Source organism: Notolepis coatsorum (genome assembly GCF_963971535.1).
Source record: "Notolepis coatsorum genome assembly, chromosome: 1".
In the NCBI taxonomy this organism is placed as follows: domain Eukaryota; kingdom Metazoa; phylum Chordata; class Actinopteri; order Aulopiformes; family Paralepididae; genus Notolepis; species Notolepis coatsorum.
The window spans coordinates 286,288,801-286,432,979 of NC_140165.1; the positions used below are offsets into that span (position 1 = coordinate 286,288,801).

At 44.1% G+C, this 144,179-nt stretch overlaps 2 protein-coding genes across 4 annotated transcripts in view; one reads left to right on the forward strand and one right to left on the reverse strand.

Annotated features, from left to right (window-relative positions):
* Positions 1-8,622, reverse strand: part of aplp2 (amyloid beta (A4) precursor-like protein 2) — a 111,428-nt gene extending 102,806 nt beyond the window's left edge. The window contains exon 1 of one of the 2 annotated variants that reach the window (XM_084323059.1): positions 8,305-8,622. In XM_084323059.1, the coding sequence (XP_084179185.1) occupies positions 8,305-8,376 (72 nt within the window). In that variant the 5' untranslated portion in view covers positions 8,377-8,622. The remainder of the gene's footprint in view (positions 1-8,304) is intronic. The other variant, XM_084323058.1, reaches the window with a different exon arrangement.
* Positions 8,623-35,941: 27,319 nt separating this feature from the next.
* prdm10 (PR domain containing 10) lies at positions 35,942-94,520 on the forward strand. Of its 2 annotated transcripts, none has more exons than XM_084324489.1 (22): positions 35,942-36,069; positions 36,592-36,756; positions 37,297-37,356; positions 38,037-38,141; positions 38,483-38,693; positions 39,455-39,696; positions 44,048-44,248; positions 50,648-50,720; positions 51,612-51,729; positions 55,171-55,315; positions 55,402-55,665; positions 56,921-57,265; positions 58,258-58,413; positions 65,438-65,617; positions 66,819-66,929; positions 68,004-68,204; positions 84,301-84,444; positions 86,176-86,346; positions 86,852-86,983; positions 88,227-88,398; positions 90,797-90,894; positions 93,318-94,520. In XM_084324489.1, exons 1-22 carry the CDS (start codon positions 35,998-36,000, stop codon positions 93,513-93,515), a joined length of 3,564 nt encoding a protein of 1,187 aa, XP_084180615.1. In that variant the 5' UTR covers positions 35,942-35,997; the 3' UTR covers positions 93,516-94,520. The 2 variants fall into 2 exon arrangements, with proteins under 2 accessions (XP_084180615.1, XP_084180616.1); XM_084324490.1 differs by having other exon boundaries at positions 55,171-55,291.
* Positions 94,521-144,179: the final 49,659 nt, after the last annotated feature.

The window sequence follows — 144,179 nt, forward strand, 5'->3', positions numbered from 1 at the left end:
ACCATGTCCAAAGGTATACAGTACTGCTGCACCATGCCCAAAGGTATACAGTACTGCTGCACCATGTCCAAAGGTATACAGTACTGCTGCACCATGCCCAACGGTATACAGTAGACTGCTGCACCATGTCCAAAGGTATACAGTACTGCTGCACCATGTCCAAAGGTATACAGTACTGCTGCACCATGTCCAAAGGTATACAGTACTGCTGCACCATGCCCAAAGGTATACAGTAGACTGCTGCACCATGTCCAACGGTATACAGTACTGCTGCACCATGCCCAAAGGTATACAGTACTGCTGCACCATGTCCAAAGGTATACAGTACTGCTGCACCATGTCCAAAGGTATACAGTACTGCTGCACCATGCCCAACGGTATACAGTAGACTGCTGCACCATGTCCAACGGTATACAGTACTGCTGCACCATGCCCAAAGGTATACAGTACTGCTGCACCATGTCCAAAGGTATACAGTACTGCTGCACCATGTCCAAAGGTATACAGTACTGCTGCACCATGCCCAAAGGTATACAGTACTGCTGCACCATGTCCAAAGGTATACAGTACTGCTGCACCATGTCCAAAGGTATACAGTACTGCTGCACCATGTCCAAAGGTATACAGTACTGCTGCACCATGTCCAAAGGTATACAGTACTGCTGCACCATGTCCAAAGGTATGCAGTACTGCTGCACCATGCCCAAAGGTATACAGTAGACTGCTGCACCATGTCCAACGGTATACAGTACTGCTGCACCATGCCCAAAGGTATACAGTAGACTGCTGCACCATGTCCAACGGTATACAGTACTGCTGCACCATGCCCAAAGGTATACAGTACTGCTGCACCATGTCCAAAGGTATACAGAAGCCACTGAAAGGTGACTATCAAACACAAGTGACACAGATTGTTGTCTGCGAGTATCAGGCAGGAATCCACTCTGACATGGGTTCCTGACGGCCGTCAGCCACCCTGGGTCTACCGGCCATTCAGCAGCACACAAAAGATCCTCAATATAGAATTATTCAGCCCTGCCATGGAGGCCTCCATAGAAAGACCAGACAATCACTGCCAACTGGGGCCTTTCATTCACATGCATTGTGTACTACTATCAGCACATAGCCAGAGCAAACAGACAGACAGACACACACAGACACACACACACACACACACACAACTAAGGATAAATACAGCACATAGACAGTGACACACACTACCACGCAGACAGACAACCACATTCACACCACCCCAACACACACACACACACACACACACACACACACACACACACACACACACACACACACACACACACACACACACACACACACACACACACACACACACACACACACACACACACACACACACACACACACACACACACACACACACACACACACACACACACACACACACACACACACACACACACATTTAAGATAAGGATAAAAGTGCTGCTGCAAGAGTAGGACTCTGCAATACATTTCCCATTCATCGTCCACCTGTGTCGTATTGTGTATTTCTTTCTATATATCGTGAATTGTGGTACACAATGTTGTAGCCTCGATTAATGCAAAAAAGCGAATATCAAGCAAGACTTCTCAAAAAAGGATTACTAAAAATATTTGAGAATGTCAATTAAAAACACCTGCTTCATCACTATTCCCATTCAGCCCCATGTGATGAACACTGACCGCAACCACAGAGCAGTAACTGCAGCGCAGTGGTCATTTCTTTCTAAGGGCTACGCAGAGCAGAGGTGCGTTTACACTATAACAAGACTCTGGAGCGCCTATTCTCCTTCAGAGACCATTATTCTGACGGAACTGGCTTGTCCGTTCTTCTATAAACCTTTTCAGTGGAATTCAGTTGCTAGGGAAACAGCTTGGGCCCAAGCGCATTTCCTGTCAGCTATATATATTTGCAAACACGGGCAACAAGGAAACTATAAAAGAAGGAAGGGTTGGCAGCTAAGTGGCGCAGTGGGCAAGGCGCTCGCCACTAGTGCAGGAGATGCTGGGTTCGAGCCCAGCTCTCTGCATTGCTACCAGCTTGGCTGGTCGTTCATACTAACACAATTGGCAGTGTTAGGGGTGGGAAGCTGGTGGGTGGGGATCGGACGTTGTGGACAGCGACTCCTACAGGTCGGTTGGTGCGCCTGCGCAGCAGAATCAGGAAGCAATGGGGGCGGCGTGACCCTCCCACGCAGACCCTCGCCGCTGAGAGATCGCGCTGTGCAGGTGAAAAGATGCGACGGCTGCCTCCTCGTGTACCGGAGGGGACACGTGATGCAAGGCTTCGTCCACATTGCAGCCGGCCAGTGGGAGGCATGGTCTAGCGACGTTCGAGACAGGGGAGGGAAGAATTGGATAATACGAAATTGGGATGGGAGAAAAATAGAAAAAGGGAGAAAAAGTAGATAAAAAAAAGGGGGGGGGGGGGGAGGAAGGGTCATTATGTCACTGTGTAGCGCGTGAACGCACCTTGGTGACGACAAGTGTGCAAACTTTCAGTTCAGCCGACATTGAGTTGAATGGGATCAGCCGTCTCCTCGTTTATGACCCGTAATTTAAACAGGTTATTACCTCGGATGTCAGAATCACCTGCAATTTGTTGCATTGTTAACTATCTAATGTTTATTGGTTGATGTATATTTCCTCAGGTAGCTTGTATATTTAGAATTGTAATACATGCTTCAATAGAACTGGCACCAAGCAGAGCATAGAATGCTGCTATTCTATTGTCTTGTGGTGTCTTATGTATTATTGTATTGTGTTTTGTTTGTTGTAAGAAAAATAAATGCTGATATTCTGACGTGATGACCTTCCTTCTTTTATAGTTTCCTTGACTGCAATCGGAAATAAAGTTGGTGCCCATTCACAATGTTTATGTTGTCACGTTTGAAAAGGTCTCTAGGCGTATTACTGCTCTGATTGATTAATACATTTGCAAATAAATACAAACAAATTAGGGCTGGGCGATTTCATTTTACAAAAAGGTATGTTTGGTGAAAGTTAGATTTGCTATTTATTAATCCCAATAGGGAAATTCATTCTTGTTTGATGATCAAGAGGCACCTTTTATTTGTTTTAAGTGAAGTTTGGTGAAAAAGCAAGTTATTGCACTATTAATCCCAATAGGGACATTCATCTTTGTTTGATCAAGAGTAACCTATATATATTTTTTTTTAAGTGAAGATTGGTGAAAGTTAGGTTTGCTATTTATTAATCCCAATAGGGAAATTCATTCTTGTTTGATGATCAAGGGGCACCTTTTATTTGTTTTAAGTGAAGATTGGTGAAAGTTAGGTTTGCACTTCAATCCCAATAGGGAAATTCATCTTGGTTTGATAATTTTTGTGTCAAATAAAAACAACACTTATTTTAATGATTTCCTTGGCGTTTCTAGTTTTTAAGAGAAAAAAATCGATAGAAATCGTAAATCGGATGTGGTGTGAAAAAATCTGAGATTTTATTTTTAGGCCATATCGCCCAGCCCTAAAACAAATATATACCAGTAAGTCCAAGGTCACTGCGCCGACTCAACAATGACAACTATGTATGTATTGTTCACATATTTTCAACAGTGAAATCATGGTCAAGGAAAGTCATATAGCAATTTAAATTAAGACTATTAACCTTTTCCAAGTCTCTCAAAACTAGTTGAAAGGCGATGCCATGAAGGTTGTGAGAAGTGACACGAGATGATGTTGATACACCATCATCACTACAGGCTCCCTGGAAGGAGATTCACTTCATGACGAGCACAACATCAGCTGTTGTGTTCCAGAATATGCTACATACCGTTTCCCCCACAATCTTGTCATTTCACACTGTGTCATAATAGCTGTAAGCCGCTTGTGAAATTCTGCAGAGAATGGGTTGTACTGAATGCAAGGAGTATTCCAGCAATTCTTCCTCCCGTCGAGCCGTTGTGAGCCAAGCGGCCAAATGTCTCACTGTGATGCAACTGAACAATTACGCGGATGTCTGTACCCCGTTTCTACATAGGCTCCAGATGTACAGATTCTCTTTGTGAGAGAAGAGAAAATGAAACGTAATCCCTCACCAGACACGCGTTCAGATGAAAAAGAGAATAGGAACTGAAACGTATAAGCGGGGAAATGGAAGAGTGGAGGGACTGGTGGGAAACCACCAGGGTAAACCGGGTATCTCTCCAAATGTGGATCCAAATGTGGATCAAAGCGAGCAAACACAGCTGAAGAAACAATCTAGAATAGATCACAATCTAGAACTATCACACAGGTATCTGACAAAAACAAAAGCGTTTACACAGCTGAAGTGGTGTGCTAATCCCAGAGGGGTTAGAGAAGGAAGGGGGGGGGGGGCACGACAACACTCCAATAAGGCCTTAATATTGCTGTAGGCTAAAAGGAAGAGCAATGGACTGGGGATGAAGGCATAGGGTAGGGCTGGGAGGAGGTGTGCAAAATATGAAGGTATATCGTTATGTCAAATGTGTGGATCTTATACCGTCATCCATGAATGATACATATTGTAATAAAATATATATATTTTGAAAAGGCGCCCTATTGTGAAAATGGCCTTTTCCTATGTTTTGCATTGTGAACTACAGAATGAGAGGTTGTCCCAACACTGAGAAATTGTGGAATATGTGCATTGTGCAGTTCAGCTAGTTCGTAGTTAATAACGTACATGTATGTGCTTGTGAAAAGATCTTGGATGGCAGCTCGCTCGTAATTCTTCCCTTTTTACCTAAAGTTTTACCTAAAATATGTTTTTGACAAAATTTTAACGGTCGTCAACATCTTTAAGTATGAGTCATTTGAGTCGTTTCTGAATAATATTTTATCTGCAATGTCTAGTCAGACAGTTGGAGCTGAATTTCCTTAGACGGTACAAGCTTGTGCACCACTGCTAGATGTATGATAATAATCGTATTTGTACGATAAATGCGGCTTGCTCGTTAAGGCACAGAAACAGCCCATTGAGAACAGGAGTGGTGGGTGTAGAGGCTGCTAGAGTGCATCAATTGAGCATATTATTAACTTGTTGAAAAGGACTCAAATGTGTTCCCTTTAAGTTAATGAAAAAAGAATGTCTACCCATAACTACCCATATCACCCAGCGCTAGTATAGGGGCTTCCTATTTCTTCCAGAGAATGAATTAGGGACCTGTTTTAATCTTAAGAGCCACTCGTGTGGGTCCCAACCCACACGTTGAAGAACACTGGTTCTTCAACAATAGGGGACCATCCATTAATGCCTCCAACAGGCAGGCCCATTAGCTGGAGGGTGGGGTGGGGGGTGGGTGGGGGCTGGTTGGTGGATCACACAAAGGTGCAGGTCTCGGTCTGAAGAGCTCTCCCCAAGCTGATCATAAATTCAGCTCAAGCCAGGTTCAGGGGGGAGCGTGTGCAGTCAGCATGTGTCAGCAGCACAGCAATATCCACCCCTCACCTGCCTCTGCCTCACTCTCTCTCTCTCTCTCTCTCTCTCTCTCCGTTTCTCCACCACACACATAAACAAGACTGTAGTAGTCTCGCTCCACACACCACAAGAGGAAGGAGGACAGAGTCAAAGTCTTTACCGGAGACTTTGGTTAATCTCCAAGTCCCTTCTGTCTATTTGGCTTAGCCAGCGAGCAGCACTAGAGATCATAACATCACACCCCACTGTATTCCTTGCTGCTGTAATATTTAACATACATGGAGTGATATGTTGGCTTTAGTCTGTCTATTGTACATGATCCTTAGGAACTTCTACTCATGTACAATAGAGAGCATCCTGACCGGCAACATCACCTCCTGGTTTGGGAATAGCACTGCACAAGACCGTAGCAGACTACAAAGAGTGACACGTTCAGCCGAACGCACAATTGGAGGGGGGCTTCCCACCCTCCAGAACATTTACAACAAGCGGTGCAAGGGGAAGGCTAAGAGAATTATTAAGGACTCGAGCCACCCGAACAACTGCCTCTTTGAACTGCTGCGGTCAGGCAAGCGATACCGGAGTCTTAAGGCGAGCACAGAAAGACTCAGAAGAAGCTTCTATCCCCAGGCCATCAGGCTGCTAAACGAACAATAAACACTATGCAACAACCATCAAATGCACACAGCACACACACGCACACACTCACTCAAACAAACAACACACTGCAGCACCCACTCTCCACACTTTAGATCACACAAACACACTTTACACTTTATATTTATTGATAAAGGATTTGCACTACAACTCGTACACCTACTGTGAATTGTACCTAAATTGCACCTCGTCCCATTCCTGCCTTGCACTATATAGTATTGTATATTAGTACACTGCACTGTATTGTATATTGTATGGTAACTACGTCTATTCTGCATCGAACATTGTACATATGTCTAAACTGAACACTGTGACCTCATTTTTCTACTTCTAATTTTACTATGTTATTTTATTTCATACTTATCTTGTCTTGCACAGTCTCTGGAGCGTAACAGTAAGAAGCATTTTGTATAAAAGTATTCTGTACTTCTGTATGACAACTATTAAAGAAACTTGAAACTTGAAACTTGTATGTCATGCGGTCCCTGTGCACTGTAGGCTAACATGAGGTCCTACTGGCCTTGTACCTTGTGTCAGTATGGACTGTGAAACTGTGAAAGTGGTTATGTCTCTACCATATCATTAAGATAGATTCCTGTGTTACATTTATTGGAAATGGCACATACTGGTTCTGATCCTGCACATTCCTCCGTCTGATCTGGGTGACTGACCGGGATAATTCATTGATTAAAGTTCATTAATCAACTGGGGACAGAAAAGTCTGTATCGATTTGATCGATTGCTGTACTTTTGTTCACTTAAAGGGCTGATTGAATACACGATCATTCAATATGGGGATCGATCTTTTAACAAAGGTGCAGTGATATCGATTTTTGGTTTTGGGGACATACTAGTCATTATTTCCCACTAAATGCCAGACAATTTGCCTCAAAATGGACCAAGGTTTTGACACAAAAACGCAGGAGAAAACATTCCCTGATAACCCCCCCTGCTACAGAGCGGTGCCAGGAGACGTCTTGTTGAGGTGTTTTGTCACGCAGGCTGAACTAACAGCACCAGCACTTGTGTTTGCTCACCCAAGGGCTGCTGGCGTGTTTGCTCAGAAAATGGGTGCATTGTTACACTGTGAACCAGTGTCTGACATCACAGGCAGCAATGTCTAAGAACAATAACTGATAAGCCAACGGGAAACTGGGACATCAGGTGTCCTGTGTGTGTGTGTGTGTGTGTGTGTGTGTGTGTGCGTGCGTGCGTGCATGCGTGCGTGTGTGTGTGTCTGTGTGTGCCATTGAGACCTAAATTACAGGGTCATTTGGATCTATACAAACTGCAGCATGCCAAATTTGCTTAGTATACATGCTAAGAAGAATGTGGACATCAAACTAATGAAATCAACTAATTAAAAGTGGGAGCATCTAGATATTAGAAATGAGCACAAAAAAAACGATTATAATTCACTATGGTATTCTTTAACCGATAGGCTGTTACTCTGGGTAGGGGAGGCCCATTATATGGACTGGAGTTACTATAAAGTGAATGAGCAGAGACCAGTCTGTTTACAAATGGCAAAGCTTTGCCAGATTTGCAATAAAGGCTAACCATTCCCCTTTAATAATGATCAAAGTAAATTATAAATACAACCGATATGGTGAGGACTGAGGAGGCATGTGTGATATATTGTAGGCTACAGTCCCACTCCACACTGTGTCCCCAAAGGCCTGACAACGGGCCAGTTGTCTTTCATTTGATCTCTGCAGCAACCCTGCTATAATTCCTGCAATGTTATAGCCCTTCCGGACCCCACATTGTACAATACACTTCATCACACTAACTGTATCGATGCTCAAGTCGTTGTGAAGGATAAATTGAACACAGGATTGGCTGGTAAATGTAATAGCCTTCATGGAAAAGCCCTAAATACAACTCAGGTGTAATAAATTAGGCTATATAAAAGCATAAACCATGAGCCACAAACCTGAAATCAATTACTTACTTGGGAATCCTGACAAAAATAGCTGTAACAATGTATTAGGCGGCTACTGGCCTGTCACAGAATATGAAATAAAATGTAATATTATTTAGAAAGTCAGCATAGCTCGCCTACCGACAACACAAGAGACAAATTGTCCGAAAAGATTTGCCTTGGTTTGAGGCGAACGTACGCTCATATGTTGACACAGGTCAGGCCAGGCGAATAAACTAGTAGTAGCCTAATATCACAGGATGAAATGGAAAAATATATATATAAGTAAAGCATACGTAACATACCTCAATGTAGCCGGCCAACGTTGGAACTACAATGCCCAGAATAAGGACAGATATCGCTGGGACTGAACCCATCTTCCCAGATCTCCGGTTATGCTACTGTAAATGTATCCTGTGTCGCCTATATTGGAAAGGTGAAGTCCAGAAATAAAAAATAATAATACAAAATAAAAAACCAAGTCCTGTAGATCTAATTATCTATTCCAATGAGCGGGACTGATCCTGCTCCGCTTGTCTTCCCCGAGATCGACAGTGAATGTTGTTGCGCTCGCAAGCAAGGAGAGCGTGTCTTCTGTCCAAATGTGAACTAGCTGTGGCGCGTCTGGTCTGTTACAGTCTAGTCCTCGCAGATTTTCCCTGTTTCATAAAAAGGAACATATTGCGCCATCAGGCGACCAGTTTGGTTCGTAGTATAGAAACTTCACTTGCACCGTCCGTAGCGGATATGAAGTCATAGGCTATAATAGTAAGCCTTCCAGTCAGGATTCCAGCTTGGTTACCAAAGCCCCCCCCCCCAGCCCCCTTTCACCAAAGCCCAATTTTCTATTTGAATTGCAATGCTAAGATACATGATCTGTTATTCTAACATACGTGTGTATAGTAGTCATAGTTTGAATTGAAAAACGTTATTTTACTTGAGCAAAATGTCAATAAAATACAGAATTACTAAAATACTTCAACTGAGACTACTACTTTACTACTACTGTACTACATCCTTACCTCATCTTTGCATCTTTGTATTTAAAAAAAAGTGTGCATTTTGTACTTAATTGTTTTCACTTTTTTGTATGTTAGTTTGTACTTTAGTTGTATATTGTATAATTTGTATAGTTTGGTATTTATTACTTTTTCTTTTTTTTTACTGCACAATCTCAGGGGGCTCATACAGAACCAAGCATTTCACTGTAATGTACATGTACCATAATGGGTGACAAATAAAACTAAACTTGAAAACCTTGTATATTACAGAAACACCTCACAGGAAGAAAAAAATATATAGATTTGAAAAACATCAACTGATTGTCAATTGCTGTTGCCTTTAACATGTCTTATTTACATAAAAACAAAGGACTGGTTTTCCCAATTCTTTATTAGTTTGTCCAACCCTTTTTGGACACATTCCATATCCTGTCTCCAAGATCCTTTCTGTTGTCTTCTGAACCATCACACAGTGGTATAAACAACCAACATCACACAGCATTTGATGATGTGATACTATCGGTTGCTGAGTGATACCAAGTCTCCAATTTAGCATAGGGTGGAAATATTTCTTCCAGATTAACTGATCAAACAAGTTGCCATCTATAAACTAAACTTTCGAGACCAACGTACTCTGAGAAGGATCACTATCTCAACAACAAGGTACGAGCCTTTCTCCAGGCCTAAAGTTGCGAGGAGTAAAGTTATGTAGTTCCATTGCAGTGCACCCTTTATGTACAAACAACAATGACAACTAAATAGACACAATTGAGTTATGTTAAGTGTTCATTCCTAGTTAAAGACAGTAGGGGTTGAGTACTTTCTGGTGACACATCACATTTCACACTCCGAGGGATTTGGATTGATTTTACAACTGTAAATACACGGGCTGTCCAAACAAAATGTCAAAACATACTTGATATGATTCTTCAGTACAAGGGTTCAATTGTGGTTTATGTGGGCTGCCTGTCTCTGCTTCACTGAGAAAGGTGACAGCAGTGGTGGAATGGTAGTTGAGAGGGTGGGTAAGCCTACTGGCTATAGACGCAATGTGTCTATAAAGGTCTAGTCATACCACCATACATAGATAGTATCCTGAGACAGCAATAGGTCTGCTATGCCTAAACGTTCTGTAGTTTACATGACAGCTGCAGCAGTGCAGTCAGCGAGAGCAGTGCAGGAAGTGCAACTCGGAAGCAGTGCATGGGATTGGGAACTCAATCCCTGTTTATAGAACCTGTAGAGATGATGGAGTCACTCATGATGAGTAAGTATACAGCGCAGGCAGCCCCAGGTCCAGCACTGCATTTAGCATCTGTCACCTCAACAAGACACATTTCTGTGAAGGTGTTTAAAATCACCTTAAACATTCATTTTAAACACTTAAATTAATTCACTCTAACTCTATTCATTGGACGCAACATCCACATGCACTCATTCACTTTTAACACTGAGAAATGCCTGTACATTGCATTGATATTTCATTACACCATATTTTATCTATTTATTTGTACACATTTGCACTCACTTCAACATTAAATCTATAGTATTTGAATTACTTTATTGTGAATACATTTATGAATACTTCTTCTACCTAATTTTTGCATTTTTGCACCAAGCATTTCACTATATTGTACATGTAGCCTACCTTATATGTGACAAATAAAACAAAACTTGAAAACGTGAACTTGAGCATAATGTATCAGGGAGTTGTTATTTGAGTGATTTGAATTGTGAAGTATTTAATCATATCTGTGATTTGGAATTTCATCCATATGATTCGTGGAGGCGGCACTGAATGAATCAGGAGTGTTGTGAACTATGTTGTGTACATTGGTTGCCTCTAAAGGCCAGTAGCACATAGCATACTGTTGGTCATGAGCAGTAAAACTCCTGTTTTTATACATAATCAGATTGTTTTTAGTAATACTGTGCATGAGCATTACACTAGAGGTTCCAGTATAGTGGGCAGCTTGAATTGCCAGGTCCTAGAACCAGCGCTTTGGGGAGATCTTTTATTTTTAGAGCATTAACTCTTTGGAATGGCCTGCCTCGGAACCTCTGCTGCATTTACAGTAGATTCACTTTTAAAAATAATCTTAAATTGTTTTTAACACTGTAAAGTAATTTTTTGTTTTTGTTTTACACTAATGTAATTTTAGATATCTTAATTGTTACAGTAGTTTCATTATGCATTGTGTGTACTGACTTTTAATAATTTTGTTTTTGCAATAGTGATTGTTTTAGTATGTTTTTTTGTGTGTGGACCCCAGGAAGACTATAGCTGGTTGCTATCGCACCAGCTAATGGGGATCCCTAATAAAATAAAATAAAATAAAATACAGGGAATAGGTTTACATCTGACACAGATCTGACATGCTTCCAATAAATGGGAAGCATGTAGAACCATCAACTCTTTAGATTCTCGTTCATCAGTCAATGTAAGTGTACCATGTCCCAACTGCACAGAGCTACTACCTGTAGTGGAACAAAATGAGCCAGACAAATAAAAAACCTTGTTCTATCCACTGAGTTTGGAAGAGTTGACTTAACAAAGTAATGCTCATCTTTACAGGAAGTGTTAGTGGTTCAGCCTACAGCCTTGTCAAATTGCTTGGAAAGATCTACAAGAATATTAAGTTATCTGTTGATTAAGCATTATACAGTAACTGAATGAATAATGGAAACACTGTATTTTAGTGTGCTACAAATGTATTCAAATGTTGTTGTTGTTGTTGTTGTTGTTGTTGTTGTTGTTGTTGTTGTTGTTGTTGTTGTTGTTGTTGTTGTTATTATTATTATAAGGCTTACAGCTCTGAATCAGAAAATTTACCTATATCAAAGTAAAGCTAGACATGTGCTCTCAGTGGCCGACAACAGTTCTATTAAGTCAGGTGGAGAGTGCAGGTGTGCCACTGCCAGCGGAGCAGCTGATTGACGTCTGTGGGCCAATTACGTCAGTAATATAACCCCGCCCCAGATGTCATGAGGCTGCCAGATCGTAACTTCGTATTTCCCTGTTAGTCGTGTTATTCTGTTCTCTCGTATTGTTCTCTAGCAGCCCATTATTCTTCGACCGTGTCTAACCCTTGTTCTCATCCTTCCCCGCAGTCCTTCCTGGCTCTTCAACCTGTTCTCTGGCTCTCGACAAGACGTGCTCTGATCCCTGCCTGCCTGACAACTCTCCTTGCCTTTTCCCGGAACGTAGGACTTGCACCCATTTTGATCTCTGCCTGGCTGACTACCCTGTACCCGTTTTGACCCCTGTCTGGCTGACTATTCCGTACCCGTGTATCGACCCCTTTTCACCCACAGTCTAACGGGCAGACTGAGCATGCCAACAAGGACATGGAGATGGCTCTACACTGTGTGGTCGCTTCAAATCTGACCTCCTGGAGTCGGCAGCTGGTTTGGGTGGAGTACGCTCACAACTCGCTCCAGAGCTCGGCTACTGGACTCTCCCCATTCCAGTGTGAATCAAGAATCAAGAGGTTTATTTGTCACATACATAGCAGGGCATACAGTAAATGTGGGTGGTCATGACTGCATCGATTGTGCAATAATACAATATTAAAATAGACATAGAAAAAAATATATATGTAAGACACAAGATGTGCATGATAAAAAAAGACATGCTAAGTTCCTGAGTAACTGTTTCCTATGTACACTACTATACAATTTACAATTTTAACTCCGTAATTTTTATACTTAATGTATCTAAACTATACTATACAATACCTCCTTCCTTTAAAGTGACTTTTCCATTATTTAAAGTGACATTTTGTTTATTAAAGTGATTGATTGATTGATTGATTGATTGATTGATTGATTGAAAACTTTATGAACCTGATTGCAGAATGGGTACAATACAGTACAGCTCAATACACACAATTGTTAAGGGGATGCAGACCAGAGAAAGACTTTCGTCTTGTTTACATCAGGGTCCCCCATTTTCAATTAATCAGGACATATATGACATACATGACATACAGATAGACAGTAGGCCTACTGCTACATCTATACATTTATGACATACCAGATTTGCAAATACCGTACTGTTTGTGATACAAAAATAGTCCAGAAAAGAGAGTATATACATTTGACGTAAAAACTGTACATTGGCGGAGGTTGGGTGGTGTTGGGTGGGTGGGTGGGGGGGGGGGGTGGGGGGGGGGGGACACTGTACAACTGTACAAGCAAAACTGTACATTGGAATATTGACAAAACCATACTAGGTAATTTACTGTACATTGGAGGGGGTTGGGTTAGGACATTTACAGGGGCCAGTTTCGAATTGCAGTCTCCCGTAGGTGTTCTTTGAGAGTGCTTTTGAAAGTGGGTAGTGATTCACATTCCTTTACAGCTTTAGGTAGGGCATTCCACATTGATGTGGCATAATTGCGAAACGTGTTTAGTCCCTTGTTTGAGCAGAATCTGAGTTTACCATGATTTGTGGAGCTCCCTCTGGTCTTGTGATCGTGGTATTCACTGACCTTTGGGAAGTATTTTGACATGTACATGGGTACCTTGGTCGTGTAGTGTATCTTGTAGACCAGGCCCATTGCAAGTTGCTGTACTCTGTCGTCTACTCTAAGCCATCCTAGGTTGTCTAAATGGGCAGGGGTGAGGTGGGTTCTAGGAGTAAGGTCAAGCAGTAGTCTGACCAGTTTGATTGATTGATTGAAAAGTTTATTAACAGATTGCAGAATGGGTACAGTACAGTACAGCTCAATACATACAATTGTTAAGAGGATGCAGACCTGAGAAAGACTTTCGTCTTGTTTCCATCAGGGTCCCCCATTTTCAATTCATCATATGACACACATGACATACAGATAGACAGTACTGCTACATCTATACATTTATGACATACCAGATTTTCAAATACAGTACTGTTTGTGATACTAAAAAAATCCAGAAGAAGAGTATATACATTTGACATAGAAACTGTGCATTGGGGGAGGTTGGGTAGGTGGGGTGGGGCTGTACATTGGAGGTGGGGGGGGGGACACTGTACATTGGAATACTGACATACATTTGACATGGAAACTGTACATTGGAGGAGGTTGGGTAGGTGTTGGGTTGGGTGGGGCTGTACATTGGAATACTGACAAAGCCATGCTTGGTCTTTATTGTACAACTGGGTTAGGACATTTGTAGGGGCCAGTTTTGAATTGCAGTCTCCCGTAGGTGTTCTTTGAGAGTGTTTGTTTTGAGATGTTTGTAATTTTGTTTTTAGCGCCTTTGAGGTGCTTTGGTACCATGAGGTGCAAGCATAGTCGTAGTACCCTTGAATGAGTGCTCCTGCCAGAGTCTTCAGGGTATTCTTGTTTACCAGAGAGGAGATCCGGTACAAGAATCGAGTTCGTTGGTTGACTTTTTTTTATTACATTGGATGCCATTTTGTCACAGGAAAGATTATCCTCTAGGATGGAACCCAGGTAGGTAATTTCATCTTTCCTTGTGACAATATTGTCACCCACTGTAACTGAGAAGCCGTCAGTCTTGCTGAGTTTGTTATTTGAACCAAAGAGAATGGACTCTGTTTTGCCCATGTGTAATGATAGTTTGTTATCAGCGAGCCATATGCAGATTTTGCATAGTTCCGAGCTGAGGGTTTTTTCAACCTGTAACTTGTTCTTGTCAGAGACCAGCAGGGCTGAGTCATCCGCAAACAGGAACAAGTTGCAGTCACAGGCTGATGACATGTCATTTGCATAAATTAGGAACAGTAGCGGTCCTAGTATGCTTCCTTGTGGAACACCACAGCTAACTGTGAGGGGAGGGATAGGGTACCGTTTACCGCCACCATCTGTTCCCTCCCCTCAAGGTAGGATTGCATCCAGCTCACTGATAGACTATCAAAACCAATTGCTTTTAGCTTGTCAATTAGAATGGAGTGATTGACAGTGTCGAAGGCCTTTTGTAGGTCCAGCATGACCATGCCGCAGTATTTGCCCGCGTCCACCTCTTGTTTGATGTGGTCGTTCAAATAGAGAAGGCATGTGTCAGTGGAGTGGGATGTTCTGAAGCCAGATTGGAAAGTGATTGTTTAAAGCGGTTGCAGTATGAGTGTTGTGTGTTGTGTGTATATTGAAATTCTTTATTCGGAATAACCCCTTGAGATGTAGCATCTCGTTTTCGAGGGGATCCTAACACAATACAGCGTATGTACTTTTCAGAAAAAGAAAAAAACACACAAAAAACATTGGACATCAAAACAGTCTACAACAACAAAATCAACTGAGAAATGAAATTACATGCATGCTCATGTGTACTTGTGAGTGGAGAGTTCAGTGTTGAGTGTTCTGATGGCCTGGGGGAAGAAGCTGAGCCAGAGTCTCTCTGTTCTCGTAGCGTGTGTATGTAGGCGCTTGCCTGACCGCAGCAGCTTGAACAGGCTGTTGTTGGGGTGGTGGGGGTCTTTTATTATCTGGATTTGCACCTCCTGTTATATAAGTCCTGCAGGGGTGGTAGTGCAATGCCTGTAGTACGCTCTGCTGAGCGCACCACTCTCTGGAGTGCCTTCCTGTCCTGTGCCGTGCTGTTTCCAAACCAGGCAGTGATGTTTCCAGTCAGAATGCTCTCTACAGCCCCGGAAAAGAAGGAGTGGAGTATCTTCCCCGATACTCTGAACTTCCTTAACTGTATCAGGTAATAGAGGCGCTGTTTCGCCTTTTTCACCACAGAATCTATGTGTGTTGACCATGTCAGGTCCTCTGTGATGTGGACTTCCAGGTACTTGAAACTGCTCACGCTGTCCACGATAGCCAGTTTATCCACAGTGTCCCCTGCTGTATTCTCCTAAAATCCACGATCAGCTCTTTGGTTTTACCAATGTTCAGGAGTAGGCTGTTATCCCGGCACCAGCGTGCCAGTTCATCAACCTCCTCCCGACAGGCCTTCTCGTCATTGTTAGAGATCAGCCCCACCACCACGTGTCATCCGCAAACTTCACTATGGAGTTGGAGCTGAACCTGGCCACACAGTCATGTGTGTACAGTGAATACAGCAGGGGCTCAGAACGCAGCCCTGGGGAGACCCGATACTCAGGGTGATTTTGCTGGAGGTATGACCCCTCACCCTGACGGCCTGGGGCCTGTCACTTAGAAAGTCCAGGATCCAGGCGCTCATGGCGGAGCTCAGACCCAGATCGATCAGCTTGTCAACCAGTCTGGTGGGGACTATGGTGTTGAAAGCTGAACTATAGTCAATGAACAGCAATCTCACATAGCCCCCCTTCTGTCTGTCAAGGTGAGATAGGGTGTTGTTTAGTACTTGGGAGACCACGTCGTCAGTGGACCTGTTTGTCCTATATGCAAACTGCAGTGGGTCCATGTTACTAGGGAGAGAGGCACAGATGTGGTCCTTGACCAGCCTCAAAGCATTTCATGACCACAGAGGTGAGTGCCACCGGTCTGTAGTCATTTAGGCCTGCTGGAGAGAAGGTTTTTGGTACAGGGATTATAGTGGACACTTTCAAGCAGGCAGGGACCACGGACTCAGCCAGGGATAGATTGAATATGGTTGTAAATACTGGGGCCAGCTGATTTGCACAGGACTTTAGTATTCATCCTGTTATCCCATCTGGGCCTGCAGCTTTCCTAGTATTTACTCCCATAAACGCTAATCTTACGCTGTGTTCCGTCAATGAGAGAGTGTGTGTCCCCCCCGCGGATGAACCCCCCTCCTCGCGGCAGCCGGCACGTCAGTGGCGCTGTTAGCCGGTGAGCTAACGTCGCCACTGCTCGCCCAAAACCTGGCGTAAAAGGAGTTGAGTTCATCCGTGAGAGAGGCATCGGCACTCACTATTGAGGGGGGGCTGACTTTATAATCAGTTATCGTTCGTACTCCCTGCCATAAGCCTCTTGTGTCGTTCTGTGCCATCTGTGTCTCCATCTTGTTTGCATATCGCCATTTTGCAGCCCGTACCTCTTTGCGTGGCATATAAGCTGCTACCTTGTACTCTTCCATACTTCCCGATGCTTGGCCCGAGCAGCGGTATGAGCATTCAGGGCCACTCGGATGGAGTTGTCCACCCACGGTTTCTGGTTTGGGAAAACCTGCACCTTCTTCGTGGGGACAATGTTGTCAGCTAACATTGTTATGAAGCTGACTACAACATCTGCATATTCACTGACGTCACTGGAGCATTCCCCAGTCTACGTCCTCCAGTGCGTCTTGTAGCGTGGCCTCTGAGTTCTCGGACCACTGCTTCACCTATCACGGCACAACAGCCTCGGGCTCTTTGTTTGTAGCCGGGCAAAAGAAAGATGGCGTCGTGGTCAGATTTACCTAGCAGAGGTGCTGGTACTGCCTTATAGCCCTGTTTGAAAGGGGTGTAGCAGTGATCCAACGTATTTCCCCCCCTAGTGGTGCATGTGATGTGTTGGTAAAAGTTTGGCATAACTTTTTGTTAAATTAGCCTTGTTGAAATCGACGGCTACGATCATAGCCGCGTCTGGGTGTTTGTTTTGGTGCTGGTTCAAATAGTCCTGTAGGTCTGCCAGAGCTTTGGCGGTATCTGCTTATGGTGGGATGTATACTGCTGTTGTTATTATGGCTGTGAATTCCCGGGGGAGATAAAACGGGCGACAAAGGATGGATAAATGTTCAAGGTCCGGCGAACAGAAGCGGGAAATAATCTTTACCTCCTTGGGGCTGCACCAGCCGTTGTTCGTCAAGAAGCAGACCCCTCCACCTATGGACTTTCACGACTCTTCTGTTCGGTCAGCGTGGAAGACAGAGAAGGAATCAGATGGGATGATGTTATGATCCGGTGTTGATGGCTTCAACCATGTCTCTGTGAAACATAGGATGTTGCAGTCCCTCACGTCCCATTGGAATCTAATCCTTGCTCTGAGATCATCCATCTTATTCTCCAGCGAACGTACATTCGCCAACAGAATCAATGGGATCGCGGGCCGGTAAGCAGAACTCTTTAGCCTGATTCTGATTCCACTTCTCCGTCCTCTGTGCTTCCGTTTGATCGTGTCGCCTTTTCCATTGTCCTCATCTTTGTCCTTGTCTCGTATTATCTCCGATGGCCAATCTTGGCAAAAAGTGTCATTAAACTCCTCTTTCAGTCCGGAGTAAGTCCATAAGTGACTGGCGGAGTGGCGGTCATATGACGTCCATGCCAGGATGGTTTTTATAAAAAAAAGTATTAAAAATAAACATAATAACTAGAAGTGCGCACAATCTCTGCGGAGCAAAACCAATGGCGACTGACTTCAGTCGTGCCATCGTGTATACGCTCTCGGGTACCAACCTCCACTGTTTCCTGACCAAGAGGTGGAGGTCAGTGTCTCGTCAGCCCGGGAGTCCGTTCGCCGCTGTCAATGAACGTGGAAGAAGGCTCGGTCTGCACTACTCCGCTCTGTTACCCGGTTCCGACAGGCTGATCTACCCGCGACCTGCCTCTTAACCCTGTAAGACCATCGGTTGCAAAATTACAACATCACTTTTAGCTTTTAAAAAAAGTCTTAAATGTTTATTTTAAATTTTCTGAGCACATTTACATAGTCAATGGGTCCTGTTGTTCAGCCTCACAATGCTATTGGATAGTAAATGTGTCCCAAATTCTGGCCTCTGAAGTTGATAATGTCAATTTAATTTGGGCCTTACAGTAAGGTGGAATTTGGTGCAAATTGGCACCAAAATTCATCTGCCCTTTCCACATCAACCGGATCATTAATCGCTGGCTGCCACGTTCTCTACGGGTCCATCCGACCTTTCATGGATCCCGGATCAAGCCTGTTTCTTCTCGTATTGTTCTCTAGCCCATTGTTCTTCGACCATGTCTAACCCTTGTTCTCATCCTTCCCTGCAGTCCTTCCTGGCTCTTCATCCTGTTCTCTGGCTCTCGACAAGACGTGCTCTGATCCCTGCCTGCCTGACAACTCTCCTTACCTTTTTCCGGAACGTATGAGGACCTGCACCCGTTTTGATATCTGTCTGGCTGACTACCCTGCACCCGTTTTGACCCGTGTCTGGCTGACTATTCCGTACCCGTGTATCGACCCCTGCCTGTCTGACTCTCCTGCCCTGCGCACGCCCCGGGACTGTATGAGTGCTCCCCTTGTGTATCGACCCCTGCCTGAATACCTGACCATTCTATTATTATTAAATATACCCAAACTGGGTTCAAGTTTCTCAAGTTCAAGTTTCTTTAATAGTTGTCATACAGAAGTACAGAATACTTTCATACAAAATGCTTCTTACTGTTTCGCTCCAGAGACTGTGCTAAGACAAGATAGTATCAAATAACATCAAATAACATAGTATAGCATGTAATTTAGAAGAAGAAAATGAGGTCACAGTGTTCGGTATAGACATATGTACAATGTTCTGAGTTACCATATAATATACAATACTATGCAGTGTACTAATGTACAGTACTATATAGTGCAAAGCAGAAATGGGATGAGGTACAATTTAGGTACAATTTACAGTAAGGTGTACGAGTTGTAGTGCAATCCTTCATCAATAAATATAAAGTGTGGGGAGTGGGTGCTACAGTGTGTTTGTTTAAAGTGGGTGTGTGCTATAAAGTGTGTGGAGTGGGTGCTACAGTGTGTTTGTTTAAAGTGAGTGTGTGCGTGTGGATGTGTGTGCTATGTGCGTTTTGGTGGTTGTTGTTGTGTAGTGTTCATTGTTCGTTTAGCAGCCTGATGGCCTGGGGATAGAAGCTTCTTCTGAGTCTTTCTGTGCTCGCCTTGAGACTCCGGTATCGCTTGCCTGACCGCAGCAGTTCAAAGAGGCAGTTGTTCGGGTGACTGGAGTCTTTAATGATTCTCTTAGCCTTGCCCTTGCAACGCTTGTTGTAAATGTTCTGGAGGGTGGGGAGCCCCCCTCCAATTGTGCGTTCGGCTGAACGTGTCACTCTTTGTAGTCTGCTTCGGTCTTGTGCAGTGCTATTCCCAAACCAGGAGGTGATGTTGCCAGTCAAGATGCTCTCTATTGTACATGAGTAGAAGTTCTTAAGGATCTTCTGAGTGACTTGGAACTTCCTTAGGCGCCTGAGGAAGTAGAGGCGTTGTCGTGCCTTCTTCACAACACTGTCAATGTGTGTGGTCCATGTCAAGTCCTCGGATATGTAGGCTCCGAGGTACTTAAAGCTGTTGACTCTCTCAACCGGTGCCCCGTCGATGCTGAGGGGGCTGTAGTCCTTGACCCCCGACCTCCTGAAGTCCACAATCATCTCCTTTGTTTTGCTGACGTTCAGGGAGAGGCTGTTTTCCTGGCACCATCCCGCCAGGACCTTGACCTCTTCCAGGTAGGCCCTCTCGTCGTTGGCAGAGATCAGGCCCACCACCACTGTGTCGTCAGCTAATTTGATGATTGTATTGCTACTCCGCTGAGCCACACAGTCGTGTGTGTACAGGGAGTAGAGGAGGGGACTCAGAACACAGCCCTGGGGGGCCCCTATGTTGAGGGTGATGGGTTTGAATGGGTTTGAACAAGACCTGTCTATCTTTGCTCTGTATCTGCATGTTGGGTTCCGTTCAATACCCCGAGACGTAACACAAATGGCCTGAATTCTCAATACACCTTTTGTGACCATGCCCCTAATTTAAGCCGTTGAGAAGTAGTTCATGTTTTTAGTAGGAATGCTCGATATTGGCTTTTTTACCGATACGATATACCGATATTGTCCAACTCTTAATTTCCGATACCGATATCAACCGATACCGATATATGCAGGGTCCCCCCCCCCGCAAAAAATTGAATAATTTCAGGCAATTAACATTACTTATTACATGGCGTTTTCACATTCGCCGAAATGCTTGCTTGTGATTGGTCAATAGCCCCCGACAGCGGTGAATTATTTTTCGATAACTACCGGTGATTATTGTTTTTCGCAGCTGGAGTAATCAAGCCCCACTGACTCACACTGTTTCAGTGCAGCCAATCAGACACACCTGCCGGGCTGCCCGCGATAATAATAATCACTTTATTTGGGCTGACAGAGCCACAGAACAACTGCGATTTGTCAAATGAATTAGGTATATTGTTAAGTTAGCCATGTAATAAGCGAGATAATGTATAGCTATACTCGGTCATCATCGCAAAATAATTGACCTTCACTGACGTTTAAAACACCTCGCCGAGGCGGCTCGGTATTTTAAACTCCCGTGTCGGTCAATTATTTTGCGACAATGACCTCGTAGCTATACATTATCCCTTACATATCTCTTGTTGTGGAATTAACACAACATTATGCATACTTTTGACAATAAATAAAATCAGAATTTGTTCTTACTTGCTTGCCTGGTGTGACGTACATGGGTACGTGGGTTGGTCATTACCATTATTACTGTATTTATGACACCATCTGAACATCAGGTTAGTATATGTAGATGTGCTGTTTTGTATGTGTGATGTCATCTCCTAATCTTCTGTTTCTGTTCCGCAGATGCCACTCATCTCCCTGATTGGATTGGTTGCACCTGATTGGTGCATCTTCAGGCAGGCAGTGGAGATGAGTGGATAACAGAGTGGGAAATGGCACACGTCCGGGCGCCTCATTTGAATCACTGCCACGTTCCAGAGTGGAGTGAGGAGGTTGCCTTCTCGCCTAGCTGTAGCTTTGGAATGATATCGTGTGGTTTTCTCTTTGTGTCCCATGACTGGCACAGTTACATTTATATTATTTACTAAGTGTTTGTTTATATATATGTATGTCTTGTTTGTTCTCCCCTACCTTTTTCCCCCAGCATTATGGTGGAGGTTTCAATCCCTATCACCATAAATATATAATTTACTATTTGGAAAACATCTTGTGTTGTGGCTTTCTTACCTACCTGGGACATTGCTTTAAACGCATTTACTGAGAGAGGCTGTTTTTTGTTCATGTGCAGCCGGCTCCAGTTATTATTATGTGTGGTCCTTAGACCTTTGTACATGACACCTGGGTAAATAAAGGTTATAGAAATGTAAAAAAAAAAGAAGAAAAAAAAAGATTTTTTGAAAACCGATACCGATATTTTCCGATATCACATTTTAATGCCGGTATCGGCCGATAATATCGGTAGGCCGATAATATCGGACATCCCTAGTTTTTAGTTTTATGAGAATAGCGCCACCATGAGGCCAGATAACTCAGAACTTAACAACCCTCTTTGCTATGGTAAGGCAAATATATTTGTAAAGTTTGGTGGAAATCGGATCAGGATATACACCAATGTCAGTATTGAACATTTAGCCTGATGGTGGCGTTAGAGGAAAGGTCATGGGGTCATCAAAATCAATAGGATTCTTCCTCTTGTGGTCATGAATGTGCACCAAAAATCTGAAAGTATTTGGATGAAAGCTGTTAGTTAGCTGTTGTTAATACACTAATGTGAAAATCGAACATTTGGCCTAATGGTTCAGAAATTGTATTACTATCTTTAACCCTCAAAACATGAGTCCACATCTTTTTTTGTTCAGTCATCTACAATATGATGTGTCTTTATTGGTAAAAATGCTTTATTCTTTGTAAAGGTGCCACTAATTTGCATACTAGCTCGCTGCAAACAGGTGATCATTCTGGGAATAGTTTTATTATGATTTTTGACCCTCAAAATATGGGTCTAGACAACCTACTTGTTCAGTTATTAGCAATATTGGCTGAAATAGCAACATAATTTTTTTGATGATGGCATCATTAATTTGCATATAAATGATACATGGGACACTCTGACAGATTTTTAACATAGCCTATCATTTTCTACAAATCTTTTCCAATCTAGAAACACTGGTTAACAATATATTTCCAGGGGTGCATGATAGTATCCGCTTTCCTACTCAACTAATTGGAAAAAATTTGATTATTTTGTATTGACGGCACAGATTTGCATAGGCTACTTACATAGAAACATGTGATCACTCTAGGTATAGTGTTATTGTGATCTTTGACCCTCGAAACATGGGTCTAGACGTCTCATTTGTTCAGTTATCTACAATATTGACTGAGATATATTAAAGGGGAACTATCTTATAAATGGCCTTTTTGAGTGTTTAGCATTGTTTCCTAGCTATGTGAACTTATATTAATATGATCTGTCTCTAATTCTCATATTGGCGCATTCTTCCAATTCTCCTCTCACAATATTCACCCTCACTGAACTGAGTCATCTGAAAATGTGATGATTTGTGATGTCAGAGAGACACCGCTGCATGATAATGTGGCTGTGTGGCATCAGGTACATGATGAGCTGCACACAGTGGTTGGAGCCCAGGCTCAAAACGGCTTAAGATCTTGAGGTAGAAAAATGCTGTTTTTGAGGACTTGATTAGAAATACAAAACAATGAATAAAAAAAATAAAAAATTACAGAGGTGTTCCATAGACTCACAGGAATTGTGTAAAAGTGCCCAAATAGTGAAAGAAATAGTAAAATAGTTCCCCTTTAAACTGATTGCTTTGCGATTTTTTGATAATCGCATCCTTAATTTGCATATAAATGATACATGGGACACTCTGACAACTTGTTAACATAGCCTATCATTTTTGTCACCTTTTTTCCAATCTAGAAAGTCTGGTTAGGAGTATATTTCCGGGAGTGCATGATACCCCCCTCTTCGTACTAGACTACTAGACTACTAGACTAACAGCAGAAATGGCCCGACGAGATCCTTTGTTATGCCGGCCACGGACAATACAAAAAGCCGCCGCGAAGACGAGGAAAGAGAGCCGGGGTCCGGAACAGACTGAGGTCCAAACGACACAGAACCACATTGCCCAGCATATTGTTGGCCAATGTGCAATCGATAGGAAACAAATTGGACGACATCAGAGCAAGGATCCAATTCCAGAGGGACATTCGGGATTGTAACGTCCTCTGTTTCACAGAAACTTGGCTGAGTCCAGATGTCCCGAATCATGCAATAGAACCGGCAGACCACTTCTTCGTTCTACGAAAAGACCGGACGGCATTAGAGTCACTAAAGAAGAAAGGAGGCGGCATCGCCTTCATGATAAACAAGGAGTGGTGCGATTTAGGCAACACAAAGGAAATGTCTAACCACGGCTCCCCAGACCTGGAGTTTATCACGATAAAATGTCGACCCTTCTTCCTCCCAAGAGAGTTAACGTCCATCATCCTCATCGGAGTGTACATTCCACCACACGCGAACACTGAGGTCGCACTTTCAAAACTTCACGACGAGGTAAACAAACTCCAGGCAGCTAACGTTGACGCGGCCATTTTGGTCTTGGGGGATTTCAACAGCGCGCGTCTTAAAAAGGTGCTGCCGAATTTCTATCAGCATGTGACCTGTCCCACCAGAGGCGAGAACATATTAGACCATGTTTACTCGCAATTTAAGAATGGGTACAAGTCACAGGCTCTTAGTCCATTCGGTAAAAGCGATCACGTCGCAATTTTTCTTTTGCCTAAGTACAAACAGTGTCTCAAGCGAACGCCGGTGGTCTCGCGAGAGGTTAAGCGTTGGACCGTGACGTCAGTAGAGTCACTCCAAGCAGTGCTGGGAAGCACAGAATGGAGTGTACTCCGTGATAACACAGCCAATATTAACGAATACACCGAAACGGTGATTGACTATGTCTGTACTCAGGTAGAAGTAATAATCCCCACCACCAAAATTAATATCTACCCAAACCAAAAGCCCTGGGTAGACAAATCCGTCCGTGAGGCTCTGAAAGTGCGCACATCAGCATACAACACCGGGCTGGTGACAGGCAACATGGAAGAACACAAGATGGCAAGATACAACGTCAGGAGAGCAGTAATAGAGGCAAAAAGGCGTTACAGGGATAAAGTTGAACTTCAGTTTGAACAGGCTGACTCTAGAGGCATGTGGCAGGGCCTCAGAACAATGACAGACTACAAAGGAACCCCCCTCAAACTGAACAGTGACATCTCCTTAGCAAATGATCTCAACTCCTTCTATGCGAGGTTTGAGGCTGTGAATAACAACACCAGCCTACAAACCACGGCAATGGGGGGGGGGGGGGTCTGCTGATGGAGACTCAGTGTTCAGGGTAACAGAGCATGAGGTGAGACGGATCTTTAAAAAAGTGGATATCAGGAAGGCAGCAGGACCGGACGGCATCCCCGGCCGCGTCCTAAAAGTCTGTGCCGACCAACTGGCCCCGGTATTCACTGACATCTTCAACCTGTCCTTGGAACAGGCCGTCATCCCCACCTGTCTGAAGAAGTCCACCATCATCCCTGTACCCAAAAAATCTACGCCCGCTTGCCTCAACGACTACCGCCCTGTAGCCCTCACCTCCATAGCCATGAAGTGCTTTGAGAAGCTAGTGAAGGGCTACATCTGTTCCTCCCTCCCCATCAACCTGGACCCTCTGCAATTTGCATATCGCCCCAACAGGTCCACGGAGGACGCCATAGCCCATGTGCTGCACACAGCAGCATCACATCTGGACAAGAGGAAGGGGAACTATGTGAGAATGCTGTTCATCGACTACAGCTCAGCATTCAATACCATAGTCCCCTCCAAACTCATAGCCAAGCTCAGGGACCTGGGCTTGAACTATGACCTGTGCCAGTGGGTCCTGGACTTCCTGACGGGCAGACCCCAGGTGGTAAGAGCCGGCAACTGCACCTCCTCATCCATCACGCTCAACATAGGGGCCCCCCAGGGCTGTGTTCTGAGCCCCCTCCTCTACTCCCTGTACACACATGACTGCGTAGCACAGCGGAACAACAACACCATCATCAAATTTGCTGATGACACAGTAGTGGTGGGCCTGATCTCTGCCAACGACGAAAGGGCCTACCTGGAAGAGGTAGAGAACCTGTCACAGTGGTGTCAGGAGAACTGCCTCTCCCTGAACGTCAGCAAAACAAAAGAGATGATTGTGGACTTCAGGAGGTCGGGGGTCAAGGACTACAGCCCCCTCAGCATCGACGGGGCACCAGTTGAGAGAGTGAACAGTTTCAAGTACCTCGGAGCCCACATATCCGAGGACTTGACATGGACCACACACATTGACAGTGTTGTGAAGAAGGCACGACAACGCCTCTACTTCCTCAGGCGCCTAAGGAAGTTCCAAGTCAGTCAGAAGATCCTTAGGAACTTCTACTCATGTACAATAGAGAGCATCCTGACCGGCAACATCACCTCCTGGTTTGGGAATAGCACTGCACAAGACCGTAGCAGACTACAAAGAGTGACACGTTCAGCCGAACGCACAATTAGAGGGGGGCTTCCCACCCTCCAGAACATTTACAACAAGCGGTGCAAGGGGAAGGCTAAGAGAATTATTAAGGACTCGAGCCACCCGAACAACTGCCTCTTTGAACTGCTGCCGTCAGGCAAGCGATACCGGAGTCTTATGGCGAGCACAGAAAGACTCAGAAGGAGCTTCTATCCCCAGGCCATCAGGCTGCTAAACGAACAATAATCGCTAAACGAACAATAATCACTATGCAACAACCATCAAATGCACACAGCACACACACCCACACGCACACACACACTCACTCAAACAAACAACACACTGCAGCACCCACTCTCCACACTCTAGATCACACAAACACACTTACACTTTATATTTATTGATAAAGGATTTGCACTACAACTCGTACACCTACTGTGAATTGTACCTAAACTGCACCTCGTCCATTTATGCCTTGCACTATATAGTATTGTATATTAGTACACTGCACAGTATTGTATATTGTATGGTAACTACGTCTACGAACATTGTACATATGTCTAAACTGAACACTGTGACCTCTTTTTTTTTTCTTCTAATTTTTACTATGTTTTTATTTCATACTTATCTTGTCATGCACAGTCTCTGGAGCGCAACAGTAAGAAGCATTTTGTACAAAAGTATTCTGTACTTCTGTATGACAACTATTAAAGAAACTTGAAACTTGAAACTGTTGTTCCACCATTCAATCGATGATAACACTAATCTTGTTGTCCGAGACTTGTTTATGTTCTCAAATTGAAGCTGAGCTTACAGTATTATAGAAATAACATAAGTGAATTAACCTAGTGTGGATTTTTCCTTTAAATGCAAAAATACAGAGGGTGTATTTTTGACACGTTTTTAAATGTCAATATATAAATTAAAATGTTTCCATTAACCTCCATAGTAAAATGACATAATTTTACTCATCAATGACCTGATCTCCACAAGAATGACAATAACTTGACACTGAGGACAATACAATGTGATGGCTTCATTATTTGATTGGTTAGAAATAGGTCACATTGAGCAGTGTAAAACAATGCTCTTAAACGGTCTCAACCAGTTCTATTTTATACAGTTCAGGCAATGTTCAAGCATCTTGGTTATGTATTGACCTGGGGAGTGAGGTTCTACCTGTGATAAGGCCTTGCATCCCTCCCATCTTTTTTGTTTAGCTGTCTTTGCATCTTTTTGTTGTATGCTTTTGTATATATGTTGCATAACAAAAAGTAAACTAAGTAGCCTATTACAGCCAAACTGTATTGTGTAGGTTCATAGTCTTTGACTGAGGTATAGATTTAATTATTATACTGTTACAACCAATAAAGGTAAATGTTTAATATTTGAGAAAATGTGTTTTATATCATAATCCTTAATCATTTCCATGGTAACTACTACAGTATAATTCCAATAGTGTATTATCATATTATGTATGTTGTACTATTTTGGTTTCGTAACGTTGTCCTCTCAGCTCCGCAGAAATTGGTCAGACTACTGCTTGGCCTTACTCCTAAAACCCACCTTACCCCTGCCCATTTTGACAATCTAGAATGGCTTAGAGTAGACGACAGAGTACAGCAACTTGCAATGGGCCTATGGTCTACAAGATACACTACACGACTAAGATACCCATGTGCATGTCAAAATACTTCCTAAAGGTCAGTGAAGTCCACGGCCACAACACCAGAGGGAGTTCCACAAATCACGTTCAACCCAGATTCGGCTCAAACAAGGGACTAAACACGTTTCGCAATTATGCCACAATAATGTGGAACGCCCTACCCACAGCCGTAAATGTGAATCCCTACCCTACTTCAAAACCGCTCTCAAAGAGCACGGGTGGCTGCAATAGAAACTGGGCCCGGTAAATGTCAATGTACAGTTTCTTCCCCTTCGGATGTATATATATTTTTTTATGATCTATTTTTCTTACACAGTAGCCTACTGTATATTTGTATGTCTTGTATGTCATAAATGTCTTGATGAATTAAAATGGAGGAGGACCCTTATGTAAACAAGACAAAAGTATTTTTCTGGTCTTCATCCTCTTAGCAGTTGTTAGTATTGAGCTGTACTGTATTGTACCCATTCTGCAATCTGTTAATAAAGTTTTCAATCAATCAGCCTTCGGTGGCGACTGAGCTTCAAATGCAATTAACACTTTCCTGGAAAGATGTAGTTCTCTATTAGGTACACAGTCATGGCTTTTTCTCTTAATGTAAAAACGCAGATCTAATTTAATCATGCTCAACTCGGCTCCCATCAAGTGTAACCTGCTACCTTGAGACACCTTAAAATTCGTCCAGAATCAGGCGGGTCTTAAAACTATCACGTGACTGTCAATCACACCATTCTGATTGACAAGCTAAAAGCAATTGGTTTTGATAGTTTATCAGTGAGCTGGATACAATCCTACCTGGAGGGGAGGGAACAGATGGTGGAAGTAAACGGTACACTATCCCCCCCCCTCACAGTGAGCTGTGGTGTTCCACAAGGAAGCATACTAGGACCGCTACTATTCCTAATTTATGCAAATGACATGTCGTCAGCTTGTGACTGCAACTTGTTCCTGTTTGCGGACGACTCAGCCCTGCTGGTCTCTGACAAGAACAAGTTACAGGTTGAAAAAGCCCTCAGCTCGGAACTAGGCAAAATCTGCATATGGCTCGCCGACAACAAACTATCATTACACATGGGCAAAACAGAGTCCATTCTCTTCGGTTCAAATAACAAACTCAGCAAGACCGACGGCTTCTCGGTTACAGTGGGTGACAATATTATCACAAGGAAAGATGAAATTACCTACCTGGGTTCCATCCTAGAGGCTAATCTTTCCTGTGACAAAATGGCATCCAATGTAATAAAAAAAGTCAAACAACGAACGCGATTCTTGTACCGGATCTCCTCTCTGGTAAACAAGAATACCCTGAAGACTCTAGCAGGAGCACTCATTCAAGGGTACTACGACTATGCTTGCACCTCATGGTACCAAAGCACCTCAAAGGCACTAAAAAACAAATTACAAACATCTCAAAACAAGCTAGTCAGACTACTACTACTACTACTACTACTACTTAATTATTATTGTGAGTGTCGATCTCCGAAATAAAAATGTCAAATAGCCTTGTATCACCAAGGCTATGTAAAATATGTCCCATAACAATGTAATCAAAAAAGTCAACCAACGAACTAGATTCTTTTTTTTTATAAACTTTTTCTCCTCTTTTTCTATTTTCTCCCATCCCAATTCAGCTGTGCCAATTCTCCCCTCCCCTGTCTTGAACGTTGCTCCCATATGCCCCCCACTGGCCGGTTGTAGGGAGGATAGAAGCCTTGCATCACGTGTCCCCTCCGATACACAAGGAGGCAGCCTGTCGCATCTTTTCACCTGCCAGCGCGGACTCTCATTGGCGAGGTGTAACGTGTGGGATGCTCACACTACCCCCGCCATTTCCTGTCTCTGCTGTGCAGGCGTCCCCAACCGACCTGTAGGAGTCGCTGTCCACAACGTCCAGATTACCACCGATCGACTTCCACCCGCTATAACTCTGCCAATTGAGTTAGTATGACGGCTGGCCCAAGCCGGAGGCAACGCAGACAGCCGGAGTCGAACCAGGTGTCTCTTGCGTTGGTGACGAGCGCAATGTCCGCTGCGCCACACAGCCGCCCCCCCAACGAACTAGATTCTTGTACCGGATCTCCTCTCTGGTAAACAAGAATACCCTGAAGACTCTGGCAGGAGCACTCATTCAAGGGTACTACGACTATGCTTGCACCTCAAAGGCGCTAAAAACAAGATTACAAACATCACAAAACAAACTGGTCAGACTACTACTTGACCTTACTCCTAGAACCCACCTCACCCCTGCCCACTTTGACTACCTAGGATCATGGCTTGACTGGTTGGGCACCACTGGTCTAATAGAAATAAATGCATTCGAACAAGAAACCAATGTATAGACATAGCATGGCAAACAAAATTGCCAGGAGCCTGGCAAGTGCTGTGCGTTTGTAATGTGGCTTCATGTTTTCATCCACTGAGGCTGAGCTGTGAGGCTCCACAATGCTTGTTTTTGGTTGAGGTCTGAACTCTCAAATTGCCCATAAATATCGTTTTTGTGGGTATTGTCCAGTTGTTGCTGTGTGGTTTTATCTGCCCAAAATTCAAGCAAGCATGAAAGCATATTACAGTAACAACGTTGTGTGTGTCACGCCCCCCGCTCCCACTGGCCCGCACCCGAAACCACCTATTTCACCGGTCCAGGTTCAGCGCCCCCGGGGACGAATCAGCGGGGGGCGGGGAGTGTTCTCACTCAGACAGACACACCCTTTTCTGGTTCGACCCGCCGCTGATTCGACCCCGAAGAGTGAGTGAGAAAGCACCCTTAGAGTAGACGACAGAGTACACCCACCCACCCCCTCCTAATGTACAGTCTCCTCCCCACCGTATATGTATATATTCTCTCCCCACCATGTATATTTCTCTCCCACCCACCCACCCCCTCCTAATGTACAGTCCCCTCCCCATCATATGTATATACTCTGTCAGGATCTATGGGTAACAGTATTGTATATTTGCATATCGTATATGTCACAAATGTAACAGTACTAAATACCTGTATGTCATGTATGTCCCTATGCCAGTATGTTGTGTATGTGTCATAAATGTCACTATGAATTGAAAATGGGGGACCCTGATGTAAACAAGACAAACGTCTTTCTCTGGTCTGCATCCCCTTAACAATTGTGTGTATTGAGCCGTACTGTATTGTACCCATTCTGCAATCTGTTAAATAAAGTTTTCATTCATTCAGCAACTTGCAATGGGCCTGGTCTACAAGATACACTACACCACACAGGTACCCATGTACATGTCGAAATACCTCCCAAAGGTCAGTGAATACCACGCCCACAACACCAGAGGGAGTTCCACAAATCATGTGCAACCCAGATTCGGCACAAACAAGGGACTAAACACATTTCGCAATTACCCACAGCCGTAAAAATATGTGAATCCCTACCCACATTCAAAACCGCTCTTAATGTTTAAAAAAAAACATGTGTAGCCAAGAGAAAAGACCATAACCCTATCAAAAACAGTAGTCAAAGTGTATATTTTCATTTTACCGATGTTTTATACAATTTATCGGAAATACGAATTTATCGGAAAATACTAATTATCGTAAAAACCGCAAGGAAATGACTAAATCCAGATTCAACCCTGCCATTGGAAAGAGGAGCATTTTCCCTATCCATAGATGTATGATTTGGCCATAATAAGGTCAAGGTCAAGTTCAAGGTCAAATATGAATTTATAATTAAAATCGATTATCATTAATTACTGTATCTACAAATCCTTCTGTTTAATCATCTTCCCGCGGTTCATTTGCTTAGATTTTTTTTTTTACACGTGATCTTAATAAGGTGGTGAATGAGCTCAGTGAGCAGTTTCTCGTGCCCCGCAGATTTAACATGATCAAAGATGCAAAAATCATAAATCATAATTCATATTCTCCTTTTCTTCATTACAATTTACTCAGTCTAGTAACAGACACAATATTTCTGACACTGGAAATACATACCCCCAGGTCACTAGATACCAAGAACATGCAAATTGACCTTGCAGAAGTGGAGCAATCTTCCATTTACTTAGGCATGTACCTTTAGGCGAAAACGGTCTACAGATTAGAGCACCTATACGGGAGGCTGCAATTCAAAAAATAAAATACTCCCCACGTATCATATATTTTCTCCCCACCGTATGTATATATTTTTCTCCCACCCACCCACCCCCTAATAATGTACAGTCTCCTCCCCATCATATGTATATAATCTCTGTTAGGATCTATGGGTAACAGTACTGTATATTTGCATATCCATATCGTATATGTCACAAATGTAACAGTACCTGTATGTCATGTATGTCCCTATGCCATAAATGTCATGTATGTTGTGTATGTCATAAAATGTCACTATGAATTGAAAATGGGGGACCCTGATGTAAACAAGACAAACGTCTTTCTCTGGTCTGCACACTCTTAACAATTGTGTGTATTGGGCCGTACTGTATTGTACCCATTCTGGAATCTGTTAAATAAAGTGTTCATTCATATAAGCTGCTGTATGCTATACACACATGAATGAATGAAATGAATATACTTGTGTTTCAGTGAGACCATTTATGTACAAACTAATAACACAAATTTCCATCCTGGGTGATATCTGACATATTACACGAATCACTGGCACATTTCCATTGGGTGATTTGATTTGTGTAAATATTTTTCTCATTGGTTGAGAGAGAAACGTGAAACGGCTAAACCGATCTCTAAAAATAACAACATCGGTTCAATGTATATATACCGACTATCGAAATACTTTTTGAGATATTTTAACGTACGTGTTTATATCGTTTTCATTTTATTAATGGGATAAAGATCAAATACATTTTAATTTTCGTCACTCCAAAAAGAATTCACCAATCGCGGGGCATGTCCCCGAGGGTTGCTAGGAAGATTATGTTAATATATGCAATGCAGCCATCTCTGCAGCTACCATTCTGTGAGGTAAGAACAACTCGGCCGATTTCACAAAATGAAACAAAAACAGGATATTACTTCTGTATCCGCTCTATAGTTCGATTTCTATACCATCTCTCTGTCAATATAAATTAAATGTGTGCGACCGTTTGGCGTATTTGTGTCGATAGAAATAGACAGGTTTTCGTCGGGCCTCTCTTCGAATGTAGCTGTTATTGTTAGTCCCACCCAAAATGGAGCCTTGTCTTCCTTGTTCCCACAGTCCACTGAAGGCTGAGCTCATCTATAGAATGGGGGACGGGTGGGTCTACCCAAAATATTCGGGGCTTTATCATTATAAACACAGTTTTGTTAAAATTGTCGACCGTGATCCATACCGTCTGCCGGAGTACTAATGTTTATATCTCCAAGGTCGGCCTTACATTGGGATTATATGGCGATAATGCGGGTGTCGCGATACAACAAATGCCCGTGTTTCTGCAGCGCTGATGTTTGTGGTATGGTCCGGTTTTGGGACCGAGAACCTGCGGGGTCAAAATAGGGGGGTTAAACGTATAATCGATTACATCAACCAGATGTATTAATTACTTGGTAGATTTAGAATGTTACATTGTGAGTGTTGCGTAGACATACTGTTGCGTTTTGACACAAATTTCCTAGCGCGTTCGTGGGCATAGCGTTGACCGCGTTTTCCCTCATATACCCCCATTGAGTGGTTTTGTTTGACCGTTCTATGTTGGAAGTGACATGCGGGTTTATTTTGGTTTGCTTGTCAACCACGACTGGCACGTAGAGCTAAATTCAGTCGCTGCCTTCAGTTCCACCGAACACAGATTTGCGCGACGTGACAAGACAGCTCAGCACTAGTGCATCATGTCGGCCTGATCACTGTACTGTACTGTACAGACTGTACTGTCTATCTGTATGTCATGTATGATGTATGTCATATTATGTCCTGATGAATTGAAAATGGGGGACCCTGATGTAAACAAGACTAAAGTCTTTCTCTGGTCTGCATCCCCTTAACAATTGTATGTATTGAGCTGTACTGTACTGTACCCATTCTGCAATCTGTTAATAAACTTTTCAATCAATCAATCAATCAACACTAGAGTATTTTAATTAACCTTTCATATGCCCTTAAAAAAAGGAGGCGTTTTATGAACATTCTAGTGCCAGGTCTCACTGTATGGCTATAGCCCAATCAAACGGGCTGCTTTTTCGTTATCATACTGTAGTTGGTGGTGGTGGTGGTGGTGGGGGGCTGCCTTGCTCAATAAGATCATGATTGATTGATTGATTGAAAACTTTATTAACAGATTGCAGAATGGGTACTGTACAGTACAGCTCAATACATACAATTGTTAAGGGTATGCAGACCAGAGAAAGACTTTCGTCTTGTTTACATCAGGGTCCCCCATTTTCAATTCATCATATATGACATACATGACATACAGATAGACAGTACTGCTATATCTATACATTTATGACGTATCAGATTTGCAAATACAGTACTGTTTGTGATACAAAAATAGTCCAGAAAAGAGAGTATATACATTTGACGTAGAAACTGTACATTGGAGGGTAGGTGGGGGTGGGGGGGGGGGACTGTACATTGGAGGTGGTTGGGTGGGGGACGGGGGGACGGGACACTGTACAACTGTACAAGCAAAACTGTACATTGGAATATTGACAACCATACTTGGTCATTTACTGTACATTGGGTTGGGTTAGGACATTTACATGGGCCAGTTTCGAATTGCAGTCTCCCGTAGGTGTTCTTTGAGAGTGTTTTTGAAAGTGGGTAGTGATTCACATTCCTTTACAGCTTTGGGTAGGGCGTTCCACATTGATGTGGCATAATTGCGAAACGTGTTTAGTCCCTTGTTTGAGCCGAATCTGGGTTTAACATGATTTGTGGAGCTCCCTCTGGTCTTGTGATCGTGGTATTCACTGACCTTTGGGAAGTATTTTGACATGTACATGGGTACCTTGGTCGTGTAGTGTATCTTGTAGACCAGGCCCATTGCAAGTCGCTGTACTCTGTCGTCTACTCTAAGCCATCCTAGGTTGTCAAAGTGGGCAGGGGTGAGGTGGGTTCTAGGAGTCAGGTCAAGCAGTAGTCTGACTAGTTTGTTTTGAGATGTTTGTAATTTGGTTTTTAGTGCCTTTTGAGGTGCTTTGGTACCATGAGGTGCAGGCATAGTCGTAGTACCCTTGAATGAGTGCTCCTGCCAGAGTCTTCAGGGTATTCTTGTTTACCAGAGAGGAGATCCGGTACAAGAATCGAGTTCGTTGGTTGACTTTTTTTATTACATTGGATGCCATTTTGTCACAGGAAAGATTAGCCTCTAGGATGGAACCCAGGTAGGTAATTTCATCTTTCCTTGTGACAATATTGTCACCCACTTTAACTGAGAAGCCATCGGTCTTGCTGAGTTTGTTATTTGAACCGAAGAGAATGGACTCTGTTTTGCCCATGTGTAATGATAGTTTGTTGTCGGCGAGCCATATGCAGATTTTGCCTAGTTCCGAACTGAGGATTTTTTCAACCTGTAACTTGTTCTTGTCAGAGACCAGCAGGGCTGAGTCGTCCGCAAACAGGAACAAGTTGCAGTCACAAGCTGACGACATGTCATTTGCATCAATTAGGAACAGTAGCGGTCCTAGTATGCTTCCTTGTGGAACACCACAGCTCACTGGGAGGGGGGGGGGGGGGGATAGGGTACCGTTTACCTCCACCATCTGTTCTCTCCCCTCCAGGTAGGATTGTATCCAGCTCACTGATAGACTATCAAAACCAATTGCTTTTTAGCTTGTCAATCAGAATGGTGTGATTGACAGTGTCGAAGGCCTTTTGTAGGTCCAGCATGACCATGCCGCAGTATTTGCCCGCGTCCACCTCTTGTTTGATGTGGTCGTTCAAATAGAGAAGGCATGTGTCAGTGGAGTGGGATGTTCTGAAGCCAGATTGGAATTCGTAGATTAGATTTTTTTCCGCAAGGTACTTTTCGACCTGTTCGTATACTATTTTTTTGTGACCTAAATACCCACAATAGATGATTGTTGCATAATGCAACTTGCATTACAATTCAAGTAAAAAAATAAAAGACAACCAATCAATCCTATTTCACTGCAATGATGATACAGCCATGACATTTCCATTTGACACGCATCATTATCATTACAATCGCACATCTTATCATTGGTGTGTATATCATAGACCTCCTCAGCTGTGGTGTGATCAGGTGACAAGAGGCTACAGGCCTGGCACTGTGCTGCCATGGAGACCAAGCAAGAACCCTCTCCTGTATGGAGTCAGGCTCCCAACAATGAACCAGGCAATGCCACTCAGGTCTGTCCTCCTCTCTGACAACAGTTTGAAGAATTGATTCTCCTTCAGTGGCTACTCATAATATGCCATTTGATAATATGCTTGTTATTTTCATACAGTACATGAGTATGCATTACAAATTTACAATTCACAATCCTTTGCCCTAGGGCTGGGCGATTATGAAATATATTCATATCACAGTAATCCTCTTAACTTTTCAGGTATCTATATATATATATATATTTATATATCGCAATATCTGTTCACATGGGGAATAATCCAGTTGCTGTTCATCACATTGAACTGCATGATCATGTGAAGTGTGATATCTTTTATTTTCAAATAACATTCCCTCAAATATTGAAAATCTCATTATGACATTATTCACAACTACTGTATATCACAATATGAGTACAATAAATGATCATATGAAACTATCGGCCAACCCTACTTAAAAAAAAAAAAGGGAAGTATGGATAATGGATGTCATCGGTACCGTTGGTGGGTCATTGGCATTGTGTATTATTCTGCACCGCGTTTCAGGTGCATTTTGATGATGGCGGCACGGTGGCCCAGATCGTGTACAGCACGGATCAGCAGGACCAGGGGCAACAGCAGGTGGTCTATACTGCTGACGGGAACTCGTACACCTCAGTGGAGTCAGCGGAACACACACTGGTCTACATACACCCTGCGGATGGCACTCAGGTGAGAGCCAAGGAGGCTGGTTCAACACTAACTGACGTTGAGGTTTCAAAGGAACGCGCCAACATCATGGCGTCTTCTCCAGAATCGGACAAGAACATGGATACCAATTTCCTCTCAGTGCGTTCACTAGAAAGCTATCCGGCTGCAAGCTAGCCTAGTTTAGCACAAATGAATGGAAGTGGAATATGGACCGGCAAGCCTAGCTGTTGGCCAAAAACATCTCTCCTGGAGTTTTAAGCTAGGCTATGGTCTGTGTCCGCTTCCATTCATTTGTGTTAGGCTAGGCCAGCTTGCAGCCGGACAGCTTTCTACTGAACACACAGAGAGGAAATTGGTATCTATCTTCTTGTCTGACTCTGGAGAAGACATTAAGCGCATTTCACATAATGTTTGCGTGTTTCTTTAAGAAAGTTTCATTACTTAAGCACTGAAGTCTTACCGTGTCCCTGATCATTTGTAAATGTATAGAAGTATAATGTGCATATGTATCTTGGAAGAGTTGCTCCCCCCAGTCTTGTATTGACTCTTTATTTCTTTCAGACTGTATTTGCTGAACAGCCTCAGGTAGCCTACATTCAGCAGGATGGTACGACACAACAGGCACGTTTACCTCTTGTCACCCTGTTTTCTAGGGCTGCCTCATCAAACAAGTCATTAAGGCCTTAGTTGACCCTCACCCAAGAGTTTTTTTTTATTAGTCTTTGTACGTGTGGGTGTGATTTCATGGTGAATGTTTGTTTTTTATTGGGAAATGATAAGCACGTCTCTGGCATAAATTAAAGGAACACACCAACATTATGGGAAATGTGCTCACTGTTTTCTCCAGAGTCAGACCAGAAGATGGATACCAATTTCCTCTCTGTGCATTCAGTAGAAAGCTATTCGGCTGCAAACTAGCTTAGTTTAGCTTAGCACAAATTAGTGGAAGCGGATACGGACCACTAGCCTAACTTAAAACTCTGTCGGAGGTGTTTTTGGCCAACAGACAAATTACCTATAATATTGATGTGTTCCTTTTAATGTTAGAAGTTAGAACATTTTGAAATATACTTTGGTCTTTTAACATGCACTCTATTTAAGGAAGTTCCCTCTGCATGACTACATACATTTTCAGAAGGACAAAGACCTGGGAAACGTCGATTTAATACAGACTTAATTTGCAGACAAAATCCTAAGTCGGTTAGTTGACTACGAACTTCTGCAGTCGAGGACAGCCCTGCTGTTTTCCTAGAAGTCTAATGGCAACTGAATCATCAAATGTTAAATATTCACTTCTGCAGGTGACAGTCCTGCTGCCCAGTGGTCAGAATATGAACGCTGCCAACCTGCATGTGCTCAGTAATGTAGCTGAGGCTCCACAGACCATCCTGGAGCCCGTCTCTCAGGTAAACACCCTGGTCCTGTTGTCCATGATGATTGATATGTACTGATTATGGAGATGGTGTTTCAACAATGGGGAGTCAGCCAGCCAACCAGTCGCTTAGGGATATTCGCTATTGTAGGCTGGTAAAAAAATAAAAAATACATACTTTACAAAATGTATTGAAATATTACATTGTTGTGCGATACTTTATAATTATAGCATGTGATCAGGGCACACCTGGAGATGAGAACTTGCTCTATGCGAGGTCCCGCTCTGTTAAATACAGGTTGAATGAATCAACAAATGAATCAGTCAGTCAATTAATACTTAACCCTTTGTATCAAATGATCCCAACGCTCACAGGACCAGCTGTCCGCGTCCAACTCCCTCACCGTCATGGATGGCATAGGAGACACGTCCGCCAGTCCCCTGGGGGCTACAGACTCCACAGAGGATTCCGATGAAGAGGAGGAGGAGGAGGAGGGGGAAGAGGAGGAGGAGGAGGAGGACGACGACTCAGAGCTGGGTGACTGGGAGTCTCACCAGCCTCAGTCGTTCACCCCTCACAACCTCTGTGAGTCACGTCTTCAGTGCCCTTGATGTTCCGACCACAGATGCAGATAGAAGCGTTTCTTAGGTGCAGAGTGTGTTGACACCATATCAAAGCATGCTTGACCTTTTCCTTTTCTATCTCTTGCCTGAAAAATAACCATCTACATCCACCACACTGCCGTGATTGAAAGGAACCCTCCACCAAAAATATAAAGCCGATTATTATGCCCATGATCTCACACGTATCCCAAAAACGACACACTGTCTTGTACACAATCGGTCGGTCTGAGAGTTATTGAGTTAAAGTTACAAGGAGAATCTTCCATAAAATATATCACTGTCGGATTGATTGTGATACCTTGGTATAATTACAGTAAACAAATGAGACCATTGCCGAAACAATTGGTGATTGATAAGACCATGTTTCCCACAAACCCTGTAGATTCCTGTTGCATGGAGATTTAGCCATTTGCCATATTAATACAAAATAGAGGATATGAATCAACTTGTCACTTGTGTTTCATTATCTTTCATTCTCATTTTGCCATTAAAACCTTTATTCAATACTTCCTGGAATATGTGACATAACACATTCCAACCCTTTCACTCGATAACTCGCATATGTGTGAGATTATGGGCATAAGAAATTAGCTATATCTTTGGCTAAAGTCTTTTTAATTTGTACGTTTTCACCCGTATCTGTCTGCGGCCTTTTCCTCCCTCTAACTCCTGCTCCTTCTGGTGTTTCCTCTCTTTCCACCCTCTTCCTCTGGTGGCACCCAGGGTGTGAGGAGTGTAACAATGCCAACCCCTCTGTGTGCCAGAAGCACGGTCCCCTCCACCCCATCCCCAACCGGCCGGTGGTGTCTAAGGCTCGGGCCAGCCTGCCTCTGGTTCTCTACATTGACCGTTTTCTGGGTGGAGTGTTCTCCAAGAGACGCATCCCCAAACGCACACAGTTTGGCCCTGTAGAGGGGCACCTGGTGCCACAGAGCGAACTGCAAGACTACTACATACACCTCAAAGTAAGTCAACATGACCACTACATACATACACCTCAAAGTAAGTCAACAAGACCACTACATACACCTCAAAGTAAGTCAACACGACCACTACATACACCTCAAAGTAAGTAAAAACGGAGATGGCATTCCTTTTACTAATACCTCCACTGATGCTCCCATTCAGATTCACACTTTATCCGTCTTATCAGTAAGTTGCTACTACTACTGGTGCTACAACAACAACTACTACTACTACTGCTACTACTGCTGTTATTGCTGCTACTACTACTACTACCGCCACCACCACCACTACTAATACTACTACTACTGCTGCTACTACTACTACCACCACCACTACTACTACTACTACTGATGCTACAGCAACTACTACTACTACTACTACTACTACTACTACTACTACTACTGATGCTACAGCAACTACTACTACTGCTACTACTACTACCACCACCACTACTATTGCTGCTGCTGTTAAAACAACTACTACTACCACCACCACTACTATTGCTGCTGCTGTTGAATGAATGAATGAATGAATGAATGAATGAATGAATGAATGAATGACTTTATTTGACAATATAAAAAATAAACATGTGACAGAAAAGCACAGTCAGGATATACTGCCAAGGATGAAACACAAAAAAGCTCAGAGCTTATTTCCATTGTGGTCCTTGTGGGGGGGGGGGGGGGGGGGGGGGGTAGGGGAGTGTGATGCTTATACATGCATCATACAAAACATGACATCACAACACATCACATATACCATTTAACATTTATATACATAACAGACTCATACAACATGCAAGGTGCCTTAAGCTAAGTGTCTAGGTTAAGTATAGTCCCTTTTGAGCCATGTCTTCAGGCTGGACTTGAATCTAACGGCATTGTCTAAGATTTTCAGGTCACTGGGCAGACTGTTCCAATAGATAGCTGCTGAATACAGAAATGACTCCTTCCCCATACAGCTTCTGAATCTGACTGGCACAAAGTCAGTTGAGCTGCGCCTAGTTGGGTATGCATGGGTGTCCCTGATTCGGTTGAAGTAGTTGTTAAAGTACACTGGCACTACCTCGTGCACTATTCTGTGAACTAGGCACATCCCTATCTGGTTTACTCTGTCTTCCACCTTAAGCCATCTCATGATCTCAAAGTGTGATGGGTCAAGGTGGGTTCGGGCAGGTAGCCTTAGTATTACCCTGATTAGCTTGTTTTGTGAAGTCTGTAGTTTTATTTTCTGACTTTTGGGGGCACTGTTGTACCAGGAGCCACATGCATAGTCATAGTGACACTGTATGAGTGCTCCAGCAAGAATCTTCATCGCTGACTGATCTAGAAAATGAGAGATTCTGGCTAGGTATCTAGTCCTGTTATTGATCTTTGTAAGTGCTTGGTGAGCCATGCTTTCCCCTGATAAGCTGTTTTCCAGGACGCAACCAAGATATTTCACAGATGTTTTGTCTGTGAGAACAGTATCTCCTATTCTAATGTTAAAACCTGGCGATTTTCTGAGCCTGACCTTTGACCCGAATAGAATGGACTCAGTCTTCCCCACGTGGAGGGACAGCTTGTTGTAGCCTAGCCAGTCGCTAACCTTCTCTAGTTCTGCACTCAATGTCTGCTCAACCACTTGTTTGTCTTTGTGAGACACTAGTAAGGCGGAGTCATCCGCGTATAAAAAAAGATCACATGAGTTTTCAAGTTTCAAGTTTCTTTAATAGTTGTCATACAGAAGTACAGAATACTTTTGTACAAAATGCTTCTTACTGTTGCGCTCCAGAGACTGTGCATGACAAGATAAGTATGAAATAAAAACATAGTAAAAATTAGAAGAAAAAAAAGAGGTCACAGTGTTCAGTTTAGACATATGTACAATGTTCGTAGACGTAGTTTCCATACAATATACAATACTGTGCAGTGTACTAATATACAATACTATATAGTGCAAGGCATAAATGGACGAGGTGCAGTTTAGGTACAATTCACAGTAGGTGTACGAGTTGTAGTGCAAATCCTTTATCAATAAATATAAAGTGTAAGTGTGTTTGTGTGATCTAAAGTGTGGAGAGTGGGTGCTGCAGTGTGTTGTTTGTTTGAGTGAGTGTGTGTGTGCGTGTGGGTGTGTGTGCTGTGTGCATTTGATGGTTGTTGCATAGTGATTATTGTTCGTTTAGCGATTATTGTTCGTTTAGCAGCCTGATGGCCTGGGGATAGAAGCTCCTTCTGAGTCTTTCTGTGCTCGCCATAAGACTCCGGTATCGCTTGCCTGACGGCAGCAGTTCAAAGAGGCAGTTGTTCGGGTGGCTCGAGTCCTTAATAATTCTCTTAGCCTTCCCCTTGCACCGCTTGTTGTAAATGTTCTGGAGGGTGGGAAGCCCCCCTCTAATTGTGCGTTCGGCTGAACGTGTCACTCTTTGTAGTCTGCTACGGTCTTGTGCAGTGCTATTCCCAAACCAGGAGGTGATGTTGCCGGTCAGGATGCTCTCTATTGTACATGAGTAGAAGTTCCTAAGGATCTTCTGACTGACTTGGAACTTCCTTAGGCGCCTGAGGAAGTAGAGGCGTTGTCGTGCCTTCTTCACAACACTGTCAATGTGTGTGGTCCATGTCAAGTCCTCGGATATGTGGGCTCCGAGGTACTTGAAACTGTTCACTCTCTCAACTGGTGCCCCGTCGATGCTGAGGGGGCTGTAGTCCTTGACCCCCGACCTCCTGAAGTCCACAATCATCTCTTTTGTTTTGCTGACGTTCAGGGAGAGGCAGTTCTCCTGACACCACTGTGACAGGTTCTCTACCTCTTCCAGGTAGGCCCTTTCGTCGTTGGCAGAGATCAGGCCCACCACTACTGTGTCATCAGCAAATTTGATGATGGTGTTGTTGTTCCGCTGTGCTACGCAGTCATGTGTGTACAGGGAGTAGAGGAGGGGGCTCAGAACACAGCCCTGGGGGGCCCCTATGTTGAGCGTGATGGATGAGGAGGTGCAGTTGCCGGCTCTTACCACCTGGGGTCTGCCCGTCAGGAAGTCCAGGACCCACTGGCACAGGTCATAGTTCAAGCCCAGGTCCCTGAGCTTGGCTATGAGTTTGGAGGGGACTATGGTATTGAATGCTGAGCTGTAGTCGATGAACAGCATTCTCACATAGTTCCCCTTCCTCTTGTCCAGATGTGATGCTGCTGTGTGCAGCACATGGGCTATGGCGTCCTCCGTGGACCTGTTGGGGCGATATGCAAATTGCAGAGGGTCCAGGTTGATTGGGAGGGAGGAACAGATGTAGCCCTTCACTAGCTTCTCAAAGCACTTCATGGCTATGGAGGTGAGGGCTACAGGGCGGTAGTCGTTGAGGCAAGCGGGCGTAGATTTTTTGGGTACAGGGATGATGGTGGACTTCTTCAGACAGGTGGGGATGACGGCCTGTTCCAAGGACAGGTTGAAGATGTCAGTGAATACCGGGGCCAGTTGGTCGGCACAGACTTTTAGGACGCGGCCGGGGATGCCGTCCGGTCCTGCTGCCTTCCTGATATCCACTTTTTTAAAGATCCGTCTCACCTCATGCTCTGTTACCCTGAACACTGAGTCTCCATCAGCAGACCCCCCCCCCCCCATTGCCGTGGTTTGTAGGCTGGTGTTGTTATTCACAGCCTCAAACCTCGCATAGAAGGAGTTGAGATCATTTGCTAAGGAGATGTCACTGTTCAGTTTTCGGTACAGATTCCTGTCGCACTGTATTGCATTATAATTAGGGATGCTCGATATTGGCTTTTTTACCGATACCAATTATGAGCAAGCTGCTTTCAGGTCATTAATATACAGGAGAAAGAGGAGCGGACCCAAAACACTCCCTTGCGGGACCCCGCACTCAACTGTCCGAGGACTGGAGAGTACTCCGTTTATATCTACCACCTGTTGTCTCCCTGTTAGGTATGAACCAATCAATTTCTGAGCTGCCTCATTAAAGCCTAGAGCCCTAAGCTTCATTAAAACAACTACTACTACCACCACCACTACTATTGCTGCTGCTGTTAAAACAACAACTACTACTACTACTACTATTATCACTGCTGCTACTACTACTGCTGCTACAGCAACTACTACTACTATTATTGCTGCTACTACTACCACCACCACCACTACTACTACTGCTACTATCACTCCCACGACTTAACATTCACTACTTGATGGTTGACGGTCAGAAGGTTGCGGGTTCGAGCCCCAGCGAGCCAGAAAGCATTTGGAAAGTGGTGTTGTACAAGAGGGGGCAGTAACGAACCCTACAACGTGTAAATACAGAGTTTTGAAGTTGGCGGAAGGTGTATTCAATAGTAAAAGGGTCTGTTCCACTTTCTTTCCCTTGTTAGTTGTGCATGTTGGACGCAGACAAAGATGGAGAGAGGTCCGATGACATGTGGGTGGACCTGTCCGACGAGGACAGCTGTAACTGGATGATGTTTGTGAGACCCGCCGAGACCCACCTGGAGCAGAACCTGGTGGCCTATCAGTTTGGCTCCGAGATATTCTACACCACTATCAAGAACATCCAGCCCAAGCAAGAGCTCAAGGTAGCTATTTTTCGGTACAGATTCCTGTCGCACTGTATTGCATTATAATTAGGGATGCTCGATATTGGCTTTTTTACCGATACCAATATACCGATATTGTCCAACTCTTAATTTCCGATACCGATATCAACCGATATCACATAATGCCTATCGGCCGATAATATCGGTAGGCCGATAATATCGGACATCATTTCTATAGAAATGTAAAAAAAGAATTTTTTTTAAACCGATACCGATATTTTCCGATATCACATTTTAATGCCGATATCGGCCGATAATATCGGTAGGCCGATAATATCGGACATCCCTAATTATAATACTATGTATTGGGACTATGCATTGCAACAACATCATTATGTATCAACATCGATTTAGTTAGATGTTAAATTAGGTGTGTATATATAGTTGTGTACAGTTAAGTAGTCTTAGCGATTTCACACAGTTTATTATTGTATATTGGATCTTGCCATGTGTTTTTGTACTAGTCCAAGTCTCTAGTTCTTTGTCCAGTTTACTTGTAATGTCATGTTATGATGTAAGTATTATGTTGCACAGTCACAAAGTTTCTTTGTGAACTCCAGGAAGAATAGTGCCTGCTTTGCAACTGTTACTGTATAGCAGGGGTAGGCAACCCTAGGCACGCGTGCCTGCATAGGCACGCGGGGGCATTTCCATAGGCACAGGGGTCAGCATTAAAAAAAAAAAAAAAAAACGTATAATTTTTTATTTTTTTTTGCTTTGAAATATTATAGTGAAATATTTTGCACTGTTGTCGCATTTATCTTGTTGAAATCCTCCCACAGGTTCTTTTTACTACCACATATTTAATTGAGACCCTTTATTTGTTTATTATTTCAATTTAGCTGGAAATACATTGCTACATCATTCAGTAACATTTGCAGAGCCTTATAACAAAAACATTATTACGGTCACCATTGTGACCAGTGGGATTAATCAACACATTTTATTATTTATTTTTCTATTTCATTGAACATTGCACATGTTAAAAGCCATTTTTTTACTCAAAATGTGTGAGTATTACCAAGTCAACTTGTGTTCTTAAAACAATGACAATAAACATAGTTTTATTAGGTTGAAATAATGTGTACTTATTTTATTGTTAACTTATTATGGATTGAAAACTGAAAACCTTAAAGTGGAGATGAAGCAGTGAGCAATGTGATCCTAGTTTGTTTGTTGTGTACCTTGTGTAAGACAGGGTTCTATAATCAAATGTGAAATCTATCTTATTTGTCTGAAAAATATAATATAATATCCCTGTTTTCAACATGGGCGCCGCCATTTTGTTGCTGACGTCATGGCTGACGTCATACCGGGGGTTGGGTGTATACACTCTGGTTAGCTGCCTATATTGAATGGGTCAGTCAGCAAATAAAATGTTGCCTACAAAACAACGGGACCGCAGTGGTTCTGTTTGTATTGCTCCTGGCTGTTCAAACTAATTTTACCATGTGAGAGAGAGGAAAGTTGGTTAATTTCCACAAACTACCAGTGAAAAAAACAGTGTTGTTGACATGTTGGCTCGGGCTGCCTGCACCCAGACGGCGCGACCAGCCTGTTGGACAGGGAAGGAGGATCTGCAGCGAACACTTCATTGCCTCGGATTATGTTGTTGGGGTGGGATGTTTGTCCAGAAGACCACTAATCAGCTGAAGCCGGACGCGGTTCCCTCGGTCTTCGACAGACAGACCGGCGTTAGCTCTCGGGAGCGATCGCTAGCTAGTTGGCACCAGCCGGGGCCCGGCGTTAGCTCTCGCTAGCTAGCGTTAGCAACCGGAACGTCGCGGAGCATTCAGCCTGCTGGCTACCTAGACCCACTTCAACCAGCGTCGCGGAGCATTCAGCCTGCTGGCTACCTAGACCCACTTCAACCAGCGTCGCGGAGCATTCAGCCTGCTGGCTACCTAGACCCACTTCAACCAGCGTCGCGGAGCATTCAGCCTGCTGGCTACCTAGACCCACTTCAACCAGCGTCGCGGAGCATTCAGCCTGCTGGCTACACAAGCTGTGTAGCCAGCAGGCTGAATGCTCCGCGACGCTCCGGTTGCTAACGCTAGCTAGCGAGAGCTAACGCCGGGCCCCGGCTGGTGCCAACTAGCTAGCGATCGCTCCCGAGAGCTAACGCCGGTCTGTCTGTCGAAGACCGAGGGAACCGCGTCCGGCTTCAGCTGATTAGTGGTCTTCTGGACAAACATCCCACCCCAACAACATAATCCGAGGCAATGAAGTGTTCGCTGCAGATCCTCCTTCCCTGTCCAACAGGCTGGTCGCGCCGTCTGGGTGCAGGCAGCCCGAGCCAACATGTCAACAACACTGTTTTTTTCACTGGTAGTTTGTGGAAATTAACCAACTTTCCTCTCTCTCACATGGTAAAATTAGTTTGAACAGCCAGGAGCAATACAAACAGAACCACCGCGGTCCCGTTGTTTTGTAGGCAACATTTTATTTGCTGACTGACCCATTCAATATAGGCAGCTAACCAGAGTGTATACACCCAACCCCCGGTATGACGTCAGCAACAAAATGGCCACGCCCATAATGCTAAATGCTTCAGAAATGTACACAACAAATCGTTTTTTCTTAGAAACAGCTTATTTTTATAACGTGACTTCTTCTGTGGCTTATCTAAATACTAATGTGATGCTATGAATATGTATTTATCGCACTGATTCATTTCCACTTTAATGCACAGTAACTGAACTCAATATTTTTAAGTTCTGGTAACTTATTATTTTATTTTTTACAGTGTAGTCTTGCGATCAATCAAAACTTATTTACATGATATACCAAGTTCAAGTTCAAGTTCTTTAATAGTTGTCATACAGAAGTACAGAATACTTTCATACAAAATGCTTCTTACTGTTACGCTCCAGAGACTGTGCTAGACAAGATAGTATCAAATAACATAATAACATAATATAGCATGAATTTAGAAGAAGAAAATGAGGTCACAGTGTTCGGTATAGACATATGTACAATGTTCTGAGTTACCATATAATATACAATACACAATACTATGCAGTGTACTAATGTACAGTACTATCTAGTGCAAAGCAGAAATGGGATGAGGTACAATTTTAGGTACAATTTACAGTAAGGTGTACGAGTTGTAGTGCAATCCTTCATCCATAAATATAAAGTGTGGGGAGTGGGTGCTACAGTGTGTTTGTTTAAAGTGGGTGTGTGCTATAAGTGTGTGGAGTGGGTGCTACAGTGTGTTTGTTTAAAGTGAGTGTGTGCGTGTGGATGTGTGTGCTATGTGCGTTTGGTGGTTGTTGTTGTGTAGTGTTCATTCATTGTTCGTTTAGCAGCCTGATGGCCTGGGGATAGAAGCTTCTTCTGAGTCTTTCTGTGCTCGCCTTGAGACTCCTGTATCGCTTGCCTGAACGCAGCAGTTCAAAGAGGCAGTTGTTCGGGTGACTGGAGTCTTTAATGATTCTCTTAGCCTTGCCCTTGCAACGCTTGTAGTAAATGTTCTGGAGGGTGGGGAGCCCCCCTCCAATTGTGCGTTCGGCTGAACGTGTCACTCTTTGTAGTCTGCTTTGGTCTTGTGCAGTGCTATTCCCAAACCAGGAGGTGATGTTGCCGGTCAAGATGCTCTCTATTGTACATGAGTAGAAGTTCTTAAGGATCTTCTGGCTGACTTGGAACTTCCTTAGGCGCCTGAGGAAGTAGAGGCGTTGTCGTGCCTTCTTCACAACACTGTTAATGTGTGTGGTCCATGTCAAGTCCTCGGATATGTAGGCTCCGAGGTACTTAAAGCTGTTGACTCTCTCAACCGGTGCCCCGTCGATGCTGAGGGGGCTGTAGTCCTTGACCCCCGACCTCCTGAAGTCCACAATCATCTCCTTTGTTTAGCTGACGTTCAGGGAGAGGCTGTTTTCCTGGCACCATCCCGCCAGGACCTTGACCTCTTCCAGGTAGGCCCTCTCGTCGTTGGCAGAGATCAGGCCCACCACCACTGTGTCGTCAGCAAATTTGACGATTGTATTGCTACTCCGCTGAGCCACACAGTCGTGTGTGTACAGGGAGTAGAGGAGGGGACTCAGAACACAGCCCTGGGGGGCCCCTATGTTGAGGGTGATGGATGAGGAGGTGCAGTTGCCTGCTCTCACCACCTGGGGTCTGCCAGTCAGGAAGTCCAAGACCCACTGGCAGAGGTCATAGCCCAAGCCCAGGTCCCTGAGCTTGGCTATGAGTATGGAGGGGACTATGGTATTGAATGCCGAGCTGTAGTCGATGAATAGCATTCTCACATAGTTCCCCTGCCTCTTGTCCAGGTGTGATGCTGCTGTGTGCAGCACATGGGATATGGCGTCCTCCGTGGACCTGTTGGGGCGGTATGCAAATTGCAGGGGGTCCATGTTGATGGGGAGGGAGGAGCAGATGTAGCCCTTTACTAGCTTCTCGAAGCACTTCATGGCTATGGAGGTGAGAGCTACAGGGCGGTAGTCGTTGAGGCAAGCAGGCTTGGATTTTTTGGGTACAGGGATAATAGTGGACTTCTTCAGGCAGGTGGGGATGACAGCCTGTTCTAAGGACAGGTTAAATATGTCAGTGAATACTGGGGCCAGTTGGTCGGCACAGACTTTTAGGACGCGGCCGGGGATGCCGTCTGGACCTGCTGCCTTCCTGATATTCACTTTTTTAAAGGTCCGCCTCACCTCATGCTCTGTTACCCTGAACACTGCGCCTCCATCAGCAGCCGACCCCCCCCCCCCATTGCCGAGGCTTGTGAGCTGGTGTTGTTATTACCAGCATCAAACCTCGCATAGAAGGTATTGAGGTCATTTGCTAAGGAGATGTCACTGTTCAGTTTGAGGGAGGCGCCTTTGTAGTCTGTCATCGTTTTGAGCCCCTGCCACATAGCTCTAGAGTCAGCTTGTTCAAACTGGAGTTCAATTTTATCCCTGTAGCGTCGTTTGGCCTCTGACACAGTCCTCCTTACGTTGTATCGCGCCACCTTGTGGTCATTCATGTTGCCTGCCTCTAGGCCGTCGTTGTATGCTTTGGTGCGCTCTCTCAGAGCTTCACGGACGGATTTGTCTACCCAGGGTTTTTGATTTGGGTAAACTTTCATTTTGGTAGTGGGGATTGTTTCTTTCACCCTAGTACAAACATAGTCCAGCACTGTCTCCGTGTAGGCATTAATGTTATCTGTGTCGCGGAACACATTCCAGTCTGTGTTGTGAAACACTGACCGGATCGTATCCTCTGACGTCACATCCCATTTCTGCACCTCTCGCGAGACTACGGGAGTACTTTTAATTCTCTGTCTGTACTTTGGTGAAAGAAAAATTGATGCGTGATCTGACTTACCGAAGCCACTATCAGAATGAGCCTTGTAGCCACCTTTAAATTGCGTGTAACAGTGATCTAGGATGTTACCGCCTCTGGTGTTGCAAGTCACATGCTGATAGAAGTCGGGCAATACCTTTCTCAGATTGGCGCTATTGAAATCTCCCAGAACTAAAATGGCGGCGTTAACATTCGCCTCTTGGATTCTATTTACCTCGTCGTGTAGTCTGGAGAGCGCAACCTTGTTGCTGGCTTGCGGTGGAATATACACTCCGACCAGGACGATCGCCGTTAACTCCCTCGGGAGGAAGAAAGGACGACACTTGATGGTTATATATTCCAGTTCTGGGGAGCAGTGGTTGGATAATTCCTTCACGTTAGTTGGGTCACTCCAATTTTTGTTCAACATGAAGGCAATACCTCCTCCACGTTGTTTACCGGATTCTGCTGTTCTATCCTTGCGGTGAATGAAGAAATGATCGGCCGGTTGGATGGCGTGGTCTGGGACTTCTGGCGCCAGCCACGTCTCGATGAAGCAGAGAACGTTACAGTCCCTAACGTCTCTCTGGAATTGAATCCTTATATATATATATACCTCACATTCACCCTCCATTCACATCCTGGTGTTCTCCTGGTGTTCTCCATTAGGCCTGTAGGTGGAGCTATGACAGCACACGTACAGTACACACACCGATGGTGTGTGATGTGTCCAAAAATGAATGGGCAAATGTGAGTGAAATGGTCGCACTGTATGCAGCTGTTTGTCTGCATTGCATTCCCCCCCCCCAACTCAGATTTAGGGTTGATACAACCATCATAATAATATTGTTAATAATAACAATAACAATAATGATGTAATAATGTAAAAATTATCATTAAAAAGACCTGATTATGAGGAAAAAAAATTACGATACATGGAATACTGTTGAGGCACACTAGTTACAACTATATTTCAAACAGGCACTCCATGTCAAAAAGGTTGCTGACCCCTGCTGTATAGGGTAGATCCGCAAATCCGCAATAGCGCTCCGATTTCCATAACCCCCCCACACACACACATTTTGATATTTCCCTCTGCAGGTCTGGTATGCAGCCTCTTATGCAGAGTTTGTCAATCAGAAAATCCACAACGTCACTGAGGAAGAGAGAAAAGGTGAGGACTCAGTCTTCATGTCATGCTCGGCAAGAAACAATGTAGGACAATCTTGAAAAGGTGGCACTCCCATCAATACAAATTTCTTTGGCAATCGGCTTGCAACATTGTTTGTAGACTAACATACAGTAGCTATCGATATGATCTTTCTATACTGCTAGACTGCTAACAGAAGCATGTAGAGCTAGTAGGTCGGAGCACATCATTACTGAACAATGTTGCTCCTTTATTCTGGCGTCTTCTGCCGGGATTGCCAGGTAAAAGGGGTTCCTAATTTTTGCTGTTCTCTCTGAAATCATTTCTTCAGGGTCTCCTTGACACGAGAACGGTTGAGAACCACTGAACTACAGTATAGACTGACAGCTGTATCATTCTGGACTTAAATCTATTAAAGAAACACGGCAACATTATGGGGGAATGCGCTTACCATCTTCTCCAGAGTCGAGAAGAGAGATAACAATGTCCTCTCTGTGCGTTCAGTAGAAAACTGTCCAGCTGCATGCTAGCCTAGCTTGGCACAAATGAATGCAAGGCGAAAACGAGGCCAAAATCACCTCTCCCGGAGTTTTAAGCTAGGCTAGTGGTCCTTATCCACTTCCATTTATTTGTGCTAGGCTAGCTTGCAGCCGGATAGCTTTCTACTGAACGCACAGGGAGAAAATTGGTATCCATCTTCTTGTCTGACTCTGGAGAAGACGGTGAGCACATTTCCCCACAATGGGGTTCCCTGAGACGTAGTAATCTTATCAAATAGTGTTCTGTGACCAACTGTGTACAAATCTGGGGTCCTTTACACAAGAAAGGTTGAGAAGCACTGCCTCATGTCATCATCATCATCATCAGTTGAGACTTTGGTCCTGACCGTAATCATGTGACGTCTTGTGTTGTCAGTCCTGCGGGAACAGGAGAAGCACTGGCCTTGTTTCGAGTGCAACCGGCGCTTTCTGAGCTCTGAGCAGCTGCAGCAACACCTCAACATGCACGACGACAAGCTGGCCTCCATCACCAGGTAACTTCTTTCCCTCACTTTATATAGATAGGTATATATATAGTAGTGCTGTCAATCGATTAAAATATTTAATCTGATTAATCGCATGATTGTCCATAGCAAATTAATCGCATTTATTTTTAATTTATCTACCTTAAACAGATATTTTTCAAGTTCCAAGTTTTAATACTCTTATCAACATGAGAGTCAACAAATGCTTGCTTTATGCAGCCATTTAACACAAAAGGATGACTCTCATGTAGGGATGTCCGATATTATCGGCCGACCGATATTATCGGCCGATATCGGCAGTAAAATGTGATATCGGAAAATATCGGTATCTGTTTAAAAAAAAAAAAAAAAACAATAACAATATTTGTTATATATATATATCCAGTGAAATTATTAGTTACCTGAAATTATTCAGTTTTTTGGGGGGGGGGGGGGAACCCTGCATATATCGGTATCGGTTGATATCGGTTGATATCGGTATCGGAAATTAAGAGTTGGACAATATCGGAATATCGGTATCGGTAAAAAAGCCAATATCGAGCATCCCTACTCTCATGCATTGTAAATTTGCATCAAATTAAAAACAGTGATGCACAAAATAACTTAAAAGAAAAAAATAATTTAAAACAATGAATAAAGTCTGCATGAAATAATAGGGGAAAGAAAACGTTAGGTACTTGTTACATTCACCCACACAAGGGCTGAGTAATCGGTTGCCCTTATACAAGTTGAAAAACTAGCTTCCAAACAAAATCGTTTTGAAGACTGATGGACACGGAAGGAGTCAAGGGACAGCGCCCCATTCTTTGCCGTTTCTGCCGATTCCATCCACGGTACAACAGCCTGCAGCGCAACACGGACTCAAACATCAAAGAAGTTACGGTGAGCCCGATTCATGAATGAAATAAAGTTGTGGAAGGAGTGGCTTCACGCAACGGGATACAGGCAAATCCCAATAGTAATTCTAAATAAAGCCTCCGCCGATTGCTTGATATATAAAGATGAGTAACGTGGGGAATCAGGAAATAAACGTTGAAATGGATGCAGCTGTCAATAAAATTAAAACTGAGAATGAACTTGGCAAAAGGCATTCTAAACCCACATATAAAGCTTTGGAGACAAAAATCATGTTATTGCATAAGGAAAGGAATTCTGGACTGAAACAATTATGTAAAATGGCTAAGGAATTGGTTCAAATGAAAACATTTCTGTCATGCAAATCAAGCATGACATGTTGTGGAAATTGTGTGGTGAAACTACAAGATTGCATGAATCATTAAAGCCTTTATTGCCTGATGATGAAATGTCCAAACAAAAACGGAATGGTTTCAAAGTCACATGCACAATGCTAATCAGATCATTGACAAAATGGAAAAATGGGTGCTTGCAAACGGGGAGCAATGCACGTTCACACATGTTGAGGATGATGATGATGATTATGAAATCAGTGATGTGCCCAATGCAACTGAGGTTGTGGATGGTCCAAATAACAATGCTGTGTCACATGCAAATGAGGTTCTGGATAATGATGGTTCAAATTTCAATCCTGTGTCAAATGGAAATGAGGATGTGGATAGTATTGGACCAAATGACAGTGTTTCTAATGCTGGTAAATCGAATGTGTCACATGGTAGCTCTCTAGCTTCCGCATGTATCCTGGCACACGCCGAAATGGCTGCACTCCTGATAATGGAGACGGCCTTAAAGGAAAGTCATGAGCTTGAAGCCCAGGAGGCACAAATAAAGCATGAGCTGGAACACATAAGGAAAATAAAGGAATTGCTTGAAGTACAAAGTCAAATTGCTGCTCAGACAGCCAAGGTTGCTGTCCTCAGGAACAGCGGGTCTGACATTGGAAGTAGAGTCACAGACGGAATGAACTCGTATGTGTCAAAAGAAAAGCCTGCTTTCAACCCCTCTGCTGTGCAATTCGTTCCACAAACATCAAGCTATCATGTCAATCATCCACCAACAGGACGGAGTAAAACTGCTATGACAATTGATGCACAGCCAATGGATTCAATACGGCAATACAGACTTCCACCAACAGGAGGGAGCAAACCTGCAAAACCAACTCTATCACATCATAACCCATACAACCAGTACAATCCACACACAGGAGCTGCTAAAGCCATGCCATTAGTCTCAGCAGCTACAGGTGCCATACAATCGGTTCAGTACTACAGCTACAATGCCAATAGGAACCGGGGCACGGTGCAAGGAAACTATTTCACAAGGAACCATAACAAAACTGTATGCTCCAAATCTCAACGCAAGCATGCCACAAAGAGCTCAACATCTACATCACACTGTACATCCACCACAGCAATCCATCCAAAACAGTGAGGACCAAGGCAATATTTTCACAATTATGCAGAAGCAAAATGACATCACAGCAGTGACAGCACTACTCGTGCAACAGCAATCTTCCCTATCACTACCCCCCCAGGGACATACCAGTCTTTGATGGAAACCCTCTTGAGTACAACACATTTGTTAGAGCTTTTGAACATGGAGTGGAAGGAAAAGCTGCTAGCAGTGTGGACTGCCTGTACTACCTGGAGCAGTACACCCGAGGGCAACCTAGAGAGCTGGTGAAGAGCTGCCAACACATGCCATCTGACAGGGGGTATCAAAAGGCCAGGATGCTTCTACATGAACGTTTTGGAAATGAGCAGAAAATAGCCATTGCATATATGGAGATAGCATTTGGATGGGCACCTGTGAAATCGCAAGCATTTTCATTATTCTTACGCATCTGCTGTAATGCTATGGAGGACATCAGCTACATGTCAGAAATGAATATGCCATCAAACATACGTGAAATAATCATGAAGTTACCATGCAGACTGAGAGAAAGATGGAGAAACATTGCTTTTGAGCATCAGGAGAAACATCACTGTCAAGCAGGTTTCAGTGATGTTGTCAACTTCATTGAGAGACAAGTGTCTATTGCGTCTGATCCACTATACAGGGACATTCAAGACACTGCCATCTCACTGTAAAAATGTAAGATTGGAAATAAAGCATCACACACATACAGGAGAAAGGAAGCAGTTTTGCTACATCTGTGGCATCTGTTGACTCTGAAAATCAACAAGAGAGAGACTTACCTGATACACCAACAAGAGGATCCTGTCTGCTGTGTGAAGAGGGCCACAGATTGGAAGCATGCCCCAAGATGGAGAAGAAGCAGCATTGTGACAAAATTTACTTTCTAAAAAGGAAGGGTGCTTGTTTTGGATGTCTATCTGTCGGGCACATAAATTCTTTTTGTTGTTCGGTTGCCCTTATAGTGAGTTAAAAAAAATAGTGGCGTTAATAGAATCGGGCGATAACGCGTTAATACCGCGTTAACTTTGACAGCCTTAATATATAGATATATATATCTGCAGTTTTATCAACATAGCAACATTTTACATTGACTTTTCCTCCCTCCCCTCCCTTCAGATCACGAGGCCGTGGGAGAGGAAGAGGTAGGAAGAGGTTTGGCACTGGGAGAAGACCAGGCAGACCACCCAAGTTCATACGTCTGGATCCACCGGTAGACACCGCTGGGGACAAGACACCGGTGGGAGCGACAGAATACATACAAGTAATACTCCAAACAAGCCTATCGTGTTCCTCGTCTCGTGGTACGTCTGACCACGTTTCCTGGTTGAATTGCGTTTCTTCCAACAGGAGATGTTGGCATTGAGTAGGAAGCAGCTGATGGAAGAGCGGACGGAGGGAACTCCCAACGGGCTGACGGTGGTGGAGCTGGAGGCAGAGGGGTCTTACGCCGGGTCTGACTCGGAGGGCCAGCTAGCGCCCCCCATGGGGGAACCGGACACGTCACCCTCCGCCACAGAGCTCCCTGGTCCAGTGAAGGAGGACCCAGCGCAGAGCAGCCAGGCAGACGGCCATCTCACATCTCAGGATATGCGTCGCGCCAAGAGGATACGGGTGTGTAGTGGCACTCGCTGATGTCCATGTCTGAAATGCTCCAGTGTTTTAGATTTAGCTTTTTACAGGGTTTGCACAAGTTCCTTGAAGTGCTTAAAGTGCTTGATTTTTTACAAAACAAATTCCTGGAATTCCTTGAAAACAGAATTTGTTTTAAACTATGCTTAAAAAGTCCTTGAAATTCAAATCAACCATTGTTGATGTTTTGTTCATCCATGATAAAAAAGTTCTGAATCAAGAAATATAAATATTTTTATTTAAAGTGTAACTGATTGTCGGAAATTGGTTTTAAGATTTGAAACGGCATTTAAAAGTTAATTGTAGGGGCGGCTACGTGGTGCAGTGGGCAAGGCGCTCACCACGAATACTGGAGACTGGGCTCGAACAGGTACGCCTCCCTGTTCGAGCCCAGCGCTCCACATTGCTTTCAGTTTAGCTGGTCGTCCGCACTAATACACATTGGCAGTATTAGGGGGAGGGAAACTGATGGGTGGGGATCGGGCGTTGTGGACAGCGACTCCTACAGGTCGGTTGGTGCGCCTGCGCAGTAGAATCAGGAAGCGACGGGGGCGGGGCCCCTCCAAAGCCCAGACCCCTGACGCTGAAAGATCGAGCCGCGCAGGTGGAAAGATGCGACTGCTGTTACTTCGAGTATCGGAGGGGACTCGTGCTATGTATGACTTAGTCCACATTGCAGCCGGCTTGTGGGAGGCATGAAACAGCGTTCAAAGACAGGGGAGGGTTGAATTGGATGATACGAAAATTGGGATGGGAGAAAAATTGAAAATGGGAGAAAAAGTGGATAAAAAAAAAAAAAAGTTAATTGTATCCTTTTTAAATGCCCTTTTAAAAATGAAAAATAGTGCTTAGAAAAGTCCTTGAATTTCATTTTGCAATGTCTGTGGGAACCCTGCTTTTATGTGGTGTCACAGTGGCCTAGATTTGCTTTACAACAGTGTGTCTCTCTTCCTCAATGCGTGCTCACCTTAAAGATGGACGTACAGGTAGGTGGGGCCCAGAGGATGGCAGCAGACCTAATGTTTAAAGGGTTCTTGGTGTCATTTCCCATGGTGTAAATGTTCATGTGATATCTGAGAGTATGTTTCTTCTATTTCCTCCATTCTCCATTGCATCTGTCTGTCTCCTCCATCCCCCGTCCCCTCAAGTCTCATTGGAATGCTTTCCGTGTTCCCTCTCAGCAGACCTCTCGCGTGTCCTTGTTCTAACAGTCCCGTGTCTCTCCTCCTCATGCCAGAACGCGGCGTTGCAGCACCTCTTCATCAGGAAGAGCTTCCGTCCATTCAAGTGCACCCACTGCGGCAAGGCCTTCCGGGACAAGGGGAAGCTGGACCAGCACCTGCGGATCCACAGCCGCGAGGCCTACGCCTTCTCCTGCCACCTCTGTAGCAAGAGCTTCCTGAGTGACTCGGCCCTGGAGGACCACCTGGTGCTGCACACAACGCACCGCTCCTACTCCTGTCTCTTCTGCCCGCTGAACTTTGAGAGGCTGGACCTGCTCAAAGACCACGTGGGGGTGCACTCTGTGGACGGGTGCTTCACCTGCCCCTCCTGCAAGAAGAGCTTCATGGACTTCATCCAGGTTAATAGGGAACCACTCCTAAGACCACTGTTTCTCACATGTTTTGTTCCTGGGTTCCGGCAAGCAGTTTTCTTTTAGTTTTATGTTGGAGAACCTCACACAATAATATTGCCACCTTCAGGGACTTCTTAGAATAAACATAACACTAGAAAACAAGACTTCCATGTCCAGGAACCAGTCCAGGGACCAGCCCAGAAACATATAGCGGTAACATGTTCTACTTTCAGATGCACCGCAAAGAGATATATTATCTTGCTTTATTCCCGTAAAGCAACATTTATGCTCAAATGTCAAAGTGCCGGGTGGCTAAGTGGCGCAGTGGGCAAGGCGCTCGCCACTAATGCAGGAGATGCTGGGTTCGAGCCCAGCTCTCGGCATTGCTACCAGCTTGGCTGGTCGTTCATACTAACGCAATTGGCAGTGTTAGGGGTGGGAAGCTGGTGGGTGGGGATCGGACGTTGTGGACAGCGACTCCTACAGGTCGGTTGGTGCGCCTGCGCAGTAGAATCAGGAAGCAATGGGGGCGGCGTGTCCCTCCCACGCAGACCCTCGCCGCTGAGAGATCGCGCTGTGCAGGTGAAAAGATGCAACGGCTGCCTCCTCGTGTACCGGAGGGGACACGTGATGCAAGGCTTCGTCCACATTGCAGCCGGCTTGTGGGAGGCATGGCCTAACAGCGTTCGAGACAGGGGAGGGTAGAATTGGACAATACGAAATTGGGATGGGAGAAAAATTTAAAATGGGAGAAAGTAGTTAAAAAAAATTCAAAGTGCCGCCGTTGCTTCGCCAGAGGTGTCGCCAGTAACGGCGTAAGGCCAGGAAGCCTTCGTGCACCTCTCCTAAAATGTAACCGTGCATTTACCTCGCTCTGGCTCGGAGGAGCGATTAGCAAAAAGGTCGCGTGGCAACTATAAATGCTGGTACCCCTGCAAAAAAGTCATTAGTGTGACGGCGCATTTATACACGAATAACAAATCACTTCTTCTCTCTAGGTGAAGAAGCATATCCGCTGCTTCCATTCGGAAAAGTGCTTTCAGTGCACGGACTGCGACAAGGCCTTCTGCCGGCCCGACAAGCTGCGTCTGCACATGCTGCGCCACTCGGACCGCAAAGACTTCCTCTGTTCCACGTGTGGCAAACAGTTCAAGGTAGGAGGGAGCTGGAGACGATAATCAAAATGATTCACAGCTCTGAGGGTTTGTGTGGGTTTGTGGGTGTGGTGCACATTAGGGATGTATAGGTAGCCATCTTTCCCACTGCTGATACTATCCTAAACCTTGGAAGTATTTACTGACACCTGATCCAATGCTTTTTCTGAACAGCTGGAGGACTCGGAGCCTTAGTTTGTGGTCATGGGATAAAAGAGATTTAACATTCCTATATTTACAGAATATGCATATAATCAAGTTGGCTCTCATGACTCTAGGTATTGGATTTTAGTAGGGATGCACCGATATGAATTACCGATGTAGATATTATCTGCACAAACGCATTTCTATGACATATTGTTTTTCTACATACTGAAACAATGTTAGCCCACAATCCTGTGCTGCATCATTGTCACATGCAAGTAACGTTACCCAAACTAAATCTGCGTGGCCCAAAAAAGAAAAACAAACGCACAACAGCAGCTAGACGGACATAATCATCAGTTGTTCACATTGGCCCAGTTTTACTAATCAGACTGATGCAATCAATACAAAAACAGCCGATATATGTTTGGTGATATATATGTGCCCCGTTTTGCTCATCGGAACAATACAGATTCATGAAGAAATCACAGATAACGGCCAATACCGATACAGTCACCGATATCAAATCAAATCAAATGTATTTGTAAAGCCCGCAATCACAAGTTAATGTCCCCATGGGCTGGACAAGTCTTCTTTAAACAAGTCAAGAAGAAACATCACAATAAACAAATAAATATATAAAAAATACATCATGAAATTCAAAACAACACTCCCAGACATATCCCATCGAAGGTAAGGAAAAACCTTAGAAGGGCAGTTCAAGGATCCCCCTTGAATGTCGGCGATAGTAGTGTTGCTAAGGATGATCGGTGGGTGGAGAATAAAACAGGCGAAATAGTTGGTGGTATGTATGAATATATACGGCTAATAAAACACATATGTACATGCAATAGCAACGTAAGGTTATGTATATAACCAAGTTCTGTGAGTTATGGTGCGCTCGGCACCAGTTGCACTGTACCTCACTTCGTGCACGAGCACTGAATAAAAAATTCCACCATGTACCTTTACATCCCAATATTCGTCTGGCCACACCCCCATCCGCTTACCTTCATAAGCAGGAGTGTAGTCACCTACTCGCCTCCTTCCCAAACTTTCACCATAAGGCGAGATCAAGGGCAGCAGCGGCGTCCTGGTGCTGAGCGCACCATAACTCACAGAACTTGGTTATATACATAACCTTACGTTCTGTTTCGTTAAGGCTTCGCTCAGCACCAGTTGCAGAACAGGGGCTGAGCGGGAGCCATAGCCCGACAAATACACCCCGCTGAGGCCCCCCACAACCATCAGACCGGGGAGGACCGAGCCCCCCCGACCCTCCCTAATGGAGGATACCCCCCCTATTGGAGGCTTACGGGAGGGAGACGGATCCGACCAGGCGAAGAGGAACTCAAGCAACTCAACGCACAGGGTGAGCAGACCGTGGCTTGACCCCACGACTACACACACGCACAACCCGCATGCCACCAGGGAACGAACGGAAGGAACAAACCTCGTTACTGCCCCCAAAATCACGGGGTCAAGAGCAACCCCAACCCCGTGGCAAGGCCCTAGCAGCGGAGCGCGAAGGAAGACCCAGTCCCACCGAAGGGACTGGATCCCCTGGAAAAAGGGGGCCTGGAGAGGTCAATGACGCCAGGCATCAAGACCCCACCAGGTGGTCACTTAGTGACACCGCCCCCCACATCGCCAGCGTATTCGGATAGGGCCCCTCCAAGAGCGGGCCCTTTCCCCCCAATAGCACACCGCCTGGCACACTGACCCTGCAGAACAGGCAGTCAGCATGGCCGTAAGCACTCAAAAGGTTAACCAACGGAAGCAGGCAGCGCACCGGGGAAACCAGGCAGCAGGCTGTAACCTGAGCCTGGAGCACTGCGGACGAGACAGGCGCCAAAGGAATCAGCTGAAAACAGCCCCCCCGGCGGAAGGGGCGTATGCTGGCGTTGTTGATCACCATGACAAAGCCTCCATTAAAAAAAACTCACCCAGAGGGGTCGAGGCAGAGAAGGCTGACATGATTGGCAGACGTCATGAACGTGCAGGGGCACACTCAACCGGGTAACCCGGGAGTTGACTCTGCTCCAACACACCAGGGAATCAACCACCCTCGTGGGACAGACTGTGGTTGTTCCTATAACCCCTCAAGAAAAAAGGGTTATCCCAGGCCTACGGTATCAACGAAACTTTACTTCGGACCGGGCCCGGCGGCACGGGAAGCACAGGGTTACCAGAGGAGAACCAGCCCTAAGCACACCGCACTTGGTATTCCCAGGCGGTCTCCCAACCAAGTACTAACCAGGACCGAACCTGCTTAGCTACCGAGATCGGACGAGATCGGTCGTGTACAGGTTGGTATGGCCGTAAGCCATTACGATAGTGCAGAGTACAACATGTACCCAACAAAGGGTCTCCATAACGCCTAACCCTGTGACACCCGGACCGACCCGGCATTTTTCCCCCCGAAAAAAGCACAAGTCCCTCAGGGTACCAGAACAGCAGATCTGCATACCCGGCGGACAACGGGTTAACTGACCTGGACCAGCGCGACCAGACCAGTCCCGTGTCCTAACCACGCCGACATGCCCACTCCAGAAGAGGGGGTAGGTATGCGTGTCGATCTAAAACATGAAATTTTGGACCGTGCTCAGTGGCCCACCCCAAGGGCGTGAGACCCCTCTACCTATGTTCTGACCTATTCCGTTAACATCCCCCAGATATGAACGAGAATTCATCGAGACAACCTAGTAAACTGGCGCTCGGAAGAGACAAAACTCCATCCCAGTTGCCCTATAAAAACGCTGTTTTAACAAGCAACCAAGGCGCACTTAGCCCCTGCGTGATTCTTTAACAGAAACACACCGAGCCAGCACTATGTATGCGTCGAGACCCAAACACATCAATGGATAGTCTAGCAAGACACCAAACATTGTTCCTCCAAGTCGCCTGGGAGAACGACACGGAGCCGTCGTGCTTCATGTACCTTCCTCTTTTTATCCAAAAAAGAAAGAAACACAGACTGACATGAATCCCACGTGGCGCAGCTGAGGGTAAAATCGTTTACATTTTTACATCCCACCACCCTCGCCATAGGGAGGAGACGGAAATCCCCAGAGAGACTTCCCATGCGAGCTGTATAGATTGAAAAGAATATATTGCAACATTGAGCTATGTAATATTTGGGGTAGGGCTCTCCGAGGAGGAGGCACTGAACCAATACACACTCAATAATAGAATTGAATCGAATACACACACAATAGAGAATAACTCTTTTTTTGAAGTTCTACTCACCTTGACAATCTGAGGAGGAGGCTCTGAACTCTGAGGAGGCTCCCTCACCGGGAAGGAGAGTCCGAACTCACAGAAGGCCCGAGGAGGAGCTTCGTGAGGAGGAGCTCTGACAACTCCCTGAAACGGATCCATAACATGGACCTGAACAACTCACGGAAGTCTTACCAACAGAGACGCGCACAGTGACGTACTCTAGGCGGGGGGATTTCTGCGGTGCACATGCCCAATCTTCCAGGGCGTGGGACCAGGAAACCCCCCCCCCCCCCCTCTTACCCTGTAACGTGCCGAACAGCAACGTGACAGGAACCTTGAAGGACAGGAGGTTTTAACCCCTGACCAATCAGAAAAGGGCAGGAAAGGATTACCAGTTCACCCCTTTACGACCACACACCCATGATACGATGTAATGACAAAAAAGAGCATGACACAGTCATAGTCAGCTACATGAAGTGTCAGCTGAACAGCTTCACATAGCTCATGTGCTAACCTGCTATCTGATTTTTACTAAGGAAAAAACACAGAATAGAGAGGGCCCCCTTTAAGAGCCCCGGTACCAGACTTACACATGTGCTTCTGTGGCCAAACCTAACCCAGTTGTAGATCACAAGACACACACAACCCTTCATCACAACAAAAAATGGCAAAAGTACACTCTTGCTATAGAGGAACGCCGTTTTTCATAACGAGAGAATACAGAATCCTCGATTATGTATTGGCCACAGGCCTTGCTAAGCACACACGATAAGTGACCAAACAATCTTTTCTTTAGGAAAATATAGTTTCTCAAGCGGTTAGCACAACCCCAGCAATTAACCTGAGGGTTACATCATATCCCCACAAACACAGTGACACAATATATTGTAAACAACATGTCTGAGAGGAGGGTGGGGAAGCCCCAGGGAACCGGGGGGATCACCCCTCCTTCCTTACCCTTGATACGACCAAGTTGAACAGGTAACCCTGTTAATATGTGAACACACTGTTCATTGTCATTACAGGCTGAGAAAAGAATTCATTCCTTAATCACATGTCACTAAGCATAGCTTTATAGGTTAAATAACCCCCTTAGTTGTGAGTTCACGTTTACATGAACACACATGTTCTCATCACAACTAACCAGATAATTTTTACACATGTAACAACAACCCGATTTCTATGGAGAGAGAAGCTATACCAGTGACAAGACAATTCACACACAAGACGCGCCGTATCCTCAATGTATTGCAGCAACACATGTTTTGGAAAACATCGTTATTACAAAACATTTAGAAGGGAAGGAAAGAAGAAGTGTTTAAGGTCCGGTCAGGACCTTCCTACCCTGAACGCAGGCCAAGCGAACTGCAATCTGGCTAACGGGGCACCGAAGTTGAACACAGCATCCCTGTGTTGACGGCGAGGGTAACGTCATCGCGCCACCCAGCCGCTACGTTTCTCCATGTTTGATGCAGTCCTCGCTGGGAGGGCTCCGGTGTAGGTTCGACTAACATCCTCTGTCAAAGATGACGTCGTAGTCAGAGTGTTTAAGGCATGTTATAGTCATAGAAAACGTTCAACAGTGTAGCATTAAGCTAACAGCAGATCGACTGATAGCAACAAGCTAACGTTTACTAGCCTGGTAAACACAGCGAGCTAACGCCGCAGCTAACAGCTGACTGGCTAACACAGTAGGCCACAACTAGCACACAAGCTAAGCAGCTATCACATGAACTGTACACACATAACAAGCCACACTTCAGACAGGCCGCTGTCCAAGTCCCTCCCCTAAGAGGGAAAATAAAAAGAATGTCAGAACACAGTTGTCAATGGTGATCCAGACATACAGCGGGGCCAGCACAGTTCCCATTTCGGGCTGCAGCCGACTTTGAGCATGGAACTCCCGATAAAGAAGATCCTATGCCCACATTTCCTCGTTAGGGTATACTTTCATTTGTATATGAAAGATGGGGCCTGCACGGGACAGAGAAGCATCCGCTCGAGAATCCTGGGATCACCAGGTCCTGGTCGGGGCCCACTAGATTGACCATCATGGGCGTCAGACCAAGATCCTCCGACCGCCGTTTAAGCCGAGCAGAGGACCCCAGCCTGAAGTCGGCGTTTCGTAAATTGTCAGCTAACCCCCACAGCATCAACAACAACCAGAGCTCGCAAGCAAAACAGTACATACCCAACCTGGAAACAACCGCTTCTCACAACAGTCGGTGCTTCCCACAGTCCAGCTGTGTGGCCGGAGGGCAACCCCATCCAGCCGCAGCAAGGAGGACTGTAGCTGGGGAGCATGTCAGCGGCGTGAGCTCCTAATACGAAAAAGCCGTTGAAGGTCGGAATGACCATCATCTTCCAGACACTCCAGTAACGAAGACAATATCGCCGTATTTTCTCGAAAATAGTGAGAGAGAAAATAAAGATATGATGTCAACGTATCTTCCCGTTCTTTTGTTTTCCAACTTTCTTCTACTAACAACCTCGTCAAGTGGGGATCTACCGAAGGCACTTCCTTGTGGTGAAAGTGAAGAAGGAGGCGAGTAGGTGACCACACTCCTGCTTATGAAGGTAAGCGGATGGGGGTGTGGCCAGATGAATATTGGGATGTAAAGGTACATGGTGGAATTTTTTATTCAGTGCTCGTGCACAAAGTGAGGTACAGTGCAACTGGTGCTGAGCGAAGCCTTAACGAAACAGAACTGGGGTACAACATTTTTGAAAGATTTAAATAGAATAGAGCTAAGAACAGCAACAACAAGAGATAAAGCATAGGGAGACGAGCGCATCTTGTTTACATCAGGGTCCCCCATTTTCAATTCATAATGAATTGTAAGTAAGGGTGCATTTAGCACCGTGCAATCCATTCTTTGTGGATCCCGCCCTAAGTGTCTAGGCTCGGAGCTCAAAATCCGTTTGCACATGAGTATGTATTCCGTTTGGATCCATTTGACGTATGGGGGCGATATATTGTGCATCCCTAGATTTCAGCATCGGGAGGACATTTCAAGTTTCAAGTTGTTTTATTTGTCATATGAGGTACATGTACATTATAGTGAAATGCTTGGTTCTGTATGACCCTGCTGAGATAGTGCTTCATAAAACGGCAAAAGACCAAACAATATACAAAACTAAAATGCAGAAAGGAGGTACCCTTACAAATGTATTCACAATAAAGTAATTAAAATACTATAGATGTAATGTCGGTAATTAAAATACTGTAGATTTTATATGAATTTATATTGATATAAATAATATAGATATACTAGATATACTTTTCTGATGGTGATGTACCTCTTGTCTATAAGCTGGTACCGGCAGAGCGGTTCATCTCTCGTACCTCATGCTTGACTGTTCTGTCATAAGATAAGATATTACTTCATTGATCCCCTTGGGGAAATTCAGGCATCATAGCAGCATGGGGCAGGGGAGATACAGGTATGGGCATGGTAATAGTAGCAGACATAAATACAGGCAATACAATTATAGTACAGTGGAAAAGTTTAAATAGGGAGTGTAAACAATATAATTAACTATATACACATATGAGCAAGTAGGCAGTGTGATCAAAGGTGCAGCTGAGGGTCTGTATGCCCTATCAGTTATATTATACATTACAATAAACACTAGAATGACGTTTCATCTCCCTCAGAGGAAAGACAAGCTACGGGAACACATGCAGCGGATGCACAACCCCGACCGAGAGGCGAAGAAGGCCGACCGCGTCCACCGCTCCAAGACCCTCAAGCTGAAGGTCCCCACCACTGACTTCGAGAGCTTCATGTTCAAATGCAGAGTGTGTATGATGGGCTTCAGGCGACGAGGAATGTTGGTGAGGATCTACTTCTTTGGTTTGTTGTTGTTGTTGTTGTCTTTTTTTAAATGCAATGCTCCTCATAGACCTAGGCACTCGGGACGGGCGACAGTGGCTCAGGAGGTAGAGCTGGTAATTGGAAGGTTCCCGGTTAGATTCCCGCTCCTCCTGGCAGCGTGTCAAAAGTGTCCTTGAGCAAGACACTTAACCCCTGATTGCTGTCGGTGTGTGAGTGAATGGGTGAATGTGAGGCATAAATTGTAAAACGCTTTGGATAAAAGGGCTATATAAATGTAGTCCATTTACCATTTACTCACAGTTGAACAATCTGCCCCTAGTGGAAAACCAGTTCAATAGCTTTGTCAATAGCAAAGTTCTGATGGCTTACAACCAGGAAATGACCAAGAGGAGTTTAATCCAACTTGAAACAGAATTCACATACAGTATGTTATTTCTATAATATTGTATAGCTTGGTTTCAGTTTCAGTTTGTGAATATCTCCTTATGGTAAGCTGAACGCCAAAGAGACGACACTAGTGATGATGTCATCAAGAGACACATCCTGGACAACTCCTTGGTGATTTTACTGGGATATGGGTACAAATTCTGACTCTGAGCTGTGAGCCCTACATTTAAATAAAACCCATTTGGATCTAATGAGTCCACAAAGTTGCTCACCAATTCATCGTCAGTGGACCAACTCCAAAAAAGTGTCACTTGATGACATCACAGATTCAGGTTTCGATGCTCTGTTTTCCAGCATAGACATGACTTAACTGTTCAAGATCACTGGGATAGCACAATGTAACTTCTGTGTTAAAGCTTTCACTACCACACTATAGGACGTTAACCCTTTCACTACCACACTACATGAGGTTAACCCTTTCACTGCCACACTATAGGAGGTTAACCCTTTCACTACCACACTACAGACGGTTACCTTCTGTAGTATGCTAGTGAAAGCGTTAACGCTTTGTAGTGTGGTAGTGAAAGGGTTAACCGTCTGTAGTGTGGTAGTGAAAGGGTTAACCGTCTAGTGTAGTAGTGAAAGGTTAACCTTCTGTAGTGTGGTAGTGAAAGGTGTAGTGTGGTAGTGAAAGGGTTAATGTCACAATGAACGCCGCAGATCTCTGTCCCTGGCTGTGACACATTGTGTCCTTGTTCTGTGTCCATGTGAGTGTATGGGTCATTGTGCTTAGCTTGTATTTCTTTGGTGCAGGTGAACCATCTATCTAAGCGTCACCCGGAGATGCGTATTGACGACGTGCCAGAGCTCACGTTGCCAATCATCAAGCCCAACCGGGATTACTACTGTCAGTACTGTGACAAGGTTGGTTCTGTTCTCCATATCTCCCCGTCATCTTGTGAGTTCAAGCATTCAGGAGAGGTTTTAAGTACACATCAGACTGGCACATCCGGGTATTTTGGCTTTTTTTGTTGCGACCGCGTCTACTTTGGGGGAAAACGGAGATACCATTCCTATTGACCTCCATTGTATTTGGCCTGTATGAAAACTGTGTTCAGAACATTGTTTGAAAAGTTTGTTTTTGTTAGCGCATAATGCTAAGTCAAGCAATTACGTTCCAACACTGGCCACCATTGAGCATTCACACCATTGTGAAAGTTATGTTTGATCCATTTTCAGGCCTCTTTACCCAATCAGCTGCAGGATATTTCCTCATTTCCCTACCTGGAGATTTAATGTTAACTTATGAATCTCCAAGTGACGTAAAACTAAGAGGTAATGACTATTTCTGAGCCACGATGGTCTTCAGCGCGATTTATATCCGTGTGTTTTGTCAAAAGTTGTGGTTTATGAACAAACACCATCTAATGCCTGTTTAGTTGTTTTCGTGACCAAAAGAGAGGCGTGGCGATCACAATGCAGTGTGCTTGAAGTATTGCCGGTCAGACGTAGAACACTAATTCAACCAGGTGTAGAAGAGTCCATTAACAGTGGCGATGGTGAGGTGGTGGAGAGGTGACATGCCACATGCACACTCTGGTCGTGTCTAGATCCCATACACCCAAAGGACATCTCAATGAAAATCTCCACGTTTTGGCCTAGCTGCAAAGCTGTAACTCGTCATCATTTTCACCTAAAAGAAGTTATTTAAATATTCTATCCCTTCCACCACCTACGAATTTAATACAAACATACAAACGTTCTTCCCAGCTATGGTAGCTAGACCTTCTGAAATGACAGCAATAAGGAAGCATCACAAAAGCAGGTATAAACATCGAGATCACATGTTGGCTGAAACCGTATATGATTGGATGACTACACATTTGGATGACTACACATCTACACATTTTAATACATGGTTAGAAAGCTTGTTTCATGCTAGACATGAAAGACGGCTCTTTCTGATTGTGCTTCGTTGATGAATGTCTCCATCCGCAGGTGTATAAGAGTGCCAGTAAAAGGAAAGCCCACATACTGAAGAACCACCCGGGGGCAGAGTTGCCTCCCAGCATCCGTAAGCTGCGGCCGGCCGCTCCCGGGGAGCCGGACCCCATGTTGAGCACCCACACGCAGCTCACCGGCACCATCGCCACCGCGCCTGTCTGCTGCGCGCACTGCGCCAAGCAATACAGCAGCAAGGTGAGTACCAGCCTGCGCCCAGACAGGATGCTACTGACTATTATCTGGACTATTACTGTATTATTACTACTATCCGGGCCAATGCCCATATTTGGAGAGCAGGGTGGCAATTTAAACAATTTAATAATACAAACTAAATAATGGCAAATACAAATAAAAAAAAATTCTGAACTTAAATCAACATTTAGCACTAATGTTATTTTATTTATTTAAATGTGAAGGGCAACGTCGAGTCTACATACAGAAATAAGCGTAGATAAAGCATATAAAATCACACATTATATAAAATCACAACAATAGGTAGACAAAAGCAAGGATGGCAAATAAATTAAAACATGTACCACTTGGGCGGCTACGTGGCGTAGTGGGCAAGGCGCTCGCCACGAAATGTGGAGACGCTGGGCTTGCCTGTTCGAGCCCAGCGCTCCACATTTGCTTTCAGTTTAGCTGGTCGTTCATACTAATACACATTGGCCGTATTAGGGGGTGGGAAACTGATGGGTGGGGATCGGGCGTTGTGGACAGCTACTCCTACAGGTCGGTTGGTGCGCCTGCGCAGTAGAATCAGGAAGTGTCGGGGGCAGCGTGAGCCTCCCACACGTTACTCCTCGCCACTGAGAGATCGAGCTGCGCAGGTGAAAAGATGCGACTGCTGTTACCTCAAGTACCGGAGGGGACTTGTGCTATGTATGACTTAGTCCACATTGCAGCCGGCTTGTGGGAGGCAAGAAACAGCGTTCGTGACAGGGGAGGGTTGAATTGGATGATACGAAATTGGGATGGGAGAAAATATAGAAAATGGGAGAAAAAGTGGATTAAAAAAAAAAAACATGTACCACTTGATTGGTTGGAGATCAAGGTTTTAAACTCTGCAACAGATGGGAGAATCTCGAGCTTTAAGGACTGTTGGAGTTCATTCCGTGAGCTAGGGGGGCATCATAGCAAAATGCAGATTTACCCTGTTATGTGCAAACTGGACCTTAAGGAGTCGGACCAGCCAGTCACTAGAATGGGTTCCATAGGTACCAAAATTCCATTCCAATAATGATGTGGTATAAGGAGGTAGCTTACCAATAAGGGCCTTAACACTTTCATTGCCGGCCGTGTTTTCCTTTTTACCCCGTTGAATGCCACCATCCACGGCCAATGTTAACGTTAATATTGCCTAATCTATGTTTTAAATTATGGCTATGTGTCTAATCTGCCCGTCGCTTATCAAAGACTGATTTTCCAATCAACATTGGCAAGGCAGATTGTATTTTTATCGCTTCATTTCCGTTTGATAGCATTTTGAAAATCACCCGTTTTCCGGGGAAAAACAACCCATGCCTATGATAATCGCCTTTTACTGGAATATTCCAGAACGTTGTCATTTGTCGGCCTTATGAATCGTTTTCAAATAAACCCTAGATGATCGATAGTATATGTGTGCGCACGCACGCACGCTCGTGCCGTGCGCTGATAATCGCTGCTCTTATTTCCTCATGGCTTTTACAGTCAAAACAGCCATATCACATATCACATAAACGCTTATATATCCGTGAAAACGAGTCTGATTATCCTAACACTGATAACATAGATTCCTTACCTGAGGTCAGATGGTATCCAAATGGTTTATTCCAATTTCCGATCGCCATTCGAAAAAATCGATAAATGTATTGATCCATCGTGTGTACAGTATAACCCATATTCGCCGTGGCTCAGAGGCTCCAGAATGAACTCTGGTAGACCCCGGCTGCATCAGTGAGAAGTAAAATGTGGAGTCAGAAATCTGTTCTCTCATTCACTTTCATTGAGTCCATTCCAAAAGGGTGATTTACCATCTGGGAGACGATAGGGGGCGCTTTTTTCACATCTGAGCGCCGGCGGTCCCTGGATCTCCAACGGTAGGCTCGCGTGATGCAATATGATTTCAGATCGCTAATAATTTTTTTTTTTTTAAATACCAGAGAATACTCGTGACCGTGGCATTCAACGGTCGGGGCGTAAACCAGAGAAAAGCCGTGAGTGGCACTCAAAGTGTTAATGTACAAATACCAGTGTTTGTTATCATCTGTCTGCATTGTCTCCAATCATCTGCACTACTGTCTCTGCAGGGAACTTATTTTAAATTGTTCACTCACACAGCCTGATATAACGTTACACGTTAGAGGTGACAACAATGTGATGGAGCGTAGATTCTGTCCCACAAAGCAGACAAACACAAACACACACAGGCCCGGACTGGCCATCGGGAGCACCGGGAGTTTTCCCGGTGGCCTGGCCTGCACAGATAAAAAAAAAAAAAAAAGATATATAAAAAAAAAAAAAAAAAAAAAAAATTATATTATTATTTTTTTATTTTTTTTTGCCAGGCGATTGTTTCTAGTTGTGGCGGCGGCGCGGCGCGATAGTTAGATAACCTAGATGGGTGGGGAACAACCAGGATTTCACTGTCTGCCACAGTTGGAGAACTATCTGACTCTCTCTCTCACGGGCCGGCGGATCACACACACACAATGGAGCCGTGCTGCCGCTTGTAATTGGTGGAGGCGGGACCAGGCGATACAACTGATTGACAGCGGAGGCGGCGAATGGAATGGCAGACGGCACTCAGATGCAGAATAACAGCCAGGCAATGAGCCAGGTAGTGAGGGACTCGGGAGAGATCAGAGAGCGAAAGTCAATTAACGTTGATGTCAAGATGGACAGTGGAAGAAAGAGAAAGGATGGAGGAGAGGGATAAAACAAAGAAAAAGAAAGGCCCTTACAGGAGAGAGTGGTTAACTGTATTATAATAGTAAATAGAAAAATATGTTGTGCTCTTGCTTTTTTCTTTTTGAAGGTGGAGAGAGTAGCATTGCTAGTGCCACAACAGTTTTATTTGAGGTCCATAACAGTACATTGTACTAAGCAATTGTTGGCTCATTAGTTTGTGATTCACATGCACTAAAATTCACCAGAATGCAGGAAATTAAGTCTTTGTAACAAAAAAATTCCTGGAGGGGGACCCCCAGACCCCCCGCTTAAAAAGTGGCCTGACTGGGGCTATATTTCGCGCTATATCTCCCGGTATGAATTATTTCCCCAGTCCGGCCCTGAACACACACACAGAGGGAAAAAACAGACAAGAGAGAGAAAAGCACACAAGTGCAAGATGTGTCTGCAGACATCTGTTGACTAAAAACACTTCAATCACTATCTGAAATGAAAACTATTTAAATTATATATATATATATTGTGACAGACTCTGGGGTGTTGTGAGCTGTCACCAGATTGGAATGAACTAAATGCACAAGGTAGAAGCAAGTTTAACAGCAGTTTTATTGCTGTTTAGGGGAAAAGGAGAAGTTAGTGATATCGTCAGCCAGTCTGTAATGCGTGAGAATTGTCTTGGTCTTCGGTACACAAAGAGATGTTCTCATACGGGCGGAGGCTGATCCGGGAGAAGAGATGTCAGGCAAGCGGGGATCAATACACATGCGGGTTCTCAGACGATCTGGGGTTGTAGCACACAGCAGGATCCTCCTTCCAAAAGCAGATAAACACAGCATTGGTCACACAGACAATAATCTTCCTCCTCTTCTCGCTCTCTCTCTTCTCTTACTCACGTCCTCTCTTTCCGTACAGGTTTCGCCTTAGCTACTCCAATGATTCTCTGTCTCCATTTTCTATGCCTCTTGATTGGGCTTTGATTGCGCTGCATTGGGGTTGACATGCTCTGCCCGGCCGGGAGTCTCCTCGGATCTCCTAATATGGCCATATGCCCCAGTACCTTGGCCGATACATAGCGGCCCTCTATTACCACACCAGCTGGTCTGCCACAATATACTAACCTTTGTACTATCTTTTACTATCATATACTTTGCTACTAAGTAATCTTCCTTTCCTATATTACTACCTACTATGCTAATCTGTCTATACTACTATGCACTCAAGACTGTAGCACCCAAGTTCAACACTAATTGACGAACAATGTTACTTAGCTGTCGGAGTTGTACCCTTCCTGCTGATCTGTCCCAGAACTTGTAAGTCGCTTTGGATAAAAGCATCAGCTAAATAACTAAATGTAAATGTAAAAATCGTTGTTTCTCGACACGGGTGAATGCAGCTTAACCTCTTAACACATTGGTCGCCAAGAACGACTTACGCCGTTTTTGCCCACGGTGTAAATCGTTTTTGGGATCAATATTTCTTTTTTTCGCCATGGCATTGATAATTCATCCAGTCTCCCTCAGGACTGCAGCGGCACCCTGTATGAGATTGCAACGCCTCAATACCGCCGCCTGGTGGATGGTCGGGCGAGTTACACTCTCGCCAAAACTGGAAGTGGCGCTGGTGCATCAAGGAAATCCCTCCGGCAGTAATATCTTGTTACGTGGATCCAGACAAATACTATAGTGCATTTGGATCGCTTTCTAAACTCAATAATCGATATGATTTCGGCGTTTATTGCACTATACAAACCGGAAATGGATCTAGGAGATCGGCGTCAAATAATTGGGATATTTTTCCTCCAGTCTCATCGGCGAACGGTAAGAGGACACTTAACGTTATTTTCAGCCTGATTGTTTATTCATTTCACTGCAAACCATCTGATCAATGTATCAACCCATAGTAAATAAAGCCGTTACTGACTATCAAGGAATTATAAACGACCCCCCCCCCCCCCTTTCCTTCACGCATGATGAAGCATAATGTATACCGATCATATACATTTGAATTTTTTAATATAGCGTGTATAGGAAAGAAACGCCAATCGATAATCTATCATATGCGTCGGGGCCTATAACTCTCGTTTTTGGAATTACAGCAGAAAACCTTAAAAACATACTTATATGGTTCCGGTTCCAGGTCGAGGATGGAGTAGTCGCTCATTGCCACATGGGACTCCCGTATTTTAATATTTTGTCCTAAAAGCCTCTTTTTATATTTTCAACTTGGTTAAACCTTTTTGTATATACCCCCTTTATGTTTCTACCTATTTATTTTGGCTGCAAGAACCATAATGGCGACGAGACAACTGAGAAATGAATCCAAGAAGGACGACGCTCCCGCTGATATAACCGCCATTGCTGGGCTAATTGAAGAGCTCAGGCAATCCTTAACCAATGAAATCAGCGTGTCCGCTGCCTCGCTCGAAACCAAACTCGACAGCCTCTGGACGTCGGTTAATGACCATGCCGAGCGTCTGACCTCTGTGGAAGACGGCTTGAATACTTGGACTGGCAGGGTGGACGAGCTAGAGGCTAGGTGTACGGCGCTAGAAGAAAGCAATGATAAGCTAAAGTCTAAGCTAACCAACGTCGAGTCCCACAGCCGCCGGTCTAATATTTGCATATTAGGACTGGATGAGTCTGTTCATAGCGACCGGCCCAGTGACTTTTTTGCAGAGGTACTGGTTGAAATTCTGGGGAAGGAGGTCCTCCCTACGCCACCCGAATTGGACCGGTGTCACAGGGCCCTTACTGCCAAACCAGCACCCGGTTCCAGGCCTAGAGCGGTTATTGCTCGCCTACATCCAGGGAGTGAAATTAACTTTTTGACTCACCGGCCAGTGGCGGGTAGATGGGAAGAATCTACCCGCCAAGCATATTTCTTACCTGCCAAATTTTTTTTGATTAAAAAAAAATATATATATATATATATTTTATATAAATTTTTTTTAAAATAAAATATATATTATATAATCATACTTGTAGTTGTATTATCTGCGAGACATCGCCACCACGCAATAAGTCAAAATGCTCGCTATCTGCAAACAGCTCCACTGTCTGTGTGTATACTTGAGTAGCCTCCAGCTCCAGCAAGGATTCTCCGGCCCTGCAGCTAGACCCTATATTCAGCTAGACCCTACATTCAGCATGCAAGGATTCTCCGGCGATGCAGCTGGACCCTATTGGTATAACGTAACATTAACGTTACGGTTCTTTTGTCAAATCACATTCAACATGCCCTCAGCTAGAATACGCATTCAATCAATGTTATAAGACATTGATATCAGGAGCTATCTGTAGCTACTGCTAGCCCGGTAGATAACGTTAAGACAATTTAGTTTACTGGGACAGATAGATCTAATGTGAGCTAGCTAACGTGAGCTAGCTAACGAGGGAACGGAGGTATTATGCACTTGAGTCGACTATTGCTGGAGCATTTGTTGATATCAGCAGCTATCAGTAGCTAGCCAGCTAGATACCGTTAGACAATGCCTCGTCATGTATTAAACTAAAAGTGAATAGTTGACTGGGTCATTGTTTAAACAGTAACGGTAGCTCATGGAGGTCCGATATAGACTAGAGCAGACTGCCCGCATATCGCAATGGTGGCGTTTCAGGAAGTAAACAAGCCAAATGAGAGCTTCCGATTGGTCATTTGCTTTCTTTCTCATGAAACCAGTCACGTCACTCTACTGTGATTGGACCGTTGACTTGAGTGCAATGTGGGACTTGTAGTTTTTTAACGATCTCGCGGTGGAGAAAAAAAAGACGAGAGAGGCTATAATCTGTACTCGCACAATCAAAATAAGAGTATCGTTATGAACTACACGTCTACACGCCACACGGCGGGCAGCCCTCTAAGTGTCAAGCACCAAAGGTAAAAACTGAGCGCCCCTGGCGGGCGGCAGGCTTTAGTTTCGGTCCCTGCCTACATCATTATCGACTAAAAGAGAGGATTATCCGGGAGGCACGGAAGAGGAGGGGAACGCTGAAATACAGAGGGAAACCAGTCCTAATCTTTGAAGACTACTGTCCAGAAGTCGTGGAGCAGCGTTCCCACTACAAAGACGTCATGGGCCCCCTCTACAAGCAAGGACTCGAGCCGTCTTTTCAGTTCCCTGCGAGACTTTTCATCACGACCGAAGACGGCGCGAGAAAACCTCTTTCATCGCCTGAGGACGCCGTGGACTTCTTGAGGACCCGGCATAGAGAGGCCTCGACACCGGCCTCATCAGTACCAAACGGGGTAGTGTCCTGATTGTGAGCCGTTAGCACTTCGCTATGACTAACGCGCCGAGCGTCGTATTATTCTCTATTTCTCAGTTTTTGTAAGTATGGTTGACTGTGTGATGTTAGGTGTCGCCAGGATGCTTTATTTAAATTTCTCTCGGCGTCTGACTTAAGGGGGGTTGGCCGGCTCTGTTTTGTACTCTTAACAGGAAAATTGCTCTTATAGCCGCCATAGCCGCCTATGCCCCTAATGTGTATGACGCTAACTTTTATACTGTACTCCCTACAGAGATGTTGAGTACTCATTTATAGTGGGTGCTGATTTCAATGCCATTTGGGATCCATTGATTGATAAGTCCAGTAATGCTGAAACCCACGATCAGATGCAAGCGACCGCGGCCCTACGCGCCTGGTCTAGGGACACAGGGGTTATTGATATGTGGCGGTTACTCAACCCAACCGCCCGAGACTACTCATTTTTCTCCGCGAGACATAAAACTTTTTCCAGAATTGATTATGTTTTTTCTTTCTCTAGGCTATTCGATAGCTTTGACGTTGACTTGAGGCCCATTGCACTGTCAGACCACAAATACATCCTCCTTAAGGGTTCACTCAGTAAAATTACGTCCCGTGCCCCTAGATGGCGCTTTAACTCAACGCTGCTGAAGAACGATGAATTCAACCTACAATTTAAGGAGAAGCTCATTGAATTCTTGCAGTTTAATGCTGGATCGGTACAGGACCCCAGAATTTTATGGAATTCGGTTAAGGGGTTTATTAGAAGTAACACCATTCTATTTGCTTCCAATCTCTGCAAGGGTCGTCTCTCCAAGTTGGTAGAATTGGAAGAGCTTCATAAAACAATGATGTCTTCTATGCAGCACAGCTACTCTAGCCGACTGGAGCTCCAAATTAAGGTGGTGAAAAAGGAGATTAACTCCATTTTAAGACAACAGTCTGAATTTCAAATGCACAGAACAAGACAACACTACTACTTTCATGGCTCTAGACCTAGTCACCTACTAGCTATGAAGATACGGGCCAGTGAACAATTTGCGGATATCCCTGCCATTAAGAACCAACAGGGGGAGATAACCACCAACCCCAACAAAATTAACGATACATTTCGCTCGTTTTATTCCAACCTGTACGAGTCAGAAGTGGTCTATGATCATACCAAGCTGGAGGACTATCTTAGTCAAATTAACTTACCACAAATCTCAGAGGATGCCGCTAAACGGTTAGCAAAAAAAGGCGAAGCAGCGCCTCTACCACCTGAGACAGTTAAGGAAGTTCAGAGTATCGGGGAAGATACTCCAGTCCTTCTACTCCGGAGCTGTAGAGAGCATCTTGACTGGAAACATCACTGCCTGGTATGGAAACAGCACGGCACAGGACAAGAAGGCCCTACAGAGAGTGGTGCGCTCAGCCGAGCGTACCACAGGTATTGCACTACCTCCCCTGCAGGTTCTATACAACAAGAGGTGCAAATCCAGAGCCTGCAGAATAATGAAAGACCCCCATCACCCCAATAACAGCCTGTTCCAGCTGCTGAGGTCAGGCAGATGCCTGCGAACCCCAGCTACTAGGACAGAGAGGCTTAGGCTCAGCTTCTTCCCCCAGGCCATCAGAGCCTTGAACAATGAACACTGAGTGCCACAGAACACTGATCTATCCACACATGAGCACACACACGACACGCACGCTGTGCACGCTCACACACTAGCAGCCACTTTAACACTTTAACATGAGCAGACACACACTCATGCCGCACACGCCCACACTTATGGCCAAAAAGGAAAGGTCACTTTAAATTAGTATAATAACAGTAACAGTGTATTGCACTACCTAAGCTACCTAGCATGCCCTATATGCCCTGTAAATAACTATGTACAGATACCGAGATGTCCCACCATGCTACCCGTTACCTGTTACCTGTTACCTGTTTATTGCACAATGTTGTTTTTTATTGGATTCTATTACATGTTGTACCACTGTATTGCACATCGTTGCGGGCAAGACCACCCGCATTTCATTGTATACTTGTATGCCGTGACAAATAAAACTCTTGACTTGACTTGACACACTAGATGAGCTCAGGGAGGCGATTGCTGACATGCAGCGGGGCAAGGCTCCTGGTTGGGACGGCATTCCACCGGAACTCTATATTGCGTTCTGGGATGTACTCGATCCCTTATTACTCTCAATGATTTTATATGTGTACGCACAGAAAAATCGGGATTTATCAACCGTGCGTACACGGGTCCTACGCTCCTCCGTGTTGATAAATACCATTTGTTCTTACAGTCAATGCTCGTGCATGATTATCCATATATGGTCATGAAACACCCCCATGGGATGTGAAATAATGGTCTAACCCGAGCGAACTCTGAGAAACTTCACTGAGAGGGAGATTGTTCACGGAGGTCTAAGCAAATAATTTTTAGGTTTATCTTTTTTTTATTGGAAGAATTAGTACATATTTATACATTTCAGTTATCCAAATTATACAACTTCCATTTCCTTCCCCATTCCTATCCCCTAATCCCACCCATCCCACCCAGTGAGGGCGACGACAAACATACATGTAAAAATAAGAAATAAAATAAAAATAAAGAATTTAAGAAATTTAAATAATTAAACAAAAGTACAGATGTGGCAGACAAAGCTACGCAAAAAGAATAAAGTAAAATTAAAAGAAAATATAAGTGATTTTAGTAGCGTGATTTCCAGATGGTAAAACAAAATAAAATGTAAAGTAATTTAACACCCTTAGCAGACCACCACAATGCCATCTCCCCAGCCATGCTATACTATTTTATTTCATACTATCTTGTCTAACACAGTCTCTGGAGCGAAACAGTAAGAAGCATTTTGTATAAAAGTATTCTGTACTTCTGTATGACAACTATTAAAGAAACTTGAAACTTGAAACTAGCAGTGTCGTGAAGGTAGATAGGGGGAGGAGGGGGGTCATGGGGTCCCAAGTTTGGATGGAGTCATATGGGTTTTGAAATGAGATAGGAAGGGCTGCCATGTTTTGTGGAAGATATCTGTGTGGCCTTGTGTAGTAAATCTGATTTTCTCTATGTATAAGAGACATGACATCCCTCATCCAGTGTAAGTGTGAAGGGGGAAATAATTTAACGCGCTGTCGAACCAAGAAGACACAACGCGTGTTATGGGAGAAATACGCGACAGGCTGTCGGACTTGTACACGGTGATGTCAGATATAAATGGCTCCCTAAGACCATTGCTGCAATTCTGCCTGGACAGCTCGAAATACTAATAAAGACCGTTAACCACTGTTTGGCGTTGGTGTCAAACTGGCAATGTCATTATAACCATGCTGGAATATGAATGCCTTTATTCGTTTCGTTCGATTGGCTACCGGTTATAATATGATTTGTAGAGGCATACAATCTATTTTGTTGTCGGTATTAGGTATAGCCTATATAAATTATATATGCATAGCCTACATTATGCAACAGTAATTTGCACATAACGCAGCATGGCACAGACATGTCACACGGAGCCCCGCGAAGCCTGCATACAGTAAACTAACTTGATCGTTAATATAACTGTTGTCCTTGTATCTTTACGCTTATGAAAACATGTAATAATATTTATAGGCTATAGGCCCTCGTTTGGCCATAATAGCCTATTCTCAAATGGCTAAATCTCCTCGCTGACGGACCCATGTATAACCTATATATCATATCATATTCCTATATGTTTCCAGGGAATCGTGGGGCTCGGGGAAGAAAGGGAATCCCTGCTATAGCCTATCCTTTATAATGTTATGCTATTTTATTTACAGTAGTCTATTTATGATTTGTTTCCATAGCCGGTCTCAGTTATGCTGTGGTTGAGATGGGTCGGGATTAATGAAGCTGATAGGAGACTGCTTCTCGGCTATACGAATTAAAGGAAAGCCACGATTGAAAATAATCTACTTCCTTCTTGACAATAGCATATACTATAACAATAATACGAGAGTACAAGAACAATGAATCTCACTGCCATGTAGCCTATATGTATAGCATGCCTATGTGATCAATAAAAACGCGAACTTGAATTCCATCATCATATTTATGTTGCGTCTGTCCACTATGTTTGTTACTTTGTTATTTCCCCCCCCTATCTATGTAAAGCGACCTTGGGTCTCTTGAAAGGCGCTATATAAAATGAAGCTATTATTATTATTATCACATCTGTGCGGGGAGCTCACAAATAGACTGTCTTAGTCTCAGTGAAGTTTCAACGGAGGTCATCTATTCTAACCAACAAATTGAAGTAGAAAGCATTTCGTTGTGACCAATCTTATTTGGAAACATGACACAAAATAATAGTATTTCGCTTTTTATTTGAAAAATATTTAATCACGTTTGGAGGTGGGTGTTCTGCGTCTGCCCCCCCGTGCCAAACAAGCAGGCCAACCTCTTGTACTGTCGCTATTTTACAATGAACTATAATGAATTACGGTTCATACAGAACACACGCCAGTGTTGAAACTAATGCACGGAAGCTTATTTCCACGTTGAAACTAATGCATGAAACTGATGAAAGCATGATGCCGTCCGTCTGCAGTCTCCATATTCTACCGCCGTGCGCCAGGTACACATGGTCTGAGCTGAGCGTAGATATACGCACACAGTCAAGCACACGTTCAAATTAGGGATGCACAATGATTATCGGGCCGATATCAGCAATTATGACAACAATAACGACTTATAATACATCCAACCTAACAAGTCACCACCGCTACGATGGTGTGTTAAAAGCCTACGACGACGCGCGAGCAGCTAAAGCTGCTGCAAATCTAGCCCCCTTTCATGACTGTGATGCAACCCTCGGTTGAATACGCAGTCACTTATTGCTCCGTAGTAGCCAGGTTAATTTGCACCACCAAGCACTGCTTAAAAGCTAGCGGCTTGAGCCCTTGGGTCATTTCTGTCAAACTTCTTTAATTTAGCAAACGCCTCGTCAATAGGTACAAGCGCTGCGGGTTCCTTTGTAGCTGGCTTTGGATTCACAGCAGCTTTAGCTACTCGCGCGTCGTCGTAGGCTTTTAACACACCATCGTAGCGGTGGTGATGTTGCAGGTGACTTGTTAGGTTGGATGTATTATAAGTTATTGACGGATTGTGAATTTTCTGTTCAAATTATATTTATTTGGAAAAATAAATATGGTCACTTTATCAGTCAACTGTTGTCTTGGCTTTGTTTTGTTCATAGTAGTAACGCTCATGTCATGATAAATCTGGTTAGGTCAAAACTACAGGAATATACATCTAAAAGAAATTATTATAATACAATAAATATCGGTTATTGGTATCGGTATCGGCCTTGAGGAGCAGAAAGTTATCGGGGTCAAAAAATCAATATCGTGCACCCCTAGTTAAAATTGATAAGTCCCACACTTTGCTTAGAAATGATGGTACGCACGGGTTACGCACATATCTGTGCGTACGCAACATTGATAAATGAGGGCCCCACCGAATGTGGCAGTTATAGACCCTTAAGTCTCCTCGGAGCCGATCTCAAGCTATATGCTAAGGTGCTAGCCATCCGACTTCAAAAGCATACGACATCTCTGGTTAACCCTGATCAGACTGGCTTTATAAGAGGCCGACTGGTCACGGATAATATCAGACGGTTACTACACGTGATTGATGCCAGCAAGGATGTCGCAACCCCTACGGCTGTCATGTCCTTAGACGCGATGCAGGCCTTTGACAGATTGGAGTGGTCTTATTTGTGGGCAGTTCTTAGAAGGATGGGGTTAGGTGAGGGGTTCATTCACATGATCAAAGTTCTCTACACAGGGCCCTCGGCCATGATCTTAACAGGGAAACTCTGCTCGCCACTCTTCTGTCTCGCGCTCTTCTAGACAGGGTTGTCCTCTTAGTCCCGGACTCTTTGCTTTGTCCCTCGAACCTCTAGCTCAGTACATAAGACAATCCCAGATTATATCCCCTGTTTCAATTAAGGGCACACATCACCATATCAGTTTATACGCAGATGATGTACTCCTATTTATGCAGAACCCTGCCGTCTCTCTACCTCATCTTCTCCAAGTAATAGATGATTTTGGCAGTCTATCTGGCTTTAAGATCAACTGGCCAAAATCAGCCTTCCTTCCACGCAATGAGACTGCGAAGGCAACCATCCTCCCAGCAAACATACTCATGGTAGAGCACTTTAAGTGTCTTGGGATTGAAATATTCCCCACTATTAACCAGACAGTAAAGTATAACTACTCCAGCTTGGGTGACAGGATTACGAATGATTTTAACAGGTGGTCCAAATAAAAAAAACTCATTACAGGCCTGTGCCTCAATAATTAAGATGAATGTTTTACCCAGAATTAACTTTATCAGCTCCATGCTACCGTTATCTCCTCCTGTTGGTTACTGGCAAAAACTGCACTCTGCTACATATAAATTCGTCTGGAACAACAAACGCCCACGCTTAAAGAGATCCACTGCACAGAGGAGTAAACTCGACGGGGTTTAGCATTTCCAGACTTCAAATATTATTTTCAAGCTTACTCTTTGAGACCTCATCACTTGGTTTGACGCTCAAGCAGCTGTGTCCTGGCGACCATTGGAGGAGAAGATGGTGTCCCACATAGACTTCAAGATATTGTGTATACCAACATTTAAATTAAGCAATGCAAATTGCGATTTGGCCCTCTTATCACACATGTGATCTAGATTCGGCATGACACCCAGAAAGCGTGCACTAACCGCCATAAATGGCACACGCATTCCCCCCTATTCAATAACAATTTACTCCTTATTGGACAACAACCCATTAGATACCCTAGATGGGAAGGGAAAGGCATCCATACATTGGGGGATATCTTCGATGACTCTGGTCTCCGATCTTTCCAGGATCTATCCAACGGATATGATCTCCCCGGAAACTCCTTTTTCTTTTATTTACAAATGAGAGCAGCTCTGAAGGCTCATGGTGTTCCATGGGACGTTCCACTAGAGCGACACCGGTTTCACAAATTATTTTATGACAGGGAGACATCGTGAGGCTTCGTCTCTGACTTTTATCGGCACTTACTTATGTCCTCATATAAGGACCTACCCCTAGATACGATTTGGAGAAAGGATATCCCTGAGTTGGATATAGATTTTGATTGGGATGCAGTCTGGGAAAATATTAGGCTATCATCACGCAACCCAGATCACCAACAGATTCATCTACATTTTGTTCACAGGACTTATTTGACCCCCAGGCGATTGAACCTAATGGGTCTCAGACCTGACTCTCGATGTACCTTGTGTCCAAACGGTGCCATTGGAACATATATGCATATGTACTGGGAGTGCCCTCCTGTTGAGATCTTCTGGGAAAATGTTACCTCTCAGCTATCAGAGGTTTTCTCTTTGACCATACCGACCTTGCCTTCTGTATTATTGTTAAATGATGTTTCTCAATTGCCGACCTCTGTACATGTAAAGAGACTCATTTTGGCCGGCCTTACGGCTGCCAAAAAGTTGATTGCTTCACGCTGGATACAACCAGATAAGTTATGCCCAAAGGTATGAATTCTTACCTACCTCGATGTGATATATCTGGAGATATCCACTGCACGAGTTTTAGGGGTTAACGAAGCAAATATTGCTATCTGGTTGGCAGCGGTTGCAAAACTTAAAGAGCGCATATAGCGATCAATTGCTAGACAATCTACCATATATTATGTATTTAACTCACGTTGAGGTCCTGGGGTGAGTGTGGGGGGGGGGTGAAGAGCGAGCGAAGACCATTGTCCACTTGTTTTTTCTTTTTCTTTTCTATTGTATTTTTAATTATGTATATGTTCTGGGCCCCCTTTAGATGTGGGTCTGGTGGTTGTGGGCTCGGACTGGGGGGGGCTGTGGTTCGGGGTCTCTGCGGGTCGAGGCATTAAAGAGGCGTGATGCTTTGGCTCGTGGGGGCACCGGCCTGCGGATCCCCCGGGGTCGGGGTTCGCGGCTGCCGGGCCTGTAGATGGAGGGGGTTCAGGAAACCCATTATGTTTGTGTTCTGGGCCCCTTTTGATTGTGTCGGAGTGTCACAGGCAAGGGGTGGGGGGAGGCCCTTGGTTCGGGCCCTCGGCGGGTCGGGGTGTTAAAGAGGCATGATGCTCTTGCTCGCCGGGGTACTGGACTTGGGGCTCTCGAGGGTTGGGGATCGTGGCTGTGATGGGTGGTGAGGGAGGGGGCTTAGGGTGTTAATCGTACAATCTGTTTTATTTATTGTCTAGTCACTCATTGTAGTGCTGAGTCGATGTTTTTGGTGTCTTTTTATGTATTATTATTGTATGTATTGTGTTATTGTTATGTTGTGAACTGTGTTGTTTCATGTTTAAAAAAAAATGTATCACAAAAAAATACATACTTATATTCAGACGGTAGTATGAATGAAAAAATATAACGTTCCCACATCCTGAACGATAGATAATCGATGTTGAATGGGCCATAGTAATGTCAATATAGCAATACAATTTAAAAAGTTATAGCCCTGCAAAGAAGGTAAACATCTCCATAGGCTTTCAACGGTGGCAGACTGGGTACAATGATGGGCACAACCCCCGGCGCCCAATGTGTTAACAGGCACCCAGAAAAGTGGCAATTTTCTTTACTTGAACTTGAGGACTGCATACTTTTTTTTTGCAAAGCTTAGTTTTATAGTACTTTATACTTATAGCACATGCATGAGCCTTGTCTCTTTTGAAAGATAACATTCTGAAGTTACTAATGCAAAAAAGGAAAATCACTTAGTGCTAATGAAATAGAGTACCAGAGGTCTGAACTTGAGTTGAACACAACTTGTGTACTCACAATTTTCTTTAGTGGTTGCAATATTCCATATTCCAGCATAGAGGTATGAGCTGGAAAACACTGTGGTTCCATAGCCTGAAGTCTTATGTAGTACAGGTCCAAATTTGATTAAAGAAATGCAGCCCCGAGCCGCGGCTAGACGCTCGCAAAGTGCCGTGACTTGCGCGCAAGTGCTCGTGAGCACATATACGTCCCGGTGAAGGTTATGTGGTTAAGGGGCCCCTGCAGCTCTGAATCCAGTCACTGTGTTCATGTCCCTGAACCTTTTTGCAACTTGTGAACATAATGAATCATTCAAACTGTTTTGTGTGCCGTGTGTCTCCTTAGACCAAGATGGTGCAGCACATTAGGAAGAAGCACCCAGAGTATGCCCAGCTGGCCAACGTCATCCACGCCCCTCTGACCACCGCTGTTATCAGCAGCGTTCCTGCTGTCATCAGCGCTGACGGGACGTCCGGCGACACTGTGGTGGTAAGAATACACTCTTGTTGTACACAAACAAATCATTTGTCCACGTTTCATCTTAAAAGGGACTGAAGAGTTCACATCGGTTAGTCCTGTGCCCTAGGACAGAGTTAATATTTGTGGACATGCGTCATTCTCTCCTTTTTTTAAAGGAACAATATTATGGGAAATATGCTTACCATCTTCTCTGGAGTCAGACAAGAAGATGTATACCGATTTCCTTTCTGTTCATTCAGTAGAAAGCTATCCTGCCGCAAGCTAGCCTAGCTTAGCACAATTGAATGGAAGCAGATACTGCAGCGCCCAAGTTTCAACACTGTTTGATGAACATTGTTACTCAGCTGATAGAGTTGTGCCCTTCCTGCTGACTTGTCGTACAGAACTTGTAAGTCGCTTTGGATAAAAGCGTCAGCTAAATGACTAAATGTAAATGGATACAGACCAGCTAGCCTAGCTGTTGGCCAAAAAACACCTCTCCTGGTGTTTTAAGCTAGGCTAGTGGTCCGTTCATTTGTGCTAAGCTATCCGTCTGTCTTCTTGTCTGACTCTGGAGAAGACGGTAAGCACATTTCCCATAATGTTGGCGTGTTCCTTTTTAAGCATGAAATCAAATAGAGGACCCTTAGGGTGTGTTCACACCTGAAAGTCCGGGGATAGTGGACCAAATGTGAAAATGATACATTGTTTGATTTTGGTCTACGTTCACACTACCCTGTTTGGTGCGGATCTAATTAGTAAACAAAGGACATGCTGTCGCCAAGTCGTTCATCTATTGGACTAGCACTCACAAACGTAAACAGTTGCCAACAGCGTCTCTTGTGATAAAGCAGAGAGATACTGTCATTACGAGCGTGGCGCAAGTTGAGTAGAGATATAGAGAGAGAGAGAGAGACGCCAGTCTAGAGAGACAGAGAGAGGAAGAGAGAGACTGTCCGCGCGCCTGTCATTCATTTGAGTTGGGTCGCGCGCAAGCTGTCACTTGGCGCTGTCAAGTTGGGTCGCGCGACCGCCGCCACTAGGCACCTGTCACTCATTTGCTCTAGATTAGATACTATATAAAGTTCGTTTTGCGTTCACACCAACAGCAAACGAACCATGGTCCACTTTGAAACGAACCGAGTCCCAACTTTTCAAGAGGACCATGGTTCGGTTGTTTGGTCCTCATTATAGTTCGGTTTGCGTTCAGACCTGTACAAACCAAACGGACTATTGATCTAAAGGGACCATGGTCCACTTAAAGTGGACCAAACAGGGTAGGTGTGAACGCGCCCTTAAATGTGCGATGTCACTTGGATGTCAGATTTGGGGCTGCTCAGTGTGCATAGGCAATGACTCTATGAGGCCATAAATGTTTGCGTGAGCTCTGGTTCTGGTTCAGACCCGTTATCGATACTGAAATATGACCCTCATTTGGGCGAGAACTCCTCTGAGTCAGAGCCCCCGTCTACAGAGCAGCTGCAGATCTCGCATCCAGCTGACATCACTCAAGGGGTCTCTCTGTGATATCTAGAGCTTCAGGAGACAGTGGCACATGGTTACAAATATTCACTATCTCTTTTAGGAATAACTTGTGAATGATTAAAACGGGTGAAATTCCCCTTTTTAAACGTTTGAAACATTTCCATGATTTGCCAAGAAACTTCATATCACACACAATAATACTGCGAGAGTATGAGCAAATGTTTTCCCTGGATGAAAACACAGACGTTCCTCATTCTATTATCTCTCTCCTTGTAGACCACAGACCTGTTGACCCAGGCCATGACGGAGCTCTCTCAGACGCTGACCACAGACTACCGTACAGCCCAGGGGGACTACCAGAGGATCCAGTACATCCCTGTCTCCCAGGCCGGGGGCGGCCTGAATCAGCCTCAACACATTCAGCTCCAGGTGGTCCAGGTGGCCCCGGTAAGAACCCTCCTCCGGGGTGTTAGCTGTGAAGATGGAGAGCGGCTATTAGCAGAGCGGCTATTAGCAGATACTGTTGTAGTTTATTATTTATTTTTATTATTTATTTTTATTTTATTATTACAAGTAAAACCCAGAGTAGCAGTAAAAATTATGTAAAGGAAACAATATATATATATATATATACTGTATGTGTGTGTGCAGGTGAGGTAGAAACCCATGTTGGGCTTATATCAAGGATAGGATTACCGGTATGTAAAATACTGTGTGTAAACTCTCTGTCTGTGTCTGTCTCTCTCTCTCTCTCTCTCTCTCTCTCTCTCTCTCTCCCCCCCCCCCCTCTGTCTGGGTCTCTCTTTCTCTATCTCTCCTCTGTCTGGGTCTCTCTCTCTGTGTCTGTGGCTCTCTCTCTCTGTGTCTGTGTTTCTCTCTCTCTGTCTGTTTCTCTCTCTGTCTCTCTATTTTTGTGTCTGGGTCTCCCTTTCTCTCTCTCTCTGGTCGACAGGCCTCCCCACATTCCCAGCACCCTACGGTGGATGTGAGTCAGCTGCATGACCCCCATGGCTACAGCCAGTCCATCCAGGTGCAGCACATCCAGGTCACTGATTCTACAGGCTCTGGGCAGGTCCCTAACCAGGTACTATCTAGTGTACACACTTAAAGCCACAATTAGGGTTTATTTTTTACCATATACATATGTGCAGGTGGTGCATTCACATAGATTCTTGAAAAAGCTTGATTTGCAAATGAGCTTTTTACAACTTTCTTAACACTTTCAGAGCCCAAGCTTAATCTTGATTTACCGGTTGAATGCCCACCATCCACTTCAATGTTAGCGTTAATAACGCCTAATATATGTTTTAAATTATGGCTATGTGTCTAATCTGCCCGTCGCTTATCAATGACTCGTTTTCCAGTCAACATTGTCGAAGCGGATTGTTTTTTTATCGGTTCATTTTAGTTTTATAGCATTTTGAAAAGCCCTCGTTTTCAAGGAAAATATAAATGTTCCATGATAAAAGACGTTTACTGGAATATTCTAGAATACACAAAAACGTTGTAATTTTTCGGCCTATTTATGAATCGTTTTCAAATAAACGCTAGATTATCGATAGTATATGTGTACGTATGCACGCTGGGGCCGCAAGCTGAAAATTGATTCTCTGATTTCCTCAAAGCGATCGCGCACACACACACACACACATAGGGCAAACGCTGAGATCTCAGCGAATACAACTCTGATTATCCCAAGACTGGTAAAATAGATTCCTTACCTCAGATCAGATGTTCTCCAAAAAGATCATTCCAATTCCTGATCGCCATTCCAAAAATCGATCACTACTGTCTACTATCGATTGGCTACTGTGAATATATATTCCAGGCTGATTCCCGTCCCGCGATCACTTCCATGTTCATCAGACGGCTTGCCAGCTCAGGGAGCCAGCTGGCCCCGCCTCTACATATCACTGTTCCCAGGTCAGTCTAAGCGACTGACGTGCAGTTACTCAGGGATAGACGATAGGGGGCGCTTTTTTCCATTCTGAGCTGCTGATGGGGGCTGGTGTACCAACGGGAGACTCGTTGATGAAATATGAATTCAGATCGCTAATAAAAAAATAAAACGATAATTGTCGTCGTGGGCATTCAGGCATTGGGCTGATAAAACATCATATCACGTCGTGGACACTGAAAGTGTTAATGTAAATTAGAATATACACAATATAAGAATTGGTGGTGGGGTTACCCATTAGTTTATACTTGGATTGGTCCTTTTAAGCAGCATGCTTTTTTTCCCTGCAAGTTGATGATGATTTCCAAGGAATCCCAGGAATGTATGTGCATACTTGTTGAACATCGTCTATCAACTCTTCTCTCTTAAGGTCACTGGCCAGCCTCTAAGCCCCTCCTCCCAGCAGGCCCAGGAGCTTAGCCCCACCCAGCTGACCCCAGTGACACTGGCTCAGAGCCACACCCTTCAGACGCCCTCCACCCCCCAGCAGGGCACTGTGCAGCACGCCTACATCCCTGGCAACTGGAACTACCGAGGCTACCGTGAGTTCCCTCCACACGCTCTCTCCAGGGCTAGACCCACAGAAGATGGTTCCCTCCACACGCTCTCTCCAGGGCTAGACCCACAGGAGATAGTTCCCTCCACACGCTTTCTCCAGGGCTAGACCCACAGGAGATAGTTCCCTCCACACGCTCTCTCCAGGGCTAGACCCACAGGAGATAGTTCCCTCCACACACTCTCTCCAGGGCTAGACCCACAGGAGATAGTTCCCTCCACACACTCTCTCCAGGGCTAGACCCACAGGAGATAGTTCCCTCCACACGCTCTCTCCAGGGCTAGACCCACAGGAGATAGTTCCCTCCACACTCCACACGCTCTCTCCAGGGCTAGACCCACAGGAGATAGTTCCCTCCACACACACTCCAGGGCTAGACCCACAGGAGATAGTTCCCTCCACACGCTCTCTCCAGGGCTAGACCCACAGGAGATAGTTCCCTCCACACACACTCCAGGGCTAGACCCACAGGAGATAGTTCCCTCCACACGCTCTCTCCAGGGCTAGACCCACAGGAGATAGTTCCCTCCACACTCTACACGCTCTCTCCAGGGCTAGACCCACAGGAGATAGTTCCCCCCACACACTCTCTCCAGGGCTAGACCCACAGGAGATAGTTCCCTCCACACACTCTCTCCAGGGCTAGACCCACAGGAGATAGTTCCCTCCACACACTCTCTCCAGGGCTAGACCCACAGGAGATAGTTCCCTCCACACGCTCTCTCCAGGGCTAGACCCACAGGAGATAGTTCCCTCCACACTCCACACGCTCTCTCCAGGGCTAGACCCACAGGAGATAGTTCCCTCCACACACACTCCAGGGCTAGACCCACAGGAGATAGTTCCCTCCACACGCTTTCTCCAGGGCTAGACCCACAGGAGATAGTTCCCTCCACACGCTCTCTCCAGGGCTAGACCCACAGGAGATAGTTCCCTCCACACGCTCTCACCAGGGCTAGACCCACAGGAGATAGTTCCCTCCACACACTCTCTCCAGGGCTAGACCCACAGGAGATAGTTCCCTTTGCACTCAAACGATTTTGAGTGTATACATTTTTGATAACCGATATACTGCATCTGCTAATAGTATGAAAAATAGACATTTGCCTGCAAATGTCCCTCATTTTATAATTTGGGAAAGCTCTGCAAATATCTGAATAAAAGGTCATTTTGGTTTGACCAAAACCTTATTGCTTTATCATCAAACAAATGAGAAAATGATTTCTGTCTCACATCGATCTCATACTGATAATAAGAACAATGTTATCTGTGGTACTTTTGCCGATAATGACATGCAGGTAAAATACTAATATTATCTGATATTTCTCTGCTATAACAGTAGCCCTAACAGTAGGGATGCACCGAAAATTCGGCCACCGAAAGTTTTCGGCCGAAAATGGCCAAAAATGGCCTTTCGGCTTTCGGCCGAAAGAGTTTTTTCACCGAAACAGAAGCAACCTGTAACCTAACGCGTGTTGTTGTGATGATGTCATCAAAACGCGGATTCATTACATGCGCGCTGTGAGCTCTTCAGTCCTGCGTCCTCCTCTTGGGACTCGGGAGCAATGCATCTCCTCGGGAGTCGCGCTGTTTCTATGTAAACTCTGCGCGCAACGAGTCCAATAAATGCGTCTTTAACATAATTTATCCTTATTTACTATATGCCCGTTGCGGTTAATCACTGAGTGATCTAATATGCATATTATTCAGAGCGAGAGGGGGAGGGATTGTGTTTCTCACATTGACGCTGTCTGTCGCGCGTCTACTGTGCCAAAGTCATCTGGGGACTAGAAAGGTGCGCTCAGTAGAGCACAGATGTCCGCCTCTCTCTCTCTCTCTCTTTTTCTCTCTCTGATTGATTGATTGAAAACTTTATTAACAGATTGCAGAATGGGTACAATACAGTACAGCTCAATACACACAATTGTTAAGGGGATGCAGACCAGAGAAAGACTTTCGTCTTGTTTACATCAGGGTCCCCCATTTTCAATTCATCAGGACATATATGACATACATGACATACAGATAGACAGTACTGCTACATCTATACATTTATGACATACCAGATTTGCAAATACAGTACTGTTTGTGATACAAAAAGACCCATAATAGTGATTATTTATTATTTAAGTTAAGTTTTGCCATAATCATATATTTTTCGATAATCGGGTAGCTGAACAACATTGGTAAAAAAAAATTCTATTCTATGAATCATTTTCGGCCTTTCGGCTTTCGGTTTTCGGCCAACTGTTTCCTATTTTCGGTATCGGTTTCGGCCAAGAATTTCCCATTCGGTGCATCCCTACCTAACAGCCAGCGTGTGTATATGGGAATATTATTATTGCTATTCGATTGACTTGCCTGTTGACCTGTCATTCCTCCAGCGTCAGAGATCCAGATGATGGCTCTCCCACACACTCAGTATGTGATCGCGGAGACCAGCACACCAGGCTCTGGAATTAACAGTGGTCATGTCAAGACGGTGAGTGAAAGCTGTAAAATGTGCCGGATAAGATATTCCTTTATTGATACCCTTGGGTAAATGTGGGCGTCATAGCAGCATGGGGCAGGGTAATTGTTGTGAAGGGCCAGATTAAAGTTGAGAATCTGCATTTATTGTTTTATATACTTTGTATATTATTTATATATACACGGTATATCCCTTTAAGCCTGCGTAATCATAGTAACATTCACTTTCCCTATGAATAATGCCCCCTGACGAAGGCTCCAGGCAGTCTCGCACTCAGACAGGTGCAATGGGCGAGTTTCAGGCATGTCAGAACATGCCCAGAGGCAGTGTAGTGATACCAGACAAGAACTGAGGTTTGGTACTAGATTGCCACTTAAGTATAAATACGGCGCAGGTGTAAACAGCGTCGCTTCGTTCATTCAGTTCGTCTAAAGCAGCAGTGTGACAAGTTCGGTAACATTGAAGTGAGCAACCGTGCGTTTAGAACATGTGCGAATAGAATAGTAAAAGTGTCAGAGTTTAGTGAAGTAACGTCAAGTTCGACCTAGTTTAATGTGAAGTATAGTGCACAGGAGAATCGGCGTTGGCGATTGCAGAACCATTCCTGGTTGGATTATATTGATTTGGGACATGACCACCGGAGAAGAGCACCGTTGATTTCCACTATCATTTGGGATTTAACCTCGTGAGGATTACCACTCGGGCCTGCCTCGTGGAAGGGGCTGGCTAGCTGTCGTCAATGCTGTCGAGCATCTTGGATTACAACTATTGCTTTTGTCTGCGGATCAAGGGAGTACAAGCACCGACTCCTGTACCTGGAGCCTCTTTATTCCTCGTTGACTCAGACGGAGTACCCGAACATTCCTCTACCCATTGTCTCCAGTTGGTACCGTTGTTGCCCTATATAATTGCTACTATACAACAGGTGGCGTCAGCTTAGACCCATCATAGTATTCCTGCTATTCTTAGTGACTTATGCTCTTGACTGACTTTACGTATATTCTTCGCCATACAAGCGCGACCCTAATTCTCATTCTGTAACCTAACGTTGCCTAATAATAATAAATTACCCTCCAATAGTATTTCTGTGTCAATGCCGTGTTCTTGTGAGTGTTCACCATCAATATTTGATGTACTGTTTGGCCAGTAATTAAAGTACATAACTAGCAGTGGTTTAATATATCACAATCTTTAATACAGTCAGGGTTTTGTAACCCCTCAGTTACAGTAATAGTAGAAAGACATAAATATAGGCAATAAAATAGATCTGAACATAAAAATGAGAAACAGTGTAAACAATATAATTAACTCTGGATATAAAAACATGAATAATAAATAATAATTATATATATAATAATGCAGGACCTGTCGCAGCGGTCTTTATTCGGCATGCAACGACACTCAATGTTTTAGTGGCACACACAGTGGTTCTGTTTTTTTTAACACACACACCGGAACACACACGCATGCATTGTTTTTTAGGATTGCCGATGCGATACTCCTCTGCGCTTAACCCATCCCGTCGTCCTTCCCCCCCCCAAGGGCAGCCGGGAGCAGACGAGGGCTGTGGCGTGAACCACGCCCGGGGACCATCCAAGTGCTCCTGCCCGTCTTCGTCCCGGACGCGACAGCGTTAGCGATCTGTTGTTGTGCATGTTTTTCCATTGGGTTTCTCTTATCGGGGGGGGGGGGTTAGAACATGCAAACTCCACACAGAAAGGCCCGGGAGATCACCTACCTGGGTACCTGGCATCGCGGAAACCTGGTCCCCAAGCGGGAATCGAACCCTGGACCTTCTTGCTGTGAGGCGACAGTGTTACCACTACGCCACCGTGCGTTTATATATTTAAAAAATATATATATAAATATAAAGTCAAGTCAAGTCAAGTCAAGAGTTTTAATTGTCACGGCATACAAGTATACAATGAAATGCGGGTGGTCTTGCCCGCAACGATGTGCAATACAGTGGTACAACATATAATAGAATCCAATAAAAAAAAAACATTGTGCAATTAACAGGTAACATGGTGTGACATCTCGGTATCTGTACATAGTTATTTACAGAGCATATAGGACATGCTAGGTAGCTTTGGTAGTGCAATACACTGTTCCTGTTGTTATACTAATTTAAAGTAGCCTTTCCTTTTGGCCATAAGTGTGCGTGTGTGCGGCATGAGTGTGTGCTCGCTCATGTTAAAGTGTTAAAGTGGCTGCTAGTGTGTGAGCGTGCACAGCGAGCGTGTCGTGTGTGTGTTCATGTGTGCTTGTGTGTGGATAGTTCAGTGTTCTGTGGCACTCAATGTTCATTGTTCATATATTGTGGACTCATGTCTTCTCCTACACGCCTCGTCACCTTGTACTTAGGCTAAAGCTGAAGCTCTACTGTTTAAACATGCGTCCTAACACCTCCGTCACGGTTCTCTCCTCCTCCACAGACCCACTACGTCATCTCCGACGGAGGCCAGGCTGAGCTGGAGGCCAAGCAGGTGGCTGTCTCTCAGAGCACGGCTCCGGGCCACACGGAGCACCTGGAGCAGCAGCCGGCCGCCAATCAGCAGGCCACCACACAGTACATCATCACCACGACCACCAATGGCAGCGGGGCGAGTGAAGTTCACATCACCAAACCCTGATCTCGCCGGTGGTGTATATATATATATACCACCCCCCCTCCCTCTCCCCTCTCTCTCCAAAACCAAACCCCAGCACTAAGGACTGACCCTGCATGTAGCCCGGCCCCTCTACCAGCCTGGATGCTCATGAACAAGACTCACGCACATTAATTCCGTACTTGTACACACACACAGACCTGAAATACCTTTCTCAGAGGAATGAGGGATGAACAAGGAAACCGCACAAGTCTGCGGCGTCTGGTAAGAGTTTAAAAGAAATAAAAAATAAAAAAATATTCTCAGAGGGAGTTTTGGGGTTACAAGCTGCCAAAAACAGTCATGAACAATTTCCTAGACTTTAGAAGTGGGAGTTTTTATTTTATTTTGGAACACAATGAATTATCCACACAATCATGAACTTGTGAAGTTCTTTGTTAAAGCGTTCATATTTATTTTTTCCCCCAAAGGTATTTTCATTGAAACCACAGGAGCTGTGTGATCAATTACCCTTCCAACAACATCTCTGGTCTCCAAACACATGATCTGACGTGTAGTCGTTCAGTGCTGTTGTTGACTTTTTTTTTAAGTTCATCATTAACTTATTAGCATTCTTTTGAGAGAGGCAACCATTTGTTTACATGCTGGATTGTTCTTCCTGATTTCCATCAGACTTCAGAATGAATTCACCCACAACCACATTCAGACATCCACTATGCTCTGGTAAACTTGACCTTTTTTAAACCAGTCCTTTCTCCAGATTCATAGAATCTGGACTAGCGTTTTATTTTATTGCAATCGGTTTTTGTTTGTTTTTTACACCTAGATACCATTGACAAGAATTTATTTTACTCTAGCTTTACAGTTATCATGGCGCGTCTGACAAAACATCAGTACCACTGATTCTTATTAACCCGGTGCGAATCGGGACCGTTAACAACGTCGGGGACCTCTTGCTTTCTCACAATTGGATGGAGTTTGTAATGGGAAATATTAAAAGGACAAAACGATGAGTCGTTTTATAAATCATGCTGAGTCATTATTAATAATAGAAACGTTTATTTCACCGTGGCCACAATGAAAGGACAGTTTACAGACAGATGCATCATGTTCACACATAAGCGTCTGGCCATAAAGTGACCAGGAGGTCTGGGCAGAACATAGTTTATACACACTTGCAAGACGTAACATTAGAACAGATATGAAAGTAAATGATGAAAGTAAATAAAAATGGTTCCCAGTTACGGGAAGTAATAATAACCTTGCTTTGGCTGGCTGGGGAGATAACTTTGGTAACTTGGAGTCTCTTAAAGAGACACACACACATTACACTAGCTGGTCACACTGAACAAGTCAAGCTGTAAAATGATAAAATGATATCTCAACTATCGTGGAATATATTATCATGTCATTATAGGCGGCTTGACTGGTTCACTCTGACCAGCTATGTAATGTGTGTGTCTCTTTAAGAGACTCCAAGATACCAACATCTCCCCAGCCATAGCAAGATTGTTGTTGCTTCCCGTGACTGGGAATAATTTTTGTTTGTTTTCATCATCATATCTGATGTATTATGTTACGTCTGACAACTGTGTATTTAATTTACATCTGACCAGAGCTCTTGGTCATTTTACGGCCAGACGATTATGTGTGAACATGATGTATCTGTCTGTAAACTGTCCTTTCATTGTGGCCACGGTGAAATAAACTTTTCTATTACTAATAATGACTCAGAATGATTTGTAAACGGCTCATCGTTTTGTCCTTTAATATTTCCCATTACACAGCCCAGATCTATAATGACATGATAATATATTCCACTACAAGTTCTACGTTGCTATTTTAAGTATAAACATTAAAAGACGTGTTTCTGCACATGTTAAGGAGTTAGAGACTCGCCACACTCTTCAACGGCTGGACATTTTCCTCTGCATAATGGTGCTTCATACTCGAGGTGCTCAGCATCTTCCAACACCCTAAAGGGAAAATACCTACCATTATTTATTAGTCTATGAAAGTAGACTTGTACAATGTAAAATATAGCTATAATAATATTAAAGAGAATTTCCTCATGTACAGTGATTCCCATTATTGTTGCAGGTGAACTTGTCTTGTTGTTCATGTGTTGAGAAATTAAAGTCTTTTATATCCATACACTGTGTATTATTATTTATTTTATTACATTATGAATTAAGTATTGTTTATTTGTTTCCTAATGGCACATAAGGTAATTGTATCTCGGTTCACCCGCTTCTGAGTGTTGCACTCACTGCTAGGTGGCAGCCTAGCTTCACAACACAGGTATGTCGACTTTACTTATAGTTCAGTGGTGGTTCTAGACCCTTTTTAGGGGGGCAACAAGACAAGTATGTTGAAACGTTAGCTAGCACTATATAAAATTACTGACTATTCTGACGGAGCACATTGTCAAATTGGTCATTAGTTCCATGGTGTTGGTGTAATCAGAGGTGCATTGCTCATGGGACAAGGTTGCACACCGGGCAACCAAGCTTTTGTGAGCAGAAGCGCGTGCACGCACATGCACGGATGTGCGTGCACGCAAGAACGCGCTGCACTCAACTGTACCTGGCTACCTGCATAACAATTCATGGCAATCACATTCACAGGTTTGGTGTGAACGGTGCTCTGCCTGAGTCAGACCATTGTTCACACCAAACCTGAGGAATGCGCTGCACTCGACTGATGCGCCAACTCGCTAAGTACCCACCTGGCTACCTTGCATAACAATAGCTCAGGTCGTCAAGTGTGTTCAAATACGTTCTCAGATACATTCACACAAAACTTGTGAGTGAAATGTGTTACATTCCATTCGTAGAGGCAATTAGGCATTGTCTTTAGTCTGTGCAAACGCGAGGGAAAATTAATGCCCGGGAGCTCGCGTGCACGTGGCGTCATTAAAACACAGTGCAGCCAGTCAGCCAATCAGCAACACATGCCTGGGTGTAATAATCGTGTCAAAGAACATTAGCTAATGTTAGCTAGCTGATGCTATTCGCTAGTTAGATATCAAGCTAATGTCAGTTCAGCTAATGTTAGCTAGCTAGCCCAGCTAATCTGCTTGCTACAAAGGCTTATTGCTGCCACGCAAAATTAAAAAAATATGTTGTGGCCTCAAAATAGTATTTTGTTAACTCAAAATGTATTCAGTTACCTCAAATTAATAAATGTTGGGCCTCAAAATAATATTTTGTGGCTTCAAAATAGAATTTTTTTTACCTTGTACGGCTCTTTGAGGGAGGGGGGTTTAGGGGTTTATTTATATGTATGTTTTTAAGCTCGGCTCTCAACGGGACCTCAATAATTGGATATGTATCCATTGTGAATTCGTACTCCAGACGCATTACTAACAAGTACACAACAACCTGCATAGATTATGGCTAGTTTGAATATAATGATTTGGAATACTGGGGGAATAAATAAACAACAAACGCAAAAGCGTGCTCACACTGATGAAAAACAAACCGGTTGACGTGGCTCTTCTAAGCGAAACGCACCTTTTAGTGGAAGACAAAGTAATGCTAGCGGACAACATATATCATAACATTAGCCACTCTTCCTTTGGAACGAGATCCCGTGGAGTTGCTATAGTCGCATAACGGAAGTTGAATATTGAATTGCAGGACGTATGGTCTGATACAGATGGTCGGATAACCATAGCTAAAATTGTATTCAGTAACAGGAAAATAGCGTTGGTAGCGGCATATGCCCCAAATCTTTACGAGGCTAACTTCTATGCTACACTTACCAGAACAATGTTAAACTTTCCTGAATACTCATTTATAATTGGCACGGATTTTAATGCCATTTGGGATCCCGGGATGGATAAATCTTATCACATGAAATGAATGAATGAAAACTTTATTTAACAGATTGCAGAATGGGTACAATACAGTACGGCTCAATACACACAATTGTTAAGGGGATGCAGACCTGAGAAAGACGTTTGTCTTGTTTCCATCAGGGTCCCCCATTTTCAATTCATATAGACATTTATGACATACACAACATGCATGACATTTATGGCATAGGGACATATAGGTATTTAGTACTGATACATTTGTGACAAACGGTATTCAAATATACAGTACTGTTACCCCTAGATCCTGACAGAGTATATACATATGATGGGGAGGGGACTGTACATTAGGAGGGGGTGGGTGGGTGGGAGAAAAATATACATACGGCGGGGAGGGAATATATACATGCGGTGGGGAGGAGACTGTCTATTAGGAGGTGGTGGGGGTTTTGGGCATTTATGGTGGCCAGTTTCGAATTGCAGCCTCCCGTAGGTGCTCTTTAAGAGCGGTTTTGAATGTGGGTAGGGATTCACATTCTTTTACAGCTTTGGGTAGGGCGTTCCACATTGATGTGGCATAATTGCGGAACGTATTTAGTCCCTTGTTTGAGCCGAATCTGGGTTTAAATGAATTGAAAATGGGGGACCCTGATGGAAACAAGACAAACGTCTTTCTCAGGTCTGCATCCCCTTAACAATTGTATGTATTGAGCCGTACTGTATTGTACCCATTCTGCAATCTGTTAAATAAAGTTTTCATTCATTCAACATGATTTGTTGAGCTTCCTCTGGTGTAGTGGTTGTGGTATTCACTGACCTTTGGGAAGTATTTTGACATGTACATGGGTACCTTAGTCGTATAGTGTATCTTGTAGACCAGGCCCATTGCAAGTTGCTGTACTCTGTCGTCTACTCTAAGCCATCCTAGGTTGTCAAAGTGGGCAGGGGTGAGGTGGGTTCTGGGGGTAAGGTCAAGTAGTAGTCTGACCAGTTTGTTTTGTGATGTTTGTAATTTTGTTTTAAGCGCCTTTGAGGTGCTTTGGTACCATGAGTTGCACGCATAGTCGTAGTACCCTTGAATGAGTGCTCCTGCCAGAGTCTTCAGGGTATTCTTGTTTACCAGAGAGAGGAGATCCGGTACAAGAATCTAGTTCGTTGGTTGACTTTTTTTATTACATTGGATGCCATTTTGTCACAGGAAAGATTTGCCTCTAGGATGGAACCCAGGTAGGTAATTTCGTCTTTCCTTGTGACAATATTGTCACCCACTGCAACTGAGAAGCCGTCGGTCTTGCTGAGTTTGTTATTTGAACCGAAGAGAATGGACTCTGTTTTGCCCATGTGTAATGATAGTTTGTTATCAGCGAGCCATATGCAGATTTTGCCTAGTTCCGAGCTTTTCCAATGATCAGAAAAATTCATCTAATGCACTAAATTATTGGTCTAAGAATACAGGTGTAAATGACCTATGGCGATCACTCAACCCAACGGCCCGAAAGTACTCTTGTCGATCTGCAAGACACAATACATTCTCCAGAATAGATTATGTTTTCGCATCCCCTAGACTATTTGATAACTATGACGTGGAAATGGTACCCAATGCACTATCAGATCACTGTTATTTAATCCTAAAAGGATCATTTGGTATACTGTCATCCCGAGCCCCAAGATGACGATTTAACTCGATATTGCTGAAAAACAAGGAATTCAATACACAATTTAAAGAAGCTCTTGTTGAATTCCTGCTGGAGAATGCGCAATCGGTACAGGACCCCAGAATATTATGGATGGCGGTAAAGGGATTTATCAAGGATTTCACTATGGTCTTTGCCTCCAAACTACGCAAGAATCGTTGTTCAAAACTGGCAGAGCTGGAAACGCTTTACTCTACGTTATTTTCCTCTTTACAATACAACTACTCTGTTCGATTGGAATCTCAAATTAATGTGTTAAAAAAAGAGATTAATGCCATTTTAAAACAACAATCTGAAGTTCAAATACGTAGCACAAGACAACAGTATTACTTTCATGGTTCTAAACCAAGTCACCTACTAGCTATGCAGATACGAGCCAACGCAAAATGAGCAGATATCCCTACTATTAAAGGTGACATGTACTATAAATGTCATTTTTCAGTCTCTAGCATTGTATTATAGTAATAGGAATTCGTATCAATGTGTTTTAGTGTCTAAATACCATATTGGCGGATTGCTGTGATTCAGCTCAGCCCCTTTCCTCCTCCAGTAAATCAGGCCATTTTGATTTGAACGGCCGATATACGTCATACGGCCGCTGGGTAGCAGACAGTGATGTGATTGGCTCTGTGGTTGTAGCTAATGCCCGCCCACATTCTACCTAGACTGACTGTACACAGCGAAACCATTTCCTCATACGCATGGGGAGAGAGAGAGAGAGAGATAGAGAGCACTTGGGGGGGGGGGGGGGGGGGGGGGGTACCTGCCGGCCGCGCGCCACACCCGCAAACGGGAGATTGAAAGAAAGAAAAAAAAAAAACACACAAGCTGCCGAGGACTCTCATCACCGAGAGCCGAGAGGGAGAGAAAGGAAGAGAGAGGGAGGGAGGGAGAGAGGGGGCCTTGTCAATAACCGGCCTGTCTTTTTTTTCTCTCTCTCTCCTCTCTCTCTCTCTCTCTCTCTCTCCTCTCTCTCTCTCTCTCTCTCTCTCTCTTCTCTCTCTCTCTCCTCTCTCTCTCCCACCCCCTCCTCTCTCTCTCTCTCTCTCTCTCTCTCTCTCTCTCTCTCTCTCTCTCTCTCTCTCTCTCTCTGCCACGGGGACTCATCACGAGAGGGAGAGAAAGGAAGAGAGAGGGAGAGAGGGGGGCCTTGTCAATAACGGCCTGTCTTTTTTTCTCTCTCTCTCTCTCTCTCTCTCTGGCCGCGCGCCACACACCCGCAAACGGGAGATTGAAAGAAAGAAAGAAAAAAAAACCACAAGCTGCCGCGGACTCTCATCACCGAGAGCCGAGAGGGAGAGAAAGGAAGAGAGAGGGAGGGAGGGAGAGAGGGGGCCTTGTCAATAACGGCCTGTCTTTTTTATTCCTCTCTCTCTCTCTCTCTCTCCCTCCCCCTCCCTCTCTCTCTCTCTCTCTCTGCCGCACGGACTCATCACGAGAGGGAGAGAAAGGAAGAGGAGGGAGGTGAGGGAGAGAGGGGGGCCTTGTCAATAACGGCCTGTCTTTTTTCTCTCTCTCTCTCTCTCTCTCTCTCTCTCTCTCTCTCTCTCTCTCTCTCTCTCTCTCTCTCTCATCTCTCTCTCTCCTCTCTCTCTCTCTCTCTCTCTCTTCCCCCCCCTCCCTCCCTCCCTCTACCAGTGCAGACTGTGTGGCACTGTCACTCAAAGTGCTTATGGGCGGAGCCAGGCCATAACAGCCTGATTTCTTGAGGCTGAAAAATGATGGTTTTGAGTACTTGATTAGAAATATAAAACAATGCATTTTTTTGAAATAAACCTTACAAATGTCTTCAATAGACTAACAGGAATTGTGTAAAGTTGCCCAAATAGTGCTAGGAATAGCAGTACATAGCCCCTTTAAGGCACAGCAAGGACTTGTTACAGACCCTAAAAAAATCAACGAGACATTCAAAAAGTTTTACTCCAACTTGTACAAATCAGAAATGGCCTTCGATAAAAACAAAATGGACATGTATCTTAATCAAATTAACCTTCCTAAACTATCAGAGGATGATGGTAAACAGTTAGAAACACCCATCACACTAGATGAACTTAGGGAGGCTATATCTGAAATGCAAAGTGGTAAGGCTCCTGGAAGGGACGGTATCCCACCAGAAATGTACCTCTCATGCTGGGATGTAATTGGACCCCTATTACTTAATATGATTTTATACTCAATCAAGGAGGGGAATTTTCATAAGATCGACAATATTGCACTCATAACAGTCCTCCTTAAAAAGGACAAAGACCCCACCGATTGCGGTAGTTATAGACCCTTGAGCCTCCTCGGAACCGATATCAAGCTGTATTCCAAGGTATTAGCCATCAGACTTCAAAAGCATATGACGTCTTTAGTTCATCCTGATCAGACTGGTTTCATAAGAGGCCGCTTGATCACGGATAATATAAGATGGTTATTACATGTGCTAGATGCCAGCAAGGATGACACCCCACCTATAGCGATGCTGTCCCTGGATGCGATGAAAGCCTTTGATAGGTTGGAATGGTCTTATTTATGGGCAGTACTAGAAAGGATGGGGTTAGGAAAAGGATTCATTGATATGATAAAAGTATTATACAAAGACCCATTGGCCATGATTACAACAGGTATAATCACCTCCGAAATCTTTCCGGTATCGCACTCTTCCAGACAAGGACGCGGCAACTAGGGGTGCGGCGGGGGCTGCAGCACCCCCTGCTGGCGGGGAGTGTAACTGCAACTGCAAGGTTGTTTTGGCTTTATTCCATTGTAACCGAGGCTACTCAATGTCACAGAGCGGAGCGGCACTGCAGATTTACCCTACTCTTGGAATTCATTGCCAGATCCTCATAGGGGCGCTGTCTCGATAATGCAATGTTATTAAAGCAGCGTGTAGCCGACGCATGAACCAGTTGGGATTCGAATAGACGCGGCCTGGAAGCGTCACCGCGGAACTGGAAATCCGTTGGTAAAAAAAATACATTTGGTTTTGGGATGCTGAATTCGCAGTAAAGGAATATATATCTGCGGTTTCCCTGGCGTGAACAAGGCCAGCAGAACTATCCGAGCCCTCAGGAGGGTGGTCGAAGACCTTTTGCATGTCGGCGATCATGTATGCAGGGAACGAATTGCAGAGGGAGGGCGCAACAGTTGGGGTAAGCTGGGCTGTGATGTTACATGTTTGTCTCGCACGCTCCGCAGAGCTGAGCGTGAGAGCGCGGTCTCTAGTGAACGAGAGTGTTGGTTTACCAGAGTGGTAAACCTATGACGTTATTATTATATCACTTATCTCAGCACCCCCTCATAACACTTTTCAGACCCTGTTGAACGCTCTGACTCAATAGTATCCATCTGCAGAACGTCAGCCTCAGCACTCTCAGGCCCCACGCTAAATGTGATTTGACCAAAGCAGAGTATACACACAGACAGTGGAGCTGTTTGCAGATAGCGAGCATTTTGACTTGTTGCGTGGTGGCGATGTCTCGCAGACAATACAACTACAAGTATAATTATATAATATATATTTTATAAAAAAAAAAAAATTATATAAAATAAAATAAAAATGTAATCAAAAACGATCAATATCTCAGCACCCCCACTTCCCGCGGACTTCCCGCGGCCCTGCTTCCAGACAGGGTTGCCCTCTTAGTCCCGGACTATTCGCTTTATTATTAGAGCCTTTAGCACAATATATAAGACAATCCCAATCCATAGAACCAATCGCAATTAAGGGCACACAACATCATATTAGTTTATATGCGGACAACGTAATATTGTTCATGCAAAACCCAACCACCTCAATGCCTCATCTTCTCAAGTTGATTGATGACTTTGGTAATCTATCGGGATTTAGGATAAATTGGCCAAAGTCGGCCTTCCTACCACTTAATGCCCCTGCAAAGAATATACTCCTTCCAGAAAAAATACCAATGGTAAAACACTTCAGATGTTTAGGAGTTGAGGTATTCCCTACTATAAGCCAAACGGTTAAGTACAATTACACAAAATTCCAAGATAAGATCAAATACGACTTTGACAGGTGGTCCAAACTTAAAAACTCAGTACAGGCACGAGTATCAATAGTTAAGATGGATGTTTTACCTAGAATCAACTTCATTAGCTCAATGTTACCGTTACCCCCTCCTGATGGTTACTGGAAAAAATTACACTCCATCGCATATAAATTTATTTGGAATAACAAACCTCCACGAATAAAAAGATCCACCGCACAGAGAAACAAAGCCGACGGAGGTTTAGCATTTCCAGACTTTTACCACTATTTTAAAGCGTACTCTTTAAGACCACTGACAACCTGGTTTGACTCCCAAGCATCTGTATCCTGGAGAAACTTAGAAGAAAATATAGTAGCACCACATAGGTGTATAACGTTAGGTTATGACTATAACCAAGTTCTGTTAATTAGGGGTGACGCTTGGCATCACTACTGCACTTCCTCGCGTACGTGCATGCGCACTGAATAAATTCCACAAATGTACCTTTAATACCAGTATTAGTCTGACCACACCCCTCATCAGCTTACCTTCATAAGCAGGTGTGTGGTCACCTGCTCTCCTCCTTCCCAAGCTTTCACCACAAGGTGAGGTCAAGGGCTGCAGCGGCCGTCTGATGCCAAGCGTCACCCCTAATTAACAGAACTTGGTTATAGTCATAACCTAACGTTCTGTTTCATTAGGGGCTCTGCTTGGCATCACTACTGCACAAGGGGAGGCCAAGCGGAGCCGCTGGCTGACAAATACACCCCGCTGACAGCCCCCCAAAACCATCAGAACAGGGAGGGCCGAGCCCCCCCGACCCCCCCTAATGGAGGGTATCCCCCCTATTAGGGGCTTCACGGGAAGGCGACGGACCCGACCGTGCGAAGAGGCACTCAAGCAACTCAACGCACAGGGTGAGCAGACCGTGGCTTGACCCCACGACTACACACACGCACAACCCGCATGCCACCCGGGAATGAACGGAGGAGAATCACGGGGTCAAGGGCAAACCCAACCCCGTGGCAAGGCCGTAGCAGCGGAGCGCGAAGGAAGACCCAGACCCACCAAAAGGACTGGACTCCCTGGAATGGGGGCCCGGAGAAGTCCATGATGCCAGCATCAAGACCCCACCAGGTGGGCACGTAGTGCCCCGCCCCCCACATCGCCAGCGTATTCGGACAAAGGCCCCTCAGTTACTGCACCTGGTATTCCCAGGCGGTATCCCAACCAAGTACTAACCAGGCCAGAACCTGCTTAGCTTCCGAGATCGGACGAGATCGGGCGTGTTCAGGTCGGTATGGCCGTAAGCCGAGCGGGCCCTGTCCCCCCAATAGTACACCGCCTGGCACACTGACCCTGCAGAACAGGCAGACAGCATGGCCGTAAGCACACAAAAAAGGTTAACCAACGGAAGCAGGCAGCGCACCGGGGAAAAACCAGGCAACAGGCTGTTAACCCTAGCCTGGAGACTGCGGACGAGACAGGCGCCAGAGGGGACAGCTGAACACAGCTGCCCCGGCGGAAGGGGCGTATGCTGGCGTTGTTGCATGACCAAGCCTCCATTCAAAAAACCCCACCCAGAGGGGTTGAGGCAGAGAAGGCTGACACGATTGGCAGACGTCATGAACGTGCAGGGGCACCCTCAACCGGGTAACCCGGGAGTTGACACTGCTCCAACACACCAGGGAATCAACCACCTTGGTGTTACCCAAAGCGGTGGTTGTTCCTATAACCCCTCAAGAAAAAACTCCAAAACACACCTGCGGGTATACACCGGCTATACCGCAGTACAAGTGTCTCAGTTTTCAAAAAAGGGTTAACCCAGGCCTACGGGTCGACGAACATTACCTCAGACCGGGCCTGGCGATACGGGAAGCACAGGGTCACCAGAGGAGGTCAAAGACCACCCCCAACAGGCCCCTCTTCGCCATGCGTGAGAGAGGAGCGAAAAATAATGGAGAACCAGCCCCTAAGCACACCGTACTTGGTATTCCCAGGCGGTCTCCCAACCAAGTACTAACCAGGACCAACCTGTGTAGCGGCCGAGATCCGACGAGATCGAGCGTGTACAGGTTGGCATGGCCGTAAGCCATTACGACAGTGCTGAGTAAAAACGTACCCAACCAGGGTCTCCATAGCGCTTAACCCTGTGACACCCGGACCGACCTGGCATTTTTCCCCCTGAAAAAAGCCCAAGTCCCTCAGGGTACCAGAACAGCAGATCTGCATCCCCGGCGGACAACGGGTTCAACTGATCCGGTCCAGCGTGACCAGAACCAGTCCCGTGCCCTAACCACGCCGACATGCCAACTCCAGGAGAAAGGGCAGATATGCGTGTCGATCTCAACATGAAAAAGAAGGCGCCACCCAGACGTTCGGCCGAACCGCGCCTGGTGGCCCACCCCAAGGGCGTGAGACCCCTCTACATATGTTCAGATCCATTCCATCATCAACCCCCAGACATGAACGAGAATTCGTCGAAAAACCAACCCAGGTCGAGGGATTTGGTCGTCGGAAGAGGAAAAACCCCCATCTCAGTGTGACACTCCCTAACTCCAAAACTTTTTGAATAGAAAAGAAGGAAGCATCAACAGTATGTATCCCAGTCTACACAGCCGGGGTAAAAAAAATTCACATTTTTACATCCCACCACCCTCCCATAGGAAGGAGACGGGGATCCCCAGAGAGACTTCCCACGCGAGCTGTACAGATTGAAAAGAATATATTGCACCTTGAGCCATGTAAAAAATTGGTTTTAGGGCTCTCCGGGGAAGAGGCACTGAACCCATACACACTCAATAATCGAATTGAATCGAATACATATACAATAGAATAGGACCCTTCTAGAGGGTCCACTCACTTTGACAATCTGAGGAGGAAGGCTCTGTACTCTGATGGAGGCTCCCTCACACGGAAGAAGGAGTCCGAACTCACAAAAGGCCCAAATAGGCGCTTGGTGAGGAGGAGCCCTGACCATCCCCCTGAAACAGATCCATCACATGGACCTGAACAGCACACGGAAGTCCTACCAACAGAGACGCGCACGGTGACGTACTCTATGGCGGGGGAATTCCAGCGGTGCACACGCCCAATATACCAGGCCGTGGGACCAGGAAACTCCCTCCCCCCCCCCGTAACGTGCCGAACCGCCACGTGACGGGAACCTTGAAGGACAGGGGGTGTACCCCTGACCGACAGAAACAAGGGGGAGAGGAAAGGTTACCAGTTCACCCCTTTACGACCCCACACCCATGATACGATGTAATGACAAAAAGAGAATATGACACAGTCATAGTCAGCTCTATGAAGCGTTTGACAGCTCCACACAGCGCATGAGCTAACCTGCTATCTGATTTTTACTAAGGAAAAACACAGAATAGAGAGGGCTCTAAGAGCCCCGGTCCAACATACACATGTGCTTCTGTGGCCAGTCCAACCCAGTTGTAGGTCACATGACACACACAACCCATCATCACCTAAAAAAATGGCAAAAACACTCTACAGAGGAACGCCGTTTTTCACAATGAGAGAATACATAATTCTCGATTAGTATCGGCCACAGGCCTTGCTAAGCACACACGACAGCGACCAAACAATTTTTTCTTTTAGGAAAATAAAGTTTCTCCAGCAGTTTTAGCACAACCTCAGCAATCAAGCTAAGAGTTACATCGCATCCCTACCACACAAAAGACACAATTAGTGCACAAACATGTCTGATAGGAGGATGAAAAAGTCCCCAGGGAACCGGGGGGAAAAACACAATCCTCTTATTTTACCCTCAATACGGCCAGTTAAAACAGGAAAACCTGTTAATATGTGAACACACTGTTCATTGTCATCACAGGCTGAGAAAAGAACATTCTTTTACTCACTTGTCACCAAGCATAGCTTCATAGGTTAGTTACCTTAGTTGTGAGTACACGGTACATATAAACACCATGATGTTTCTCACACAACAACCAGATCATTACATCCCGATTTGCACGGAGAAGCTAACTGCCAGGGACAAAAACAGCTCACACATAACCCGCGCCGTATCCCAAATGCATTGCAGCAACACACGTTTTGGGAAAAAACATCGTTATTCACAATACATTTAGAAAAGTAAAACCAGAAAACGTGTTATAAGGTCTGGTCAAACCTGTTCCTACCCGGAACGTAGATCAGCGAAGTGCAGTCACAGACACCGTAGGAACACAGCCGCTCCTGTGTTGTTCGAACTGGGCAGCGTCGCCGCTCCAACCCGCACTACAGTCCTTTGTTGATGCAACCTTGCCGTCCTGGCTCAGGGCAGGGTCGACGAAACATCCCCTGTCAAGGATGACGTCGTAGTCAAGAGTGTAAAACATGTTAAAATCAAAGCACGTTCAACAGAATAGCATCAAGCTAACGGCCGCTCCAACCGTTCGGGTGCTACTGCTCCTGCTCGTGAGACGCCGAGCTAACGACGCACGCGACCAGAAGCGAGCTCACGGCGGCGCGCGAGAAGCTAAGCTACCCCGCGCCAGGCCATGGCCTATAGCAGCAAGCTAATGTTACCTAGCGATCACGACATGCTAGCACCGCAGCTAACAGCTGACTGGCTAACAGTAGGCCCAACCTGAGCAGGCCATGCAGCGATCCCAGCAGGCTAACGCAGCAGTTAACAGCTGACTGGCTAACCGTAAGCTAAGCAGCTATCAACTGAACCTGTAACAATGACATAACACTCACCCAGACAGGCCGCCGTTCTGAACCTCTCCTCACTTTTTAAGAGAAAAGAGAAAACAAGATGTCAACACCGCTTCACAACGGTGATTTTACCGCTATCGCACATCCATGCACATATCCCCTCGTGAAGGAATACTCTCATTTGGATATGAAAGATGGGGCCTTAACACGGTGACAGAGAGAATCCACTCGTCCAAAACACACAGGGATCACCAGTGTTAATGGTCGCGGCCCACTAGTTAAAACTATAATGGTCTTCAGACCAAGGCCTTCTGTCGCCTAGGTGGCTGAACAAAGGACCCTAGCCTGGGGCCGGTTTCCATAAACATTGTCAAGTAGCCCCCATAGCACTAACAGACAAGTGGAGCCTGCCAGCAAACACTACTCACCCAACCTGGAACGCACCGCTTCTCACAACAGCGGCATGTCCGACAGTTCAGCTGTGGCCTGACAGGTTTCACCCCAACAAACACAGCAAGGAACTGCAGTTGAGAAGCATGCAGCGGCGTGCTCCCAATACGAAAACCGGTGGAGGGTTTTTAGAATGATCATCATCTTCTAGACACTCCAGTACGAAGACAATATCGCCGTATTTTCTCGAAAATAGTGAGAGAGAAAATAAAGATATGATGTCAACGTATCTCCTCCTTGTAAACAAAATGTCTCTCCACGTCAACTAACAACACGTCAAGTGGGGTACTACCGAGGCACTTTCTTGTGGTGAAAGCGAGAAGGAGGAGAGCAGGTGACCACACACCTGCTTATGAAGGTAAGCTGATGAGGGGTGTGGTCAGACTAATACTGGTATTAAAGGTACATTTGTGGAATTTATTCAGTGCGCGTGCACGTACGCGAGGAAGTGCAGTAGTGATGCCAAGCAGAGCCCCTAATGAAACAGAACATAGTATACACCATGTTATCAATTAAGCAATGCGAATTGAAATTTGGCCCCCTTATTACACATGTGATCCGGATATGGCGTGAAACACAAAAAAGATATTCTAACCAACATAAATGGCATAGCCATACTCCTCTATTCAATAACAATGCACTCCTTATTGGAAAACGACCTATCAGATATCCCAAATGGGAAAAGCAGGGCATACACACATTGGGAGATGTTTTCAACAAACAGGTTTTTTGTAGCTATCAAGATATACATAACAAATTTAACCTCACCAGTTCCACATATTATTTTTACGCACAGTTATTGTATTGTTTGAAGGCTCATGGAGTCCCATTAAGGATACCAATTGAGCACCACAGATATCACAAATTCTTCTATGAAAGAGAGACATCGAGAGGCTTCGTATCTGATTTTTATCATCACTTACTAACGTCTTCGTATGGAATCCTTCCCCTAGACTCAGTCTGGAGGAGGGATATACCAGACTTGGAAATAGATTTTGATTGGCAAGAAGTCTGGGCAAACGTTCAAATTGCGTCACGCAACCCAGACCATCAACAAATTAATCTTAATTATATTCATGAATCATAGGACATACCTGACTCCTATAAGATTGAACAGAATGGGACTTAAACAAGATTCTCTATGTTCCTTATGTTCAAATGGGGATGAGGGTACATTTATGCACATGTATTGGGATTGCCCACCGGTTAAAATATTCTGGGAAGAAGTGACCCAGCAATTATCAGAATTCTTATTTCTGAACATACCTGTACATCCCTCTGTATTGCTGTTTAATGATGTTTTTTCAGTTTGCAGCCCCTATACAGCTAAAGAGACTAGTTTTATCCGGTCTCACAGCTGCTAAAAAGTTGATAGCATCACGATGGATTCAACCGGATAAAATGTGCCGGAAGGTATGGGTTATTACCTATCTCGATGTGATTTATCTAGAGTTATTACATGGCGTTTTCACATTCGCCGAAATGCTTGCTTGTGATTGGTCAATAGCCCCCCGACAGCGGTCATTATCAGACAATAATGACCGCTGTGGGACAATAATGACCGCTGTGCGCAGCTGTTCGCAATCAAGCCCCACTGACACACACTGTTTCAGTGCAATTAGACACTGCCGGTGTTCTGCTGCCGGCGATGACAGGGGGCTGAGCGACGAGCGGAGCCAGAACGCAGCCAGAACCAGTGTTGCGAGTCGATGTAAAATGAATTAGGTATATTGTTAGTAAGTTAGCCATGTAATAAGCGGGATAATGTATAGCTGATTGATTGATTGAAAACTTTATTAACAGATTGCAGAATGGGTACAATACAGTACAGCTCAATACACACAATTGTTAAGGGGATGCAGACCAGAGAAAGACTTTCGTCTTGTTTACATCAGGGTCCCCCATTTTCAATTCATCAGGACATATATGACATACATGACATACAGATAGTCAGTACTGCTACATCTATACATTTATGACATACCAGATTTGCAAATACAGTACTGTTTGTGATACAGAAGGAGTCAAGAAAAGGGAGTATATACATTTGACGTAGAAACTGTACATTGGAGGAGGTTGGGTGGGGGGGGTTGGGTACGTTGGGATATTGACAACCATACTGGGTAATTTACATTGGAGGTGGTTGGGGGGGGGGGGGGGGCACACTGTATAAACAAGCAAAACTGTACATTGAGGGGGGGGGGGAGACACTGTACAAACAAACAAAATTGTACATTGGACTATTGACAAAACCATACTAGGTAAATTACTGTACATTGGAGGGGGTTGGGTTAGGATATTTACAGGGGCCAGTGTTGAATTGCAGTCTCCCGTAGGTGTCCCTTGAGAGAGGTTTTGAAAGTGGGTAGTGATCCACATTCCTTTACAGCTTTGGGTAGGGCGTTCCACATTGATGTGGCATAATTGCGAAACGTGTTTAGTCCCTTATTTGAGCCGAATCTGGGTTTAACATGATTTGTGGAGCTCCCTCTGGTGTTGTGATCGTGGTATTCACTGACCTTTGGGAAGTATTTTGACATGTACATGGGTACCTTGGTCGTGTAGTGTATCTTGTAGACCAGGCCCATTGCAAGTTGCTGTACTCTGTCGTCTACTCTAAGCCATCCTAGGTTGTCAAAGTGGGCAGGGGTGAGGTGGGTTCTAGGAGTAAGGTCAAGCAGTAGTCTGACCAGTTTGTTTTGAGATGTTTGTAATTTTGTTTTTAGCGCCTTTGAGGTGCTTTGGTACCATGAGGTGCAAGCATAGTCGTAGTACCCCTGAATGAGTGCTCCTGCCAGAGTCTTCAGGGTATTCTTATTTACCAGAGAGAAGATCCGGTACAAGAATCGAGTTCGTTGGTTGACTTTTTTTATTACATTGGATGCCATTTTGTCACAGGAGAGATTAGCCTCTAGGATGGAACCCAGGTAGGTAATTTCATCTTTCCTTGTTACAATATTGTCACCCACTGTAACTGAGAAGCCGTCGGTCTTGCTGAGTTTGTTATTTGAACCGAAGAGAATGGACTCTGTTTTGCCCAGGTGTAATGATAGTTTGTTATCAGCGAGCCATATGCAGATTCTGCCTAGTTCCGAGCTGAGGGTTTTTTCAACCTGTAAACCGAGCTATACTCGATCATTGTCGCAAAATAATTGACCTTCACTGACGTTTAAAACACCTCGCCGAGGCGGCTCGGTATTTTAAACTCTGTGTCGGTCAATTATTTTGCGACAATGACCTCGTAGCTATACATTATCCCTTACATATCTACAGCAAGAATTTTAGGTGTCAGTGAAACCAACATTGCAATCTGGTTAGAAATGGTGGAGAGAATAAAAGCTAGCATATGAATTGTAATGCCTGGTTAGAAGCGAATGAAAATGGATGGATTATCCAAGTGGGGGTCCGGGGGGGGGCGGAGCGAGCAGGAGCATTATGTATGTATTGTATTAGATAGCAAGTATTAGGTATATATCTCGTAAACTACATTTATATTGATTCAAATGGTGATTTACATTGGATGTTTACTGTTAATGCTTGTGTGTCTAATTTTATATTATGTTTAAAAAAAAATACAAAAAAAATAAATGTGTGGCCTCAAAATAGTTACCTCAAGTATTTTGTTCCCTCAAATGAATCTATTTGAGGCCTCAAAATAATATTTTGGAAATGTCTTTTTCCCATATATGGATACAGGGGCGGACTGGGACACAAATTCAGCCCGGGACATTCAGACGCACCGGCCCACACAACGCCCGTTATGAAACACTTGTCCAGTATTAAACAACCCAAGGCTGTGGCTAAGGAGTCAACATCAGGGAGACCAAATCTACACCCCGCCCCTAGATGTGCACAGTGCACGCACGCACACACACACACACACACACACACACACACACATATATACCGTTACTTCCTGTCATTGGCGTACGTTTTTTTTTTTTTTTTTTTACTAACATCTTAGTGCCTCATTAGCCTAGGGATTAATGAAGTATTAACTACACCATAATAATATTGAGGTTTTGATCCATAGAAAGGTCTGTGCTACACAATTTCAATTAGATTCGATTTATTGTCCTTTAATTTTGCACTCATGACATTAGTTCATCCTGATGAATTGAAAATGGGGGACCCTGATGTAAACAAGACGAAAGTCTTTCTCTGGTCTGCATCCCCTTTTTTCTTTTTTTTTTCACTTTTTCTCCCATTTTTTCTATATTTTCTCCCATCCCAATTTCGTATCATCCAATTCAACCCTCCCCTGTCACGGACGCTGTTTCTTGCCTCCCACAAGCCGGCTGCAATGTGGACTAAGTCATACATAGCACAAGTCCCCTCCGGTACTTGAGGTAACAGCAGTCGCATCTTTTCACCTGCGCAGCTCGATCTCTCAGTGGCGAGGAGTAACGCGTGGGAGGCTCACGCTGCCCCCGACACTTCCTGATTCTACTGCGCAGGCGCACCAACCGACCTGTAGGAGTCGCTGTCCACAACGCCCGATCCCCACCCATCAGTTTCCCACCCCCTAATACGGCCAATGTGTATTAGTACGGACGACCAGCTAAACTGAAAGCAAATGTGGAGCGCTGGGCTCGAACTGACGAGCCCAGCGTCTCCAGCATTTCGTGGCGAGCGCCTTGCCCACTACGCCACGTAGCCGCCCTGGTCTGCATCCCCTTAACAATTGTGTGTATTGAGCTGTACTGTATTGTACCCATTCTGCAATCTGTTAATAAAGTTTTCAATCAATCAATCAATCTCTCTCTCTCTCTCTCTCTCTCTCTCTCTCTCTCTCTCTCTCTCTCACACCTTTGTAAAACACTCATGAGACCAAAATAAATGCCTTTGAAAACAATATGTAAAGATATATAAGATGGTATACATTATTGTTCACACTATTAGTCTATTTGCCATCCCATAGAGCCCCATTGTGAACCCGGAAATTTCTGAACCACCAAAGTTTTATGATGGATATGGATAGTACGGATCCCCAGCACTCAGAAACTGCCGGATGCTAAGTTGTAAATGTTGGGCAACTTTTTTTATTCGTATAATTAGCACACATTTGCATAATCGCCCAAATGGCCAAATCTCAGAAACTACTTGATCAATTTCAACAATGTTGGAGTTGTTTTGGGGGTTATTCGGTATACTGAATCCAGTTATGATACTTAAGAGAAGAAAAAAGTTTCAAAATTGCAATATTTACTGGAATTTACCAAATTTTGGTGCCATTTTTTATGAATTTTCTGTTTATAAATGTTTCAGAAGATGCAGAATTTATAGATAATTTTCATGGAATGTTCAATTGTAAACAGAATGATAATAATAATAATAACTTTAATTTGTAGAGCACCTAATAGACCACTACACTTCCGCGTTACATTGAAATCGGGGAGGAGATTGCGGGGGGAGCAAATTAATGAATGTGGATGAGCCGTGATGTAAGTGGTTGCATTCCTAATCGATCAGAACTAAATCGGCCGAGAAAAAGCTCATTTTTAAGCACCTATTTCCCATGCACATGCGCAGATTGCCCATGGATTGTGACGCCACGCACACCCGCCCTGGACTGTTCCATCAGAGGGGCGAGCTTCGGTGGCCAGTGTCCTTTCAGCCGAACAGGATAATGAAACAATGATCCCACTAAATGGCCAGACGCGTCTTGTGGCGACATCTACAATTACCTCATTGAGTCTCCAGGTAGACTAATGTTTATATTTAAGTGCAGTGGTAAGGGCGGCTACGTGGCGTAGTGGGCAAGGCGCTCGCCACGAAATGCTGGAGACGCTGGGCTCGTCAGTTCGAGGATAGCGCTCCACATTTGCTTTCAGTTTAGCTGGTCGTCCGTACTAATACACATTGGCCGTATTAGGGGGTGGGAAACTGATGGGTGGGGATCGGGCGTTGTGGACAGCGACTCCTACAGGTCGGTTGGTGCGCCTGCGCAGTAGAATCAGGAAGTGTCGGGGGCAGCGTGAGCCTCCCACGCGTTACTCCTCGCCACTGAGAGATCGAGCTGCGCAGGTGAAAAGATGCGACTGCTGTTACCTCAAGTACCGGAGGGGACTTGTGCTATGTATGACTTAGTCCACATTGCAGCCGGCTTGTGGGAGGCAAGAAACAGTGTTCGTGACAGGGGAGGGTTGAATTGGATGATATGAAATTGGGATGGGAGGAAAATATAGAAAATGGGAGAAAAAGTGGATCAAAAAAAAAAAAAAATTTAAGTGCAGTGGTCTGTAGCCACTAACACTACCACCGAAGCTCCCCCCTCTGATGGAACAGTCCAGGGCGGGTGTGCGTGGCGTCACAATCCGTGGGCAATCTGCGCATGTGCATGGGGAATAGGTGCTTAAAAATGGGCTTTTTCTCTGCCGATTTAGGAATGGGTCACGCCGTGTTCAGGAGATTCAGGCGCATACAAATCTATTTGATCATGTCTCCAGCACCCCCACAGCCGTAGCTGCAATCATTTACATCACGGCTCTCATCCACATTCATTCATTTTCTCCCCCCGCTATCTCCTCCCCGATTTCAGAATCCCGGAAGACTATTGTTCATGAGTTGTTATGAAGAGCTGGCTACAATCCAGGAACAAAGAGATACAATGGTATATCTTCCTCATTCCTGGTTGTGTCTGTGTGAAATCTCTCCCCAAACAGTTTCAAATGTTCTCGAGGTCATGTCCTACAAAGTATCCTCTATACAGTCTGCCCCATTGTTCTGACCAGGATTATTAAGTTCCTTTTGGCCTCCTTGCTGACGTGGACGAGAAACCCATCTATAGGCCTAGTTATCAAATTCTTGGTTTGCAATGGTTTTGCACCTTGTGGGTAAATAAAAACCCAGTTTTCATCTACAACTCCTGTTTCCTCATTGTCTCACTGCTTGGTCCCTAACAAGGAGAAATGGGCATTCTAAACACTCTGTGCAAGGCCTCTATTAGGCGGTAAATTGTTCTTTGTTTTCACAATGTGTGCCCTCTATCGTATCGAGATACATATTTCATGTGTATGGAATAACACACCTTTAACATTCACTTTAAACACTTTTTAACACTACACCATATTGTATCTATTTATTAGTAAAATATTTGCACTACCTCTCTAACTCATCTTTGCATTTGTTTGCATTGTGTACTTGTACTAGTTTGTATATTTTGTATAGTGTTTGGTCTTTATTATTTTTACTTTTTTACTGTCTGAAGCACAATCTCAGGGGGCTCATACAGAACCAAGCATTTCACTGTAATGTACATGTACCTTATATGTGACAAATAAGCTGGTCAGGAAGGCCAGTAACATGGTGGGAGTGGAGCTAGACTCTTCCTCTGTCAGAGAGGAAGAGCCTTGCTAAGCTCCACGCCATCATGGACAACCCCTCCCACACGCTATACACAGACTTGGCTGATAGAAGGAGCATGTTTAGTGTTAGACTAAGACTCCCTAGATGCAACACTGAACGGCACAGGAAGTCCTTAATTCCAACAACCATCAGAGTATACAACGCATGACTGTGCCTCACTGCCTCACCAGAGTGAAAGTACAAACTCTGGTAATCTTCCTGGACTTTTGACTTCTTATTTTTACATATACACTTAAACGTTTTTATTAAAGAAATTCTACATTTATTACTGTAAATGTTACTGTATATTTTTGGCTGTATATTTTAGAATGTATATATTTTAGAATGTATATCCCGGACTGTATTTTTATTGTTATTTGTGATTTTTGACTACCTAAACTTTACGCAACATAGTGGAGGAGCAAACATAGCTTGCATAGCAGCCTTCTAAACTCTAATTTGAAAATTACCTTGAAGAAAAAGTTTTCTGCCAGTGAAGTTTTGTCACAGATATTTGACGGTGAAAGTGACATAGGAGAGACTCTGTCTGAGACCCTGATTATGAGGCGTCCTCCTCTGATGAGAATGAGACCCTTAGTGCAGATGCTCCTGTTGTCTCTCAACCACAAGCAGGTTGTTACTTTCCAAAAACGGAAAGTTATCATGGGCTCACTCCCCACTTGAACAACATAATATATATTATGTATGTATAATTGGGTGGGTGGGGGGAGTAGGGGTAATGTTTTATTTAAATGGTTATTTAGGTAATCAACAAAGTAACATGAAGCACCTGAAACATACATTTGGGTAACACTTTTGATTATGATAATTTTCTGGAGGTTTAAACTGCTGGGGTCAAAATGTCGCCAAGGATAAAGAGTGTAAAGTAAATTTGAGGATAACACGAGGGTTAACAAAACCATTTCAAATAATTTTAGCCCTGCTAGATATAGGTAGCAAATAACTCTAAGGATGGCAATAATAATAATAAACGTTATTTGTACAAATTCCATACAAGAATTGCAGCCCAAAGTGCTTCACAGCATAAAATAGACAGAATAAATGCAATGCAGAAAATAAAAATACAAGATGATAGAAGTAGATGATCGTAGTGTTCTTGGGGGCATGTAGTTGACAAGAAAATTGCCAATATAGCTTGGTCTGGTTCCATTTAGGGCTTTGTACATAAGGAGGAGGACCTTCAAATCAATTCTAAATGTTACCGGAAGCCAGTGTAATAGCCTAGCTGAGAGTTGAATAAGCTGAAGTATTTTCTTCAGTCGGCTTGGAATAAAGGCATGGATCCGTTTTTCAGCATCCTTTTGATTTATAAATGGTTGTACTTTAGCTTTGTTTCTAAGGTGGAAGAATTATGTTTTTGTCACCTTGTTAATGTGGGACTTAAAGCTTACAGTAGACCTGAGTCTATGATAACCAAGACTTGTTAGCAAGGAGTAAGTTTCCCCATAATATTATTCAGCAAAATTTCTCTTGAAATAGAAATTTGGTAAATTCCAGTAAATATTGCAATTCCGAAACTCTTGAGTGTCATAAATGGATTCAGCATCCCTAATAACCCCCAAAACCACTCCAACATTGTTGAAATTGATCAAGTCGTTTCCGAGATTTGTCCATTTAGGTGATTATGCAAATGTACTAATTATGCAAATAAAGAAAGTTGCCCAACATGTACAACTTAGCATCCGGCAGTTTCTAAGTGCTGGTGACCCATACTATCCATATCTATCATAAAGGTTTGGTGGTTCCAAAATTTCCGGGTTCATTGTGTTGGCAAATAGACTATATGGTGAGGCATGAGACATGGTGTTTACACATTCAAGTGGTTAGGGCTGGGCGATATAACGATAACGATAATTATCGCGATATATTTTAATAATCGATATCGGAAAAAAAATATATCGGATTTTTTGTTTTGTTTGTTAAACCCAGAGACAGTGGACAGACTTGTCTTTCTTGCCTGCAACTTAAAGTAATGGCTTTGCTTGTCCAAATGACAATACTGACCAAATTGAGATTTATTTTTCTCTTGTCCATTTATTTTGTTTGCTTTCTAATGTAAAATACAGTTTGAAACTGTCTGTACACAGTAGGCTATGTGTGCTAGCAGAGCTAGTCTCCAGTCACGAGTCACGGTGCACATGTGCGGTGGTTTGTCCACCAAAAAAGCGCCAAAAGATAGAAAAGAAACTAGCAAGAGCCAGAACTGTTCAACTCCCCTGTAGACGGTGGGCCGAAGGTCTCTAGAGGCTTCCGTTAATGAAATGATTGATCTGGTTAAACAGACTATATGTTATTGTAATATGAACTACATAATATACTATAATAACACATTTCCGTTTGTTGGCAACGGTTGTTGGGTCATATCTTTATGAAATTAATGTGTTGATAAGATAAAAACTACCTACGTTTGTGAAAAGGGGCGTTGCTGCGGAACCAATCAAAACGCATTACAACGTCAGGTGACTTGATTTCTCCCAATGACATTCCTCAAGCTCCGGAAACTAGGAAGTAAATTTGCGACTCGTCTGTTGACAACACTGGATTTAGCTCTGCATCGGTAAGCTGAGCTCTCAATACTCATATACATTACTATTGAAATGCATTTTTACTTAACTCTACAGCATTATTCAAACGTGATAGGAAGTTATGAGTCATCAGCTGTTTATATGCATCCGTTTTGACTTCCGATTACACATTGGAAAATATTGTAGCCAGCTCACAGACTAACGTTACGTTAGCATTTTAACTTTCTCAGATAGCAATCTAACATTACGTTAGTGTAACTGAGGGGTACAATTCCCTGACTGTATTGATAAGTATGGTATCATTAAACCACTACCGCTTTATGTACTTTAATTACTGGCCATACAGTACATGATATCTAAATATAATGAACACTTCCCACAATGAACCGGTTCTATACAAAGTTGTCTTTAAGTATTTATTGCAGCAAAAGGTACATAATACTTCTCGATTATACTTTGAATGCACTTGTAAGGCAAAGGAATGTGCGTAGGCAAATCAACAATGAATGTCCATTCTCTGGTTACGCAGGAGGTAATTATACAACCTGAATCTTAGGGAATTATATCTATGGTACACTAGTAATATAGCGGGAGATACTGGAAGGGTCCCCCTGGTTGTAAGCCAGCAGGGGTAGAAGATCTGTCGGTAGTAGAGAGTCTGGTCAACGATGACTAAGGAGACTCCAAGTACAGGAGACGGTGCAATAGCCTCTTGATCCACAGACGAATACAGCTGTTCTCCGTAGACTGTAGCTCCACAGTGAAGAAAGCTAGCCGGCCTCAGGCTCTCTGAGGCGCCGACTCGACTTGGCTCCTCGCGGGGTAAATCCAACACGTGCAGGCGTCGGCGAGTCTCCGCTCCATAAATCACAGGACCAAAGCAAATATATTCCAGCCGCAAAGGGCTATGTAGTCGTCGGGTAGATTAATCCAGTGTACATGTCCACACGGTTCTCGTCTAGGTCTCCTCGGGTGAAAGCGCCATGAAAGCAGCCCAGCCTGGATAAGAACTCTAGCTAATACGAGGGAGCGTTGGGGATGCTGGTCACTGTAGAACTTTAGCCGCACGATACACTATACACAAATAGACTATTATTGACTTAATAGAAATATGTCGCACTCGACGGTATAGCGCCAAACTCTGACAATTCAGTTATTAATTCGCACGCGGTCTCAATGCTCTATTTTGGGGCCAAACAGGCCATACTTCACCGCACGGAGTATCGTGGGTGAGGCTTCAACTTATTGGGTAACTCTACTTCTGGTTAACTAACTTCTGTATTCACCTGCGCCGTATTTATACGTTAGGTGAACAAACTAGTACCAGCTTTATTTCTGTCTCGTATCCCTGGGCAAGGCCGGGCATGCACAGACATGTCTTGACGGTGACTTTGAACCTGACTCTGGAGGCGCGGCTCCGGCGCCTGTGGACCGCTGTCCAATAGGAGAATGAAATATTATGGTCTGGGCTAAAGGGATATTCCGTGTATATGTACAAGGAATATACAAGGGATATCAAACGATATACAAATACTATGCAATATATATCAATAAATAAATATATATATTCGGTTTAATCTGATCCTTTGTAACAGTTAGTGTAAATCAAACAACTCTAACCCAATACTAATAATAGTAACTTGTTTCACATTCTTGCTGTGTGTTACACTATGGTATAGCGGTATGTGTTGTTGCCTGTGACGTTGTACTGATGTATCTATTTATGACATACCAGATTTGTAAATACAGTACTGTTTGTCACAAGACGTTGTCACAACAGTTACATATGTACAAAATATACTGTCTCATAAATATACTCTTCCAATATATAAATATACATATAAATATTGTTTTAGATGCTGTTGTCACTATGAATTACAAATGGGGGGCCCTGATGTAAACAAGACAAACGTCTTTCTCTGGTCTGCATCCCCTTAACAATAGTTTGATATTGGATGGTCCCTGTGCTGTTGTTTACTGTCTATCTGTATGTCATGTATGTAATATGTTATGATGAATTGAAAATGGGGGACCCTGATGTAAACAAGATGAAAGTCTTTCTCTGGTCTGCATCCCATTAACAATTGTGTGTATTGAGCTGTACTGTACTGTACCCATTCTGCAATCTGTTAATATGATGAATAACGTTATCTATTGTAGTAACAATGTTCCAAAATGTATTGATTGTTTTTCTGTTTCCCCAGATGCTCAACCCTGGACCACACGACAGATATATTCTAGGCCTAATTAACCCTAGCCTGAGGGTTCTATAGTAATCAATCATGCAAGCTCAAAGATTGAGCTCTTGAGGTGACTGCTCTATATCAAGAACCATTATCAGAGTGGCAACTGCAGGACCTGTATTTCCCAAAACAATGAATATCATGATTGAATGAGAGGCCATGGTAAACAGCACAGTGAATAAACAATGTGCAGTCCCTTTATATATTGTTCTGGATAGAAGTGGGGCCAGGCTAATCTGCAAGAGCTCAACTTTTGAACAAGGATGGTCTCACATAAGCTGTCCGGGGACGACTCACACAGCTCTCTACTCTCTGGGCCCTGGACTGAACACCCCTCCACTGTAATAGTTACACATTACACACATACAAATGACAATAACACTATGTAACAACCATCAAATGCACTCACAGCACACACATCCACACACTCACTATTAAACAAACAACTGACTGCAGCACCCACTTTAGAACACCTAAACACACTTTATATTTATTGGCAAAGAATTTGCACTACAACCCATACCTCATTACACCTTACTGTAAATTGTACCTCATCCCATTTCTGCATTGTACTGTATAGTATATTGTATTGTAACTCAGTTACTTTTCTACTCTGCATTGTACATTGTATGTATATATTGAACAATTGTCTACGTACTTGACTTCTATTTTATACTTATCTATTTTTATCTAGCACAATCTCTGGAGCAAAACAGAAAGAAGCATTTTATATAAAAGTATTCTGTACTTCTGTATGACAACTAATAAAGAAACTTGAACATCAAAAAATCAACATTCTGTTCTTTATGCCAGGCTAGATCTGACCTTGACTCATGTTACAGGATTAATACACACTTTATACACAAATTGCATATAGCATTCTCTTTGGTAGCATTCATTCTGTGTTTATTGTGTCATACTGGGGAATAATATTAATATTATTATGTCCTATTGGGGACATAATTAAGAATTCTGAGCAATTCAATCGTTTTTTTTATGGAGAGGACGTCTGACATTAATTGAAAACTGTATTAACAGATTGCAGAATGGGTACAATACAGTACAGCTCAATACACACAATTGTTAAGGGGATGCAGACCAGAGAAAGACTTTCATCTTGTTTACATCAGGGTCCCCCATTTTCAATTCATCATAACATATATGACATACATATACAGTAGGCCTACTGCTACATCTATACATTTAATTATGACATACCAGATTTGCAAATACAGTACTGTTTATGATACAAAGAGTCCAGAACAATTGCAGATGGGATGCAGACCAGAGAAAGACGTTTGTCTTGTTTACATCAGGGTCCCTCATTTGTAATTCATAGTGACAACAGCATCTAAAACAATATATTTATATGTATATTTATATATTGGAAGAGTATATTTATGAGACAGTATATTTGCAGTCCAGAGAAAGACTTTCGTGAGAGACCAACAAAGTGAGGTATGTAAAAACTTGGAATCAAATTGTGGTCGTAGATCTAACGTTAATATCACGTTAACAATCTAATGGCTAGAAAGCTCACCTGACGTCGATATGGCTTAATACAGTGCGAAATACAATCTTATAGTAAGAAACAAAACACAAGTTGAACATAGTTTTGAACGTTTTATTACAATAGTATTTAGGTCGGACCGTCGGATCTAACGTTAATATCACGTTAACCATCTAAAGCTCATCTGTGACGTCGTTATGGTTAATACAGTGCGAAATACAATATTATATAGTAACAAAACAATACACAAATTGAACATAGTTTTGAACTATTACAATAGTATTTACTGTCTCATGTTGCGATGTATAATACAGCTAGCGTTCCAGTCAGATTCTCTGTTCTTGTTGACAATTTTGGGGTCCGTACTTCCCGTTTCTGTATCCTGATTGGTTTATCAGCTAGAGGTGTCCCAAGATATGCATGAGCAAACATTGAATCTAAATGTAAGATTACGAACACCGATGACCAACAGACGGCTGGCCAACAAACGTATTTTGACTCAACATAATAACTAGATATTACACACAAAGAATTGTGTAGTCTGCCAACATGGATCAATCAAGTTCACTTTAGACTGACTCGGCCTCCCCTCTACTGGTGCCACAGCCAGCAGAGAAGCCTGTTTACTCCAATAGTACCCAGCTGCAGCCGTTCAGACCAGCGCTTACAAGCCCCGCACATACAAGCCCGCCCGCGTATAGCAACCCCTCGCTTCCATTGGCTGATTTTGGTCACGTGATTTTGGGTCACGTTGCACGTTGCACTGCGGGATTGATTGATTGATTGATTGAAAACTTTATTAACAGATTGCCGTATGATTTGGGTCACGTTGCACTGCGGGATTGATTGATTGATTGATTGATTGATTCATTGATTCATTGATTCATTGATTGATTGATTGAAAACTTTATTAACAGATTGATTGATTGATTGAAAACTTTATTAACAGATTGCCGAATGGGTACACGTGACCACAGGCCCTGATTGATTGATTGAAAACTTTATTAACAGATTGTAGAATGGGTACACGTGACCTGACCGATTGATTGATTGATTGAAAACTTTATTAACAGATTGCAGAATGGGTACAGTGACCGATTGATTGATTGATTGATTGATTGATTGATTTATTGATTGATTGATTGAAAACTTTATTAACAGATTGCAGAATGCAGTACAGCTCAATACACACAATTGTTAAGGGGATGCAGACCATGCAGTACTGTTACATTTGTGACATACAGTAAATATATACAAGGGGGAGGGAACTGTACATTTATGATGAATTGAAAATGGGGGACCCTGATGTAAACAAGACGGAAGTCTTTCTCTGGTCTGCATCCCCTTAACAATTGTGTGTATTGAGCTGTACTGCAGATATATTTCAATTGCCTTACTTATTTACATAAGTATTATAGGCCTACAGCAGTATTGTACAGACAGTCTGTGTGAAGTCTGTGTGGTTATCCAGCTGCACAAAGGCAGAGCAAGAGGCTCTACAGAGGGTGGTGATGATAAAGCCATGATAAAGACCTTCAATCAGCTGAAGGGGAATCCCTCCAAGCTGCTGTCAGCGCTACACACCTTCGGCCGCTCTGGTATCAGCCATGCATCAAAACGTGCACACGCACTCAGGCGAGTCGCTAACCGTGCTGGGCCAAGTATAGCGGCTCAACCCACCTCTGTTGCCCGTCGTAAAATGAAGCTCGGGGGTCGACGACGGCTCGCTGCGGGGAGGCCGAAGAAAAGTGTGGTGAGCACAGACCATCGCTATAGTTTCCCAACAGGAGTAAAGTCTGGAACGCACCACAGCCTGTCACAAGCAGTAGAGATGTGTCGTAGCAATCCGAAGTGACATTGACCACCAATATAGCATGTACATAAAGACCCAGTGCCTCATCCGTAGCTAATATTGCACTACCACAGGACCTAGCATGTCCTACCATGCTCTGTAAATAACTTATGTACATATACCGATATGCCCTACTCTGTTTACTTGTTTTATTGCACAATGTCGTTCTATTGGATTCTATTATATGTTATTACTATTGTATTATGCACATCTTTGCGGGCACGACCACCCGCATTTAATTTTTTTTTTTGATATTTTTTGCACAAATCTCTCCAATATTCAAAACATCTCTTTCCACATCACCATATGCAACTTCCAAGATTTGCCTTTTTCTTTTTTGTAAGAACATACAAAACATGTAAAGGACTCATACAAATACATTAACAACTGACATGGAAAATAAAAAAGACTTACGAAAAAAAGAAAAATACTATACTTGTAACTGAGGGGTACAATTCCCTGACTGTATTACTAGATATGATACTTACTACCACTACCTTTGTACTTAATATTCGGCCACCCAGTACACGGCATAAATATATTATCATGAACACTCTCACGTAGATGAAACGGATCCAACACAAATGTACGAATTAGAAACAAGTCTTTATTGCCTACACAGCGATGGTGTGTAGACTAAACACTTAATCACTTAATTACATTTATGAATTGAAATAGTATGCACTTTTATGGCAAGGAGTATTCGTCGGTATATCAATAGATAATGTCCAATCTCTGAAGGCGCAGGTGGTAAATATACGACCTGGAATAGTTAAGGAATAACAGCAATGATACTTTAATGATTATAGGCTGGATACACTAGAGGGGGTTAATCCGGTCGCTTGTAAGCCGACAGGAGTAGGAGGGGGGGGGGGGGGGTAGAATCCAGCTGCCTCGTCCGGCCAAGGGTATCCCAGGAGAACACACTGTAGTGCCGTTCAATGCGCCGGCGATCCTTGGACCACAGATGAAAGCAGGTGGACTCTTTGTGGGCCGGCTCTCTCCGGTCCACGGGGGAGAGATGTGGAGAGACCTCGTCTTGCAGAGCGTCTCCTCACCTTGCGACCTCTCCAGGGGGGGGGGTTCCAACACACGGTAGTGTCGGGGGTCTTTATCCATAGAATAATCAAAGTATCCAAAGCATAATCCGTGCCTGGGAAGGCGGGCTGTCGTCGGTAGAATAATCCGGTATACAGGTCCACTCGCTCGTCGGCTCTGGGGCTCCTCGGGTGCAGCTTCACATAGGGTCAACCACCCTGGGTAAGCAGCCAGTTCTCTGCCCGAAACGATGGGGTACTGACTACGGTAGTATTCTCACCGCACGAAGCACTATATATTAACAGACTATTATTAGCTTAATAGACTACGTCCAACTCGACGATATAGTGCCAAATATGACTATTCAAATATTAATATACACGATGTCTCAATACCGATGGTAGGCGAACTTGGCCTTACTCCCACACGTGGCATCGCGGGGAGGCTTTACGTCTGTGACTCTATTGGAGGGTAAGAAACTGGACTGAAAAGAAAGTCCTACTTTAGTAGCGCAGTATATATACGCACTATGAACAAATAGTCCCATTAGTGGTGCGGTAGCCAAATTCCTACGCGGAACTAGGACTTGTTCGTACATGTCGAGCGGTACGTTTGAACTGGGTCTGAGGGGTATGGCAGCCTGGCACCAAGGTCTCGACCAATAGTAGAATGGAGACTATTATGGGATGTTCAGTAGGCTAGAATGGATATTCAATGCATATTGTACAAGGAATATACAAGGGATATCAGGGAATATTAGAGAATATACAAATACAATTAAATATATATATATAAATAAATATATATATTCGGTTTAATCTGGCCCTTCACAACAATACTATACATTGTGCGTATACATCCCTGATATATATACTTTGCATGTAGACCGATCTACCTGCGAGCAGGTATGTGCTGCATCCTCTATCGGGATGCCACCCTTCTCCATATTGCATGTGAGAGAAAGCGTCCCAGACACATGTAGGTGTGCATGATAGCATGCATGCATGTGTGTCTCCAACATATGTATGTGGGTACGTGTATCACGTAAGCATGTGTACATGCCTCACATGTGTGTGTGTGTGCATCTTCCAGGTATGCGACTGTACTCCTATCTCTTGTGTGTGTCTCGTATCCATGTGTGCCTCCGCCCCCTATGTGAGTGTATATCTCAGGTGTGCATATATATGTGCGTCTCAGCTACGTATGTGTGTGTCTCCTATGTACATGTATATCCCCCATATGTGTCAGTGAGAGCCTATACCTCAACTATGTGTATATGTAGGTGTGTGTATGCCTATTTCCTATAAGTGAGTATGTGCATGTATGTGTGCCCCTGACATGTATAACTTAGCCTTGTGCATATGAGTGTGTGTAAACCTATTATGTACACATACGAATATGTGTATCCTAGATACTTGTATGCGGCTAAACATGCGCATATGAGAGTGTGATAGAGACAGTGACCATTCCATAGATATACCATCCGGACATAAAATCCATGTACATACATATATAACACATTATAAAGTACAAGTACCATCAGATCAGATCCCCTTTTTCATATTCATCCTTGATATCATTGTAACCCCACCTTAATCATTTGTCCCCAGACCGTTCAGTCAGGTGTAGAAAACTGTCCCATAAACGTGTATGCAAATAAACAACTTGTGACAAATAAAACTCTTGACTTGACCACCAGCCTCTCTATCTAAATGTTATATTGTTAACTGTCTAGTTAGGCATTAACTGTGTTAATCTAAATGTTATATTGTTAACTGTCTAGTTAAGGCATTAACTGGGTTAATTAATCTAAATGTTATATTGTTAACTGTCTAGTTAAGGCATTAACTGGGTTAAGTGGGGAGTGCGTCATGGTACAGTTTCAGTAAGTGGGGAGTGTAAACAAGTTGAACGCGTCACGTGAAATAACGTTACGTGAATAAACATATAACGTTACAATGTACAGTTTCTGACAGCTGGCTGTGTTGTGAAATGTGCATAACGTTATGAATAAACCGCGAAGTCACGCGAAATAACGTTATAAACGCGAATCTGGTAGTATATTTATTTGTATCTTCTTGAGATGATAACATTACATCCGCATTTTACCGCATGGCGAGCTAAACCAATCAGAGAGGGGCTTCGCTCAACCAATCAAAGAGGGGGCTGCAGAAATGGAGCCCAACCAATCAGAGAGGCGTCTGCAGAACCTCAGCCATTGGGTGGGACCCAAATCACGTCACCAAAATCAGCCAATGGAAGCGAGGGGTTGCTATGTGCGGGGCTTGTATGTGCGGGGCTTGTAAGCGCTGGTCTGAACGGCTGCAGCTGGAAGCATCTCGTTTACTTTAGCTTTCAAACCAGCTGCAGCCTGAGAACTGGAGTGTGAGGGGCTGTAACACTAAAGATGGCGACAACGACAACGTCTGTTGTTTAAAAAAAAATATATATATATATATATATTTTCTTTTTAATACTTATAACAATATCGATAATTATGGATATCGTGTGATATGATATTGTTATCGATATCGTTATCACAATATCATTTTTGGCCATATCGCCCAGCAGGGGCGGATTTAGGATTGTAGGAGATCCGGGGTTTAGCCCAGATAGTTTTTTTTTTTAACTTCGACACCACAACCTTTAACTTATACCACCACCTTAAAGCGGACAAAAGGCACTAGAGAACACTTAAATTCATACCCTTTAATTAATGAAGCAAACTATAATAATAATAATAATAATAATAATAATAATAATAATAATAATAATAATAATAATAATAATAATAATAATAATAATACACTGTGTTTGTATAGCACCTTTCATACAAGAATTGCAGCTCAAAGTGCTTCACAGCTGTACAAAAAGACAGGCATAAAATGAGCACAACATTGGCAGATCAAGAGCAATGCATAAAGTGCAGACATAAAGCATAAAATAGATAGCAGTAAAATAGACAAAGTCAAGGTAAGACATAGAACATTAAATCACATCGTTTTTCATATTAGGATCTAAGATCTAGGGTTAAGCCGAACGTTGAGCGCCAGGACCTCATCCTTGTTTCTTTTATTCGATATTTCCATTCATAAAGACATGCCGGCAGTCTGTGTTATCACTGGGGATGGGTCTGAGATCTCAAAAGTCCAATACCGCCACCTAACACCTTGCGGCCGCTATTGCACTCCATTTGAAACGATGTGGCTTGGTGTCTGTCATTTTGGAAATGACACCAGACCACCCTGAAACTACACTCATATTCACGACGGTATAAAACGGAAATGTATGGATGGAAAAATTATCTGTTTTTTGCATCTTAGATCCATAGCTATAATATATAATATAGCTTTAGGCCTGCAAACACAGCCACGTATCCCCATGTTAAAAGGCACTGGCCTTTCAACAGTAACAGTAAACAGCGCCATCTGGCGCTGAAAGTGTTAATATGCGTCTTTGTTTACGGTTTGATTATCACTGATACAAAGTAAAATAGTGCAGTGCAATAAAATAGTTAGTAAAATAGAATAAAATAATGCAATAGTGCATTGCAATAAAATAGTTATCATCGTATTTTTTCGGGAGGCCGGTAAGGAGTGCATTACAGTAGTCGAGTCGGCTTGAGATAAAGGCATGGATCTGGTTTTTAGCGTCCTTTTGATTTATAAATGGCCGTACTTTAGCTATGTTTCTAAGGTGGAAGAATTATGTTTTTGTCAACTTGTTGATTGTGATTTAAAGCTTAGGTCTGAGTCTACCATAACACCAAGACTTAATTCACTCAAATACAGTTAGCAGCTGGATAGACTACAGATGGAAATTAGCTTCTGCTAAATCTGGTGCAAACATATTTTCATGTAACAATGATTAATTGTAAAAAAAAAAAAAATAATAATAATAATTTGTATTTCTTTTGGAAAATAGATTCGGGGCTTTTCAGAAAACATTCGGGGCTTGAGCCCAAGTAGCCACCCCCTAGCCCCGCCCCTGTCGCCCAGCCCTACAAGTGGTTATAATGTAACAGAGTATTCTGTTTCCCAAATAATAGATTCTTATCAAACTGCTGAACTACACGCCCGTAGCCCCTAAAGCTGCTAAAATACACATTTTGTTCACTGTTTTGTTTCTAGAAGTAGAGCAGGTTGGAAACCCTAAGTATTACTCTCCCCAAAACCAAGACTTCTCCCCAAGCAGAAACAATTTATGAGTAACGCATACCTTCTCCCATTATGGGCGGTAAGTGTGTACACAAAGTTAAAACACAGATATACACATTCTCTCCTCAAGTAGATGTTTTTTTTTGGGTTATCAATTAATAAAAAAAAATTACATGTATTAACTCTAGAATTGCCACAGTTATCTACAATAGCAACGATAAAGAAGTGCCAACCACATATTATTATAATAATTCATCCAGTTTTCGAAGTGTTTTGGTTAATCAGAGTGTTTACCAATCGTATATTATCGTTTTTTTTCCAAGTGTTATTTTTGATTACACCACTAACAAAATAATAAAAGAAAAATACTAATTTAATCAGATTAATCATTTTATTCAAATTGAGGATTTAGTTTGAGGATATAAAAAAAAAGAATAAAAAAAAGAATTTATAAAAAATAAATGAGATATTTTTTTTTCTTTTTATTAAAAACGAAGGTTCGAACGTCCGTTCGAAAAACCCTGATGAAGTTTGAATCACTTTATTTAAATTGAGGATTTAGTTTGAGGATATATATATATTTTTTAAACGTATAATTAAAAATGAAGGTTTGAACGTCCGTTCGAAGAACCCTGATGAAGTTTGAATCCCAAAAACAGGCTTCGGGGACAGCCTTACCAAACATTATTTATATTATTCAAATAGCACTCAAACATGTTCCGTTGTGATGTCACAGTATGATGTCATAATAGAACATTCTAGAACATTTGTGATGTCACAGTATGATGTCATAATAGATAATTCTAGAACATTTGTGATGTCACAGTATGATGTCATAATAGAACATTCTAGAACATTTGTGATATCACAGTATGATGTCATAATCAAACATTCTAGAACATTTGTGATGTCACAGTATGATGTCATAATAGTACATTCTAGAACATTTGTGTGTCACAGTATGATGTCATAATCAAACAGTCTAGGACATTTGTGTATCTATTCAACAATTCTCTCAGAAGATCTCATTTGTGCATCTTGAAACAGTACTGAACAGATAGACTAAACAACATGATTGAAGCCTGCATTTCTCAACCAAGGTGCCTTGCCTACCGTTTTGCTGTGGAAAGGTGAGTGTCCACAACAGCTAGTCAAGTCAAGAGTTTTAATTGTCACGGCATACAAGTATACAATGAAATGCGGGTGGTCTTGCCCGCAACGATGTGCAATACAGTGGTACAACATATAATAGAATCCAATATAAAACAACATTGTGCAATAAACAGGTAACAGGTAACATGGTGTGACATCTCGGTATCTGTACATAGTTATTTACAGAGCATATAGGACATGCTAGGTAGCTTTGGTAGTGCAATACACTGTTCCTGTTATTCTAATTTAAAGTGGCCTTTCCTTTTGGCCATAAGTGTGCGTGTGTGTGTCATGAATGAATGAATGAATGAATGAATGAATGAATGAATGAAAACTTTATTAACAGATTGCAGAATGGGTACAGTGCAGTACAGCTCAATACATACAATTGTTAAGGGGATGCAGACCAGAGAAAGACTTTCGTCTTGTTTACACCAGGGTCCCCCATTTCCAATTCATCGTAATGAGTGTGTGCCCGCTCATTAAAGTGTTAAGTGGCTGCTAGTGTGTGAGCGTGCACAGCGTGCGTGTCGTGTGTGTGTTCATGTGTGCTTGTGTGTGGATAGTTCAGTGTTCTGTGGCACTCAATGTTCATTGTTCAGTACTCTGATGGCCTGGGGGAAGAAGCTGAGCCTAAGCCGCTCTGTCCTAGTAGCTGGGGTTCGCAGGCGTCTGCCTGACCTCAGCAGCTGGGACAGGCTGTTATTGGGGTGGTGAGGGTCTTTCATTATCCTGCAGCTAGCTAGCTGTTCTACTTGAATAGTGAATGTTAATATTGAACCAGACAATATTGAATACTGAATGTTATTATCAGACCATATTGAATACTGAATGTTAATATCAGACCATATTGAATACTGAATGTTAATTCAGGTTGACAGTTGACATCATTTGACAGTTGACAGCATCGGCATATTTAGACCACTTCTTTTTTTTTGTACTTACATTTTTTTTATTTAACATTTATAGACATACAACACACAGTGACATCCATAGCATAACAACATACAGACATGGGTCCCTTGAATATGGCCTCGTTCAGCCGCCTACACCCCCATAAGAGGGACCCCCCCTCCCGCCATCCACCCCTAGAAACCGGGCTCCCCCACATCCCAGGTCCGTCCCACATGGGGCTGAGCACTCGGGTCCAGGGTCCCTTGAATTTGATTGGGTGGTACTCCCCCCCACCGAGCCAAGCCTGCTACCTCCCATGCCACCAAGCACCCCACGCACAACGAACCCACAACCCACGAGACCCCACTCTCCCGGGCCAAACCGCGGAAAAGATGCCCCCCCCCCGACATTCCCCCCCTGAGTGAAGCCCGTAGAACTCCCCCATATCCCAGGCCGATGTGCGCGGAGCCGGGCCCCCAGCGACACGGGTACCTTGAATCAATTGGGCCAGGCCCAGCAGAGGAGAGGGACAGATTCTCCCCCCCACGGAGCCAAGCCTGTTACTTCCCATGCCACGAGAGCCCCACCCCACACCCACCGACCCCGCAACACACAGGACCCCCCGGGCAAAGTTCAGCCGCTCTGACCCCCACAAGAGAAACCCCTCCCTCCCGCCCTCCTCCCCGAGAAACAGAACACCCCCATATCCTGGTCCACCATCAAGTCAAGTCAAGAGATTTATTTGTCACGGCATACAAGTATACAATGAAATGCGGGTGGTCTTGCCCGCAACGATGTGCAAATAACATATAATAGAATCAACATTGTGCAATAAACAAGTAACATTGTGCAATAAACAAGTAACATGTTAGGGCATATCGGATTATGTACATAAGTTATTTACAGAGCATGGAGGACATACTGGGTCCTTTGGTAGTGTCTTTCTGTACATGCTAATTTATACAATCTCCGGTTATACTATACTATTTTTAAAGTGACCCTTCTTGGTGGCCATAAGTGTGGGCGTGTGCAGCATGAGTGTGTGCCTGCTCATGTTAAAGTGGCTGCTAGTGTGTGAGCGTGTACAGTGAGTGTGTTGTGCGTGTGCTCATGTGTGCTTGTGTGTGGAGAGTTCAGTGTTCAGGGCTCTGATGGCCTGGGGGAAGAAGCTGAGCCGAAGTCTCTCTGTCCTAGCAGCTGGTGTTCGCAGGCGTCTGCCTGACCTGAGCAGCATGAACAGGCTGTTGTTGGGGTGGTGTGGGTCTTTCATTATTCTGCAGGCTCTGGATTTGCACCTCTTGTTGTTTAGAACCTGCAGGGGTGGTAGTGCAATACCCGTGGTACGCTCGGCTGAGCGCACCACTCTCTGTAGGGCCTTCTTGTCCTGTGCCGTGCTGTTTCCATACCAGGCAGTGATGTTTCCAGTCAAGATGCTCTCTACAGCTCTGGAGTAGAAGGACTGGAGTATCTTCCCAGATACTCTGAACTTCCTTAACTGTCTCAGGTGGTAGAGGCGTTGCTTCGCCTTTTTTACGACTGAGTCTATGTGTGTTGTCCATGTCAGATCCTCTGCGATGTGGACCCCCAGGTACTTAAAGCTGCTCACCCTGTCCACGGTAGCCCTGTTAATCCTCAGTGGTGTGTGTGTCTCCTGCTGTCCTTTCCTATAATCCACGACCAGCTCCTTGGTTTTACCCAGAGCCCCCACCCGCCCCCGCCCCGACCGCAAGCCCCCCGGCCCACGAGAACCCCAAGCCCAGACCCGCCGAAGGCCCAAGCACCATGCCTCAATGGCCCCAAGCCCCCAAGCCCCCAAGCCCGGTGCCCCCACGGCCCGGTGATCATACCGAGGGCCCCAGGAAACCCCACCCCCCCCATACCGATCCCACAACATGCAGGGCCCCCCCTCCCCCGGGTTGAACCGCCGGAACGATGACCCCTCCCCCTGGCATTCCCCCCCACTGAACTCAGCCTGCCCACCTCTGTACCTCCCACATGTCACCGATATCACTATATTTATGAAAAAATTAAACTGACAACACATTATAAAAATTAAATGAAGATCAAATAAGTCTTATGATTAGCACTCTTTCCCCCATTGGCAGTTTGGAGGGGAATCAGCTCTTCCACTGGAGAAGCCCCCCTCCTTGAGACGGAGATACCCCCTAAAGGAGATTCTCCAAGCCTCTCTTCATGTCCAACATTTTTTATTCTTGTCCTTCTCAATTGTCCATGTGCACATTTAAAGCATCTGCTATTCTAACATAACTCAGAAAAAGAAAAAATTAAAAGAAGACTAAAGACAATTGGCACTTCCCAGGTAATTATTTTTAACCCCGTTGGCGGGCTGGAGGGGTAAGGCTCTCCTGGAGAGGGCCCCTCCTATAACGACGGAGATTCCCCAATGGGGATTCTCCAATGTCCCTATTATTCTCCAACATTTTCTTTGAATTTTTATCTTTTATAATAGTACAGTTCCAGAGCTCCCGGTCAGGTCTCCGAATGTTTTCCCCCATGTTCCCCGTCGTCTTAGTTGTGCGTCATGTGTGTTAGTGTCTACAGTTCAGTCTAGTACGTGTTATTTATATTATATGTCCCGCATCAAGTCCCAATTTCCCCAACTAATGTGTTTACCTTATCTGTATTCCCCGTGTTCTGTGTAATCTGCAGTGTGTCTCGAATATGTATGTGGTATTGAATCTTGGTCGGTGTGTGTGACCTCAGTGCTCGAGTCCTGCTTGGTGTGTGAGACCTCGTTATTTGAATCCTGGCTGGCCCGGTTGATCTCGGTGCTCGAATCCCGATTGGTGTGTGTGGCCTCCGTGTTCGCATCTTGGCCGGCCTGGGCGACCTGATCCGAATGCTAACTTGCATATTCATCGTGTTAACTTCCATGTTAGCTTGTAGCTCCGTCTCCAGCCAGGCCTCGCTGTGGTCTAACGTTATGTTAGCTTGTCTGCCGATACTGTTCTGGATGTTCTGCGTGTTAGCTTGGTTAGCTATTGCGCTAGCTTGTATGCTAGTCTGTATGCTAGTCTGCGTGTTAGCTTGGATGCTAGTCTGTATGCTAGCTTGTAGCTCCGCTGCCCACTGCGTCATGCTAGTCATCTCCTCGTGTCGATAACTTTCCTCCAGTGTTTGTACTTCTTCTGGGGTCGCTTTTCTCTCGCTTTTTCTCGTGTTTATCCTTCCTTTTCTCTTATATCCTTGAATTGTCACTTTATTTAGTTTTGAATTGTTTTACTTCCTTTTTTTGATATTCATTGACCGGGAGCTCTTTCATGTGGCTGCTCACCAGAACGTCGCAAACCGGAAGCCTTTAGACCACTTTTACTGGGGCGATCAGCTGTGCCCCAGTAACCCGCCCCCCCCACAAAAAAAAGGCATAGTAGGCAATGGCATGCATTTGGTATGTTAAGCCCCTCCCATGGTCGAGCGGAACGTACGCAGAGCGGACTCTGCGGAGGTCCGCGCGGACACTTTGAGCTTTCATAGTCGAGCGTACCTCCACGGACCTCCGTGGACCAATTTCCTACATGTCTGGTGCCAGTTTACACAATTTTTCCCATGCTGTTCAACTTCTGTCATGTCGTCGTCATCCGATGTCAAAATAAAGAGTCTGTTATCTCCGTTTCCAATATTTAGAAATAAAACGGGCAGTTTTACACACTTCATTTAGAAAAGCCATTCATTTCTTCAGATGATGAAAAAATACATGGTCCAATGTATATGAATTGAAATGGGTGACGATTAGCGATAGTAAAACTAAATTTAGCGTCATCACCTGCCAACGTTTTACCGGACCAATCCTACCCATTTAATCATGATCCTGCCCTACTCTCACTTGGCTACGTTACGTTCTGTGCGGTTGTGCCAATCCTCAAGTTACTTCTGCTCAGCTCAGTCACTGCATCACCGGGCTGTTTGAATCTACAGCAGACACTCCACCGCGTCCTAAAAAGACAAAACGCCTCCAGAAGTACAGACGTTTATAAAGACGTTTATTTATCTAGAACGTAACGTAGCCAAGTGAGAGTAGGGCAGGACGCGACCCTCTTTGCGCCGCCCCTTTGCCTCAAATAGATCCGCTATCAGCTCTATCTTTAATCTTTCAAAATGTTCAGTTGCTATCGCTATCAGCTCTATCTTTAATCTTTCAAAATGTTCAGTTGCTATCGCATGCACTTATCTGTGTTTCACTATACACATGAGTGCATGCTTACCAACTGTTCGCCTGTTTTTACTGCAACACTACTATCACCGACATCTAAGAAGGGAGATCCCCCCTTGAATGGCCCTTCTAAGGTTTCTCTCCTCCACATTGCCTGTGGTGCATTTTTTCGTATTGCTAGGTTTTAGTGAGTTTTTCCTTACCTTCGCGTGGGGTATGTCTGGGAGTGTTGCATTTATTTTGCATTCATTTTAAATTGTTTGGACTTTATGGTGTCCTTGTTTTGTTCTTGACTTATTGTGATGTTTCTTCTTGACTTGTTTAAAGAAGACGTGTCCAGCCCATGGGGACATTAACGTGTGTTGTCGGGCCTTACAAATACATTTGATTTGATGTGATTTATAAAGCAAACTGCAAAGTATGTAGGTGTGTGTTTTCTGTGGCGCATGGTGGACTGACGGACATCAGACAGCATGCCTCAGGAGAACAACATTCCTGAAATATAAGAACTCAAAGGACCCAAGCACAGGTGTCACAGTTCTTCATGACTGAAACATCTCCTGAGATTGATTCGGTATGGGATATTACATCTTATTTATCTGGTTGTGTTTTTAACACATTGACTGCCAGCCATTGTACTCATCAATATACCCAGTCTGCCACCACTGTAAGCCTATGGAGATGTGTACCTTCTTTGCAGGGCTATCACTTTTTAAATTGTATTGCTATATCGACATTACTATGGCCCATTCAACATCGATTATCTATCGTTCAGCATGTGGGAACGTTATACTTTTTCATTCATACAAATTCCCTAGACACGCTATATTAAAAAATTCAAATGTATATGATCCGTATAGTTATGCCTCATCATGCGCGGAGGAAAGGGGGGGGGGGGTCGTTTATAATTCCCCGATCATCAGTAAATGCTTTATGTAGGTTGGGTTGATTTATAGATCAATTGTTTTGTAAATAAAGAAATGTACAATTGGGCTGAAAATAACGTTAGTGTCCTCTTACCGTGCGTCAAAGAGACTGGCGGTGAAAGATCCCAAGTATAGGACGTCGATTGCCTAGGTCCATTTCCGGTTTGTATGTCGCAATAAACGCCGAAATCATATCGATCATTAAGTTTATAAAGCGATCCATTATGTACATTGTGTCTGTCGGGAGCCTTGCAACAATATCTGATGGCCGGATGAATTTAATCGACGCACAGTCCCCACTTCCTGTTGTTCGAGTGTAACTCGCCCGACCATCCACCAGGCGGCGGTATTGAGCCGTCGTTGCCTTCACCTTTAGGGTCCAGCTGCAGCGTTGCGGGTGTATATATGAATTATGAATGCCATGGCGAATTTTTTTAATATTGATCTCAATAACGCTGTACAGCGAGGTCTGGCGGTCAAAGCATGGCGGGCAATAACGCTTTAAAGCGTTTCCGGCGGTGGATGTGTTAACTAGGTGTCAGTATTTCTATTTACCTGCCCTGGCAATGGCGTAATTTAGTTTTCAATGGTGGAGGGGACACATTTGGGGGCGTGGTCGATGGCAGAGGGTGGCTGCTGCGTGTATTTGAGCTGTTGTTATGCAAAGACAGCTGTGGTCAGTAGTACTTAGCGCGTGCACACAAAAATGCGACTCGCACTCGCCGGGTGCTCACCTACTTGCTACTTGTTTTTGCATGGAACAAGGAGCCGTTTTCCGTGTGGTCCTAGTGCCGCGTCACGTCACCGTTTATTATCGTGTCCCCCCCTATAATTACGCCCCTGTGCCCTGGCAGCCAGGAGCCTACATATTGGCTGCTGATGTGGGCATAGTCTAGGCTATTTCAGTTGACTAATATGGTTGATTGTTCATTAATGTTGAGTTTTTAAAGTCTAATAAATAAACATGTATTTAATATATATTAATCAATATAATTCAATAGTGTGCCCATTTCAACTCTTATGTTGTTATGCTCATCTGGGAAATGGAATTCTTCATAATGGATTAACAGTTAATAAATACATAAATAATATAATTCATAAATGCATGAATACATAAATAAATACTTAAACATAAATAAATAAATAGTGTTCAGACAACAATATAAAAGTCATATCGGGGCATACGGCCCTGAGCTATTGTCTTGTATCTCATCCTGTATCCATACGCTTGCAGTAGTTCTATCTATTACTCTATTTCATAATTTTCTTATACTATGATTCTACTGTCACCATGTATGCATATGCTCACTACATGTATTTATTGCTCCATCTCCGCCCACTACAAACATGGGAACTCTCTATCCCCCTCCTATTGCTAGGTTTTAGTGAGTTTGTCCTTACCTTCGCGTGGGGTATGTCTGGGAGTGTTGCATTTATTTTTTTATTTTGCATTTATTTTAAATGTTTTGGACCTTATGGTGTTCTTGTTTTGTTCTTGACTTATTGTGATGTTTCTTCTTGACTTGTTTAAAGAAGAAGTGTACGGCCCATGGGGACATTAACGTGTGTTGTCGGGCCTTACAAATACATTTGATTTGATTTGATACTGTTCAATTTCATTTAATTTAAATTGTATCATCCCACTCCTCCCCTCTAGGTTACTGCAGCTGAGGTGACACAGGTATACCACACGGTTAAACACAACCTCAGCTACAACAGTGCTGACTGTGCACACAAGCTCAATCAAAAGATTCTACATGATTCCAAAATAGTGAATAAAATGACTTTAGGATGAACAAAGGCAGAGGCTCTGGTCAAAGACGTCCTTGCTCCAAAGGCAGTGGGTGATGTTATCAAGGCCTTAACATCAGACAAACCCCTCTCATTCTCCATACAGACGGATGCATCTAACCTAACCCTAACCTTAAAACCGAAATAAAGTAAAAAAAAATAAAATAGTTACAAAATCTGCCCATTTTCACCCAAAAACCGCCCAAAACCGGCTTTGCGCGCACGCTTGGCAACCCTAAGTGCCCCCATGTGCCCCAGTACAGTGCTTGGTCTAGATACGCCCCTGGTTGACAGGGGGCTGAAAAGTTGATTTAAAGGGGACATGCATTATAAATGCCTTTTTTCTGTGTTTAGCATGGTTTTATAGTAATACAGGTTAGTATCAATGGGTCTTCCCTCACTCAACTAAACTGTTCTGATTTGACGGTTTCTGTGACGTCGACATAGCATTGATCTGCAGTAACGGCCCCTCTATGGTTGTAGTGCAGTCAGGGGTGCAGTGCTGGGCATACGCGGTCAAACGACGTTTGGGCTTCGTCACTGAGGCAGAATTGCGCGCATCCTATTATTATGCAAAGTCTAGGTGATAAGTGCCTCACCTAGACTGTGTGAGTGTGTGTGTGTGTGTGCGTGTGTGTGTGTGCGTATGTGTGGAGTGTTGGGCGTGTGTTATGTGACAAAAGACCGCCCGTCTCGTCCCCAGCTCCGACTTATGAAAGAGGAGAGATACATGTATGCGCGTGCGCGCGGGAGCGCGCGTGCACGTGGCGTTTGGCCTTGGCCCATATTATGACTGCACCACTGAGTGCAGTGTAACCCGACACTTCCTCAAACGGGTTTTCACAGGCAGAGAACGAGGGAGAGAGAGAGAGAGAGAGAGAGATAGAGAGAGAGAGAGAGAGGGACGGCGAGAAGGACTGCAGAAGTGTGTGTAATGTGTGTGCGCCATCTCTCCCTCGTCGGGGACACACACATACACAAACTTGACTGCGTATGTGTCGGGACGTAGGCATAGAACTAGGGAGGGAGGGAGAGAGAGGGAGAGAGATAGATAGATAGATAGAGAGAGAGAGAGAGAGAGAGAGAGAGAGAGAGAGAGAGAGAGAGAGAGAGAGAGAGAGAGAGAGGCGGCGGGAGGGACTGCAGAAGTGTGTGTAATGTGCAGGGGCGGACTGGGACACAAATTCAGCCCAGGACATTCACACGCACCGGCCCACACAACGGCCGTTATGAAACACTCATCCAGTATTAAACAACCCAAGGCTGTGGCTAAGGAGTCAACATCAGGGAGACCAATCTACACCCCGCCCCTAGATGTGCACTCGTGCACAGTGCACACACACAACTGCGATGACATTTATGTCCCTATGCCATAAATGTCATGATCTCATGTATGTTGTGTATGTCATAAATGTCACTATGAATTGAAAATGGGGGACCCTGATGTAAACAAGACAAACGTCTTTCTCCGGTCTGCATCCCCTTAACAATTGTGTGTATTGAGCCGTACTGTATTGTACCCATTCTGCAATCTGTTAAATAAAGTTTTCATTCATTCATTCATTCATTCATTCATTCATTCATTCATTCATTCATTCACTTGTTGAAAAGGGAGCCACTTGTACATAAACACTTTCTCGTGTGTGGAGCGGGGCCTGTGTGACCGGTGTGTTGAACGCCGTGCCTCTGCGGGGCGGCTCCACCGTGACATGACTGTTGTAGTGCCTGAGGGGTCGGGCCAGTCTGCCCAGTGTTTAACCCCGCGCCTGTGTTGGGTGGGGCCAGTGTGACCAATGTTTCACCCAGAGCCTGTGTTGGGTGGGGCCAGTGTAACCAAGGTTTCACCCAGAGCCTGGGTGGGGTGTGTAACCAGTGTGTTTAACACATTCCTCCCTAAGTGGATTGTGGAGGGAGAAAAACCACTACCAAGACAAATTGATCAACCAACAACCAGCGGAACCAGTTGAGCACGCTTCCCATGTTGCAGGGCTGAGCGCAGACTGAGAGTTAGTGTGTTTGTATCTCAAGTTCAAGTTCTTTGTGTAGCTTCCATGCTTCAGCAGTTGTCCGTCGCCTGTCCTAAAGGTCAGGAAGAGAGAGAGGGTTGGAGTTGACCCGATGAGTGGATGGAGAGAGGAAAGGAGGATGAGGAGCGGTGAGTACCTGTCAGTTAACTAGGATCTTCTCTGATCTGATCTTCTCTTCTCTTTTTGATGTGAGTGGCAGGTCTCTGATTACCTGAGGTGTCCTGATTGATGGTAGGAGTAGAAGTCTGTATGAAACGCGTTTCTCTGTCATGTTAGGTCAGATATCTGTCTTAGTTTCCTATCCCATCTATTGTAGGTAAGCTGCTGTTTCTGACACCATCATACTGGCCTTTTAGTGTGGATTGTGGATCAGCTGAACTGACGGAACAAATACATATACAATTCCCATTTCCCTAGAATCTTCTCTGATAACAGCTTTTTTATGTGAATGGCAGGTCTCTGATTACCTGAGGTGTCCTGATTGATGGTAGGAGTAGAAAAATGAAACGACGACCCTGGTACCTGCTTGTGCTCAGATATGAGGAGGGACACGTTTTTCTGCCATGTTAGGTCAGATATCTGTCTTCTGTGATGGTAAAATATTATCATGTCTATAGATCTGTGTTAAAATACATATTCTATCTCTAATAGCCTTGACTAGTTTAATATAGGTTAACTAGCTATAGCTCAAAGACACTAGGACGACTGTCTTAACAGTGTCTCTGAAAACAACAGCCAAAGGGCCAGGAGATATGAGACATCCAAGGTTATTTTCGACTCCAGTTATTTGTGTGAAGACATAACAAAGCCATAGACCCATTCTTTGTTTTCATTTCCTCACTAGGGCATTTTTTGTTTTACCTTTCTTGTCATATCTAGGTATCTTATGTACGTCATGTCGATTATGTATTTATGGTAAGTCTGACCAGACCTCTTTGTCACTTTCTGGTCAGACGCTTGTGTGTCTCTGATGATAAACTGATAATTTTCTTTCTATGGCCATGAAAACAGATTAATAAACTATGTTCTATTTTTATACAATTGACTCATTCTGAATTTCTACAGCTTCACTGTTTGGCTCATTTGAAATATTCCACATTTCCTATCCATCTATTGTAGGTAAGCTGCTGTTTCTGACACCATCTTACTGTCCCTTTAGTGTGGATTGTGGATCAGCTGAACTGACGGAACAAATACATATACAATTCCCATTTCCCTTTATGGTTCACTCACAATACGCTTTCTCTATTACTGACCCTCTCTCCTATACTTCTCACATTGTAATTCACTGACCTGTCCCTTGTTTTTCACCGTCTCTTACCGTCTCTCTACAGGTCGGCCCGGCTCTCTACCGACGGGCGGCAGTTCCGAGCCCGGAGGCCCGGTCACTCCTGGCCGGGCTGGTTGACCTTAGCTGTAGGTGGTGCAATGTGGTCTGTGTGCCAGCTGGAGGCGCCGCTGTACCCTTCTCTCCCGCCGGTGCAGGAGTACTGGAGGCGTCTGCTGGTCGGCGTGTGGGTGGGCCTGGGGGCCTGTGTCCTTGGCCTGAGGTGCCTCCGGCTCAGGGGGAGACCGGTGAGTTCAGACCCTCATGGTTCCAGTCTGACTCCTCAGAGCTGATTTAAATATGCACATACTCCTCACACACACATATACACATATATATATATATTTACAGAAACAGACTTGCATAAATCCATTATCTTTTTTTGAGATACTGTGATTTCACATGTTTTAAGTAATGCCATCTGGACGACACATTCCATCATCTCTCTATATTCATATTGCTATGTTATATTCATGTTGATATATTATATTGAAATTGTATATCATACTGATACATTTTGCTGTCTATGCACTGTTCTATACTGACTTTGCACTTTTAATTACTTTTAGCAATGACATGTGTATTGTGTGGAACAAATGGATATTGTGTGAGTGATATGCGTAGTATGGAGTGATGATGTGTGTAGTATGGAGTGAATCATATGTGTAGTATGGAGTGAATAATATGTGTAGTATGGAGTGAATCATATGTAGTATAACGTGAATGATACAGTATGTGTAGTATGGAATGAATGATTTGTGTAGTATGGAGTGAATAATATGTGTAGTATGGAGTGAATCATATGTAGTATAACGTGAATGATACAGTATGTGTAGTATGGAATGAATGATATGTGTAGTATAGAGTGAATGATATGTGTAGTATGCAGTGAATGATATGTGTAGTATAGAGTGAATGATATGTGTAGTATAGAGTGAATGATATGTGTAGTATGGAGTGAATGATATGTGTAGTATGCAGTGAATGATATGTGTAGTATGCAGTGAATGATATGTGTAGTATAGAGTGAATGATATGTGTAGTATGCAGTGAATGATATGTGTAGTATGCAGTGAATGATATGTGTAGTATAGGGTGAATGATATGTGTAGTATAGAGTGAATGATATGTGTAGTATAGAGTGAATGATATGTGTAGTATGGATGGCATACTGTTGGGAAAATGTAGTTTTTTAAGTCAGTAGTGGTTTTCTATGCTTCTTTTTTTTATGAAATTGAATGACTGCCTGTAATGCTTCTTTAACCCTGTTGCTGCCTTACTGTTGTAGAGCCTTCAAGAAGATGTGACCCGTCAACCCACCACTAACCAGTGTTCACGGTGAGCTAGGGACAACCTCGTAGGACAATCACACTCATGATCTACATATCTTATCCACCTCAATAGGCTTTGACCTTTACTTTCCTCTATAATATGTTCATCATGTTTCCTAGGCTCTCCAGAGAGAGGAGGACCTCGGACCACCATGTCCCCCTGGACCACCATGTCCCCCTGGCCCATGCCCTGACAGACAGCCTGCTTATCTGTGTTCTCCAGGAGCCACTTCTGGACCCCAGTCTGGCCCCCAGTCTGGCCCACATTCAGGCTCTTCTCTCTCGGCTGGAGGTCAGATGTTTATTTTTATTTATTTAATTTAATTGTTCAATTCAATTGGATTTTATTTATATCTATTTTTAAACTACAATTGTATTCGTTTTTTTTAACAAAGCGATAAATTTTTTTTACATCTACTTTTATTTATTTATTATTACTATACAATTATTATTATATATATATATTTTTTAAACTTTATTTACAGTAGCAAAATCAAATAGGCAAAATATAACTGAGCAGCATCCAAAATAAACAATATGAAAAGAGAGAAACAACAACACCAAACCAAAAACCACACAATTTGAAAGAAAGGAAATTCCAGAATCTATCCTACCCAGTTCCTTCATATGCATTCATCATATTACACCGATTAAGGGCAGAGATTTGGAAAAACTCTATAAATATTTTTTTTTGGAAAGGAGTGAGGTCTTAAAAGAAACCCTTTGTTGGAGGTGAGATAACAATCTGCAGAGACGATGCACTTACTGTACCTGCCACCCACACAATCAGCAGCCCTCCAGCAATTACACCGATCTCGCTTTCAGTTGCTGTTTGCATGTACAGGAATGCAGTAACCGCACTGTCTCTCCTTAGATAACCACTACAGTGGATACCCTCGTCGGCGTGCATAACAACACAAGACATCCTAGCCCGGGGGCACGGATTAATCACCGACCTGCTGTCGTGTGCACTCTGAACCTACCCTTGGCGGGCGAAAGGGAGACCAAGTAATATCTCCCCCGCTCTTCTAACCCCCCCCCCCCCCCCCCCGCTCTCCTCTTCTCCCCCCCTCTCACACTCGCAGTCGGCGTCTCGTGCACTAGAGAGGGCTGATGTTCTGTCCGAGGCCTGGCAGGAGCCTGTGGGCCAGCGGGGGGGAGACTTGATCGACAAGGTGAAGCACATCAGCGCCTACCTACAGCAGAGGTGAGGGTCGACACGTGAGAGAGAGAGAGAGAGAGAGAGAGAGAGAGAGAGAGAGAGAGGTGGTGCACAAGGCCTGTCTTGAGCCATGTTGCACCAAATCAAAATCAAATTGACCACCACCCCCCTCTCTCACCCCCCTCTCTCTCCCCATCTCTCTCACTCCCCCTGTCTCTCTCTCTCTCTCTCTCTCTCTCTCTCTCTCTCTCTCTCTCTCTCTCTCTCTCTCTCTCTCTCGACAGGACAAGGTTGTGAAAGATGATCTTCTCTAGGTTTTCAATGAAAGTCTGGCTGAGGGTACTTTGCCGCTTTCCTGTCGCAGAGCAGTGATAACCTTGCTGCCAAAAAAGGGAACTGGAGGCCTGTGTCAATTTTATGCACAGAATAAAAGATTATGTCAAAGACCTTAGCAAACCGTCTGAGAGAAGTAATGGACCAGATCATGCATCGGGATCAGACAAATTGTGTGCCTGGCAGGTCAATATTAGATTAATTTGTGATGTTTTGGGTGTCTCTGAATCATTGGCGTTGAATACTGGTCTTATTTCAATAGATCAGGAGAAAGC

Coding starts and splice junctions, on each gene's coding strand:
- prdm10 (XM_084324489.1), top strand. CDS start 35,998: ATGGAGACCAAGCAAGAACCCTCTCCTGTATGGAGTCAGGCTCCCAAC. Junction 58,414..65,437: donor CGTGTGGCAAACAGTTCAAG/GTAGGAGGGAGC, acceptor CATCTCCCTCAG/AGGAAAGACAAGCTACGGGA. Junction 68,205..84,300: donor CCAAGCAATACAGCAGCAAG/GTGAGTACCAGC, acceptor GTGTCTCCTTAG/ACCAAGATGGTGCAGCACAT.